Source organism: Mixophyes fleayi, chromosome 10 (assembly GCF_038048845.1).
Source record: "Mixophyes fleayi isolate aMixFle1 chromosome 10, aMixFle1.hap1, whole genome shotgun sequence".
NCBI classification, from domain to species: Eukaryota; Metazoa; Chordata; class Amphibia; order Anura; family Limnodynastidae; genus Mixophyes; species Mixophyes fleayi.
Genome location: NC_134411.1, coordinates 79,583,541 through 79,693,489, shown reverse-complemented (window position 1 = coordinate 79,693,489; position 109,949 = coordinate 79,583,541). Strand labels below are relative to the sequence as shown.

The following is a 109,949-nucleotide window of genomic DNA, read 5'->3' as shown; positions in this document are numbered from 1 at the left end:
GTCAATGGGAGCATCCAAGGACACCACCACTGCCCTGTCCTCCGTCTTCTGGGTCATCAGAAGGTGCGTGTAGAGACATCTGATATTAATAATCGTGAATTTGCCAGACATGAACGCTGTTTGGTCCTTGTTGACAACCTCAGTGATAACCTCATTAGGTCTAATGGATAAAATTGTAGCTAAAATGTTATCGTATGTAGTGATGAGAGATATGGGGTAGTAGGACTTTCGGTATAGGGCATACCTATCCGCTTTAAGGATCATCATTATAAGCCTCAAATGGGAGGGTGGCGGTAGATTACCAGGTAGGTATAATTATTCATAAGTCTTGGGCTAAAAAATTGTCTGAAGTTATTATAGACCTCCAGCGGGATTCCATCAATCCCCGTGGCCTTTCTGTTAGGGAATGATTGTCTACAAAAAAGGGATTTACAATTAGATGTAGGCAATTCAACCTGTGTGACACAGAGCAGGAGCCAATATACAGGATCTCCAAGTCACAGCACTTCTGCTCTAGCTCTACTTCCTTCTTACTGTTACAGTAAATCTTTTAAAGCCAGCACCCCGACCTATAAAAGTACCCCGCAAGAACGCTTTGAAAGCAATTGTCTGATTCTCAAGGAATTGCCGCTAAAATATCCCTCCCAAAGGCAAACCAAGTCAGACCCTAATCCCATCAATGTCGTATTCACATGTCCGAAGTGAGATTAATGTCATCTATAATTGGAGAGAGGTCTGAGATTCCCATAATCCACAATAGATATTGGAGCAGGTATGGCCAAGCTGCAGCTCTCCAGGTATAGTGAAATTACAAGCCCCAGAATGCTTTGCCAGTAGATAGGCAGATGATAGCTGGCAGTGCATGCTGGGACTTGTAGTTTCACAACATCAGGGGAGCCACAGGGTGACCAAGCCTGTCTTAGAGGAACCAATCAATGGGAGGTATGGATTATTATTAATTTTAATTTATAGGGCGCCACTAGGTATCCGTAGCGCCGAACAGGGACAGACAGAAACACGATACAGGGTGGACAGCACGGTACAGTTAACAAAAAAGCACAGTAACTCGAAAGCTCAATGTACAGCTAGATGAGAGGTGAGAGCCCCCAGCGGGGTAGATAGAGAAGGGCAGGAGGACCTCACGGAAGAGACAAGGTGCTGGAGAGCAGAGTTAAGGTCGTGGAGAACAGGAGGAGAGGAGGCCCTGCTCGAAGGAGCGTACAATCTAAGGGAAGGGTAGGAGGAGGAAAGGGGGAGAACGGAGAGGGGGGGGGGGAGAATGACGAGGAGGGGGATAGGTGGGAGACTGGAAGACTTTAAGGAAGAGGTGGGTTTTTAAGGCCCGTTTGAAGCTGGACAAGTGGATTAAGCCTATGACAGGGTTTGGTGTGTATGAGAGTGGCAGAGAAAGTTTTGCTTTTGGATTTCGAAATCTCCAGATATTCACAAGCCCCATTTCTTCAATAAGTTTAGCAAAGGACATTGGCTGATTTGGAGCAAACGGGGTATCCCTCGCACCATCTGTCTAGGTTGAAGTCTACAACATAAGTGCCCTAAGCTTGGAGTATGAGGGGCCAGTGTCACAAAGGACGCCCCTTTAATTAAAATGTTGCTGCTATCTGCTATACGGCAGAGGGATGTAAAAACCTAACAATGTTAAGGGTTAGGGGGAGAGAACGCATTATGGCCCTGAGGAAGATGCAGTATATCTAGTGTATGGGTCTATTTCAGTCTGCTCCAACACAAAATTAAATTGCTCTCTAACTCATAGTTGTCAATTTTCTATTGTTGCCCTCCAGGGAGGTAGCGGAAGTGGGGTGTGGTGGGAAGGCAGAAGGGGGCAGGGTGGGGTGAATCATGTCATTTTGGCCCCACACCCTGAGTCAAACCATTATTTTGTGTTGTGGGGGCAGAATGACGCAAATCTGGTCATTTAGGCTGCCAACAGGCAGGTTCCAGGTGAACTGTCTGCTCTCCTGGGAGACTTAACCAGAATTCAGGAGTCTCCCAGACATTTCGGGAGTTTGGGCAAGTTTGTTCTAACTATGTAGCATGGTAAGCCCATCCCACTCAGGATTTTTTAAGGGAAAGAATTCAACTACCCGTGAGGTGAGTCTCCAGTAGACAGACTATATCAGGACTATATTTCCTAACCTGAGTTAACAACAAAGATCTTTTAGGTTTGTCATTCATTCAACTGACGTTCCAGATGGAGTACCCCCAAGACAGGTCTACTTACAGTCTTGCTGCTCATCGGATATCAATGCTTGAATGAAGATAGAGTTTGATAAGTCGTACAAGGGACAGGAATCTTTATAAACATCTAACCAATGGTTTGAAACTGCCATAATATCTCTAACCCATACCAACCCTCACTGCATGCCCTTCTTAAATAAAGTATAGTGTGTTACCCTAAATAAAGAAAGAAAACTTGCCACAACATACTTTTAACCCACCCAAAATCTACTTTGAATAAGATTCTTAATAATTAAAAAAAAAACAAAACCTATCTTTCTGTCTACTTACTTACAGGTGTTCGGGAAGTTATGTGTCAGCTAAAACAATGATTTCTAGATATCTCTCCTTTACCAAGTCTTGTACCTGCATTGCATAAAAGTAAATAATTTAATTTCCAACCTGCTGTGTCTGACTCATTTCAGGTGTATAAATTGAGGAGCAGAGATGTACAGTACAAAGAGAACAATTACATGAAGCATGAACAGTTATAGATGACTACGTTTCACTAAACTCCTGGCCGTAGGTTATATTAACTAATCGGTTAAATGGAAGTAATAATGTTCTTGTTTTATCTACTTTTGATCTCTAAAAAACAACTCCACATCTATTTTTAATTATGTGAGTTTGTGGAGCCCCAGAGAAGCATTCCTTGATTAGCCAGCGTGATTTACAAGCGGGTCAACAATGCCATAGAAATAGGCTTATAGCTATGGGCAAAGTACTTTTATCATGCGGAAACTTTGTCTTTAGTTTTCGTCCTTCCATTCATAAAATAATATGCATAAAGATTATAGAGAAAAGTAGCAAATAGAATTGTCACATGACTACAATGAAGTATACGTTCAATTCACCTTCAACTGAGACCTCCCTTTTTGGGCTTGTGCTTCTTGATTACCCACAATTATATAGAAATACAAATGCTACATTTTCTGTAGGCAATGATTGGGACCTAATATCGCTAAAGCTAGGTACACACTACAGCAGTGGTTCCCAAACTTTTGCAGTTCGCGGTACTCTTAGAGTCTCCATAATTTTTTTCAAGGCACCCCTCCAAAATAATTACTGAGCAGTCCTGTTTTAGAAGTAGTTGGGTCAAAAAAATGTAATAAGTATTTAAGTCAGGACAGAAATACTTATTTAGTTGTATGCAAAAATGCCCCCTCTGCATCCAGTCACTCTGCCCCCTCTCACGCTGCCCCCTCTTCCCTCTCTCACGCTGCCCCCTCTTCCCTCTCTCACGCTGCCCCCTCTGCCCTTTCACACTGCCCGCTCACACGCTGCCCCCTCTCACGCTGTCCCCCTCCTCTGCCCCCTCTCACGCTGACCCCTCCTCTGCCCTCTGTCCCCCTCCTCTGCCCTATGTCACGCTGTCTCCTCTGCTCTGCCCTCTGTCCCTCTCCTCTGGCCTCTGTCACACTGCCCCCTCCTCTGCCCTCTGTCCCCCTCCTCTGTCACGCTGCCCCCTCCTCTGGCCTCTGTCACACTGCCCCCTCCTCTGCCCTCTGTCCCCCTCCTCTGTCACGCTGCCCCCTCCTCTGGCCTCTGTCACGCTGTCCCCTCTCCTTTCACTCTGTCACGCTGTCCCCTCTCCTTTCACTCTGTCACGCTGTCCCCTCTTCTCTCCCTTTGTCACGCTGTCCCCTCCTCTGACCTCTGTCACGCTGTCCCCTCTCCTCTCCCTCTGTCACGCTGTCCCCTCCTCTGGCCTCTGTCACGCTGCCTCTCTGTCCCCTCTGCCGCGGCCAGCCAGAAAAGAAACAACCAAAACATAAACTTAACCAATCCGCGCGGCGCCGGGACCCAGCATTCTCCCTTTCTCTCACGCAGCTTGTCACTATAGTGGTTTTTTTCCCTGGCTTTTTCTCGCGGCACCCCTCTGACAGCGCCGCGGCACCCCTTGGAGACGCGGCGTACACTTTGGGAACCGCTGCACTACAGGGTTTTTGTCCAATAATCGGCTCAACTAGCCGACATACGACCGCTCGTTCAAAAGTCTGGCAAGTGTGTGCAGTGACACGATGGTCGAAAGTCTGCCCAAATGGACAATTGTCGCCTCATTTGGTTACTCGCACCGTTCAATATTTTCGTTCCAATCTCGTTTCCGTTGGGTAGTGTGTATAAGTTTCCGACCGATGTTGCTTCAGTGTGTACGAAATTACAATCATTGCTCATGACAACATGGCTGTAAAAAGGTGCTACAGGGACGGCTGCTCTTCCCTTTATCATCTAAAACAAGGCTAGTGTGTATGCAGTCCATGGACCAAGCGATCGAACCATCGATAGGATGTAAACTCGATCAGCATGAAAAGTTGGTGATAAACTCTGTATTGTGTACCCAGCTTTACCTGCAGCCACCACTCATGATTACAAGGTCATTTTTTAAACAAGAAAAGAACTTAAACTGCCACAGTATGTAAGATTCACCTGGTGAACCTTGTAATATATTACAATCTGTTCCAGCAGAGCTAAAGTTAAATCCATAAACCTGTAGAATTCACTCTTCCCAGAGGGCAGACAATACACATTTTCCAGTAACTTTCCAGGATCCTGCCAAAACAACCAATGTAAAAAAAAAAAAATCCCTGCTGGCTGAATTGTTCTTGATAAAGATTTTATCTTTTGGACTAATTACATTTGCATGTGACCCAAGCCTTCAATAATTTTAATGAGCGTTGTAATCTGATGCATGGACAATTAGTTTTGTTTGGTCATTTTGTAGAATGTTCCAATGCAAATCGCTTTTATTTTTATATTCTTTATAACCGGCATCCTGTTCACTAGGTAACAACTTGCAAATGACTAGCCAAGAAAATGAAATGGTTAATATGATTATGCTTTGATTGTAAAACAGTGCAACACCAGGCTGAAAGTCTGATACTTTAACAGCTGACTTAAACTTGATAGCATACATAGAAATATGTTAATAGTACGAACTTTGGTGTTTTATTTTGAATCTATAATAGTGTAATTTGCATTATCCAGGTGGGCAGTGTGCAGGTGAAATGGTTGGTATTCACAACATTAGATTTTAAGATACAACAGTGCTTACAGAAACCATTATGGTGTAGTCGAATAACAAAAAGAAGCCAAATTTACTATTACTGTACATAGAATGCGGTATATTAACCTTCATCTATGTGTTTTGTGGTCTAACTAAGCAAAATAATATTTCAACATGCTTAGTGTAGGGTTCCAATATTTATGAAACAGGAATCCATAAAGGGTCTCCGTCAATAAAAGCCATCATCATATTAGAAAATTTCCAGTGAGAAGAAGATAATGCTGAAAATGATTATGCATCGTGAATTTATCTGTGAATGTGCGGAATCTGCCCGGTTGCTCATATCGCTGGCATGGCTGCAGGAATATGTGTCTAAGATATTTAACATAAGAGTTTGATCACTGAAATAACTGTTTTCCTATGTACATCAGATTATGCATGTCAAAACATTTAGGGAACGATTTGGAGCATTCAATGCATGATGGTAGAAGGCATCAGAGTAATTCCTGTCATGGTATTTACATTTTTACATACATATAACATACCCCCAACATTACAGGAAACAAAATAGGGACAACATTGTCCATTCTCCTAGCCAGTTTGTATGTTCTCCCCGTGTTTGCGTGGGTTTCCTCCTGGTGCTCCAGTTTCCTCCCACACTCCAAAAACATACTGATAGGTTAATTGGCTGCTAACAAATTGACCCTAGTCTCTGTCTGTCTGTCTGTTTGTGTGCGTGTCTGTTAGGGAATTTAGACTGTAAGCCCCAATGGGGCAGGGACTGATGTGAGTGAGTTCTCTGTACAGCGCTGCTAAATTAATGGTGCTACATAAATAAATGGTAATGATAATAATAATAATGTCCTCATTTGGTGAACCAAACCACCAAACACGTAAGTGAATCCCTTTTGGTCCTCAACATTTCAGGAATAAATTCAGGACTATTGGAAGCTATGATATTTGTCATGGTTTCAAAATTACTTTTCAACTTATAATTTAGATTTACTTGCCCTCTTTAACGGAGGTGATTTGCTTAGCCAGCTTGCTTCCATTAGCAATGGCTCTGGTTTCAGCATGGAATTCTGAGACCAGAAGATGCATAAAGACCTGTAAATACCATACAGACTGAGGTAGGTCATGATTTGTGATGTGAGTGAGACATACACAAATTAGAGCAATTAGTCAGATCTTACCAACCATGTGGCTCTCCAGGTGTTTGTGAAACTACAAGTCCCAGGATCACCTGCCAGCTATCGAATGGCTATCTACTGGCAAAGCATCCTGGGACTTGTAGTTTCACAACACCTGGAAAGCCACAGGTTGGCCAGGCCTGATTGTTTTGATGTTTAATATTAATTAGTGCATATTTGTAAATACAAAGATAAAATTGACTGTAGATACTGTAAATTACAGTCAGGTGTTGCTCTTCCTACCTTGTATAGAATAATATCCCATTTGTGTACAGGGAAAACGGGTTTCTCATAACTATTAATTACATTAAAACTGGACAACTATCTACCAAACTAAGCCAAATAAAATGGAATGACGCAGAGGAGAAGACGGAAAATAATCTATTCCAAATAACATGGTATTGAATAAATTGTAGGGCTGTCATTTCCCCGTCTTAATAACAGACCAGTGTTTTGATCAAAATAGACCTGCATTGTGTTAGTAGATGATGAAAGGAGGACACGGAGTTGGCCAGAATAGCTAAGAAATGCCCGTTTATAATATAGTCATCTGTGGGATTATCCTTGGTCACTGCCAGAGACGGGCACCAGCTCACTATCCCCCCAGGGACGGTCTATAGGATGAGCGGATGACTCCTATCTAGTAATGTATCTATAGGGGCTCTTGTGAAGTCTTAGCGAAATCCCGTTGTGTCTGGAGGGCAGAAATCTGAGGAATGGATTTAGTATCACTGCAACAAAAGGTAAGTAGACAATTTTGTAGACAAATGTATACAAGTGAAACTTATACCAGTTTTATTGCCATTCCGTTTTATGTACAGTCATGGCAAAAAGTTTTGAGAATGACACAAATATTGGTTTTCACAAAGTTTGCTGCTTCGGTGTTTTTAGACCTTTTTGTCAGATGTTGCTATGGTATTCTGAAGTAAAATTACAAGCATTTCATAAGTGTCAAATGCTTTTATTGACAATTACATTAAGTTTATGCAAAGAGTCAATATTTGCAGTGTTGACCCTTCTTTTTGAAGACCTCTGCAATTCGCTCTGGCATGCTGTCACTCAACTTCTGGGCCACATACTGACTAATGGCCGTCCATTCTTACCTAATCAATGCTTGGAGCTTGTCAGAAATTGTGGGTTCCCGCCTCTTTAGGATTGACCACAAGTTCTCAATGGGGTTAAGGTCTGGGGAGTTTCCTGGCCATGAACCTAAAATTTTGATGTTTTGATCCCCGAGCTACTTAGTTATCACTTTTGCCTTATGGCAAGATGCTCCATCATGCTGGAAAAGGCATTGTTCATCACTGAACTGTTCTTGGATGTCTGGGAGAAGTTGCTCTTGGAGGATGTTTTGGTACCATTCTTTATTCATGGTTGTGTTCTTAGGCAAAATTGTGAGTGAAAATGTAATGTAGTTATGGCTCAATCGAACACTTGTTTAGTTATGCTGTGTTCACTCTTGTAAAACTCAATAAAAAATGTTTATAAAAAAAAGAAAGAAAATGTAATGTAACTGTCAATAAAAGCCGTTGACACTTATGAAATGCTTGTAATTTTATTTTAGTTTACCATAGCAACATCTGACAAAAAGGTTTAAAAACACTGAAGCAGCAAACTTTGTGAAAACCAATACTTGTGTCATTCTCAAACCTTTTGGCCATGACTGTACAGTATATATTGATCATCATCATCAACATTTATTTATATAGCGCCAGCAAATTCCGTAGCGCTATACAATTGATGTAGTTTTCCATTGGGTAGCTGGAAAAGAGCACTATTCACAAGTAAACTAATTATCTTAATAACACAAAAAGAGGCCATTCTGTAAACCGGTAAGATACCATTTGTGGGAACAACTGTGTTGGTGGCTTAAACAATGTAAACATATTTTGCACGCGATGGAAAAAAAAAAATATTAAACTGTTGAAACGGAGGTTAACTTTGAAGGCTAATTCTCCCATTACTCACTTTGTGGCTTCCTTATCATCTCTCTGATCTGAAGGTATACTGAGCTCAGTTCGTTAGTCAATTATCTTTGTCCCCAGGCTGTGACATTCTCCATAAAGTCTTCTAATTGTCTCATACCCTGGTTAGTGATTTGCTGTTTTGGTTCCTGCTGGTTCTCCAGAATATAAAACCCCCACTTTGAATGTATTGGAATGAGTTCCTTGATCCACAATCTGGGGATGAAATGGCTGAGAGCAGAGATGAGATCCCGGCAGACACCGTCCCGTCCAGCGGCAGATTCACCATCCGCTCATTGATCAGCACCGAGGATACCGCCAAATCCCAGTATGGGCAGCCAGAAGCGGCCTATGACACTTTTAACGTCAATAACCTCACCCATTCCAGTACCTTCTATATGAGAACTTTTGGATACAATACCCTGGATGCCGTACCAAGCTATGACCACTACGCTAATACTGAAGTGTCTGGGGAAGTAAAGAAGGCCAGACCCACGTTAGAAGATCTTCACTCTATCCTAAAGGTGAGATACAGGCGCTAATGACCATAGTGTACTGTTCTAAACGGCTTTCACCATATGTAGACTTAGGGGTATATTTACTAAACTACGGGTTTGAAAAAGGGGAGATGTTACCTATAGCAACCAATCAGATTCTAGCTGTCATCTTGTAGAATGCACTGAATAAGCGAAAGCTAGAATCTGATTGGTTGCTAAAGGCAACATCTCCCCTTTTTCAAACCTGCAGTTTAGTAAACTTACCTCTTAAATTCTTCTCACATTTAAGTCTATCCAACCTTTATCAAGGTGACCTTGACATTAGCCAGCAGCTGGGATACTGTCTCAAATAACCAAGTTGTGTTTCGGTACTTTAATGTGAGTAGTGATGCAGGCGTTAGCTCCATTTTGGATGCTGAGAAAACCAGATTGGTCTTAATCATTACTGTATACATCACTTCCTACAAGTCATATCATAAAAACCATCAAATATAGATCAAATGAAGGAGAGAGTTCTGTTTTGTTGTGTTTTGCTAGTCTCGGAGAGGTAGCTAGTTCAGTCATTTAACATGGAATAGTTGGAACCCTGGTTAAACGATTAACTAAGTTATAAGATTATTATGTTATATATATATATATATATATATATATATATATATATATATATATGGAATTTTACCCTTTCCAAGCAGGTGACTTTTGTCTGCTTGTAGCTTCTATGTCCTGTTGCATAAGAAAGTTCTCACGGCCTGATTAGTCTTAGTCAGATAAGCTATGTTTAGTTAGTTAGATTCATTGTACGTGTTATGTGTTTCTAGAATTAATAAAAATACTTTATCGGAAAAAAAAAAGATTGAACTAGATTGTACAGCATTAAAACGCAGCTTATGGTATCACAGGACAGCAGCACAAGAGACACTCTAAGCCCAACACATTCCCTGACCTGTGTATGAGCAGAAGCCTTAGTTAGCGACTGTTCCCCCCCCCCCCCCCAAACTGCGCATGTTTGGGGGGGATCTAGGTTCTTATGGTGGTTTTAGACTAACGTCTTTTGTCAGCAACTTCTTTATTAATGTCTTAAATTAAACTTATTTTTCATACGCAAGATTTCTAGCTGTGACTTGATTTATGGATGCTCATAAAAAGCTGCTTATAGCTGTGGTCTTTATGTTTACCTCTATAATAATGTCTATTACCAGACAAAGGGTATTGTCATTTACACTCAGCTATCATTTTAATGCATTTATGAGCGTCTGTTTGTTTTTTTTGCCATCTATAATATCCTGATGTTTAGTCATTGCATAGGTCTATAGCAGAGGTGTCCAAACCCAGTCCGCAAGAGCTACCAACAGCTCATGTTTGGAAGATTTCTGTCTGTAGAAGCAGGTGGGATAATTACTGATCCAGACAAATAGATTAACTCATCTGTGTATGATTAAAGAGATCCTGAAAACATGACCGGTTGGTACCTCTTGAGGACTGAGTTTGGACATCTCTGGTCTATAGGGATAAGTTCCAGTAAGTTTCTTGTTGTAGGGAAATAACCTATTAACAAGTAAGGTTTTCTGTAGGGTTAACTTTATATCTTTAATAACATAAGTGGGTGCTGCATTTTTAACTAAAATATCTACCACAAAGCTCAAGGAAATAATGCCCCCTGTGGACCAAAAAATTCAAAACTGGCATATTATATGCATGGCTTCACTGAGCCTCTATATGCCTTTCAGCAATGTATCTCTCAAATACGAAAGAAAGAATCCCTAGAATTTTAGTATAGAGATTGTTTTTTAAAAAAACACTTAAAATGTTCTTTTGTCCCCCAGATTCTGAATAGCACAGTAGTTACTGACAGATAGCTGTCTTTCATGATTGAAACAGTAGACACTAAGTTGTTGGGGTTTTTTTTATGACCGTGCATCCTGTGTAAGGTCACCTCTAAAAAGAGATGTGTTTTCAAAGAGTTTCTAAAGATTTGAAGGCTGTGGGAAAGTCTGATTGAGCGTGGTAGGGAATTCCATAAGTGGGGAGCAGCACAGGAGAAGTCTTGTAGGCGGAAGTGAGAGGTTGTTACCAGGGACTTTTCACTTTAATGCAAAATATATTAAATTGATTTTGATTATAGACGTATGCAGGACCATCTTTTCCATTGGGCACGATGGGCAGCTGCCCGCGGGCCCCACGGGCAAGGGGGCCCCATAGGCATGACTCTTAATGAGAATAAATAATCCTGCAGAAGAAAAAAACCTGCAAAAGAAACCTTCAAGGGTCACTGAGCAAGTGCATCTATTTATCTCTATATCTATATCCATATCTATATCTGTATCTGTATATATCTATATCTAGGGGCCCCGGTGCACTGCTTTGCCCGGGGGCCCATAATGTTGTTAAGATGGCCCTGGACGCATGCTTACTTATCCATGTATGGTCACTTGAAATAAAGTCAAAAACAGCTGGACAGCGACACTTATTGTGGATTTGTTAGTTATTATTAGTGATGTTATTATATGAACAATTACAAACAAACATATTATGTTTGGTTGTGTCTCCATCTACAATTTTATTGCAAAACTCACTATTTTTGCCTGTCTTATAAGGAATATATTTTGGAGTTATGAACAAAATGTAGTATTTGATTAATATATAATTATTTTATTTGATCAATATATGATTTACACTATGCTTGGCGCTTCTGTTTTTTGTGTTTTATTCAAAATGTGTAATTGTTGGCCTTCAGCTCTATAGCGCCGACATATTATGCAGCATTGTACAATCAGAGCATATTATTTAGTTATCAGTAAAGCCAGCCATCTACATTTCCCTATTACAGGTACACAAATGCCACAACCAGTGTAGTCAGCAGCCCATTAACTCAGGGCCCTCTTAAGAAAATCTTGGGCCCCCGGGCACAGCAGTGCACCGGGGCCCCTATATATACAAAAAAATTTAAAATGATTATATATATGGGCCCTGCAGCCGAGGGGGGCCCGTCGGAGGAAGCCAAAAAAAAAAAACCTGGAAAAAGAAAAGAGGAAAATACTTACCGTGCTGTCAGCTGGCGATCCGGCTCCTTCCATGGTCTCCTCCTCCGTCGCGCTCCGCAATGGATGTCGGGCGGGCGTAATGACGTCACGCCCAACATGCACTGCGAGCGCGACGGAGGAGGAGACCAGGGAGGGAGCCGGATCGCCAGCTGACAGCACGGTAAGTATTTTCTTCTTTTCTTTTTCCAGGTGTTTTTTTTTTTGGCTTCCTCCGACGGGCCCCCCTCGGCTGCAGGGCCCCCGGGCACCTGCCCATTGTGCCCTATGGGAAAGACGGCATTAACTAGAAATGCTCAGGCTCGGTTTTCCAAAAACAGAACCCCCCCGAACATCGCCAATCTGTGTACCGAGCCGAGCCAAGTTGGTACTTGCTTCCTCGGATCTGAATCGAGGAAAAACATCATCATTCCATCGTTGAATCTCTGGGTTTTGGATTTCATAAGTACCTCCCTCCCCAAGAGATCTAGCGCCATTGCTCACACAGAAAGAGGGGTAGCAGTGTTCTTGTCACTTTCCAGTCTCCAGTGACATTACTCAGTGCCATTGCTCACACAGAAACAGGGGTAGCAGTGTTCTTGTCACTCTCCAGTCTACAGTGACATTGCTCAGTGCCATTGCTCACACAGAAACAGGGGTAGCAGTGTTCTTGTCACTCTCCATTCTCCAGGGACATTGCTCAGTGCCATTGCTCACACAGAAACAGGAAGGGTAGCAGTGTTCTTGTCACTCTCCATTCTCCAGGGACATTGCTCAGTGTCATTGCTCACACAGAAACAGGAAGGGTAGCAGTGTTCTTGTCACTCTCCAGTCTCCAGTGACATTGCTCAGTGCCATTGCTCACACAGAAACAGGGGTAGGTTTTTGGAAAACCGAGTCTGAGCATCTCTACTTTGGACCATGGGAGCAAACTGGAACACCTGGGGGAAATCATGTGTTTATGATGAGAACATACAAACTCCATGCAGATAATACCACTGCTAAAATAAAACCCAAGGCCTCAGCACTGAGATGCAGCATTTTTATTCACAAGCACTATACCAGTGAGCATTGCAGTTGTGACTAATCTGCTCAATAAAATCATAGGCTATTTCCACACAAACAGTTTCACATCACACAATATATTGTTTCTACGAGCATGTAAGTGTCTGCCCAATTTTACTTAAGTGTATGGTTATTTGTCTCTCCACTCCCACTCAGTACTATATTGAGAGTGCCTTGACTAAATCTAACAAGCACCACTTAGACTGAATATTGAAATTCTCGGATATGAATCATCGAGGTAAAACACATAGGGCCTGAGTCATTAAGGAAAGTAAAGCAAAAAACAACTTTGCCCCATGTTACATTGGAAGGGGAGGTAAATTTAAAATGTTGGGACAGATTTTTAATTGGGGTAGGGCATGTCCTAGATCAACTTAAAATGTCAGTGTAAAAATAAAGCTATCAAGTATTTGTGTGCTACATGAAAAGACAGACAGTATTGAACTTATGTGAAAAATAATAAACTCATTTGCACCACTTGCATTGTAACATGGGGCCTGATTCATTAAGGATCTTAACTTAAGAAACTTCTTATTTCAGTCTCCTGGACAAAACCATGTTACAATGCAAGGGGTGCAAATTAGTATTCTGTTTTGCACATAAGTTAAATACTGACTGTTTTTTCATGTAGCACACAAATATCAACTTTAAATGTCAGTGTACAAATAAGCTATCAAGTATTTGTGTGCTACATGAAAAAAAATGACAATATTTAACTTATGTGCAAAACAGAACACTAATTTGCACACCTTGCATTGAAACATGGTTTTGTCCAGGAGACTGAAATAAGAAGTTTCTCAAGTTAAGATCCTTAATGAATCAGGCCCATGGTTTGTCCAGGAGAAAACTTACTCTTTTTATGCTTTACTTTCCTTAATGAATCAGGCCATAGTCTCTGATATTCCACTACAGCTCTGTTAAAAAGTAAAGTATTACGTGCCCACTATATTACAGTCAGCTGAAGCTCCTCCCTGTCTTTAGGACAGTTTCTTAATAGGATCTGATGAAGGTCAAAAAGCTGGTTCTCGGCATTTGCGTTACTCTGGCACAAGTGCTCCTAAGCAGGTATAAACATCCTGAGATAGCACCTCCCAACACTCCTTATTTTGGCTGGACTGTCACAATTCACAGACCTCAAAGGGGGCGTGATCTTGTCATATTGTGGGCGTGACTTGGGGAGATCATGGGTGGGGCTTATATGTGCCCCGATTATGATTTTTGAATTGTTGGACTGCATGTGGTGATGGCATATTTAGTTAAACGCTCCATGTATTTCATCAGCTCAGTAATATACAGCATCTGGCATATATTAATGTCAAATAGGGGTTTTCTTTGTACACAGTACTAGCTGTAGACTGCTTTTAAAGGATTGTAGTTTTGCATGGTAGCAAAATGTATTATTTAACGTTGATGCAAGTATTTTGGCATGCCACTTGCTATGTCATAAATCTGTAGACTTTTTTAAGGTCTTTAAAGGACACTGTAGAAAGTAACATATCTGACAAAGGTAGCAGTACAAAAGAAATTGCTTGTACTATGGAAATTTGTTATATGCCTGGTTATCAATTAGGGATGAAACTATTGTTAATATATGCAATCATCACATAATATATAAGGGTATAAATTGAGTGTTTCAGCTACAATATTCCTTTAACCATTTCACCATGACAAGAACAACTTAAGGGGAAGAACTTCCTGTAGTAATGAAGCTGCTGCGGAAGTTATAAACTTAAAGTGAACAATTATATATTTCATCCTTCTGTCTCCACAGCAAGACCACCTGCAGCCTCCTGTGTATGAGGCCAGTTTGGACACCCCTGATGGGGAGGCTGAGAATGAGCCCCAAAAGCCAGTTGGAGAGCCTGTTAGATTTGGGTGGATAAAAGGAGTAATGGTAAGTCCATAAAGGACCTAGAGATGAGGATTGCTTTTAGGAAATAACCCAATTTTATTTGTATTTCTGTTTATACTATAAATGTTTAGTTGCACTCAGTGGTGTTAGTGAGGTGTCTATGGTGGTATGCCGTACCTCCACTTCTACCGCCTTCATTATAACACTATCACAGTCCACTCACTTACATTCCCGTTATATTTTCCTTACCACCAGTTCTAAATGTCCACTTCAACCACTGGTTGCACTATAAATTTATGTTATTATGAGATGGTATTCAGTAGTGGGAAAGGTTCCTCCACTAAAGTTACCCAGGTCCGACAGATATGTTCTTATATAATCAAATATAGCAATAGAAACATAGAATTGGATGGCAGGTAAGAACCGCTTGGCCCATCTAGTCTGCCCATTTTATAACCTATGGTAAACTCAACCCCTATATGGTCTTTTAATCTTTGTAAGGGTATCCCTATGTCTATCCCAAACATGTTTAAATTGCTCTACTGTATTACCCTCTACCACCTCTGCTGGGAGGCTATTCCACTTATCCACTACCCTTTCTGTGAAGTAGTTTTTCCTCGAATTTCCACTGAACCTACTTCCCCCAGTGTCAGTGCATGCCCTCGTGTTCCAATACTTCTTTTCCCTCCAGTGTCAGTGCATGTCCTCGTGTTCTAATACTTCTCTTCCCTCCAGTGTCAGTGCATGTCCTCGTGTTCCAATACTTCTCTTCCCCCCAGTGTCAGTGCATGTCCTCGTGTTCTAATACTTCTCTTCCCTCCAGTGTTAGTACATGTCCTCGTGTTCTAATACTTCTCTTCCCCCCAGTGTCAGTGCATGTCCTCGTGTTCCAATACTTCTCTTCCCTCCAGTGTCAGTACATGTCCTCGTGTTCTAATACTTCTCTTCCCCCCAGTGTCAGTGCATGTCCTCGTGTTCCAATACTTCTCTTCCCTCCAGTGTCAGTACATGTCCTCGTGTTCCAATACTTCTCTTCCCTCCAGTGTCAGTACATGTCCTCGTGTTCTAATACTTCTCTTCCCTCCAGTGTCAGTACATGTCCGCGTGTTCCAATACTTCTCTTCCCTCCAGTGTCAGTACATGTCCTCGTGTTCTAATACTTCTCTTCCCTCCAGTGTCAGTACATGTCCGCGTGTTCTAATACTTCTCTTCCCCCCAGTGTCAGTGCATGTCCTCGTGTTCCAATACTTCTCTTCCCTCCAGTGTCAGTACATGTCCTCGTGTTCTAATACTTCTCTTCCCCCCAGTGTCAGTGCATGTCCTCGTGTTCTAATACTTCTCTTCCCTCCAGTGTCAGTGCATGTCCTCGTGTTCCAATACTTCTCTTCCCCCCAGTGTCAGTGCATGTCCTCGTGTTCTAATACTTCTCTTCCCTCCAGTGTCAGTACATGTCCTCGTGTTCTAATACTTCTCTTCCCCCCAGTGTCAGTGCATGTCCTCGTGTTCCAATACTTCTCTTCCCTCCAGTGTCAGTGCATGTCCTCGTGTTCCAATACTTCTCTTCCCTCCAGTGTCAGTACATGTCCTCATGTTCCAATACTTCTCTTCCCTCCAGTGTCAGTACATGTCCTCGTGTTCTAATACTTCTCTTCCCTCCAGTGTCAGTACATGTCCTCGTGTTCTAATACTTCTCTTCCCTCCAGTGTCAGTACATGTCCTCGTGTTCTAATACTTCTCTTCCCCCCAGTGTCAGTGCATGTCCTCGTGTTCCAATACTTCTCTTCCCTCCAGTGTCAGTGCATGTCCTCGTGTTCTAATACTTCTCTTCCCTCCAGTGTCAGTTCATGTCCTCGTGTTCCAATACTTCTCTTCCCTCCAGTGTCAGTACATGTCCTCGTGTTCTAATACTTCTCTTCCCCCCAGTGTCAGTGCATGTCCTCGTGTTCTAATACTTCTCTTCCCTCCAGTGTCAGTACATGTCCTCGTGTTCTAATACTTCTTTCCCCCCCAGTGTCAGTACATGTCCTCGTGTTCTAATACTTCTCTTCCCCCCAGTGTCAGTGCATGTCCTCGTGTTCTAATACTTCTCTTCCCTCCAGTGTCAGTACATGTCCTCGTGTTCTAATACTTCTCTTCCCTCCAGTGTCAGTACATGTCCTCGTGTTCTAATACTTCTCTTCCCCCCAGTGTCAGTGCATGTCCTCGTGTTCTAATACTTCTCTTCCCCCCAGTGTCAGTGCATGTCCTCGTGTTCTAATACTTCTCTTCCCTCCAGTGTCAGTGCATGTCCTCGTGTTCTAATACTTCTCTTCCCTCCAGTGTCAGTACATGTCCTCGTGTTCTAGTACTTCTCTTCCTTTGAAGAATGTTTCCCTCCTGCACCTTGTTAAAACTCTTGATATATTTGAAAGTTTCTATCATGTCCCCCTTTCCCTTCTCTGCTCCAAACTATACATATTAAGGTCTTTGAGTTTTCCCGAGTAAGTTTTTTGCTGTTATCCATACACCATTTTAGCTGCAATGTTCAACTACATCTCATACTTGCCAACATTGGCAAGTTGAGTTGCGGGAGATCGGGGAGAGGTGGGCGTGTGAGGGTGGGGTTTAATGAATTGCATCATAATCTTTCTAAGCCTAAAACAGCAGGAGGCGGGGCTACGATGCGGAAATCTCGTCATAAGCCCTGCCCCCCGCTACTCATCTAAAGACATGGTCAGTAACCGAGAGGTTTGCAGGTCTCCCGGACTCCCGGGAGACCTCCCAGGAATTTGGGAGTCTCCCGGATATTCCAGGAGAGTAGACAACTATGCTATATCTGTTGCTTCAAGTGAGCTCATTATAAAACCTGGTTTGGAGGACAATATGTGGTGTTACCCATAGCTACAGCATTATTCATTGTCATGCTTATTTTTTTAACTGCATTAGGAAAATGATATCTAGAATCTAAAATGTTTCTGAGGACAACACCACCATTTTCTTGTGGACCACTTTTCCTACATTTCCCGATTCTGCCTCTTGGATTATGCATTAATCATAGATTGGTGTCTGTTGCTTGGTGTAGTCACCAATGTCATGGTGGCTTATTTGATAACATGATTCAAGTCATGAGCTGTTACCCATAGCAACCAATCAGAGGTTAGTACAAGTTCAACTAAGTGATGCAAATGTCTGATTAGTTGTTTTGTCTAACAGCCCACCTGAACTGTGTGCACAGTGTTATTAAATGTCTTTTCTTGGGTTATTAAGGTAAATTTAGTAGTCCAATTTTCCATGTCTATATCCCACTGTATAATTGTTAATGTCTGTCCAGATCCGCTGTATGCTGAATATTTGGGGAGTGATTCTGTACCTGCGGCTGCCGTGGATAACTGCTCAGGCTGGAATAGGTCAGTACAAGATGACACTTTCCATCCTTTGCGCTCTTCTTTGTCATATAACACACTAATCCTTTGCTGACTCCTCCTATAGCGCTGACCTGGCTTATAATCGCCATGTCTGTGACGGTCACCAGCATCACAGGACTGTCCATCTCGGCCATTTCCACCAATGGGAAGGTCAAATCAGGTAAACAAAGTTTATAAAGCTTCAAAATGGAAACAAAAACGCATGTAATATTTTTATAATTACCCTAAGTTGGCTGTTACTTAACCTTGTACCAAACTGGGCTATAACTATTTTCAAGTGCAAATAAAAACAAAAATGACCTTATTGTTTCTCACTGTTAAACATAACTATAGAAATAAAGTTTTGTAAAAAAAAATGTTTCTGGTGTAATGTAATTATGGCAAATATGTGTTAGTTATATTGGTGTGTGTGAAAATAGATGGAGGCGATAGAAAATCCTCACTCGCCCAATTTATTATTAAAATGTCACTGACACTCTCTGGCAGTGGTAAAAAGACTCTTACTGCTCACCAGGATCAATAGGCCAGACCAGGGTCCCTCTGTGCATGCGTGAGAAGGTTTGCCGGCTTGTTGATGGATATTGGGACACTGGAACCAGGCTTCTGTTTCCAGAATCATTAAAAATATAATGCAAAAAAAAAAATAGACAAAAGAAATATCTAAAAAAATAAAATTATATATATATTAAAAAAAATGGACAGTGAAGAAGGCTACCGCTGGGGATAGCCCTACTGGCCTGGGGCTTTGATAAATAGGATGAATCCCTAAATCTGGCGAAAACTGTTTTTGCCGGATTTAAGACTTATCTCTCTTGGATAAATAGATTCCTAAATATTTTATGTTTAGTGTAAAAGATTATAGAGTCTATGCATCGAGACAAATATGGAGGATATAGCATATTTGCCTTGAGAGGGCTGCTTTGCGTGGCTCTTCGTCGGGGGCGAGGAGTCAGGGTGGTGCAAAACCACGCACTTGTGGTAATGCGCTATATGTAATGTTAATGTTAATATGATGGCAACACAAACCATGCTGAGACTGTACTCTGTCCTAAAACAGTGGTTTGGGTGACAAGAGTTTCCCCACACTTGTGTTAGTCATGCCTCAGTCTTGTGTGCCATGTTTATATTTATCAAACCCCGGTGTTTAATCCTGTCTGGTTGCCCATTGTGGTTTTGACCCTGTTATCTATGAATGCCTGTTCCAAACACCTGGCCCTGGCCTGTCCATTCTTTTATTGTGACTCTTCTGCTCTGTCCATGAGTCATTAACACTTTCAGAATAATATCAAAACCAACTCACACTGTCCATTCATGATTGTTCCTGTATAGGACTCATTTTTCCCTCAGTAGCTGATTAACGACCCTCTGCTGAATCATAGGAGTGCACGTACCCACTCATTTTGCTACGGTGGATTCCGTTTGGCTAAACAAATATATGAGATGCCCCATAAAAATAGATATATAAATCACATTTGTCCTTATAGCTAATAGATTTCAAACCACTAATATGGCCATTAGACCACACTTTTTATTTAAATGAATTAATGACAACACCCTGGACAACTTTGGAATATTGTAAAATGTTTTAATTGTAAATTAAAGTTTAAAAATAAACCCAGAATATACTTTGTCCACTTTAGGTGGGACCTATTTCCTTATCTCTAGAAGTCTTGGCCCAGAGCTGGGAGGATCCATCGGACTGATATTTGCGTTTGCCAACGCCGTGGCCGTCGCTATGCACACTGTCGGCTTCGCGGAGACGGTTCGCGATCTACTGCGGGTGAGAGAATTTATCGATGATATTTAGTCATTTATAACTGACAGCTCTGTTCTACAATAAATAACACTTACAATTTTACACATTTAGGATTACGACTCAACCATTGTGGATCCAATTAATGACATCAGAATTATTGGCATTATTACTGTGTTCATCCTGCTGGGAATCTCACTAGCCGGCATGGAGTGGGAGGCTAAGGTACAGTCCATGCACTTTCATTATAACTTACAATAGCAAATATTCTGTGGTAGATATGAGTCACAAGACATTGATATTGTTGTCCATCCTTAAATGCTCCGAGTTTACAACTGTTAAAACATCCTGAATGATTAACCTGTGCTTTCAAGTAAGGCCAGGAGAACAAGTGGCTCTCGGACTGCTGTTGAACTAAAAGTCCCAGCATGCCTTGTCAGCCACTGGAGGCTCCCCAAATGGCGTGTTTCTTGGATTGAGTTCCAAGATGTGAAATAACAGCCTGCCACCTTCCAATGGCAGGCCAATTACTTTCATTTGTAGGTGACCCTTTTACTGCTTCCCAGAATCCTTTGTGCACACAGGCCACTCTGCTATGTCCTCCCACTGTAATTCATTTGACAGTCCCTCTGCTGCCACTTGTGTAAGAAGTGGATTGGTAGGAGGAGAATGAATTACCAGGGAGGGAAGATGAATGAGTTATAGAGGGGAGAGGGAGAATGAATTACATGGGGTAGGAGGACTAATGAGTTTCAGGGAATGGGAGGGATAATAATTTATGGGATGGGATCAACTGAATTACAGGAGGAAGAACTTACAGGAGACGGCTGTGGGCAAAAAATGATTTACGGGAGAGGGCACCGTGGCGGTGGAGGGGGCAGAATGAAAATACATGGGAGGATGGTTGGAAATGAACATATAGTTCCTGAAGCATATGATGGGGGGTTCACAAAAAAACACCGGACGTGTTGTACTGCACCCAGCAGCTTAGTCAGAAGCAAAGAGAATAATCATTGGTGCTAATCTACTATGTTCTAAAATACACAAACAATAACAGATACAGGGACATTATATGTGAGGCCTGTTTTACGTATTGCCATACTAACCTACTTTACATACTCACGTCCATCCCCGCACAGCTTGAAGGCAGGTAGGCCTTCTCTCCAGGAAGTCCTAATCCAGGTGGCTCCAGGAGCACATTGAGGTAGTATCATAGGGAGATAATGTAAAATGCCATGCACCGATGTTAATGTGTACCTGTCATTTGAAGGCACACTCGCCCAAATCATTACATCATTGTTATATGTAGTAAGGTTGCTAGGAGACATGTTTTGCTGTTCACCTTTAGATGTCCATAATAATAATACTTTTAATACCCTCTTCTAATATGGTTTCTGTCTCTATTCCTCAGGCTCAGATTCTATTCTTCATTGTGATCATGGTCTCATTCGTAAACTATTTGGTTGGGACGGTGATTCCTGCCACAGATGAGAAGAAAGCCAAAGGCTTCTTCAGCTATCGCGGTGAGTGATGGAGATATGACATGATCAGTTGTTTGAATCTCAGCATAGTAGGACAACATGAGCCTTAGACCTTTGGGATTTTAGGGCTATAATCTAGGAGTTGCTTAAGAACATTGTAATTTTAATCTGGAATTGTTTGAATAATGGAGGCAAAGGGCAACGTATCTGTCCATGGCCTGGGAGAATGACTAAGAATTAGAGGCTTAAGCAGAAGCAGCATTTGGAGAGAACCAGTGTGGTGTCTCTATTCTGTCCATCATACAACTTGGTTAACTTCATAGTTATTGCTGTCATGGGATCAGAAGGAAAGTTATAATTTATACATAAATGTATTTTTTATTTCCGCCATCTGAGGGACACAGTTTATTCCTATCCCATCTTAACCCCCCTTCCAACTTGGAAAGCTTTGCTTTTTAAGTGCCCTTGACCCATAAGGGTAGGGCTCGGACTTATCCTCTTGTCTTTTATCTACTTGTTTTCCTATTGTGTTTGTTGCAGGAATATTACTTTGGACAGTCTATGACTGACACCTGAAATGTGTCCGGGAAGGAGCTCTGTTCTTTATCTCCAATATATACTTCTGCCCTGTGATTTTCTCGCTCCACAGCTTCTCTCCCACTCCTCCTGTAAAGTACAATGAAGCAGACCATTTTGTGGGGTGAAAGTAGGAAGGAGAAGCACCCTCGCATACTGTCATGAAGCTGTCTCTCTGCCTGCCTACTGCCCAGAGTCTTGCAAGGTGGTCTACAGGCAAACATACACCCCTCCTCAGGTCGATCCAGCCATCCCGTGCATTGTCCAGCATGAAGTGGGGGATAGGGGACACTGCATTATTCTCCAACACTATAGGAGACCTGCGAGTGCCTATAATGCTGTCTATGAGGGCAAATTACAACTCCAGTAGTTATAGATAGGACCTTCTGCCCAGTGTGAGTGTGAGACATCTGTCCAATGTGAATTTCCTGAGACATCCGCCCAGCGTGAGCTTCTTGAAATGTCTACTCAATCTGAGGTTCCTGAGTCTGTCCAGTCTGAATTTCCTGAAATGTGTGCCCTGGACTTCAGACAAACTTGCTTTCCCTGACCTCCGGGTCTGTTTATAAATCTTCTGCCTTGACTCCGGACCTGAAGGCAAACCTTATGCTCTGGCCTCCAGACCCGAGGTTTAGCGTTCTGCCCTGGCCTTTGGACCTGAGGATAAACTTTCTGCCCAGGCCACTAGGTCTGAGGATACATTTTCTGCCGTGCCTGAGGACAATTTTGTTGCCCTGGTCTCTAAGTCTTAGGACAACACTGCTGCTCCGACCAACAGTTGTTTTTTCGTTGCCCACCCTGTCCAAGGTCTCCAAGATGACTGTCTTGCCCAAGTTTCCAGCCGCTGCCTTGCCCAAGGTTACAGTTGCTGCCAGATGATCCTGTCACTGTCTTGTCCGAGGTCGCAGAGATGACAGTCTGTTCTGAGGTCCCAAAGATGATGGGATGTTCCAAGATCCCAGAGATGACATCATGTTCTGAGATCCCAGAGGTTCCAGCCTCATGTTCTGAGGTTCCAGAAATTATAGCTTTGTTCCCTGAGGTCTCTAAGACAACTACTTTGCTCAAAACCTCTGTGACAACTGCTCTGTTCGAGGTGTCCAAGACAGCTGTTCGGTCCAAGTTTCCCAGAACAAGTGCCTTGCCTGAGACAACCTTGACATCAGAGGCTTCTGAGCCTTGTCCAAGACGACTTTGCCACCAGAGGCTTCTGAGGCAACTGCTAGAGGGTCCCAAGTCATCTGCAATTTCTGCTTCAGAGTCTCTACCACTTTTCAGTGGAGGCACAGTTACTTTCATTATTGCAGCAGTCTTTTGAACAGTATCGTTCTGCACCAACTTTTTATGCAAACAAAAAGAACTAAGTGGCCTCACTGTTGCAGAGATTTCAAGGGGAAGCATTACTTTGGGCAGTGTCCCTTGTTGAGACTGACAACCCTATGCTGCACAACGCCAAGACATTCGTAGACACTGTGACTTGTAAATTTGTGCCCGATTCCTGTACCAGTTCCTACACCAGCTATTGCACCAGCTTTTGTACCAGTTCCCAGCCTTATGATTGACCTTTGTGGTGTCCCTGCTCAGAAGCAATCCTTGAAGAGGAAATGCTGTTCTATACTCTTACAGACCAATCAGTTGACCATCATGAAGTCTGAGAACTTTTCTCTTTTTATGTGAATTGATTGGCTGCCCTATATCCATCACAGGTGTCAAGTACACATACCTCTCACATGTTGTGGATTCCCGCATCTTGGACGTTGAGCTCCAGTACCTTGTGGTTTATAGGGTAATAAGGAGGATGGACCATACCTTTTTAGTAAAGAAATGGCAACCTGCTACCACAATTCAATTTGCTTTCATGATTTGATTTGCACCCTGAGAAGCCTGGACCTGACAGAGTCTCACAGCCACTTGTGAAGATGTCACCTTCCAGAGTCCCAGGGCATGCTCAGTAGGTGTTCCTCATTTTCATCACTCTCCAGCTGCTGTTGAGTCTTGATTACTGCCCTTTAACATGGGGCATGTTGCATTGCAGCTTGGCTAGGTCATTGCAATCTCTGAGCCCTCCTGCTACACCCTATGACTGATATTACAGATACCTGAACCGCAGCTAATCTTCTGATATTATGGACTTCCATTATCCCTGAGCTTCGATTGTTATATTTTGTGCTCAGGGTGTTTGCAAGTATTACCAGTGTGTACCCGAATGCAACCCTGTGACTGCATTGTGTCTTCAGTCCTGCTATTGGTCAGCCTGATTACTTGCTGTAATGACTCTAGTCTTGTTTCATGCTCAGCATATTACCAGTGTGTTCCTGTATGCAATCCCTAATCGCCTGTGATTACAAAATGTCTCAAGTCCTTGTGCTCCTGTATGCAATCCTTAACTTGTGCTCCTGTATGCAATCCTTAACTTGTGCTCCTGTATGCAATCCTTAACTTGTGATCCTGTATGCAATCCTTAACTTGTGCTCCTGTATGCAATCCTTAACTCCTGTGACTCCTCTACCAAGTAAATCTTAAAACTTGTTTTTATAGACTGGATATCTGCATTACTCCTGCAACCTTGTCCATTATCTATTCTGAACTCAAGGTGCACATCTGGTGTTCTGCAGAGGAGACCTTTGTGAGGAAAGTTCTGCTGGCAGCGGTTCCTCTGGAGCTATTATTTCCCTCTATAACAGGAATCTGTGGGACCTCACCACTGTCAGTCTGCTGTCTACCCAAGTAAATTGCTAAAAGAGGAAACTAGATTTTTACTTACCATTAATATCCATTTCTCGGAGACCAGTAGGGGACACAGAACATTCTGCTCTAGGTGGCCTGTGAGAAATCGATTTAATTGTGAGTGCTCTCACCTGGTTTCCATTTATTTAGGTTTGCACAGCAATATGTCTGCTCCTCTTGGTGAATGCACAGATGTGATTGCATGTATCCGGTCACATCAGCACATCCTCGCGTCATGCAGATATCAATTACCTACATAAGTCACTTAGGTGTCTGTTATAGACACCTGACCTGAGTGTGTTGCTGCTCTGTGATACCCAGTATAGACTTTTGCTTTCTTTTGATTCTTTTGACTTTGAGATCTATCAAAAGGGGCTGCTAGCCTGACTTCTAGCGGACTACTGCTGCTGACCTAATGGGAATATTAGACAATACCAGTGCTTTTCTTGTAAGAAAAAAGGTTCCGGACCTCATCACGTAGTCAATCACTGTACACACACCCACACCATCAGTTGCGTAATGAAGCTGCCCGCAGTAAGCACTCACAACCCACGCTGCCACACGACCAATCACAAGCTGACCAGCCCAACAAGCTGAGCAGTGCCATCACAACCAGACGATGTACGTATGCATCGGACTCGACACACAAGCAGCCCGCATGCACTGTTTTAATGATTTTGCCGCCGACCTGCTACACCTGACAGGGCGATTCAGGTCCACGTGTACCAAACATCAAATGTTCAAAAGTTACTTTTAAAACCTGGAAAATCCGTTGAATAAAGGTGCTGGAACTCCGTTCCGGTGAGTTCTATGACAAAAAACAATCTATAGCCATGCACTAAGGAACCTAACCCGGTCAAGATTCTTGATGACCTGATCCAAACCCTCTCTCAAATAGGACAGAACCTCTAGACCAGATTCTCTTCCCAAGTGAGGTTGGCAGCTCATCAGGCTGGCATGTCATCAGGTTGGCATGTCATCAGGTTGGCATCTCACCAGGCTGGCATCTCACCAGGCTGGCATCTCATCAGGCTGGCATCTCATCAGGCTGGCAGCGCATCAAGTTGGCATCTTCAGTTTCCTCTATTAGCCAGGAGACAAAGCTGGATTTGCCCAGTAGATTTTCTGGAGTCTGGAAGACTTGTAAAACTCTCAGAGACAGATGCAAACTGTACTTTGTGCTAACACCACAATAATGATCACAGTCACATTCAGGCACAGAAGAAAAATGTGTGGGAATTGTAATTTTCCTTTTAAAGGGAGACCAACAAGTTGGAACTTTCAATGTGGATTCTCAGAATCCGGCCTTACCGTCACTCAATGCCTTTTTTGTTTTGGGCCTATATTATGAAGATCCAGATCTCTTCACCACAGCTGAGGTGACTCTCGGATGTTTGCGACGGTGATAATACCATCAAAGAATACCGAGCAGAATTCTGTCATTGATCTACGAATTCCCAATGGAGTGACCCTGTTTTGGCATGATATGAGCCACCTTCCTATTGGGGTGTCTGAGGTAGAGACGCTTGAACTATTCAAGCAAGTTCACAATTTAATCAAACTGCCCCATTTCATCAACCTCGAACATTTGGTCAAAGTAGTCTTAAAAATATTGAAATTTGTTTTCGGTCTGACCACCAGGGTGTATATCTTATCAATGCAAGGCTGTTAACTCGAAGCTTGCAGTTATAAGATATTAAAATAAACTATAACATTTAGCCTTGTCTGCTTTAATGGCTACATGTTATAGTCATTTTTATCAAACATTTCTGTGTTGGAGTTTGAAGCTTGAATTTGGTGCTTGTGTGGGAAACAATTAAAAATACTATCCAATGTTGCTATGTTATTTCCCAGGGGTATGAATTACCATTTATATTGACTTTACTTTCTCTCCAGCTGACATCTTTGCTGAGAATTTTGTGCCTAATTGGAGAGGACAAGATGGCAGCTTCTTTGGAATGTTCTCAATCTTTTTCCCATCAGCCACTGGGATTCTGGCTGGAGCCAACATATCAGGAGATCTAAAGGTACAAAGACTTTGATTAGGCCAAACCAATTAGGGTCTGTTTTAGAAGACCAGTAAACATATAATTGAAATATTTTTTAAATGTCCTCCCTCTCACTCCCTTCTCATGCTTAACAAGATCTGTTTTGTTTTGCGTAAAATACACATGTCTGTAATGCTCATGCACACCAAAAATGTGTATACTTGGATTCATATGCAGATTCAGAAACTTCTTACACTTATGACGCCATACACTAGGGTGTATTATTTACTAAACTGCGGGTTTGAAAAAGTGGAGATGTTGCCTATAGCATCCAATCAGATTCTAGTTATCATTTATTTAGTACATTCTACGAAATGACAGCTAGAATCTGATTGGTTGCTATAGGCAATATCTCCACTTTTTCAAACCCGCCGTATAGTAAGTCTAGCCCTAGGAGAGGTGGGGAGGGGCGGGGGAGCGGAGTACTGTAAGGGTGTGGTCTAGTAAATGCAACTAAAGTGGCTGTAGATGCATATACACCTGTCAGATTTATCTCTCGTGGATGCTGGAAGGATGGTGCAAATATACTCACTGATGATGATTACAATGACCAAAATTAACTACCTGCTACTGATTGGCTGATTGTGTTTTGACCCCTCCCACTGATAGTACATAATTCATTAATGTGGCTGTTATATTACATAAAATCCCAGCAGTCTATTCACATTACTTGATTGATATCTCTATCGGTTCCCTTTTATGTGTATGACACTTTATCACAGTATTATATTGTCTACAAATAGGGTATTTTTGCTGTTGCTACTAATACTGTCATCTCTACACCATCCCTACTCTTTCTCTATGCTATCGTGCTGTGCAAGTATACTCACTTGTTACTCCTGACATAAACCTATGCTAGTGTTGTAGAAAATATTTAGACTGATTCCAAGAAATTAATCCCTTTTGACTTTGGCTGGCTGTCCCATCGTTGGCACATTGGTCAGCTGACAGTATTTGCAATGCAACAACAGTCACCCAGGAAAGTGAGCAATGCTATTATTACTGCAGGACTCAATGATAAGAGTCCCTCAGTGCTGATTATTTGCTCCCTGCTGCCCCCTGTGGCCTATACATAGGCAATACACCAAGAAAATGACTCTGTAAGAACTATTACCTGCATAGCTATAAGCTGAAGATGGGCCAGACTGTTAGTGAAGAAACACTGCACAGCTAGGTAATAGAGGGCAAGGGACATTTTAGGAAGTGGGGATTTAAATAAGCATTTTATACAACTATATTATCTGGTCCCTTAATAACATGATACAATGATATGAACCTGTCGATCTCTCGCAACCAACCAGATATCAGCTATTTTCATTCTAGTGTAGTCAGACTATTGAAAATGAATATCTGGTTGCTATGGGTTACAGCACCTATGTTCTATTAGCATCATTCTTATAGGAAGCCCTCTAGTGTTCTAGAAGTTATGTGTACACCCACCTTATTATCAAGGTATGGATGATGATGGATCGGTGACTAATAGTCTTTTATCCCCTCACACAGGACCCAGCAGTGGCTATTCCTAAAGGCACTTTGATGTCTATTTTCTGGACAACCGTCTCTTACTTGGTTATATCTGCCACTATTGGTATGGAAATGTTAATAAATCAATCATGTAAAGTGAATTACAGCTGATTTCTAAAGTCATGTATATCCTGGCATACGTCACTGTGCAGATATATACAATAAAAAGCATAAATATTCACATAAATCTCACATAGAAATACAATCCGTGCTTGCCAAGATTGTATGCGGTCAAATCTTCATGTAAAATGATGTAAAAGGCTTACATAAATCTATTGTGTCCCGTGGGTTCTCTGAGTAATGATCCTCTGTTTTATCAGAATTCTGAGGGTAGAACAATACAGTAATAAAACAGGTCCCGCACAAGTGATAATATGACGTATATACCCAAATAGAAGTTCTGTCTGTATATATCCGTTTAAGGGTACATTTTGTGGGTATATAATAGTGGTTACCCAACAAGTTCACATCTGTAATAATAATATTGAGCGATTTTAAAGGAATAATATATCTAGTAAATAACTAAAATACATTTCTCTTTATTGTATACGTAAATATATTCAGTAAAACATATAGTTATAAGATTTTCTGGACAGAGAACCTTATATCTTGCTATGCGTGAGAACTGCCATAGAGTTTACTTGTCTATAGACTGCATTAGAACAGCGCCCCCCAATGGCCAAAGTATCATGACAAGCTTTTCTTTTCCTGCAGGCTCTTGTGTGGTTCGAGACGCCTCTGGAAGTTTGAATGACACCATTTTTGAAGGAGGCTCAAACTGTGTTGGACTGGCGTGTGGGTATGGGTGGAACTTCTCTGACTGTGTCCTTCAACACAACTGTAAATACGGGCTGAGCAATTATTACCAGGTGTATACCTATTGCTGGCTATTTACATAGTAATACCTAATAAAATATAATATGTTCAGACCTGGTTTTCTTATGGGCCCACTGATGCGCAACATAATTCAATGTGAGAAGGACTTTACCTAGGTTCAGTGCTAGTTAGTCGGCTGCAGAGCTCACCATTAACCAAATGAGCCATTGTTTACTTTCTCTTCCCTATTAACACTGTGAGTTATATGTACTAAAGCAGGCCTGGCCAACCTGTGGCTCTCCAGGTGTTGTGAGACTACAAATCCCAGCATGCTTTGCTAATAGCTGGCACAGTATGCTGAGACTTGTAGTTTCACTGCATCTGGAGAGCCACAGGTTGGCCAGGCCTGTACTAAAGCTTCTAAAAAGAAAAATGGAGGTGTTGCCCATAGCAACCAATCAGATTCTAGCTATCATTTGCTAGAATGTACTAGATAAATGATAGGTAGAATCTGATTGGTTGCTATGGGCACCACCTCCACTTTACTTTTTAGGAAGCTTTAGTAAATCTACCCCTGTATATCCTCCCAAAGCCCCCTGCCAGTCTTATTGAGGTGTCATAATACTCTCATAATAGATTTTGGGACAGATTGTGGCGCTCTTCCAACAGTCAACACTTTTATACCAACCCCCGGGAATGTTTGATGGTAGGCCACGCTCACCGGGTTGTTACACCCACCTACTACTGGTGCACGCCGCACTGTGGGTGATTCTTAGGGAACAGGAAAGACATTGGGGGCTGCCTAGTGCATTAGAAAAGTTAGGAACACCCCGGGGGGGCGTGACATGACCCATCGTGACAAGATCCCGCCCCCATCACAACTTGACCACACCCCTTTTTCAGAGACACCCCCTGGTGGCACACTTTCCGTCCTGACTTTAAGAACTGTAATGTTGGGTGGTATGCTAGCAGCAATGGAGATGTGTGACTTTTTGGGAGCCAGGTCTGCAAAGGACCAAAAATATGACAAATTATTACTGAGTTTGCTCATAGGCTGCACAGAGAGACATAAACCTACACCCAGTATAAACATTACCCCGTACGAGGAGAACGTAAGCTAAGAAAATGTTTGAGGTTACAGTCCCTTCAATGTGTATCTGTCACCATTGACCATATCCAGCTGTATTCCAGTAATGAGGCAACTGCGTAATGTTGAAGGTTATAGATACAAAATGTAGCAAGTTTAATAATATAATGCTGCTAAAGTCTCAATTAGTGTTTTCTACATTGCTGATAAATCTACAAATGTTGATAGATATTATAATGACTAAAGATACAGTATTTGCTCTCCTACATATACGCAGCTGTAACACAAATGTTCGGTGGTTTGCAGGGCTGGATTAAGGGAATGGAGGCCCCTGGGCTAAGGGCCCCTCCATTCCCCCGTGAGGGCTCCCCCCCCCCCGTGATCCGAGCTGCCAGTGCCTCCCCCCCGGCACTTACCTCCTTCTCCGGCGCGCTGTACGCTCTTTACTGAGGAGATGTCGTGAGAGTGAGACCCATAAGATCTACTCAGTAAGGAGACTACAGCGCGCCGGAGAAGGACCGCAGTGAAAGTGCTCAGCAGCACTTATCGCGCCCCCGCCCGATCAATACTGCTGCTGAGCCCTTTCCAGGGCCCCCTGGATGCCATAGGCCCCTGGGCTGTAGCCCAGTTAGCCCTATGGTTAATCCGGCCCTGGTGGTTTGTATAAATGAGAGCGACAATATTTCACACCAGAGGTGGAACTAGTGAGCTGTGGGCCCCGCTGCAGGTAGGCGGGAAGGAGGGAACCGGGGCCCCCAACCCTCTGCATCTGCCATGATGTGGGCCCCAGTATCTCCATGGGCCCCGGTGCATGGCACCTTCTGCACCAATGATAGTTCCACCTCTGTGTCACATTTAGTCTCAGACAACAGAAGAGCAATGTTCATGTTCAGCAATTTGGATTATACACGAAACTGCCTTTATTGTTAAATTAAAAATGCGTATTTTTTATTATGTTTTTAAATTATCCAATATTTTGGCAGCACCCCTAATGTCTGCAATGCTTTGAATAGTAAGATTCAGCATGCAATTTGGCACTTTTTTACGCAATGTGCCCTTTGCCAAGATAGTTACGAGCTTTTTTTAATACAGTCATGGAGACACATTTTATTTTTAAATAAATTAGTAAATTGCATTTTTATTTGGATATAAGAAGTGTATCTACATACAAAGTCACCAAGATTTTCTGAAAATTAAATTACAGCAACTACTCACAAACATGTGCTATAGATCATATATATATATATATATATATATATATATATATATATACATATATATATATACATATATATATATATATATATATATATATATATATATATATATATATATAGCATAGTGAAGGTAAATACAGAGACTAGAAATCACTTTTTATGTTAGATAACATTGATTCCTTATTAGCATTACTGTAAACATGTAAAAGACAAGTTATTAAATAAGGAAAAGTAGATTATCATAAAAGAGAATAAGAGTCCCTTTAGGGTATAGCATACTTGCCTACTTTTGCAAAGTTATTTCGGAAGATGGGCATCACTGGATGCGTGGCCAAATGCATAATTTTGGTCCCGCCCCTGCGACGGAAATGCTGGTTTGTCGAGGGGGTGGGGCCAGAATGACGCGATTCACCGCGAATCGCGTCATTTTTGGAAGCCAGTAGTGGGATACGGGAGACTTGCCAGCTCTCCCGGGAGTCCGTGAGACCGACCCGAATTTCGGGAGTCTCCCGGACATTCCGAGAGAGTTGGCAAGTATGGGATATAGTTGTAATAATGTTATGTGGCATCCCTGCACATCTAGACATTTGTATAACTTGACAAATACAACCCTAGATGTGCAAAAAAGATGTAAATATCTATGTACTCTGCAGGCTATGAGCATGGTATCAGGGTTCGCTCCTCTGGTCACCGCCGGGATTTTTGGTGCCACTTTGTCATCTGCTTTGGCCTGCCTGGTCTCTGCACCCAAAGTATTTCAGGTACAGTATGTAATGACAGTGTATAAGCCTGCACATGATTATGGGCCTGAGTCATTAAGGAGAGTAAAGCATAAAGAAAGGAGTAACTGTGCACCTGGGCAAAACCATGTTACATTGGAGGGGGAGGTAAATTTTAAATGTGGGGACAGATTTATAGTTGGGGTAGAGCATGTCCTAGATCAACTTTAAATTTCAGTGTAAAAATAAAGCTATCAAGTATTTGTGTGCTAGATGGAAAAACAGCCAGTATTGATCTTATGTGCAAAATAATAAACTAATTTGCACCCCTTGCATTGTAACATGGTCTTGTCCAGTAGCAAACTTACACCTTTTTTTTTTTTATTTGCTTTGGTCTTCTTAATGACTCAGACCCTATATGTCTATTTTCAATGTGACTACAAATATTGTGCTGTAAAAAGTTGGATTATAAGTTTGACTCTTGCCAATATGGGCTACATCTGCAATCTGACACACTAGCCTTGTCTGGTGATTATTCTTAATGTCATTGTCAAGTCCTAATGGTAGACCGGGCAGACTATATCTAGTAAGTAGATTGTTTCATAAGCATTAGGGCAGTTGTGGACAACAGGCACCCAGAAGCTCACGTGAGTCACACAGGATTTACAAACGGCCCTTTTCATTGTGTTAATTTTACCTTTTATAGTCTACTGTATGTAGAATGTATATCCAAGATGGCAAATCACATTATCATCATTTATTTATTTATATATATAGCGCCACTGATTCCACAGGGCTGTACAGAGAACTCACTCACATCAGTCCTTGCCCCATTGGGGCTTACAGTCTAAATTCCCTTATACACACATACAGAGACAGTCTAGGGTCAATTTGATAGCAGACAATTAACCTACTAGTATGTTTTTGGAGTGTGGAAGGAAACCGGAGCACCCGGAGGAAACCCACGCAAACATGGGGAGAACATATAAACTCCACACAGATATGTTGTCCCCCATTGCCCAAGGAGAAATAAACATATTCATTTTATCCAGAAGTCCGAGAGCTGCAGATAGAAAATCACAAAGAACGAAGCAATAACATCAATGTCTGTATTCATTAACGGCAATTTATGATTTTAATTTCTTTAATGATCATCTATTTCTCCCTCTGCACAGTGCCTCTGTAAAGACAACCTCTATCCACTGATTGGCTTCTTTGGGAAAGGCTATGGCAAAAACAATGAGCCGATTCGGGGCTACCTTCTCACCTTCCTTATCGCATCTGCATTTATCCTCATTGGTTTGTCATTAGCTTTTTAATTTTTCACCGTTTTATAGTTCGTATTTCTACTTGTATACTAATGTCTGCTCCTTGTGATGTTGTATAAGACACTCTTCTTTCCTGTATCCCAGGCATTAAAAACGAATGTAAGCTCTGTTGGACAGGGAAACTTCTGTGAAGAGGGCTCTGCAAACATTATTAACACTATATTAAAGTATATTTATTACACCCCCTAAAGCACAGCCACAGTGGATATATTTAGCTTTTTGTTTTCAAATGCTAAATGCAAATAGTGCATGCAAATAACAGGTAGGCTGACATGCTCCAGGTTATTTAAGTAACATCAATGTATGTTCGTCAAGAAATATGTTTGCAAGGTTCAACTGATAACAGATGACAACATCTAATACAGGTGCTTTAAGTAACAAAGACGGGTGTTGGGGTGGGAAGGAGAAGGGAAGAAACTGGGAAAGTGTCTTTACAGGAATGGAAAATAAAGTGGGTTAGGTAGTTAAGAGGAGCTTGGAGTAGGCATTGTGAGGGAAAACAAAAAGATGACATATTTTTAAATAAGGAGGGACAGTTATCACCTTCTCTGAAAATCCATGAGGTCCAAACCTGGGGGAAGAGATCTGATCTGTCATGAAGATATCATGTGATTTTTTTTTTTGCCAAAGCTTGCAACATGCAGATACTTTTTCTTTAATACTGACAGGGCCTAGGCTAATCCGCTCATTGTGCCCCCTCGTCTCAGTGGTGGATACAGGGCGGAGGGGCGACCTTTTAAATGGCTAAGCCGCCGATCAAAAGGGAGCGGGCCAATCATGATTTGGAGGGGGGGGGTTTAACCTGGACCAGCCAATCAGACTGAAGGGGGTGTGACTATGCTAAATCACCCCCCCTAAAGATAAAGTCTAGGTCCGCCCCTGCCTCGCCTTTAACGCCAGACTAATATGTGTTAGATATAAACTCATCCTCTATTTAAAATCAGGCTTCCTTCACCCACCCCCGCCAATATTTATGTTCCTGTCCTTTGAAAACGCAGCTCCACTTGACTTTTTAAAAGGGTCATCACCATCCTTGTCACTCATTTTATCATACCTCCCGACGCTGAAGGATTTCAAAGCGGGACCGCCGACTAAAGGGGGCGTGTCTATGGCATCATGAGGGCGTGTCTGAGTAATCACGGGGGCGTGTCTATGGCATCATGGGGTGTGTCTGCGTTGTCGCAGGGGGCATGTCTGTGCTCAGGGGACCACATCAGATGGTAGCACCATTCTAGGCACCCGTCCTGAATGCAAAGAAACAAAGGATATTGATCCAGCACTCCAAATGTTATGTCATACATACCCACTTTTGAGATTTCTCCCCTGGGAGATCCGGGGGAGAAGTCATGTGACATGGGGCAGGAGGAGGGCGTGGTAACCATAGCCCTGCCCCCACTAGAAAAAGCCAAAATGCACGGCATTGAAAGGAGGGGGCGGAGCTTAATGGCACGATTAGGCGCCACCCCCTCCATTCACTGCCGTTAATTTCACCAAATTTCAGAAGTTTTGCCTACTCTTGTGAGGACTCCCCGAAGTTCGGGAGCCTCCCAGGAATTCCGGGAGAGTAGGCAGGTATGTGTTATGTATATAAGGCAAACTGTATGCACAACAGATGAATTGCCTAGTATTACTACCAATGCAATAAGGTAGTAGGGAATAAATAGATATGGACACCTAGAAGTAATCAGTGGTAATCGTTAATACGATTACCACAATTACGACACCCACTTGACCTACAAATAAAAAACAAAAGTGTTAAAAATGGATGTAAATATTAATAGACCTACCTTTAAACTGACTGTACAGATCACCGATAGAGCAGTATGCTGACCGCAAGTGATTTTGAATGAAGAGCTGTGTGGCACTACAGTTTACTGTCATCGCGACTTTGATTAATCTGAATTTAAAGCGGCAATTTTGTGAAAGCAAAAAAACAGGCCTGGTAGTCTTGTGTCTCAGATCTGTTTACACCTTACATTTCTTTCCTCTAAAGTGTTAAAAGTTCTCAGATAGACTAGTAAATGTAAACTTCAGGCTTGTGTCCAGCAGATGGCGCTGTGAGATAAGGAGTTAGGATAAAGCCACTCAATGGTTCAAGAACAGTAATAACGTATTTAAAGTCCTTGAGTTGGAAGTAAAGGCAGCCTATATTTTTGTTAAGGGTGACTGCAGTGGTGGCAACAGGAGTCAGTAGTTAATGAAGAGTAAAACAGTTTAATGCAGGACTGCTTGTAAAATATTGTGGAGTTTTGAGGTTGCAAAAGGAGCAATGATGAAAAAACAGAATCCAAGGATAAGGACATAAATAAAACAGTCCAGGTATTGAAGAAAATAAAGAACACAATATATATATATATATATAACAATTTTAAAACAATAAGATTTTTATTTGTAAACATTTAAAAAAAATATTGTACGTATTTTTGGCAATAAAGTATAAAGTTATTTTATGCCTGTTTGAGTGAGGCAGACATTCTAAGTATATATCGGTCTGTTTGAGCAGCGATGATGATCTGGGCACAGGTGGGATAGATTCTGGAGCTGTGTCTGCAGAGCCCAGTAAAGATGTGACTACAGTATAACCTCCGAGCCACGTCTTTTTACACTACTAGAATATCTGCTCAATCTGCCCCTCTGTCATGGGCACTAGTAAAAGGCAGGAAAATCCAGCAGCACATTGATGGGATAAATCAACAATTAAAGTTAGCATTCCTGAAGCTAATAGCAAGTATAATATATAAGTAGTTTTTCTTAATAATTTGAATCACAAAATGTTAACTTGTACTGACGGAAATGTAATAAGAAATTCATGTGCATTAAAGTTATGGATGCGTTGTTATATATAGTGCTTCTGTCTCCTGCAGGTGAATTAAACACCATTGCTCCGATCATCTCTAATTTCTTCCTCTGTTCGTACGCCCTGATTAATTTCAGTTGTTTCCATGCATCTATAACTAATTCTCCAGGTAAGCGACATGATTCTGTTGAACCGTCCCAGCTTCTAAAATTGGGCAACGTAATTGCTTTACACTTGAGGCAGGGTTATTTACATGAGCTGGTGGGGGTTGGAAGATGCATGCAAGTTGATAATGATGACTGGCGCATCTTGTACGCAGCTGCATCTAGATACACTTAGGGTCCGATTCATGCGGTGGTAGTCACTTTATAAGATAACACCGACAGTGACTACCACGAACCAAAAACAAAGAAACTGACTTGGGCGACTGCAAAGAAATGCCGACTGACCTTATTAATGACACAAGAAGTCTCTGATAGTCTGAAAAAAAATCCCGATCAGCATTAACAACGGCAGCGTGTTTTTACGTCATTTTCAATAGCGACCTCTATATCACTATTTTTAAAGCGGCAATGTCACTTCTCAGCACACCTAACTCTTACAGTTAGGCTTAGCGTTAGGAATAGGGTTAGACTTAGGGTTAGGTATAGGTTCCAATTGGAACCCTATCCCTAACCCTAAGTCTGACCCTATTCTTAAACCTAGGGTTAAGCTGATCGGGATTTTTTTTTTAGACTATCGGAGACTTGTCATTAATAAGGTCAGTCAACATTTCTTTGCAGTCGGCCAAGTCAGTTTCTTTGTTTTCCATTCGTCCTGCTGCCTGTCATTCACACCACGACCGTAAATTCATACCCCATCCAATTCATGTGCGTACTTTAGTCTGTTTGCGTGCCGTATCTTGCATGAAACAGCTCTGCACAGGCTCAGAAACAGTCCTTATACCAATGAACACAATTGCAAGCGATTCATATCTGAAAATGCAAAAGACACTTACGACTGCCCACAACTTGAAGGACAGAAAGGGGGAGGGAGGGGTGGATGACCGTAGGTAACTTACAGCAAGGGCGTGCCTAGTGCGTTCCTACGATTCAAGTTCTGGGTTCCACTTAAGTGCGCGCGTTTTCAGGCGTATCATTTGCACCAACTACAGGGCAGGTGTCAGTGACGACTGATAGTGAATACTGTTACGGCATAGTCTTTGTTTGGAAAAGTACACACATGTGTGCCACTATCTAGCACAGTACACACGTGTGCCACTAGCTAGCACAGTACACACATGTGTGCCACTACCTAGCACAGTACACACATGTGTGCCACTAGCTAGCACAGTACACACATGTGTGCCACTAACTAGCACAGTACACACATGTGTGCCACTAGCTAGCACAGTACACACATGTGTGCCACTAGCTAGCACAGTACACACATGTGTGCCACTAGCTAGCACAGTACACACATGTGTGCCACTAGCTAGCACAGTACACACATGCGTGCCACTAGCTAGCACAGTGCACACATGCGTGCCACTAGCTAGCACAGTGCACACATGCGTGCCACTAGCTAACACAGAGCACACATGCGTGCCACTAGCTAGCACAGTACACACATGTGTGCCACTATCTAGCACAGTACACACATGTGTGCCACTAGCTAGCACAGTACACACATGTGTGCCACTAGCTAGCACAGTACCCACATGCGTGCCACTAGCTAGCACAGAGCACACATGCGTGCCACTAGCTAGCACAGAGCATGTGTATATAAGTAAGATAGACTATAAAAACACATTGTATATACAGTATGCATTAAGAACATGTTGACTTATGTATTTAAAGTAAAAATAAATAAAAATTTTTACTAATCCTTATGCTGTTTATGCAAAATTGAGCTGAACTCTAAATGAAGCCCTGAGTTTATAAAATAACTCAAGGAAATTGATATTAACAAAATTGAGCTTGGCGCTGACTTGTTTAACGCTGTTTCCCCACCAGGCTGGAGACCTTCATTTAAATATTACAGTAAATGGGCATCGCTGTTTGGAGCAGTAGTGTCTGTTGTCATCATGTTCTTGTTGGCCTGGGAATGTGCTCTGATCGCCATCGGTATTGTCATCTTTTTGCTGGCCTACGTCCTGTACAAGAAGCCAGGTACGTACACCACACACACAATCTGCCACTCAGGTGTCTGTGGGCATTACATCCTGTACAAGAAGCCTGGTACGTACACCACACACACTATCTGCCACTCAGGTGTCTGTGGGCATTACATCCTGTACAAGAAGCCAGGTACATACACCACACACACTATCTGCCACTCAGGTGTCTGTAGGCATTACATCCTGTACAAGAAGCCAGGTACATACACCACACACACAATCTGCCACTCAGGTGTATGTAGGCATTACATCCTGTACAAGAAGCCAGGTACGTACACCACACACACTATCTGCCACTCAGGTGTCTGTGGGCATTACATCCTGTGCAAGAAGCCAGGTACGTACACCACACACACTATCTGCCATTCAGGTGTCTGTAGGCATTACATCCTGTGCAAGAAGCCAGGTACGTACACCACACACACTATCTGCCACTCAGGTGTCTGTAGGCATTACATCCTGTACAAGAAGCCAGGTACGTACACCACACACACTATCTGCCATTCAGGTGTCTGTGGGCATTACATCCTGTACAAGAAGCCTGGTACGTACACCACACACACTATCTGCCACTCAGGTGTCTGTAGGCATTACATCCTGTGCAAGAAGCCAGGTACGTACACCACACACACTATCTGCCACTCAGGTGTCTGTGGGCATTACATCCTGTACAAGAAGCCTGGTACGTACACCACACACACTATCTGCCATTCAGGTGTCTGTGGGCATTACATCCTGTACAAGAAGCCAGGTACGTACACCACACACACAATCTGCCACTCAGGTGTCTGTGGGCATTACATCCTGTACAAGAAGCCAGGTACGTACACCACACACACAATCTGCCATTCAGGTGTCTGTGGGCATTACATCCTGTACAAGAAGCCAGGTACGTACACCACACACACAATCTGCCACTCAGGTGTCTGTAGGCATTACATCCTGTACAAGAAGCCAGGTACGTACACCACACACACAATCTGCCACTCAGGTGTCTGTAGGCATTACATCCTGTGCAAGAAGCCAGGTACATACACCACACACACTATCTGCCATTCAGGTGTCTGTGGGCATTACATCCTGTACAAGAAGCCAGGTACGTACACCACACACACTATCTGCCATTCAGGTGTCTGTGGGCATTACATCCTGTACAAGAAGCCAGGTACGTACACCACACACACAATCTGCCACTCAGGTGTCTGTAGGCATTACATCCTGTACAAGAAGCCAGGTACGTACACCACACACACTATCTGCCACTCAGGTGTCTGTGGGCATTACATCCTGTGCAAGAAGCCAGGTACATACACCACACACACAATCTGCCATTCAGGTGTCTGTAGGCATTACATCCTGTACAAGAAGCCAGGTACGTACACCACACACACTATCTGCCACTCAGGTGTCTGTAGGCATTACATCCTGTGCAAGAAGCCAGGTACGTACACCACACACACTATCTGCCATTCAGGTGTCTGTGGGCATTACATCCTGTACAAGAAGCCAGGTACGTACACCACACACACAATCTGCCACTCAGGTGTCTGTGGGCATTACATCCTGTACAAGAAGCCAGGTACGTACACCACACACACTATCTGCCATTCAGGTGTCTGTGGGCATTACATCCTGTACAAGAAGCCAGGTACGTACACCACACACACTATCTGCCATTCAGGTGTCTGTGGGCATTACATCCTGTACAAGAAGCCTGGTATGTACACCACACACACAATCTGCCACTCAGGTGTCTGTGGGCATTACATCCTGTACAAGAAGCCAGGTACGTACACCACACACACTATCTGCCATTCAGGTGTCTGTGGGCATTACATCCTGTACAAGAAGCCTGGTATGTACACCACACACACAATCTGCCACTCAGGTGTCTGTAGGCATTACATCCTGTACAAGAAGCCAGGTACGTACACCACACACACAATCTGCCACTCAGGTGTCTGTAGGCATTACATCCTGTACAAGAAGCCAGGTACGTACACCACACACACAATCTGCCACTCAGGTGTCTGTAGGCATTACATCCTGTACAAGAAGCCAGGTACATACACCACACACACAATCTGCCACTCAGGTGTCTGTAGGCATTACATCCTGTACAAGAAGCCAGGTACGTACACCACACACACAATCTGCCACTCAGGTGTCTGTAGGCATTACATCCTGTACAAGAAGCCAGGTACGTACACCACACACACTATCTGCCATTCAGGTGTCTGTGGGCATTACATCCTGTACAAGAAGCCAGGTACATACACCACACACACAATCTGCCACTCAGGTGTCTGTAGGCATTACATCCTGTGCAAGAAGCCAGGTACATACACCACACACACTATCTGCCACTCAGGTGTCTGTAGGCATTACATCCTGTACAAGAAGCCAGGTACATACACCACACACACTATCTGCCACTCAGGTGTCTGTAGGCATTACATCCTGTACAAGAAGCCAGGTACGTACACCACACACACTATCTGCCATTCAGGTGTCTGTAGGCATTACATCCTGTACAAGAAGCCAGGTACGTACACCACACACACTATCTGCCATTCAGGTGTCTGTAGGCATTACATCCTGTACAAGAAGCCAGGTACGTACACCACACACACTATCTGCCACTCAGGTGTCTGTGGGCATTACATCCTGTACAAGAAGCCAGGTACATACACCACACACACTATCTGCCACTCAGGTGTCTGTAGGCATTACATCCTGTACAAGAAGCCAGGTACGTACACCACACACACTATCTGCCATTCAGGTGTCTGTAGGCATTACATCCTGTACAAGAAGCCAGGTACGTACACCACACACACTATCTGCCATTCAGGTGTCTGTAGGCATTACATCCTGTACAAGAAGCCAGGTACGTACACCACACACACTATCTGCCACTCAGGTGTCTGTGGGCATTACATCCTGTACAAGAAGCCAGGTACATACACCACACACACTATCTGCCATTCAGGTGTCTGTGGGCATTACATCCTGTACAAGAAGCCAGGTACGTACACCACACACACTATCTGCCATTCAGGTGTCTGTGGGCATTACATCCTGTACAAGAAGCCAGGTACGTACACCACACACACTATCTGCCATTCAGGTGTCTGTGGGCATTACATCCTGTACAAGAAGCCTGGTATGTACACCACACACACAATCTGCCACTCAGGTGTCTGTAGGCATTACATCCTGTACAAGAAGCCAGGTACGTACACCACACACACAATCTGCCACTCAGGTGTCTGTAGGCATTACATCCTGTACAAGAAGCCTGGTATGTACACCACACACACAATCTGCCATTCAGGTGTCTGTAGGCATTACATCCTGTGCAAGAAGCCAGGTACGTACACCACACACACTATCTGCCATTCAGGTGTCTGTGGGCATTACATCCTGTGCAAGAAGCCAGGTACGTACACCACACACACTATCTGCCACTCAGGTGTCTGTAGGCATTACATCCTGTACAAGAAGCCAGGTACGTACACCACACACACTATCTGCCATTCAGGTGTCTGTAGGCATTACATCCTGTACAAGAAGCCAGGTACGTACACCACACACACAATCTGCCACTCAGGTGTCTGTGGGCACTACATCCTGTACAAGAAGCCTGGTATGTACACCACACAGTAGTACCTATTAACGGTACCGACACAGAAGACAACAACATGAGGAGTCCCACTGAATAGTACACCGACCTGCAGAAAGAAATACTTGTGAAGTAATCTGCATTCCCGTAAGTATTTTTTTTTGCAGGTCGGTGTACTATTCAGTGGGACTCCTCATGTTGTTGTCTTCTGTGTCGGGGTAGTCAGTACCGTTAATAGGTACTACTGTGTGGTGTACATACCAGGCTTCTTGATAGGCAGTGGCTGGGAAACTAGACGATAATTGCTTTATGTAGCTGTGATTACTGTAATCAACAATAGCCTGTATGTGTGGGTGCGGCTACTTACAGGGTGTTACTGGCCCATACAAGATGTTGCAGAGTGATATCTCTGCAAACGTTGCAAGCAGGTGGTCTTAATGAGTAATCTGGAGAAGGCTTATCATGAGATGCCAATCCTGTAGTCCTACCCATAATGGCATCTTATTGTAAGGACATGCTCAAGTGTAATGACCAATGTCAACTATCTGCCCCCGGTCTAAAGATGTCACCCTTCCCTGTAATTTATGGGCACAAGGAGCTGAATTCCAGGAGAATAAGTATTTAGAGTTAGATATTTCCAGCGGTAAAGAAAACATCTGTTTTGGAAAATCTAGTGCCCGTAACCATGTACTCCTCCTGCTCTTCTATGGAATATAATCACCAGTATTTATAATCAGCTTATGTGACTGCTTCTTTATATGGAAGTTGTCAGATTATAAGTGATTATATCACTGCTACAGTAACATAATATACAGCCTTATATTACAGGATAGATGATATTTGTGTATTATAACCTTATAGATCTGATTCTTGCCTGTACATCACGTCCTCTAACATAGCATTTGAGAGTGAGAATTATTTTGCATTTATTTACTTGCAGAGGCAAACTGGGGTTCCTCCGTGCAGGCGGGGTCCTATAACATGGCTCTGTCTTACTGCGTGGGGCTCAACCAAGTGGAGGATCACATCAAAAATTTCAGGTGACTGTTTTGGGGTGTGCATCCTGTACTCCTTCAGAAAGGGGGTTCTATTTAATCTATGTCAGATCACATTGTTCGTACTAGCAGACTCATCAGAGGTACATAACAAGGTTAAAGTGGTACAAAACAAAAAGTAACAAGGCATGAGGACTTGGGGACCAAATAAAGGGAACGGGGGGGGGGGGGGTAACGTTTTTTTGTGGGTGAGGACTAGAAGGGGAATCACTGGTATGCAGAGATATCAGATCGGGGGGTATATTTACTCATTTGTGTCACCTCGGCTCAGTGGCGGGCAGAAGATGGCGCACTGACGGGAGGTCGACAAGAGGCACATGCGCAAGAAAAGAATCATTGTGGGACTGTATTCTGTACATGACCCATATTAAGCTACAAAATGTTCTTGTGAATACTAACTTACCGTACAAAATAACTCATTCCATTCTCTGTAAGCAACGGGCGCACTTATAGGTTATAGTGTAGTGTTAGCAAAATGTGATTCAGACTGGAATGTAGATCCTAGAAAATAATCAACTTTTGCGTCCTGATTCTCTAATATATATATATTTTTTCTTAAATTCTCCGATCTGTATATGACAGCTCTGACTTACTCTATGTATCTTCTCTATATAGGCCGCAGTGTTTAGTCTTGACTGGACCTCCTAATTTCCGACCGGCTCTTGTGGATTTTGTAGGAACATTTACAAAAAAACAGAGCCTGATGATATGCGGGAATATAATTATTGTAAGTACAAAACTGGCATCAATTCTATCATTGCTGAAATGAAACCTCATCACTCACATGTTTTATTACAGAACCAGTGAAATTCTTGTGGGCAGCATGTTTTGTTCAAGCAGAAAAAGTGATGATCTACAACTATTAGACTAGAAGCCTATATTGTGGCTTCTGTGTACAGGGAGGGAGATAACTCTCCTGGCTACGTGATTGACAGCTATTATCTTCCAGGGGAGTGACAGGCACTAATGGACGCCCATCTCACTCCTGGACCCTCTCCTGCCGCTGGCTTCACAAAGCCTGGAGATAACAGGAACATAGTTCTCACCAACGGGAGCCCAATCACTGATGATTGACATGCCAACCTCCAACAATGTTTACGTATACACAATATTGACCTACAGTTTAAATAGGTGTGTGGAATCTGAAGTGTGACGTGATCCCTGTGGGCTTCACATTTTTGTAACATACCCTGTACCCAACTCTCCCGAAACTTGGGCAAAAGGAATAAAAAGTACTCCAAACATAGTCCATACTTTTGTGCGAAAGGAGGAACATCAATAGCGGTTTAAAGTTAGCCCCTCGTTTTGTCACATTTCATCCCCCACTGTTCAGTTCCTTTTGTCACAGTGGCTGTGGCAGATATTTCTGCATTGGCACACTGGTTGTCCCCCTGGGCACATTGAGTTGGGATGTGATAGCCCACAGTTCCTTGTTCCCCCCACTGGTATACCATGGAAGCAGACAAAACAAGTCTCAAGTTTGGGGCAGTAATTTGGGCCACTAAGCGGCAGATGCACAAGGAAACTGGGAAGTGCTAGGTGACACGATCTAGTACCCCATCAAGGCTACCTGCGAGCTGCGCTGGGGCAGTAAAACGTTGGTGCATTAACTCCAGCCGGCGGTACGGTTGATCCAGTCTCACCAGCAATATCTTCCCCATGCAGAGCCTGGGTTAGCCGACTTAACAAGGATCACTGCAATATCTGTCTCAGGCATAAAACCGTGTATAGGGTAAAATAGTAGTGGTATGGATTGATCGTAGGGGGATGGGGAGCAAACCGCTATCTTACCGAGGGCCTTATGGGGACTTAATGCTGCTCTGCTTGGAACTACGTTCAGTAATCTATAGAGAACTTTTTTCTTATATTTACAAATTTCCTCATAACCGAATCATTGCGGCAAGATGTGATATCAATCTTTAAAAGGGGAACATAATCTAAGCCAGGATTTTATAAACCTGTGAGCCTGTCATGTCTAACAAATGTGATTCATTTTTATAAGTGAAATATGTTTCACACTGGATCTTAGTAATGCAATTGATGTGATATATTTAAATTGTGCAAAGTTGTTTTATTATTGTTTAACTAAAGTCTGGTACATAAAATGAGAGTATTAGCTCTAGAGTATAAAGTATATACATAGCTAGAGAACTGATTAAAGGATAAAAGACCAAGGGTTATATTTACTAAACTGCAGGTTTGAAAAAGTGGGGGTGTTGGCTATAGCAACCAATCAGATTCTAATTATCATTTATTTAGTGCATTCTACAAAATGACAGCAAGAATCTGATTGGTTGCTATAGGCAACATCTCCACTTTTTCAAACCCGCAGTTTAGTAGCTATATCCCCAAGGGTAAATAGAACATAGACAGACGGGGTTACATTTATGAGTATTGAGCCCTGTCCTTTTTAAGTTTTTTAATTAATGAGTTTGTAGATGACCTAGAAAGTAAGGTGTCTATATTTGTTGATGACACTAAACTTTGTAGGGTTATTGACACAGACTAGGATAGTAACTTGCTACAAAAAAAGTAAACACAATGGTAAACTGGTATGTGAAATAGCAAATAAAATGTAACAAAGATAAATACAGAAATATGCAACAAGTCGCCTCCTGACGTCACAGGCCTCTTTCCAATTGGACGGTGAGTTGTCAATGCCACTCCTCCAGGTTAACGGAGGCGGGGCATTGACAACACCACAGCTTCTCTGACACAGGCAAGCCAAAGAAGAAACGAGGAGGAGACCTTTGCCATACTAAGGACACCAGGGGACCCAGCAGGAGGGACCCCAGGCAAGTAATATTTGGTATTGATGTCTAACTTGGTGAACTCCATCCAAATCTGAATTCAGTTATCCATTATTGTGGCCGTTGTGATAATTAGAAAGACGTTTATAACAATACGTTGGAGAGTGCCGTATCCCAGCCTGCCAGTGTCATCATTGTGGCTGTTGCTAATAGCTTTGCATCAATATGAGAAGTTCCATAACTAAACACTAAATAGAATCTAAAAACCTATATTTTTAGTTAAATCAATTGAACATTTAATTTCTTATCATAGATACACTTTCGTTTATGTTGGACTTTGACTTGCGGATCACAAATTATATTTTATCGCAGCACATAAACACATTTTAAGGTGGCGTTATTTTGTTCATTAAAACAGGGCCCCCGAAAACAGAAACTCCAGGAGCTGAACCCAGATGGTCACGTCAAGTGGCTGAATAAGAGGAAAATAAGAGGCTTCTATACAGGGATTATTGCTGATGACCTGCGCAGTGGAGCTCAGATGCTCATTCAGGTACAGCTGTTATATGTAGTAATCTGCGGTGAGGTTTAAATAGATGTAAAGTGTATCTGTCACTATTAAACACATGTTCTAAGTTCACAATCTAGTAGAACCCTGCACATTATCTGGTCATTTGTTCTAGATATACTCTTATAGCTTTTTAGATCTTTACCTTTTTAGTTGCCACTTCTGCTTCTTGTATAGTATGCAAATGACAGAGGGGGGGGGGGGGGGGTAATTATTCAGGCTGGGTGATGGGATCCACCAATAAGGGACTAGCGTTAATGCTGTGTCTGTACTGTAATATCGATGATAGTATTAGCCCAGGGAGAAAGCCGCCAGTCATGTTAACGTATGCAAATCTCTACAGGACATGCAGAGTAACTTTCTATTTCTATCTGTAAATTTAAATATAAACCTTGCTTATAAATAGGACACAGTCTCCATTAAAAGAATATAATATCTAAATAAGCATAAGCTCACCGCCCAGAGATGTTTGCAGCTACAGCAGTAAAATAATAAGGTCAGGTAACGGATATAACACATTTAAGGTTGTGTGTTTCAGCATAAGTGACTACATTTCATTTATATAACCTGACACAGAAAAGAGAATCGTTGTCATGGAAACAACATTGCTCTTACTATATAGTGTTTCTCTCCTTGCAATTCTCTCACTATGGGGCCTATTTACCAAACCTGAAACTACCCAGAAATGTCTGTTTCCGCATTTTTATAGGCAAACTTAAGTTGGGGCTATAGAACATTACCCAAAACTTCATCCCTTATTTTGATGATGTACGTGGACATTTTGCGGTGGGTCACAGACAGGGGCGGGCTGGCCCGGGGGGCAGGGGGCCATCGGCTCCCCGGGCCGCTCAGTCTGACCGCTACTCGGGCCGGGGGGGTAGGCAGGCCGGCCACCCCCCGGATGCAAAATACAGCACTTCCCCCGCGGCCGCATCTGATGAAATCACATTATTATTATTATTATTATTATTATTATTACCATTTATTTATATAGCGCCACTAATTCCGCAGCGCTGTACAGAGAACTCACTCACATCAGTCCCTGCCCCATTACAGTCTAAATTCCCTATCACACACAGACAGAGAGAGAGAGAGAGACTAGGGTCAATTTATTTGCAGCTAATTAACCTACCAGTATGTTTTTGGAGTGTGGGAGGAAACCGGAGCACCCGGAGGAAACCCACGCAAACACGGGGAGAACATACAAACTCCTCACAGATAAGGCCATGGTCGGGAATTGAACTCATGACCCCAGTGCTGTGAGGCAGAAATGCTAACCACTGAGCCACCGTGCTGCCCCTGACAAGGAATGCGGCCGCGTCATCAATGACGGGGCCGCATCCCTTTTCACGAGATGCGGCCGCCTGTGTGCCCCCCGGGCTTCCCTCTCCCAGCCCGCGCCTGGTCACAGATAGACCCCTAAGACTAAAACGGAGACACTGGCAGAGCAGGTAATTGTTTCTAACTTACAATCTCCCATATAAGTCCGATAGCTTAGTATTGTGTTAAATTCATCCATTCCATGAACCCATTGCTTAGCACAATGGTCCCGATTCATTACGGAAAGTAAGGCAAAAAAAGGAGTACGGTTTCTCCTGGACAAACCATGTTACACTGCAAGGGGTGCAAATTCGTTTTCTATTTTGCACATAAGTTAAATACTGTCTGTTTTTTTCATGTAGCACACACATTCTTGATAGCTTATTTGTACACTGAAATTTAAAGTTGATCTAGGATAGTGTTGACTAACCTGTGACACACCAGGTGTTCTTAAACTACAAGTCCCAGCATGCTTTGCTGATATATAGCCGCTTATTGCTGGAAGGGTATGCTGGGACTTGTAGTTTTACAACACCTGGAGTGTCTCATGTTAGCCAACTATAAATCTGTTATCACATTTTAAATTTCCCTCCCCCTCGAAGGCAGCATGGTTTTGCTTCACATACTTACTTTTGCTTAACTTTCCTTAATGATTCCGGCCCTTTATATGTGTATATATATGTGCATATGTATTTATAATATTTGACCTCTTCCGTCATAGATCATAGCTTTGTAGCTTTCCACAATTTCAATTCTTTTCCCCTCTGTAGACTGCTGGCCTAGGTCTAATGAAACCAAATATCCTGTTTTTGGGATACAAGAAGAACTGGCAGACATCTCACCCAAGGAACGTTGACAGTTATGTGGCAATGCTGCAGTAGGTATCACAGTTTTGGCTGAATATACATAAAAGTAGTAGAAGTCAGTTCACTGCACTCACTCAGGGGTTCAGCATTAAAGGTTCTTACTTGCAGCTGACTGTGGTTTATAAACCACTCCCGTGGTTCTTACCTGCAGCTGACTGTGGTTTATAAACCACTCCCGTGGTTCTTACCTGCAGCTGACTGTGGTTTATATACCACTCCCGTGGTTCTTACCTGCAGCTGACTGTGGTTTATATACCACTCCCGTGGTTCTTACCTGCAGCTGGCCGTGGTTTATATACCACTCCCGTGGTTCTTACCTGCAGCTGGCTGTGGTTTATATACCACTCCCGTGGTTCTTACCTGCAGCTGGCTGTGGTTTATATACCACTCCCGTGGTTCTTACCTGCAGCTGGCCGTGGTTTATATACCACTCCCGTGGTTCTTACCTGCAGCTGGCCGTGGTTTATATACCACTCCCGTGGTTCTTACCTGCAGCTGGCCGTGGTTTATATACCACTCCCGTGGTTCTTACCTGCAGCTGACTGTGGTTTATATACCACTCCCGTGGTTCTTACCTGCAGCTGACTGTGGTTTATATACCACTCCCGTGGTTCTTACCTGCAGCTGGCTGTGGTTTATATACCACTCTCGTGGTTCTTACCTGCAGCTGGCTGTGGTTTATATACCACTCTCGTGGTTCTTACCTGCAGCTGACTGTGGTTTATATACCACTCCCGTGGTTCTTACCTGCAGCTGGCCGTGGTTTATATACCACTCCCGTGGTTCTTACCTGCAGCTGACTGTGGTTTATATACCACTCCCGTGGTTCTTACCTGCAGCTGGCCGTGGTTTATATACCACTCCCGTGGTTCTTACCTGCATTTTACCTTCAGCTGTGAAATATTCTTATTACCATTGATTGGGTGGAGTTACAGATCCCATAGTGTTGCACTTTGCAGTCAGTTACTAAGCAGACACATCATCCATGCAGGAGCCATGTACTTCATTCATGTCAGACTGGTCAAATGAGCCGAACAACATGCGTCTGCCTCCTTTGCTAAAACCCTATTAAGCTGTTATACTATAGTAGACTATATTGTCCTTAAATGCAGGTAACGAGCTGATTACACTCTGATTATGATCACTGAGCATGAGTACAGGGGCAGGTTAATGGTCACAGCTGCTGGGAATGTGACTCTGAAGCTGCCTGAATGCAAAACCAGGCCCGGCGCTACCACTAGGGTAACCTAGGTGATCACCAAGACACAATGGTTAGTGGGCTCCTAAAACGCCTCCATAAATGAACAGCGTAATAGCAGTAATGACAGTGTCGCGCTGTATACTTACCTCATTTTGACCGGACGGCCTCTTCATGCGCCGCGTTTATGTGAAGTCTGTTTTGCCAGCTGCTGGGTGAACCACTATCGGTATGCCCGGCATCGCTGTTCTCATGTAGGGCTAATTACTGTCGGGGTTTGGGATCTCGCTCTGTAGTACCCAACCCGGCAGAGTTGTAACTGTTGTTAGTAGTAATCTATCACATTGTTCTGAATTATATATACAGTCATTTTATCCTTGTACATTCCTTGGTATTATTGTTATGAAGCCATATTAAGTTTGTACTTTAAGGAACATTTTCTGGTATGGCTGTAGTTACTCCCTTAATTGGTTGTTATTAATCCTCTTATGTGTTTACCACCAATTTCATTGTTTCCAGACCTCTTACTGTCTACTGGCGTCTCCCTCTATAGTATTTATTGAATCTGATCTGATTTGTTTGCTTCTCTTTCTATATTTCTACACTGTATTATTCATTCTTTATCTTTTACTTATCTATGTCACTCAGTGTAAGATTTGCAATGTGCACCCACCCCGTGTCACCTATATACATCAACCACCCAGTCACTTGTCTCTAATGCTGTTTTCCTATTGCAGTGATGCATTTGACTTTAGCTATGGCCTATGTGTGCTTAGGATGAAGGAAGGTCTCAATATATCCCGTGTCATGCAGGCTCACAGTAAGTGTACGTTGTCATCTGTTGACCTTATAAGCACATTGGATGCATACAGCAAATCACTTTGGTTTAGCACTACAGTGCCTGTATGGTCTTCACAGCGCACTCCAAGGCGCAAGCCTTTGGCGGTGACTCTGTAGACTAGAAGGGCACCTAGGTGTGCAGGGAGACCTGGACAAATCATAGAAGAGCACTGTGCAAAACAATAAAAGTCACATTAAAGTCCAATCTCCTACCACTTTAAGAGAACGTTTAAAATACTACTTGGTCTAGAAAACAAAAAGACAGTTGTTGTCAGCGCTTATCCTTAGCACTGCATATCTGTGTGTATCTAGCAAAATGAAAACATGCGATATTGGTTCATATTTTGATCAAAACATTTAAGCCTGCATCCCAACGTCAAGGGAACCTCATTATATGCAGTATGCCTCTTCACTACTTGGTTTAGCCTTATTTATGGCTTAAATTGATCATGAGTGATGGGACATCGAGAGTGTCCTTATTATATGTGGCACTCTGTGTTTAAAGCTTTTTGAGCCTAGAATGACCCCAATGTTCAGCTGAGAGATGTGAAATGTGTAAATTACAAGTGTAGGCTGATCCCGTCCTCAACGCTAGAGCAAAATTCAAGTGTTTTCGTAGAGTGAAAGCAAGAAACACACCTAATAAAAGTGCTCTCTCCACTCCTTTATCTCATTTTAATATTCTCACACTGCAAAGTAAAATCTCGTTTTTGCTCTGATTTGCTCCAAGCTACACTCACGATTGTACCTAGTGCGTATTAGCCAGGAATCCCCCCGCTCTACCCAACTCCTCCTATCTATTGGTGTAAACTTCTGCTTTTTTGCAAACACAGCCATATTGTTCTGCAAGCCAACGTACTTTGTCACAAAGCCAGCAAATCAAGACTTGTGACATCACTGAAGCGGGACCTGCGCTGCCCAATCGCCGTTTCGTGTGTTGTCAATGAGGATCTGTGTGTGACTCTCTACAGTGTCTATATATAAATACATACTGTAGGACATCAGGGTGTAAAATGAGACTCTGTCTATGGGGACGGTATGTTCAGAAGCTTTTTGTCAACCATATACAAATGTATGTATTGCTCTCCATAGTTAATCCTATATTTCAACCTGAGGGACCAAAAGTGAAAGAAGGAAGTGAGAACGGAACAGGCGGCCTACCGCAAGGAACATGTGAGTACAATGCACAGGTACATGTCCACTTCTGGGACTTACAGCCAGATTGGCACTAACTGCACTCCATGCTCAGACTGTACAGTCTACATGCCACTGACGACATCCACGGATCTGCTATCATTTCCTTTATATGTTATGTAAAATCCAGCCTTGAATGCCCAGAAATGAAGGGACCTATCAGAGTGTGCTCAGTAATCTCCCTCTTTTTGTTTTTAAACTATGAGCTTTATTGATGCCATCTTCTCACACAATGCTGAGATCTTCACTGGCAAAGCCATCTTTTTGTCGTGTAATGCTGGCATCCTCACGCCCATGCCAAAACCTCAAAATACACAAAGGGAGATTTTGAGCTGTTCAGTGCCAGGTTTGCCCATCATCAATGCCCATCCAATAGGTGTTCATGTCACATTATAATTGAAAATAAGGTGTAGAACTGATATACTCTTCGTTAACTACAGTGGACCCAGAGGCTGTTACAAGCGAACAACAGGCAAGCACCATTTTCCAGATTAACCAAGGAAAGAAGACGATTGACATTTACTGGCTGTTTGACGATGGAGGTAAGTGTAACTGACCAGGTCCTGTTAATGTTTTACACTTATTATAATGTATCATGTAGCAAACACAATATTTTTATTTTAATCTGAACGTCTAACCAGCTGTGTGTGTATGAGATGTATTTATAGAGTGCAGAGCTTTATGGCAGAATTGTGTTAGTTTGTTTAAGTTTCCACAAGAAGAAAGGAAATGTTCTGCTCACCCAAGAGCCAGTTCTGTTGTTTCCCACACTAACATCCATCCTATTGGTGACATAACCTTTAGCTTCGGGGTCAACAACTGAGGTCAGATGGTTAAACACAGTCTCTTTCTGACAGGGCTGACCCTACTGATTCCTTATCTTCTGAGCCGCAAAAAGAGATGGGAGAAAGCTAAAATTCGAGTGTTTGTTGGAGGACAGATCAATAGGATGGATGAAGAGCGCAAAGCGTAAGATCCTGCCACACACTGTAGAGTGCTAGCTCCGCAACCGAGTACACTGTATTGGGATGTGTTTTTCAAGGAGTTGGGAACATCAGGTTTTGTAACATCAGTGTATTGATTTGTTTTGATTATACTAGTGCCATTTTATGCATAATACAATATACATTACAGTATATCAGAGAAATAAACTTGCTGCAAGAAACTGCAGCTAGGATTTGAACCAGTGTCCCTAACAAGTCTGCCAGAGTTATGGATTGGAACTGCTGGAAAGCTTTGTATTAGATACATATAGGGGGGGAATTCAATCGCCGGCATTTACGGTTGAAATCTTCACTCATTTTCCTTCGGTCCTCTCTGGGGTGTGAGGAAAAATGAGCCGAGATTTCTGTCAAAATCTCTCCGCAAATTGTCTCACGGACATTCCGGAGACACTTGACGCAGGTGCCTTGTTAAAACTCGGAAGCGAAACGCGCGTCTGCGTTACGCTGACCCTGCTGTTTATGTCCATTATATTATTTATCAGGCTGATAGCTATTGAATATTATAATAGGAAATTAGGATCCAGTTAATAATACTTCTCATTACTGAGGGGGTCTATTAAAGGGGAATACGATACTACAAGTCACTTGGACAAATGATTATTAGATATCCGCTCACAGATACTATTTGTCAGGCGCCGTCTCCGAACTGACATTTGGTGCAGGAGACGGACGCCTGCACCTTCCAAGCAACCACGTCCTGTTGTCTAGCAGCGGGACGCTATCTCTGCTCACCTGTCTGCAGCCAGCATGTCTTACCGCCAAAATCTCCCTAACCCTATCAGGAGGCACCTTAGGGTATATAAGGCAGCCTCTGACACATGTCTAGTGCCAGAGTATTTGGTCTTCAGCCTTGCCCCAGCATTTGTTCCTGTGTTGCTGTTATTTGGATTCTGACCCCGGCTTGTTCCTGACTTCTCCTTGGTTCCTGATTCTGGCTTAGACTGATATTTTGTATTGACCCGGCTTCCTGACCATTCTCCTGCTTCTGATTTGGCTATATCCGTTCCTCTGGTTTTGACCCGGCTTGCTGACTACTCTTCCATCCTGCATCCTGGTGGGCTCTCACCGCTGCCTCAATTGTTACCTCGCCAGCTGACTGATACTGAGGGCCGCGACCTGCACGTCCCTTGCAGCGAAGTCCATACCTCCTTGCGGGGGTTCCTGGTGAAAACCAGGGGCGTGTTAGACTCCGCGCCTCAGTACTCAGTAGCGCCAACTGCTGGCAGGTATCATCAATTCGACCTAGTGATTCTGACAGTATACTCTAGCCATGTCAAATGCCGAAGGCACCGGTGATCTCTCTGCTATTGACCTCCTGCAGTACCTGACTCGCTGAGTTGATCAACAAGAACTTAACCAGACTCAGCTCCTGCAATGCCTTCAGGGACTGGCTACACACATGGATACCCTCCAGCGAACCCTGACTCCTCCCGGAGTATCTGTTGCTCCCGCACCCCCCGTTGTCGGCTCTCCTGCTACAGCTGCACCTAATCCTACTGAAGGGATTCGCATCCCACCTCCCGAAAAATTTGGTGGTGATCCGAGAAAGTGCAGAGGGTTTCTCAACCAATGTGCTATCCAGTTCGAGCTATCACCAGGAAATTTCTCTTCAGAACGAGCCAAGGTGGCATACATTATTTCGTTACTCACGGATCAAGCACTTGCCTGGGCCTCTCCTCTATGGGAGCATGATGACCCCCTGTTACAAAATCCATCCTCCTTCATACAAAGCTTCAGAAAAGTGTTCGATGAGCCTGGTCGAGTTGCCTCTGCGGCCTCCAGCATTTTGAAGCTACGACAGGGAAGCCTTCCCGTGGATCAGTACGCGATTCAGTTCAGAACTCTCGCCTCTGAACTGAACTGGAATAATGAGGCCCTTATAGCTACCTTCTGGCAGGGGCTGACAGATCGGATCAAGGACGAGTTGGTCTCCAGGGATTTACCAGCTACCCTAGATGATCTGATCTCCTTTTGCATCAAGGTCGATATCCGGTATTTGGAGCGTAATCAGGAATGAGAACAATCTCGCCGGGCTAGTCCACGTTTGGTCTCCACTTTTCAGAACCCACCAATTCTACCTGAGGAGCCCATGCAGATCGGGCGTTCTCGTCTAACTGTGGAGGAGTGGGAACGAAGGTTTAAGAACCATCTATGCCTCTACTCTGCTGACCCCTCTCACATTCTATCTCAGTGTCCCAAGAGACCGGGGTAACGCCAGATCCTAGTCGGTGCCGGGAAAGCTGGTCTAGGACTGAGTACATCTTCCCCTTATTCCCCAGACAAGACGGACTTTTTGATGCCCATCATCATCCATGCTTCCCAGGGTCCGGTCTCTCTTCGGGCCTTCGTGGATTCAGGGGCAGCTGGAAACTTTATTTCTGCATCCTTAGCAGCTAACCTTCATCTCCCCCTGGAATCATTATTGCAACCCTTGGTTCTGACAGCGGTGGATGGTAACAGAGTGGCCAATGGATCTATCTCTCAGGCCACCCGGCCGATCCGACGGCAAGTTGGTCTCCTCCATTTTGAATGGATCTCGTTTCTAGTCCTTCCACAGACTGTTAATCCGGTAATATTAGGACTACCCTGGTTAAGAGACCATTCACCCCAATTTGATTGGCATCATGCTCAGGTTACTTCCTGGGGTCCGCTCTGCGCTGATCGATGCCTCAATAACCTACCTATTAGATGTCATGCTCTCAGACCCAGTCTTGGGTTGCCATCTGAATACGCTGCCTTCGTGGATGTCTTCAGTAAGACTGCCGCTGAGACTCTTCCACCCCACCGTCCTTGTGATTGTTCCATTGAACTTATTCCTGGAGAAAGGATTCCTCATGGCAGAACGTACTCTCTGTCCCTCCCTGAGACTCGAGCCATGACCGAGTATGTATCTGAAAGCCTCGAACGAGGATTTATTAGAAAATCTTCCTCACCTGCCGGTGCAGGATTTTTTTTTGTAAAGAAGAAGGATGGTTCTCTAAGACCATGCATCGACTACAGACTACTCAATGCCATTACCGTGAACAACAGGTACCCCATACCCCTGGTTTCCGAGTTATTCGATCGGATCAAAGGTGCCACAATACTCACCAAACTAGACCTCAGGGGCACCTATAATTTGATTAGGATTCGTGAGGGCGATGAATGGAAGACCGCTTTTAACACTCGGGATGGCCACTATAAATACCTGGTGATGCCTTTTGGTCTATGCAATGCCCCAGCGGTCTTCCAGGAGTTCATTAACGACATCTTCCGAGACCTACTCTATCTCTCAGTTGTTGTCTATCTGGATGACATACTTATATTCTCCAGAGACATAGAATCCCATAGAGGTCACGTCAAGGAGGTTCTCTCTCGACTACGTTCCAACCACCTTTACTACAAAATGGAGAAGTGTGTCTTTGAAGCCTCTCAGGTCCACTTCCTGGGATATATTGTGTCCGGTGCTGGTCTTTCCATGGATCCTGGTAAAGTGGCTGCCATTCTCAATTGGCCACAACCATTGGGCCTTAAGGCGATCCGACGCTTTATTGGCTTAGCCAATTATTATCAGCACTTTATCCAAGACTTTTCAACTCTCATTTCTCCCATTACTGCTCTCACCCGCAAGGGAGCAGCAAAATCATGGTCTGCCGAAGCCCTCAGTGCCTTCCAGTCATTAAAAAGGGCGTTCTCCTCCGCCCCTATTTTGCTACAACCTGTCTTGTCTCGGCCTTTCTTTGTTGAAGTTGATGCATCCTCCATTGGCATAGGAGCCATTCTTTCACAGAAAGATTCCGATGGAAAGTTTCATCCCTGTGGTTTCTGTTCCAGAAGATTTACCTCCAGCGAATTAAACTATGGTATCGGGGATAAAGAGTTATTGGCCATCAAAACAGCACTAGAGGAGTGGAGACATTTGCTAAAGGGGGCTGAGCATCCTGTTACTGTCTACACGGACCATAAGAACTTAACGTACTTGCAAACAGCTCAGTGTCTGAACCCACGTCAGGCCCGCTGGTCCTTGTTTTTTGCCGGTTTTAATCTCATTTTGACCTTTCAAACTAGGGTTAAGAATATCAGGGCGGATGCTCTCTCTCTGTCATTTGATGATAAAGATCTTCAACCCGCCTCCACCCCCAGAACCATCTTGGAACCTACTACCATTGTGGCCCTCACCAGAACTTCAACCAAGGTTCCTCCTCCTGGTCGCTCCTTTCTCACTTCCAGGCTTCGGCCTAAGGCTCTCAAGTGGGCCCATGATTCTCTGTTTGCCGGGCATGCGGGTTTCAAGAAGACCTTCTCGTTGATTTCTAGGCATTATTGGTGGCCCTCTATCCGGGCGGACGTTAAGGCCTATGTTGCTGCTTGTGGAATCTGTGCCAGACACAAGACACCTAGGCAGTCTCCTGCAAGACCCTTGGTACCACTTCCTATTCCAGAGAGACCATGGACTAGTATTTCTATGGATTTCATCACCGATTTACCAGTTAGCCATGGATTCAATACTATCTGGGTGGTAGTGGATAGATTTTCCAAGTTGGCACATTTCATACCTCTCAAGGGACTTCCTTCGGCTTCTATCCTTGCTAACCTCTTCATCAAGGAGATTTTCCATCTTCACGGCTGTCCCCAGGATATTATCTCGGATAGAGGAGTACAGTTCGTGTCCAAGTTCTGGAGATCATTCTGCAAAGAGTTGGGGGTCAATCTAAAGTTTTCCTCAGGGTACCACCCTCAAACCAACGGCCAAACGGAGAGGGTCAACCAAGACTTGGAACAATTTCTCAGGACTGTTAGGAACCCCTCCAGCCGGCACAGCACAACCCGGAATCTACTCTGCCAATCAGGTGTTCACTGGAGCCCCTGATGGTGGGGACAGACTGGGCCGCAGACTGACAGAGGGTCGTGAAGTGTGTACCGGCTGGGGAGAACCCAGGCAAGCGGAGTGAGGTCCACAAGAGGTCAAGGGCCGGCAGCAGACAACAGTATCGGTAAGCAAGCTGAGGTCAGGGGTCACAGGCAGATAGCAGAAACAGTAAACAAGCCAGAGATCAGGGTCACAGGAAACACAAGCAAAGTCCAATTCAAAGCCAAGGGTCATACACGGGAAATCAGTAGCGGTATCAAAATACAGGAACAGGAACAAGCAGGTCAGCAGACTGGAGCACAGAAGCTATAACTGGCAATGAGGCAGCAGACCTCATTGCCTTAAATACAGACACAGATCAATCAGCAGTTGAACACACTCCTGCAGAGTAATTACAAGAATCCAGCAGGACCAATCAGGGCTTGTCCCTGACCTACACAGTTGCAGGCTAATGCCTGTTAATCAGCCCCATAGACTGACTATTTATGCGCATGCGCCCGGCTACCAGCACCGCCGGGACGCAGCGCTAATGAACTAGCGTCCGGCCGTTGCCCTGGTGACGGCCGGACAGGAGGAGGAAATGACGTCCCGGTCGTCAAGGTGACGGCCGGGACGCTGGGGCGCATGAGAAGCGAGCCGCGGCGGCTGTGAGTACAGCCGCGGCTCGTGACAGTACCCCCCTTGAGGAGGGGTCAAGGAACCCCGACACCCAGGTTTTTTTCGGAAATTTCCTGAAGAACTCCTTCAGTTGTTTGGGAGCATGGAGTTGTCTCCGCGGAACCCAAGAGCGTTCTTCTAACCCGCGGTTCCTCCACTGTACCAGGAAGTGCACCTGCCCTTGCACTTTTTTAGAATCAAGGATTCTTTGAACCACAAACCTTTGTGGCCCGCTGGAACCTCTCCCAGGCACACTAGAAGACTGGGCTTGACCAGGGTATAGTACCGGCTTCAACAGCGAACAGTGAAACGTGTTGGGGATCCTCAACGAGCCCGGAATTTTTAACCTAAATGTGACGGGATTCACCTGCTTGATGATGAGAAACAGCCCGATGAACTTAGGACCCAACTTCTTACAAGGCTGTTTGAGCCTGATATTTTTTGTAGACAGCCACACTTTCTGGCCAACCTTAAGGGAGCAGATGGTACGGTGTCGGTCCGAATTTTTTTTTGCAACAAGTGAAGCGTGTCTCAATGATGAGTGTGCTTTCCTCCAGATAACTCTGAGATCCCTGGCAGTGGAGCGGATCTCCTGGATACCAACGGACTGAAGTGAATACAAGGAGTTAGATCTGGGGTGAAAACCGTAATTACAAAAAAAACGGAGAAATTTTGGTAGATGAGTGACAGGAGTTGTTACAGGCAAATTCCACCCAGGGCAACAAGGAGCACCAGTTACCATGGAATTCTGATGTGTAGCATCTTAAAAATTGCTCTAGGGTCTGGTTAACCCTTTCGGTTTGCCCGTTAGACTGAGGGTGGTATGCGGATGACAAGCTGACTTTAATTCTGAGTAGGGTACAGAAGGATCTCCAGAATTGTGCAATGAATTGTGATCCACGATCGGAAACGATATCAGAAGGAAGTCCATGGAGACGGAAAATATGTTGTATGAAGAGAATGGCTAGATCTCGATCAGTAGGAAGCCGGGTTAGTGGAATGAAATGTGCCATTTTGCTGAAGCGGTCTACCACGACCCAAATGGTATTGTGTCCCGCAGAAGGTGGAAAATCAACGATAAAGTCCATGGACAAATGTGTCCAAGGTTTTGCAGGTGCGGTCAACGGAACCAACTGACCTACAGTCCTGGGAACTTTGTTCCTGGCACAAACTTCACAAGACAAGACGTGACTCTTGACGTCGGCAGACAGTGATGGCCACCATACAGTACGGGAAAGGATTTCCAATGTTTTGAAGATCCCAGGGTGTCCTGCAGACTGACTACCGTGTGCTCCGGCAAGGACTGCCTTTCTTAGATGAACAGGAACAAACAGGCATCCTACCGGAGTATTGTCAGGAGCCAACCTCTGGAACCTTTGTAATGTACAGCTCAAATCTTGAGTTAATCCGGCATGGATTATAGACACAGGAACAATAGGTTCTGGGCTAGTGACTGGAGCATGATGTGCCAGGAAACTTCTGGACAGAGCGTCCGCTTGAATATTTTTAGAACCAGGACGATAGGTGATAATAAAGTTAAACCGAGTGAAGAACAGCGACCAACGAGCCTGTCGGGGGTTCAGACGTTTGGCTGACTGTATATATTGCAGATTCTTATGATTCGTTATAACGGAGATCTGGTGTGCAGCACCTTCCAACCAGTGTCGCCATTCTTCAAAGGTCCATTTAATTGCCAGCAATTCTCGGTTTCCCACGTCATAGTTGGTTTCTGCTGAGGCAAACTGACGGGAAAAAAAGGCACATGGATGTAAGCGGTGGGTCTGGGGATCTTTTTGTGACAAGATGGCCCCAGCACCGACGTCAAAGGCATCTACCTCAAGAATAAACGGTACCTTAGGATCCGGGTGTCTGAGGACCTGAGCAGACACAAAAGCTTTCTTCAGGGTTTCGAATGCAGTTATTGCCTGTTGTGACCAAACAGCTGGATCACCTCCTTTACGGGTCAAGGTGACGATAGGAGCCACGATATCCGCAAAGCCGCCAATAAACCTCCTGTAATAATTGGCGAATCCCAGGAACCTCTGGACCGCCTTGAGGTTATTCGGTTGTACCCAGTCTAGGATTGCTTGGACCTTGGTTGGGTCCATAGAGAATCCCTCCGAGGAGATTATATAACCAAGAAAGGATACCTTCTGAACCTCAAACTCACATTTTTCGAGTTTAGCATAGAGATGATGTTTTCTCAACTTTTGTAAAACTTGTCTGACATGACCCTGGTGTACTGACAACGAGTCCGAATATATGAGGATGTCGTCCAAGTAAACCACAACGAAATGTCCCAGAAACTCACGTAGTACTTCATTAATTAGATCCTGAAATACTGCAGGGGCGTTACTCAGACCAAACGGCATGACCAAATATTCATAGTGGCCAGAGAGCGTATTGAATGCCGTCTTCCACTCATCACCTGCTCTAATACGTATGAGGTTATATGCACCCCGGAGATCAATTTTGGTGAAGACTGTTGCACCTCTTAGTTGATTGAACAATACAGAGATGAGAGGAAGTGGATAGGTGTTTTTAACTGTGATGAGGTTCAATCCTCTGTAGTCAATACAGGGTCTTAGCCCTCCGTCTTTTTTAGATACAAAAAAACAACCAGCTCCTACTGGAGATTTGGACGGCCTGATGAAGCCCTTTTCCAAATTCTCCTCAATATACTCCTGCATGGACTTGGTCTCGGGAGCTGAGAGGGAATACAGGCGTCCCTTAGGCAACTTGGAACCAGGTATGAGCTCGATAGCGCAGTCGAAGTCACGGTGAGGTGGTAGGGTATCCGCCGCTCTCTTGGAAAACACGTCCCAGAAGTCGTGGTATTGTGAGGGAAGTTGCTCCGGAATAGACTGGATCACCCGCAGCGGTAGTGACAAACATGACTGTTCACAATAAGAACTCCAGTGGACAATTCCTCCTTTTATTCAGTCCACTACAGGGTTATGCCGGGAAAGCCATGGGTGACCCAGGATCAAGGGCACCGATGAGCAATTAATAAGGAGGAAGGTTATTGATTCTGAATGGAGGGCTCCGATATTCAACTGTAGTGGCGGGGTCTCCCAGGAAATCTTGCCACTGGGTAAGTGAGCTCCATCTAAACCACAGACAGTAACAGCAGACTTGAGTCTTACCATGGGAATTTCAGCAGAGCGGGCGAACCCGATGTGAAGGAAGTTGCCCGCAGCTCCACTGTCAATGAAGGCTGCCAGGTCCATGGAACGGGTATTGAACATGAGCTGCGCAGGGATCAATACGGCATTTTTTGGGGAGACAATCTGCAGACCTAGGTGAACTTTCCTCTCGTTCCCTAGGCATGCTCTTTTCCCGGCTTATTTGGGCAGGAACGGGAGAATTGGCCTCTTGTGCCACAATAAAGACATAGGCCTTGTGATCGTCTCCTGTCTCTTTCCTCAGGGGAAAGACGATATGCTCCTAATTGCATCGGTTCCTCACCATCCGTGGAAACAGGAACGAAGGCGGATGGAAGTGATAATGTCTCCTTTTCAGTTTTCCGCTCTTTAAACCTCCTGTCAATTTTAATGGAGAGGTGCATCAGATCCTCCAGAGAGGTAGGAGATGGGTATTGCACCAAAGAATCTTTGATCTGTTCCGATAGGCCGAGACGGAACTGACTACGTAAGGCGGGGTCGTTCCCTCCACTATCAGGTGACCATCTACGGAATTCAGCGCAGTATTCTTCTGCCGACCGCCGGCCTTGTTTCAAGGCCCGTAGATGAGCTTCCGCGGAGGCAACTCGATCCGGGTCATCATACAGTAGACCCAATGCCTCAAAGAAAGAGTCTACTGACTGCATGGCAGGACTGGTCTGTGGCAAAGAAAAGGCCCAGGACTGGGGATCACCTTGTAGGAGGGAAATGATGATCCCGACTCTTTGATGCTCTGACCCGGAGGAACGGGGTCTCAACCGGAAATAGAGCTTGCAGCTTTCCCTGAAATTTCGGAACAGAGATCTATTTCCAGAAAAGCGATCCGGCAAATTCATCTTAGGTTCACAGGAGGAACTTGGAGTGGGTTGAGAAGTTTTTGCGGCTTCTTCTTGAACTGACAGACGCTCAGCCAATCCCTGGATCATCTGATACAAGGACTCAACATGGGCTGCTAAGGCTTGTGCCGGAGACGGTGTGGATCCGCTTCCATCCATCGCAACCTCGTCTCAGTGTGTGGGCCGGTTATAATGTTAGGAACCCCTCCAGCCGGCACAGCACAACCCGGAATCTACTCTGCCAATCAGGTGTTCACTGGAGCCCCTGATGGTGGGGACAGACTGGGCCGCATGTTAATGTTAATCAGCCCCATAGACTGACTATTTATGCGCATGCGCCCGACTACCAGCATCGCCGGGACGCAGCGCTAATGAACTAGCGTCCGGCCGTTGCCCTGGTGACGGCCGGACAGGAGGAGGAAATGACGTCCCGGTCGTCAAGGTGACGCTGGGGCGCATGAGAAGCGAGCCGCGGCGGCTGTGAGTACCGCCGCGGCTCGTGACAAGGACCTACTCTTCGGGTAATCAGGCTGAATGGAGTCGTTTCTTGTGTTGGGCAGAATTTGCTCATAATAACCAGGTGCATGTATCTACTGGTTCGTCTCCATTTTTTCTTACCTATGGGTTTCACCCTCTCCTTTCTGAACTTTCCCAACCTCGTTCAGCGCTTCCGGCCGTGCAGAATCTCATTCAGGACTTTTCTCAAATATGGTCTCAGGCGAAGTCCAAATTATTGGAATCCTCCCGACGCTACAAAGCTAGCGCCAATCGTCGCCATAGACCAGTCCCCAGACTTCAAGTTGGGGACAAAGTGTGGTTATCCACAAGGAATTTAAGACTTCGAGTTCCCACCATGAAGCTCGCACCCCGTTATATCGGACCTTTTTTTAAATAACTCAAGTTATAAATCCCGTGACATTCAAACTCCTTCTTCCTCCATCACTCAAGATTCACAATGTGTTTCATATTGCTCTACTTAAACCCCTCGTTCTCAACAGATTTGTCAAAAGAACCCCACCCCCGGTCCCAGTAAAGACTGATCATGGGGAAGAACATGAGATCAATCAGATTCTTGATTTCCGCATCTCCAGGGGTCGCCACCAATATCTTGTTGACTGGAGGGGTTATGGCCCCGAGGAGTGATCTTGGATCGATGTACAAGAGATACATGCCCCTCGCTTATTGGCCAAATTCAAGAAGGAGAGAGAGGCGACCTTGCAAGCCCTGAAAAAGAAGAAAGGGGAGAGTACTGTCAGGTGCCGTCTCCGCACTGACACTTGGTGCAGGAGACGGACGCCTGCACCTTCCAAGCAACCACGTCCTGTTGCCTAGCAGCGGGACGCTATCTCTGCTCACCTGTCTGCAGCCAGCATGTCTTACCGCCAAAATCTCCCTAACCCTATCAGGAGGCACCTTAGGGTATATAAGGCAGCTTCTGACACATGTCTAGTGCCAGAGTATTTGGTCTTCAGCCTTGCTCCATCATTTGTTCCTGTGTTGCTGTTATTTGGATTCTGACCCCGGCTTGTTCCTGACTTCTCCTTGGTTCCTGATTCTGGCTTAGACTGATATTTTGTATTGACCCGGTTTCCTGACCATTCTCCTGCTTCTGATTTGGCTATATCCGTTCCTCTGGTTTTGACCCGGCTTGCTGACTGCATCCTGGTGGGCTGTCACCGTTGCCTCAATTGTTACCTCACCAGCTGACTGATACTGAGGGCCGCGACTTGCACGTCCCTTGCAGCGAAGTCCATACCTCCTTGCGGGGGTTCCTGGTGAAAACCAGGGGCGTGTTAGACTCCGCGCCTCAGTACTCAGTAGCGCCAACTGCTGGCAGGTATCATCAATTCCACCTAGTGATTCTGACACTATTACAGGGATTAGTGGTTGTTTCAGCGTGCTACATTGTATCCTATAACCAGACCGATACTTACCTGTTTAGATATTACGAACAATGAGCACATTACTATCTTTAGCAAATTGAATGGCTATGCACCAAGTACACCCCTAATTATATAGACCAGATGTAACTCAATAGTCACTTTTGCTTACTTTAATCTATTAATATACCACCCGGATCCCTTCCTGTTTCCCTTGATATAAGTATTTATTTAGGGAGTAATTACAGGATCTCCTACATACTGAACAGTATTCTCTGCAAGCATACTATATGTAATTTATCCTATCAGAAGAATTGGGACAATATTATGAACAGCAGGCCAGCATGGTAGAGGTCTATCTTTTAACTGATTAATTTTTAGGTTCGCAAACATCTCAATCATTTTTTAATATTTCGCTTTGGCATTTTTAATAATTTATCAATAAAGTTTTTAATTTTATTAATCATTATAAGTATACAACAAACAAGTATTTCTACAAAAGAGTGCCCTCTGAATACTAATTTCTCTTTCTCTTCTTGTAACAATAGTTGCTGTACTAGTAAAGGAGCACCTCCCCTACGTTGTTAATCACTATTCACAGTAATTAACTTATAAGGGGTTCTAAGCTGGAGGGATCAATACGCAAACAGCCAATCAGAAGCAGTTAGTGCTGCTGATGTCATCATCTGTCTCTACATCAGGTCTCGGTCACCTGCAAGACATAGGACTCCTAAGAATGGTTTCGGGGGATGTATATCATTAAGACTTCAGGGGTGGGCGCTATACTTACTTGAACACACACTTATTGTTCTCAACTTATGTTTTCCCTCCTCTGCAGGAGCAAGAGGTCACAAGTTTGAGATATGCTGATATGTAAATATGGGTTAATTTTGATCATACTTGCCAACTTTTAAGATTTCTCCCCCAGGCATGTGACAAGGGGTAGGAGCCCAGCCCCTACTATAAAATGCCGAAATTCACGGCATTGAATGGAGGGGACGGAGCTTAATGCTGCGAATTCCCATTTTACACCCCTAGCTGTACTGCAAATACATAGGGGTGTGTGTATATTCATTCAACATGTTTAATTTTTACTTGTGTTACAGGATAATCTCTCTGTTGAGTAAGTTCAGAATTGGATTTCACGAGGTGCACGTCTTACCAGATATCAACCAGAAGCCTCGCTCTGATCAGTAAGGACAGTATGAAATGTGTATACTGAGAGTCACTGTGAAAGATATTATAGCACCAGGTCTGTTGCCTGTTCAGCATTGAGAGTGGTCTATACTTAGCGTTCAATCTATAATATAAATGTCTAGTGGCGTGTGTTAGTCTGTCTGTGTGTGTGTGTGTGTGTGTGTGTGTGTGTGGAAACCGCTGGGCGGAGTTATACACTGACCCAGGGCCAGTGCTAGGGTTCTCAGCACCCTAGGCAAAATTTCAAAATACCGCCCCCCCCACCCACCCCAAGACACGCCAAATACCCACTTCCCAGACCCTCACACACTTCACTTTCGGTAAAAAAAAATAAAAACATAAGCCTTACCTCCTACAGCGGTCTGGCTGCCGTGATGTTTCATAGAGAACGTTGTCCAGACTCCACTGCTGTCCGGGGGCAATCACAGGATTTCTAGAGGGGAAGTATCCAAGTATTAGATATGGGAACAAAAACTTGTGAGAATGACCCATCACACTCTGCTCCCCCTGCAGCATACTGCCCCCCCACTGCTTGACCATGTGCTCTCTCTCCCCCCCCCCCCCGCAGCACTATGTATTCTGTCCCCCCCCTGCAGCACCATGTCCTCTGTCCCCCCCCCCTGCAGCACCATGTCCTCTGTCGTCCCCCCCTGCAGCACCATGTCCTCTGTCCCCCCCCTGCAGCACCATGTCCTCTGTCCCCCTCCCCCTGCAGCACCATGTCCTCTGTCCCCCCCCCCCGCAGCACCATGTCCTCTGTCCCCCCCCCCTTGCAGAACCATGTCCTCTGTCCCCCCCCCCTGCAGCACCATGTCCTCTGTCCCCCCCCTCTGCAGCACCATGTCCTCTGCCCCCCCCCTGCAGCACCATGTCCTCTGTCCCCCCCCTGCAGCACCATGTCCTCTGTCGTCGTCCCCCCTGCAGCACCATTTTATTGACACGTCATGCTCTATATTTGACTTGCAGCAAGTCAATAATAGAGCATGAGGTGCCAATAAAATAATTATTTTATCCACCATAGTGTTTAAATCAAAGATAGAGCATGAAGTGCAAAATAGTCATTTTTCCACCGCATATTTTGCAAATCAAATATAGAGTATGACGTGGAAATTAGTAATTTTTATACCATTGAAAAAAATACTATTTTCCACCTCATGCTCTATATTTAATTTTCAAGCTATGTGGGAGAAAAATTTATATTATTTGCAACTTCATGCTCTATCTTTGATTTAAAAACTATGGTGGAAAATAATTATTTTATTGGCTCGTCATGCTCTATTATTGACTTTATGCAAGTCAAATATAGAGCATGAGGTGCAATAAAATAATTATTTTATCCACCATAGTTTTTAAATTAAATATAGACCATAATGTGTGACATAATAATAAAAAATCCCACCCCCAACATTTTTTTTCCTCCACACTTCCCCTTTGGGTACCCCATTTTTTATAAAATGAAATTAATAATACAAAAAAAAATAAAAGATAAAGATACTTACTGTTTTGGATGCAGAGAGGCTCTTCTGTAATGGCTGCCCACCGCTCCTCAGCTTCTTTACACCAGAGGAGAGGGGTGGAGCAGCTGTGGCATGCTGGGAAGGGAGGGGGCGCTGGGTAGCAAACTTTATTCACACTGTCTGTGACTGACAGAAAGACAGTGTGAAATACTACACAGGCGCCGCGGAAGAGTGACCCAGTGTCACCTGATCACTGATGTCAGTGATCAGGTGTGTGACAGACAGTGGGAGCGACGCGCCGGGCAGCCTGGGTGGGCATTGAAGAAACAGCGGCGGCACCCGGCCGCCGCTGCACAACCTTTCCCACTTCTCACTGCTGACTAGATTTTCAAATCTAGTCAGCGGCAGCGGCTCCCTGCAGGTCCCGGCGCCCTAGGCAACTGCCTAAGGTTGCCTAATGGAAGCGCCGGGCCTGCACTGACCTACTAAATTCTTAGTGTGTGTGGAAAAAAAAATTCAGAAAGGGCTGAAATTTCGCATACTAAGATGTTTTTAATTTGTTAATTTAATTTGTTAATTGTTAAAAGTGTTTATAAAGATTTAAAAAATATATATATATATTTCTTGAAGGAGAAGTGACAGTTGGGAGTGGTTGGTGGTTGCCGGGGGTGACAGTGGGGAGTGGTTGGTGGTTGCCGGGGGTGACAGTGGGGAGTGGTTGGTGGTTGAAGCCTGGGCTATGGCCCAAATGCATGACAAGAACCTTTTTAACACCTTAAGTAGCTTGATTTGACTAGAATGCATGAGTATCATGCACGGGTTAACTTGTATTATATCAGATGGTTAATGGCAACGAGCTTTATCTACTGTCAGTGAAGAAAAAACCAAGGAGCAAAATTCCATCACTCTGTGACTCCCAAAATACCCATTACATTGGATTTATGTTAGCTGACATTGTTTATTTTCCAAAGGGTACCACCCATTTAAAGTGACATACCCCCACTTAAGAAATATTTTTAAAAGTATACCATCTCAGAGATGCCGAATTCAAATGTGATTGGAAATGAAAACTTAATAGGTTAATCCTCTGGTTTAACACTTCACGATCATTGTACTCTCAGTCAGGTTACCAGCTATATCCCCACTCTGCTACAAATGATCTCCATATAGTCCTTCTGTGTTTGCAGAGGAAGCAAAGAACGTAGGTGGGTTCTATAAAAATGTAAACCTCCTATGTCCCTATAGATACAAATCCCATAATTTACTGGGCCTCATTCCGTGTGCCCTTAACTAGAGCAAAATCCTGGTCTGTGTCCTTCACTAGATAAACCATGTTACAATGCAAGGGGTGCAAATCAATTTATTATTTTGCATTTAAGTTAAATACTGGCTGCTTTTTTATCTAGCACTTCAATACTTGATAGCTTTATTTGTACACTGAAATTTAAAATTGATCTAGGACATGTCCTACCCCAACTATAAATCTGTCCCTGCATTTTAAATTTACCCCCCCTTCCCCTCCAATGTATCATGATGTTGCCCAAGGTGCAAAGTTACTCCTTTTTTATGCTGTGTTCTCCTTAATGAGTCAGTCCCATTATATCTATATCAATATAAAATACTTATTTATCACTTAAACATATGTGCTTGGATGCATCTTACAAAACATTTGAAGACGTCGTTAAATGTGTTTTATTTATTTGGGTTCCACTTTATGTGAACTCAAATCTATAAAGGTAAAATAATACAAACACAGTAAAGGTCATCTGGTTGCAAAGTATGAAATGCGTAACACATAGCATTACGGGGAAATGCCCTAGGTCTATAGGAACACACCCACATTCCAATTTATAGAATTGACCCTGTAATACCTGTCTGTGTGACCATTTATGGGATTGCAGGTTCAGATGGAAATGTGCACAGTACAAAAGTTTAATTTCAAAGTCCAACTATAACAGGTGGTGTTGCGGGAAGAAAAAGCCTCTGTACGCCCCTGCAAACACCCATGTCCCCCAAATTGTGCACTTCCCCCTTACAGCTCAATTGCCTATCTGGTACTGCAGAACAAAATCTTCATGTTTCTTTTGGGAATAGTTCAGAATCGTTCAGATAGACCCAACGGCGTGATCTGCCCAGTACCTCCCACCAGAAGACGCATAGTTTACCCCCTACTTCCTTGGCATCCTGACGCATGTACCGTAATACCGGCTCACTGGCACAAAATAGGCTGAAGATTCCACGGTTTTTACGTCTGTGAATGGTCCTTAGTGTCCACTCTTCTCAAACTTGTTCTTCTTGACAGTGTGAAGCGGTTTGAAGATCTTATTGCTCCGTACATGCTGAACGACGGCGGCAAAGATGAGGTCCTAGTAAACGAGATGAGACGAGACTGTCCATGGAAGATCTCAGATGAGGAAGTCACAAGAAACAAAGCCAAGGTCTGAAGGCCAATACTTACTTTATATGTTCTGGTGCCAGTAGTGAAACAAACCGAGGCGGTAGATTTTGGGGTGCTACGAATAGTAGGGAATGTATGAGCAAAAATCTATTTTTTTGGCTATAAAAGTAATGATAAAATTGACAAATCTATGTTTTATAGTGTAAACCACAATAATACTTATTTTTTTATGATATTTTGTTTAATAGTTAAGGAGTGGCACCAATTTAGGCAATGTGACGCCCAGACACCCTCCTGATTATAACACACACTGACTATCTTTACGTTTCTCTCTAGTCTTTGAGACAAATCAGATTGAATGAGGTGTTACTGGATTATTCTCGGGACGCTGCTCTAATTGTCATGTGAGTATAATAAAGTTCCTTGATAGCAGAAAGTTTGAAGTGCTCGGTCTATAGGAGAACTCGGTTACATAGCTCCCAATATGAACCATTTTCATGTTGTGCACAATGGTCCGTTTCTGTAATATAGGTAGTGGGGAAGATAGTAAAAATAAAAGTTCCTTTTGGGAACTGCCCCAGTAAAAAACACTTTTAGTGGCGGTTTGTGGGTGCAAATGCAAATGGTTATGGTGTAAACAATAAACAATGTAGCATCAAAGTTCTTGGCTAGTGAGCAAAGCATTCTGGGGCTTTAACGCCCTGCAGTGTCAGAGGTCAGGTAGCTCATTACGCCCCCTGCTGGTCACAGACACTGCACTATTTTCCTCAGGGCTTAGAGATGGCAGAGGGGTTGCAGAGCAGGGACAGCCCAAGTGGCAGATACTAAGGGTCCCTGCTACGCCAAAAGTTACACCTATGGCCGTTCCTTTTAAAGTAATTACTGACACCCAATCTCCAGCTCCTCAGAGGACGGATAAAATAAATGGTTTTGTGGATGTAGAAAGGTCCTTTGGTCACCTGCCACACTGAGAACAACCCTAAATGCACAGTCTAAACCAGTGTTGGCTAACCTGTGACACTCCAGGTGTTGTGAAACTACAAGTCCCAGCATACCCATCCAGCAATAAGCTGCTATATATTGGCAAAGCATGCTGGGGCTTGTAGTTTCACAACAACTGGAGTGTCACAGGTTAGCCAACACTGGTCTAAACCCTTGAAGTTGAAAATCTAGTCCACAACAGGAACCAGGCAACTTATTGTGACGAGCATACAGTAATGAATGCCCCTATCCTCCTAGCTCCTCCCATAAAAAGGGGCTATATTTTGCTCCGCTGCAGTTGTTCCCATATTGATGCACTAATCCACATCAGCATGTTGGTAAATTACCCTTTATATCTCATATAAGTACTAATGAGCCATTTCACCTAGTTCGGTCTATTCATGCACTTCCAACTTATTTTGTAGTTGTAGAAACCTGGACTTAATTGAGATTAATAAAAACACTCACACACTTAAGAATGATGGTTAATTCAGCAACTGGGTTTGTAAAATAACTTGTGCCAACCATTGTATAAAGGGTGAAATAAGTCACTTTGGAAGAGACTTGATTAAATTTTCCTGAGGATCTGCCTGGAAGACCTAGTAGCTGCTTCAAAAGGAAGGGGTTTACTTTAGTGACACAGTACTAAAGACACAGCAGTATTTAGCCAGAGGTAGAAGGTAAATAGAGAAGAGGAGGATTAAATATAACTGTACACAGTGTTCTGAGTCGTTTCCTACATTTAATTATCTCAGAGAAGGAAATTGCCAGAGGGCAGTTATAAAGTTAAAGAAACCTACTTTATCTTGTGATTCAATGAGGAGTACAGGGTAGATGTCATTAGGTTAAGACAAATCACACTGTCCCCAATACAATAGGTGGATTGTAACACTGTACGAGAGCAGTAAATGTTAAAGGTGCAGATCCATATAAAAATGAATGAATAAAAGAGCTTCAAACCAATTTAAATATGAAATAATCTTGGCCAGAGACTAGAGGTGTCGCACAGGTGCAAGTCACTCCATGGGGTATATTTCCTGAACGACGGGTTTGAAAAGTGGAGATGTTGCCTATAGCAACCTATCAGATTCTAGCTGTCCTATATTTAGTGCATTCTACAAAATGACAGCTAGAATCTGATTGGTTGCTATAGACAACATCTCCTCTTTTCAAACCCGCAGTTTTGTAAATAGATCCCCATGTGTTGTTTAGATAGGTTGCGTGAGCGAATTATCTCGGTAGAAGGTTGCTTTAATACACTCATGTCCTAGGTTATCGGACAGCGGCTTACTATGCTATAGCTACTTGGGTCTCAGGCTTTGGGCCCAGCAAGACAAGCTTCTCCCTACAGGACCATCTAGAGCTGAGCTAAACCTTCTGCTATATATACTGGTCACTAGACCAACCTCTTCCTTGATTCTTATACACACGATTGGTCCATAGGAGAAAAAATATGCGATGGTCCAATCAGGCTCATCTAGCAAGTCAAATACCCAAAGCCTGGCCACACCCAGTGGCTGCCTCACAAAAGCTTAACCTTTTAGTTGTAGGTAGACATTACCCACATTACCTCATACTTACCGACTTTCTTCAGCTCTCTTCCGGGAGCCAGCCAGTGGAGGTGGGCGTGAGGGTGGCGCGGCGACCAAAATCGCGTCATTTCGGCCCCGCCCCCTGTGACGGCATGACGTACCTGCGTCATTTGACAGCTGTGGGGCGGGACCACCGGGAATCGCGGCGTTTGGGATCTAATTCTGCCCACTTCACTAGGAAGTGGGGCACTTCCTAGTGAAGTGGGCAGAATTCGGGAGATTGTCACACTCGCCCGGGAGTCTGGGAGACTCTCGCAAAATGCGGGAGTCTCTCGGACATTCCGGGAGAATTGGCAAGTATGCATTACATTTTTCCTAAAATGGAAAACAATAGCATCAAGATGACCTTGGTGCCCCCATATTAGCCAGCAGCTGATCCCAAAATGTCTCCAAACGCCCCTCAGTACTCAAACCCCCTTCCCCCCAACACTTTTCCCAAAATGCTCCCACCTGCCCCTCAGATCCACTTATACTCAGTGGGAATACCAGATACCACCCACTGCTAATTGAATTACTAATTAACCCTGGTTGAATAATAATTTTTAAAAACCCATGCGTCTTAATGATTACCTACGCAGGAATCAGTCCCGCTGAGGAGTGAGCTGCAGATGTGCTGCGTGACCTCTCTGCATTCAGCGGAGGTCACATGATGTGGAGGTCGGTGGGTTCAGTTTGATGACCCGCTAAGCTTCACCCACAGGCCGCTAGTGGCTCCAGGGCTGCCGACCGCCAGTCACTGTACACGGAACAAATGATGTAGTTCATGCATTGTCATCTGCTTTCAAAAACATGCTGATAAAAGTAGAACATCTGCTCCAAAGATTTTTTTTTTTACCAAATACTAAACAGAAGAGAATAATTTTTGAACGAATATAACTACTATTCACTTTTTTTGTGTTACTGTTTGGTGCACCAGATCAGGGTAATATATGGCTCTGTGTCTGCTGATAAACCACCACATCCTGGATCTTGTAGCTGAGCAGTAACCGTACCTTTATGGAAGGGTGCAATGTAAAAGATTTATCTCTAAAAAAAAATCCCTAAACCTCTCTAATATCTAATATAACGGACCCAATCCTACTTTCCCCAAAATATACATGTGTCATTTCCATTTCCAAATAAATTATTGCCAACCAAGGGTGAATTTCAGGCAGGAGGGGGCATGGAGTCATTCAAGGGTGAAAACATAGTTACAATTTATAGGTATATATTTATATGGTAAACACCTGCAGGGCTGCCAGCAGAAACTGCAAAGCCAGTACAAATATAACAGACGGGCCCCCCTCCTTCCTTCTCTCACCCCACCCTCATTTTTAAATTATTCTCTACCCAGCATTTGCCTCCCTCCCATTCTCTACAGTCACCGCCCATCCCTCTAACCCCTGCAGTAGTTTTCTTACCTCTCTGCATCTTCTTTCTGTCTCCTTTCGCCTCCCCTCTATTGGCAGCGCTGTGGCGTTATTAATTACATGACATCAGCGATACCGCTCGGAGTCTCTCTGCCTGGTCGCGGTTCTCTGTCCGGGAACTGAGCACCTGGGGGGCTGGGACTGGAGCAAATGGTGGCAGCTGTAGGGCCCCGACATCTTGGGAGTGGAGGCAGACATACTGCCTACAAGGGGGCCCACTACCGCATCCTTAATTACACGCAGAGGTCTCTCCCCGCACCACCTCTCACATCTCAGGAGCAGCTGCAGCCTAGAAATGGCACCTGCTACCTCTCTTAATTCACTGTGGGGCCACACTCTGCTCCTGGGCCCCATACTGCAGTACTCACTGTACTCCCCTGATGGTGGCCCTACACACCTGTCCCGATAACCCCCCTGCCCGCGCTGGGTGCTATCACTTCCTTTTATGTCTATATCTGGATCAGACCTTTCCCCCTATGGTAATTATTTATGAAGTGACGACTTAGATATCAGATATTCACCAATACTACTACCTTTACCTGACAGAAGCCTTATGTCTTACAGAACAATGCCCGTTGCTAGGAAAGGGAAATGTCCCAGCTCTCTGTACATGGCCTGGCTGGAGACCCTCTCGCAAGACCTGAGACCCCCTGTTCTTCTAATCAGAGGGAACCAGAAGAATGTCCTAACAATGTACTGCCAGTAAGAAGTGATCCGTAGCCAATGCTAAATCCCAAGAGGACCCGGCGCAGCCAGATCCAGACTACCGGGGCATAAGCTAGCTACCATATGTAGACTCACAATATTCAGTTTGCCTACTCTATTATCTTTTATGGCGTGTACATATGTATTTCCGTGGCAGAATGGTAATGATAATTGTCAGCATTTAAAATCATCAGCTGTTGGACTGTCTCTGTAATAACATAACGATCACATATACACAGTCGTTTCATGTGTTGTAGTCTCTGTGACAGCTCTAAGCTGTAAGCACTAGTCTATTCTGCCTAGTATAGGCTTGGACAACCTGTGACTTTCCAGGTGTTGTGAAACTACAAGTCCCAGCATGCTTTGCCAGATAGTAGCCAGCTGATAGCTGGCAAGGTGTGTTGGGACTTGTAGTTTCACAACATCTGGCAGTCCACAGGTTGTCCAGGCCTGGTAAATGAGGAAAAAGGCCTAGCACCTCCCACAAGTTGTAAACCCAGTAAAGCATATATAACCATGCAGATTTTAACTAAAAGGACTTATTATTTTTGTTGAAAAAATCTAGATTCCTAGGGGTATATTTACTAAACTTTGGGTTTGAAAAAGTGGAGATGTTGCCTATAGCAACCAATCAGATTCTAGCTGTCATTTAATTAGTACATTCTGCAAAATGACAGCTAGAATCTGATTGGTTGCTATAGGCAACATCTCCACTTTGTGTCTATGGGGTATATTTACTAAACTGCGGGTTTGACAAAGAGGTTTTCAAATATGTTTATCATGTAAATAAACAATGTACTTTAGGACTAGACAATCACTGAGAATCTGTTAATTTTCCAATTGTATATGTATGTTTGTATATTTTGTATGATCTCACCTAAAATATCCAAAAGTAAACCTACAATATTTATATTTAAACACCACTTATAACATTCATAAATAAGAATAATGTAAATCTTTAAGGAAAGTATCAAATTTGCAGATATTTAAGTTAAATGGGCAAATTTATCAAAGGGCGAGAATCCCTAATGCCGGTGTTTGTGTAGGAGGGATTTCATATCACCTCACACTACCTGTCCTTACAAGGGTCTCCACCATAGTTGCCTACTCTCCCAGAATGTCCTGGAGACTCCCGAATTTCTGGGAGTCCTCCCGGGAGAGCAGGCAAGTCTCCCAGATCCCATCCAGCTCTGCGAATGAAATGGAGGGGGCGGGGCTAAGTTACGCCATGCACGTGTCATCTTGGCCCCGCCTCGTTTTTATTGTTCCAAAATAGTGATGCTTGTTTTGGAGGCGGGGCTAATGACACAATTGTTAGAGCCCCACCCCACACACCCACCTGAGCCCCGGACCTCCTGGGAAACAACTTGCCTATGTTGGCTAGTATGGTCTACACAGGAGAGAGTCAGATGGCAGATTGCCCAGGGTGTGTCGTCATTGGACAAAACAAACCATTATGGGACTCATGTAGAGTTTGAAATACGCGTCTTTGTTTTAAGTCATACACACACTTTTGTACTTTTCATGTCCACAAAAAAGACGCTTCCATCTGTGTGCAGATGAAATAGCATCTTGTGCTTAGAGAGGGGTGCGCAGGTGTAGGCAAGTACAGCAAGGACGTATGCCTGTCAGAAGGGGCATCTCTAGCAGGTGCTTAACCACAGGTACAAACACACGAATTGGTGATGTTGATGATGATCAGCAGCGGCTTCTGATTGGCTGATTGCGTTTTGATCCCTCCCACTGGTATAGTGTGGCCACTATATGCTATGAAGTCGCTGCAGCTTATTGGCATTACATAATTGATATTGGCATTTGGTCCGCGGCTGGAAAGAAGATTCCTATTTGATTTTGTAACATAGAAGACATGGGACATTTGTATGCAATTTAATTTAATTTGCATTTTTACTTTGCATTTAATTGCATTTTATATGGTAAATGCAACTTTTGTATTTATTACTGGCCAGATGCAATTCTGTATTATGTATATGACACTCCATTGCAGTATAATATTTTGTACAAATTGTGTAATGTGACTTTAGCGTTTACGACTAACACTATCTCCTGGTGTAGGCCAGGTGCATACGTTACTGTTGCAGAGCAGAATGCATATTAAGGGGCAGCATGGTGGCTCAGTGGTTAGCACTTCTGCCTCACAGCACTGAAGTCATGTCATGAGTTCAATTCTTGACCATGACCATTATCTGCGTGGAGCTTGTATGTTCTCCCCCCCCCCCATCCTGCCTGTCTGTCCATGGCCCTTATGCCTTTATGATCTGTTTGTTCAGTCATTTAACAATTAGCTGTATCTAGTTTGGGCATCCACCTATGTAGCTCAATCACTAAAAGCCTGGAATGGCTGATAACGGGGAACAATAACTTGGACTAAGCTATTATTCTTACAATGTAAAATATCTCAAGTTCTGTCATGGCATGAAAACCTTTACACATATATCTGTGAATGTTATTAGTAGTTTATTTTATGTTAAGCAACTTCTGCTTCGCTCCAAGCATGCATAAAACATAACTGATTTTCTAGTGACTCTGTCAGCTGATCCGATAAATGGTAGATACATATTAAGCACATACTTACCAACTCTCCCTGAATGTCAGGGAGACTCCCTGAAATAAGGGTGATCTCCCTCACTCCCTGAGGAGTCTGGCATTCTCCCTGATGCTGAGCCAGTACAAGACGTGGTTGGCTTCGCCATCTGTGGCATGATGACACAGTTCAGAAATTATGTCCTATGTCCATGTATTGATGCCTATGGAGGTGGCCATTTTCATGGAGACCAAGATTTAATCAAAGACTGACGGGTAAGACAACATGACTTCAGTAAGGGAGACAGAAATGTAAAAGACACTTTAGTCTCTAAAGATTCATTAGCTGCTTTTCTTTAACGCATAGTTGCCTACTCTCCCGGAATGTCCGGGAGACTCCCGCATTTCTGGGAGACCTCCCGGGAGAGCAGGGCAACCTCCCGGTTCTCGCCCCCACAATAGATAAGTGGGGGGGGGGGGCTTAATGACGCAAATATCGCATCATCTTAGCCCCGCTCCCTGCAGTAATTGGCCAAAATTGAGACAATCGTTTATGGGGTGGGGCCAAGATGATGTGATTCATCAAACCCTGCCCCCGCACGCCCACCTCCCCCGGGATCTCCCTGAAGCCAATGAGCAAAAGTTGGCAAGTATGACTAAGTACACATGTAGCAGGGCCGTATGAGAAGGATACCCTCAGTCTGCAGTCGGTACAACCCTGCAAGATGCATTTAGTGTATGTCACTTGTATCCGTAGCCCTCAGCTTCATCATATTAATGGTGTCTTTTTTTTAATCACTTCTCTCCTATACTCCTAGCAGGGGAAGGGAAATTGAAGCCCAACAAATAAAAACATCTATTTCTATCTCCACACTAGTTTTTGTTTTTAGTTTATTTTTTTCTGCATTTCTCAAGCCTGTTTTATAACCAATCAATATACATAAAAATTTGAACCATGTTTGACCTGTATTATATATAACAATATATTTAATCTGAGATTGTTCTTACACTATATTTTTACAATATTTGTTTCTGTGATTGAATGTAACAGGAACTGGAAAATATGAAATAAAATATTTATGACAAACATTCTGAAGTTATTTTTTTAGAGGTATATTATTGAACGTCTAGAACGCTTCATTTTGTCAGTAGACCGGGGGTACCTGAGGTGACATGGTGCCAGTTTCATCCCTTGTACAAACTACCGTTGGTTTATTATTTGTGTGTAATATAAAAATAAATAATTTCTCAGCATTGCCAGATCTACCAATAATGTAAATGCCACAATTTAGACTTTAACATCAAGAAAATAAGCATCTTTTAATGAATTTCCTCAATTTTTTTTATCCCCCCCCCCACTCAGAACTTGCTACCTGAGACCGCAGGCTGTCTAATTATAAGTGCACCCTTTTAATAGACATATATATAGTATACAAGTTAACCCGTGCATGATACTCATGCATTCTAGTCAAATCAAGCTACTTGAGGTGTTAAAAAGGTTCTTGTCATGCATTTGGGGCAAGGCCAGGCCTCCTCAGGGGAAGAGCGTTACTTCCCGACGTAAGCGCCCTTTTTTAACGTGGTTTTGTCCACATGTCACCACCTCATCATTCTTCTCCATCACCTCATCCTTCATTTTCATCGCCACATCCTTAATCTCCATCGTCTTACTGTTCTAAAACCTCTCGATACACAACGTTTCTGCTAAACACCTTATCGCTGTGCTCAATCAGTCTTCCTTGAAGGGCAGTATTCATACCCTGCACTTTCACATCACTGCTTCTCCGTACTCGTGAAAATGCGACATACAATTGTCCATGACTAAACACAGGCTCTGGTAAATAAATACCCACATGGTCAAGAGTTTGAGCCCTCAACTTGTAAATTTAGCCTTTACTACCCCTCCCACGGGGGAAAGGGGGGATGATGGAAGTTAGCTGACTCCACTATTATAATTTTTTTGTCAAATAATGTCAGTATACCAAATTTCAGGTCAATTGGATGAGCCCTTTCTGAGAAAATAGTTTTTTCCACACACACACACACACACACACTAACAAACGCCGCTAGGCTTATATATATTAGATATCGGTGGTGGAAGTGAGGGTGTATACAGTCTTACGCCATGCTGCCACTTCTCCTGATTTCATTGTAACATTATTAAATTCCATTCACTTAAATTCCCAATACATTTTCCATACCGCCATTTCTAAAGATCCACTTCGACCACTGGTATATATATATATATATATATATATATATATATATATATATATATATATATATATATATATATATATTATATGGTATCACCATCTCAGGATGCCATTAAAAAAAGATACTTTACTCTTTTATATCGCATTAAGCTTTATTTAATGCATAAATATTTGAAAATATATTTTACATTTTTTTCATCTATTTTTTAACTTTTAAAAACAGAAATCTGATCTTTCAGCTCCACTACACATGTGCACAATTGGAGACACTGGCTTGGCAAAAAAAAATAATTGTGAAATATTTTTTTGGTAGCATCAACAAATGTTTGTTATATCGGAGCAATCTGGGGCATTGTGATAAATGTGCCCTATTATCACCATCAGCTATATTGTAAATATAATCTGGCTGCACGCCGGATGGAGTCAGAGCCGTGGACGTCCTACTGCTCAACAGCCACTATTATTATTTGCCATTGGTGTGACCTGTTTTGTCACAACTTTCCAATACGGAATGTTGGCAGGTACGTTTCTGTAGCCATTGTTTGGATAGGTTTAGAGGGTGTTTGTGTGAGTGTGTATTACTCTTGGCATTGTACATAGTAGGCAATCTCATGAAAAGATTAGTTGTGTTTTTTTTAACATAAATCACTGTGACAGGCTCTAAGAAGAATGTTTAACATTTTGCTTGGTTAGTGTCTTCAGGCCACTATTAATAATTTCTAATTATTCAGCATTTCCAGTGTCATGTGACTACCATGGCAACCACAGTCACATAGCACATGATGGAGTTAGCAGAGAGGCTTGGAAACTTGTCTCTGAGCTCAATCTGCTGTGTGCACTGTAAAATCCTCCCTCTATATATCCTCCCTCTGCCATGCTGAGAGCTGTGAATCTATGTGCGTGTGACTGGCTGACATACTTGTCTGCCATTCAGAGAGATTTTGAAAAGGAGAAATGATTTGAAGTCAGAAAGCTGAGAAAATGACAATTATATGCATACTTAAAATATACATAACCATTGCAAGAAATAAAGGCTATATGGGATTGCTGCTTTAAGATCTGAAATTTAAAATGTTAAAGGGAAGTTAACCCTTTACAATGCAGCGCCGCTTGAAATTAATCGCGGAAGAGTCTGAACACGCGGGTGTTGAAGAACCCGCAGATTGATACATTTACCCCCTGAGATCTGATAAGCCCCTGAAAAACCTTTACATATACTTTTTACAGAAGACTAAATTTGTTTTCGATTTGCACAAGCTATCAATATTGAAGTTTGTAGATGTTTTGGGGAAGTGTCATACTGTATTAACAGCTGCCTGTAATTAAATTACCACATCTAAATATGGCCATTCTGAAACCAGAAATAATGTGTAAAAAAAATCTGAACTTCCTAGGACAAATAACACCTGTTGACGGTGTTCTTTGAAGTGAATCTTATCAGATTTTAAGGAGTTGCTTGTTTTTCAAAGAAACAGCATTGCTGCACTTTTGTGTATGCAAAAGGTCAAACTAGCAATCCAGACCATCCAAAATGATCCCTTCTACCTGGTACAAGATGCTCATGAACGTCTCACTTAATTTATGATTGCAGTTTCCTGTCCTGAATTAATAAATGATGTTTAAACAAACACCCTTCTCATCAAGTAATTAATTGTGCACGGGAAACAGCAGGCGCGGGCTGGCATAGTACAATCCGGGGGGCACACAGGCAGCCGCATCACATGACACGCGATGCGACCGTGTCATTCGGCCGCATCGCGTGTCATGAGATGCGGCCGCGGGTCAAAATTAGGTGATTTTTCATCCCAGGAGCGGCCGGCCGGCCCTAACAGCGCTGAAACCGAGCGGCCCGGGGGACTGATGCCCCCCTGCCCCCCGGGCCAGCCCGCCCCTGGGTAACAGCAACAGTAATCTAAGTGGGAAGTTCTAGGTAGAGCAGTTTGTACAAGATGGAAGTGGTCTGGAGTTAGGGGGCGGATCTGAAGATCGCTGGTAGTCAGCATCAATATTCTGACTACCCCAACAACACTTACCCCGACATGATGACTCTGAAGGGCTCCTTTCTGATATTCAGCGTTGACTACTAGTCTTCAAAGCGACTTCAACCAATCACGATCAAGCAAAGACCCGGCTCCACTTCATGACGTCACTCACAAAGTCGACGGTATTATCGCTGCTCTTAAGGGCAGGGCCATCCTAACAACATTATGGGCCCCCGGGCAAAGCAGTGCACCGGGGCCCCTACATATAGATATAGATATATAGATGTATACAGATACAGATATAGATATATAGAGATAGATAGATGTACTTGCTCAGTGACCCTTGTAGGTTTTTTTTGCAGGTTTTTTACTTTTGCAGGATTATTTATTCTCATTAAGAGCCGTGCCTATGGGGCCCCCGGGCAGCTGCCCATCGTGCCCAATGGAAAAGATGACCCTGCTTAAGGGGGTAATATAAGTATGCACCCATGTACAATATAGTTTACAAAGCCTTCTACATTGTACATGGGCGCATGGCTGAAGTCACTTTGAAGACTAGTAGTCATCGCTGATCATTGGGAAGGAGCCCTTCGGAGTTATCATGTCGGGGTAAGTGTTGTCGGAGTACTCGGCATCGATATGCCGTACTCCACCCCTGAAGATAGGTGCGGTGATGAGTACGGGTGTAGGTTTGCTCTGCTCCATTACACAAGACACTGCAGGACACGTCCAATACCTATGTGGAATATACATCCGCAAAAGAAAAAAAAATTTCAATTAATGTCACCTGTTAATAATCAAGGCATTAATGATAAAAGTTTTTTAAAAAAGTGGGGTTTTTTTATGGGTTTTTTTCATGATACACTGAAAACATTTATTAGGATTTTCTAAATGTCTAATGAAGACAAAATACATTTTTACAGTTGCTCCTGATTGCAAACACATGTTATAGCATGCATACATGACTGTCATCACTGGGACTCTGGACATAGACGGGCTCTGGAGCTGGAGCAAGAGATACGGCAGAAAAACAAGTAACTTTGAGAGGCCTTAAGCATGTACGGACGTGGCTGCATGCGCTCAGGTTTGACGCGTCCTTACTATACACTGAGTACAGGTGAATGCCCCTTCCCTGCCCTGTTCCCTCCCAGAAATCGTAGGGTATTGTAGGTGTGCTTTGCGCAGGGCCAGACTAAGGGCCACATGGGCTGGGGCTGAAAATGATAAAAAGCCTATTGTAAGAAGTGCCATCCCACCGGGGGCGTGGCCAGTGGTGTGTGGGTGTGGCTAGCTATGTGTGGGCGTGGCCAGCACCATGGAGGGCATAGCATACACTTACCTCCAACCACCTACACCTCCCTCCCATCTTCCCTTATATAAAGAGCACATCACTAACTGGTTCACAGCACGTATGTAAAGTGAAGAGGGGAAATACATCCCAGCTGTCCCTCATGCCGGGACAAGCTCCTGGCTAATCAGACTATCCTGATGGATTCGGGACAGTTGAGAGGTAAAGGTATGTTATTTTATTGACCATTGAAGACAAAAATACAAACAATGGTTGATTATTTCTATTTATAAAGTGTTTTTACAGAAACATACATGAAAAATGCTAATTTTCAGATTTTTAACATTGAATAAAGTACATGGTGCTGAAAACTTAAGAAAATAAATATAAAACTTGAATCTATGTATAAATATATATACATAGGATGTATATTTTATGTATCTATAGCGATACTAATATATAAACTTTCACTGTCCGCTTTATTAGGTATTCCTGAACATCTGCTGGTTAATGCAAATATCTAATCAGCCAATCGCGCGGCAGAAACTCAGTGCATAAAAGCATGCAGACATCAGGGGCTGGGGACAGGGGGCATCTGCTCCCCAGGCCAGTCCCATAGTGAGCTACCTTGGGCTGGGTCACTGGGCCACCTGTATTTTTTTCCTTTAAAATGATCCTAATAGGCTGCTGAATAGAGTCTTGGCCCCCTCCCCCCAGGCTAAAATTTGCCAGCCCTCCCCTGGCAGACATGGTCAAAAATTACAATTGTAGTTCAGACCAAACACCAGAAAAGACAAGAAATGTGATCTAAGTGACTTTTACTGTAGAATGATTGTTGGTGCCATATGCATTGCTTCAGTACCTCAGAAACTGCTGATCTCTTGGGATTTTTACACACAACACTCTCTAGTGTTTACAGACAACGGTGCTCAAAACCAGAGCGGCAGCTCTGTGGGTGGAAACACCTTGTAAATAAAGGACGTCCGAAGAGAATGGGCAGCCTGGTTCAAGCTGACAAGAAGGCAACAATAACTCAATTAATCATACGTGGTATGCAGAAGAGCATCTATGAATGCACAGCACATCCAACCTTGAAGTGGATGTGCTACAGCAGCAGAAGACCACACAGCACCCTTGTGACCTCCACACAATACATAGCACAATTGTGACCACCACACAACACACAGCACCCTTGTGACCAGGGCCGGACTGGGACTAAAAATCAGCCCTAGCATTTAAAGTACACAGGCCCGCTTCAGTTCCAGCAGGAAAGAAAATATGTGCCGCCGCCCAGCGGCGGCACCGAACAGGGCGTGAACTCATTGTGTTGTGGGTGTGGCCAACATGGGGCATTGATACATACTTTATAATAATACATTACATTTATCATTTTAGACAAATATACAGGCACTACTGTTAGAAGCACACAGCTTTGCCTTCACAAGCAGTACGTTGTGAAGCGGTACATACCTCCCAACTGTCCTTGCAGTCGGACCAAATCCTGACTAAGGGAGACAGTCACCCAAATTCAGGACTGCCCCACCAGATTCAGGACAGTTGGCAGACTGTCCTGCTCTCTCCTACCTGTCTTGGTCACTTTCACCACTTGTAGCAGCTGGTTTCTTTAGCTAAGTTAATTCTTGTCTTGATCCTGGAATATTGGATGCCCTATTTTGAAAAAAAATGGGTACATGAGATTTAGAAAACTCCAACCAGCCCCGAGGTTAAAACAATAGCACTCACGTTTAATAATTAGGCCTCCCTCCAGTCCCCACAATAATAATTAGAGATGGGCGGGTCCGGTTCTCCGAGAACCGAACCCACCCGAACTTTGGGTATCCGAGTACCGAGCTGAGCACCCATTCCGAATCCAAATCGAGGCCGAACGTCATTGTGACGTCGTCGGATCTCGAGGCTCGGTTCTCGCGATACTTCAACTTTATAAATACACGCCTCCACAGCAATCCATCGCCATTTGACAGAGGGAGAGAGCAGGGTGTAGTCATAGGCTAATTAGAGCAGGGACAGCGAATACAATATTGTTCTTGCAATTGCTCTAACCAAAATCGCTAGTGCAGAGAGGAGGATAGAGGTTTATTATTTTTTCTTCATATTTGGCACTCCCCAGCGCTTTTGGGGTGTCCCCCATAATTGTGCATAAATATTTCTGGCTGTCAAAAGTCATATCTGTCAGCAGTATCTACTAAATAATTTTTAGCACTCCTCAGTGCTTTTGGGGTGTCCTCCCTAATTGTGCATTAATATTTCTGGCTGTCAAAAGTCATATCTGTCAGCAGTATCTACTAAATAATTTTTAGCACTCCTCAGTGCTTTTGGGGTGTCCTCCCTAATTGTGCATTAATATTTCTGGCTGTCAAAAGTCATATCTGTCAGCAGTATCTACTAAATATTTTTTAGCACTCCTCAGTGCTTTTGGGGTGTCCTCCCTAATTGTGCATTAATATTTCTGGCTGTCAAAAGTCATATCTGTCAGCAGTATCTACTAAATAATTTTTAGCACTCCTCAGTGCTTTTGGGGTGTCCTCCCTAATTGTGCATTAATATTTCTGGCTGTCAAAAGTCATATCTGTCAGCAGTATCTACTAAATAATTTTTAGCACTCCTCAGTGCTTTTGGGGTGTCCTCCCTAATTGTGCATTAATATTTCTGGCTGTCAAAAGTCATATCTGTCAGCAGTATCTACTAAATAATTTTTAGCACTCCTCAGTGCTTTTGGGGTGTCCTCCCTAATTGTGCATTAATATTTCTGGCTGTCAAAAGTCATATCTGTCAGCAGTATCTACTAAATAATTTTTAGCACTCCTCAGTGCTTTGGGGTGTCCTCCCTAATTGTGCATTAATATTTCTGGCTGTCAAAAGTCATATCTGTCAGCAGTATCTACTAAATAATTTTTAGCACTCCTCAGTGCTTTTGGGTTGTCCTCCCTAATTGTGCATTAATATTTCTGGCTGTCAAAAGTCATATCTGTCAGCAGTATCTACTAAATAATTTTTAGCACTCCTCAGTGCTTTTGGGGTGTCCTCCCTAATTGTGCATTAATATTTCTGGCTGTCAAAAGTCATATCTGTCAGCAGTATCTACTAAATAATTTTTAGCACTCCTCAGTGCTTTTGGGGTGTCCTCCCTAATTGTGCATTAATATTTCTGGCTGTCAAAAGTCATATCTGTCAGCAGTATCTACTAAATAATTTTTAGCACTCCTCAGTGCTTTTGGGGTGTCCTCCCTAATTGTGCATTAATATTTCTGGCTGTCAAAAGTCATATCTGTCAGCAGTATCTACTAAATAATTTTTAGCACTCCTCAGTGCTTTTGGGGTGTCCTCCCTAATTGTGCATTAATATTTCTGGCTGTCAAAAGTCATATCTGTCAGCAGTATCTACTAAATAATTTTTAGCACTCCTCAGTGCTTTTGGGGTGTCCTCCCTAATTGTGCATTAATATTTCTGGCTGTCAAAAGTCATAACTGTCAGCAGTATCTACTAAATAATTTTTAGCACTCCCCAGTGGTTTGCGCTCAGAATGGATTCAAAGCAGTCCACATATGATCTGAATGAGCAACCAGGTTCTGTCACCAGTCCTGATGTTAGTGTTCCCAGTACGTCATCTGGCCAAGGCGATGTCAAACAACAGAGTGTTTTCAAATTAGTGCAAAAAACAAAAACCAAAAAAAAATTTACTGTATTGAAGCGAAAAAGAAGTGTAACTGAGCAAAAGTTAAGTGACGATAAAAAAAAAATTGCAAGCATGCCATTCTACACACGCAGTGGCAAAGAGAGAATGAGGCCTTCACCTTTGGCTATTAGTGGCAGATCCCAAAAAGTTACCCAGCCTACAATTGGTGCACAACTACTGTTACGCGTCAAAGCCGAGCTGCAAGATAACAGTGAGGCATTACAGGAGAATATTTGCTCTGATTCACAAATGACAACAATCCCTGTGGAGAGTCCATCCAACAGTGGGATGTCTAATCGTGAGCATTCTGCTGATGTGTGCCTTAATAGCCCGAGTGTAGCTGGTGATACCCAAATTGAGGATGCCACTTTGAAATTAGAAGAGGATGAGGGGGAGATTTGTGTAGGCGACGAGGGCGCTAATGAGGATGTTGATGAGGATGAGGTTGTTTGTGTAAGTCCTGCACCAGTGGCAGCAGTTCTGGCACGTGACAAGAAAAAGGCCATTGTCATGCCTGGGCATAAAACAAAAAAATCCACTTCTTATGTGTGGAATTATTTCTACCCAAATCCAGACAACAATTGTATAGCCATTTGTAGTGTATGTGAAGCCACAGTCAGTCGAGGGAGGGACCTTAACCATCTTGGAACCTCGTCTATGTTACGCCATTTAACGAGAGTTCATGGCAAAGTGTTGGGAAAAGCTGAAAGTTCTTCCCAAAAGAATACAAGCACTCCCTCATCAGCTAAGACCCTCCGCTCACCGACATACCGACGGCTACAAAATACACCCACCACACCATCCTCATCAATATCCTCAGTAGCGCTCGGAGTTAGCCCGGCATCCCACTTAAGGCTGGATGACTCCGGCACTATTATTGATTCCTCTGAAGAAAGCGTTAGTCCTGCTGCTGCTGCTGTTGCTGCTGCTGGGGGTGAATCGTCATCCCAGAGGCAGGTTAATAAAATGAGCAGTCCTACATTTCAGCAATTAACTGTGAAACAATCATTTGCGAGGGGAAGCAAATATGACAGCAGTCACCCAGTCGCCAAGCGAATCACAGACGCCATGGCTGCAATGTTAGTGTTAGATCTGCGTCCAATCTCCACAATAAACGCAGCTGGTTTTTCACAGTTAATTGAGGTTTTGTGTCCGCGTTACAGAATTCCATCGCGACACCATTTCTCCCGTAAAGCTATTCCACAACTATACCAAAAAGTGTGTAAAAATGTAGAGATTGCGCTGAAAAATGCCATTCTGCCCACTGTTCACTTAACCACAGATATGTGGACAAGTGGAAGTGGCCAAACCAAAGACTATATGACTGTGACAGCCCACTGGGTTGGTCATTCACCTTCACCAGCAGGAACAGCAGCAGCATGTACACCACTACGTAACATTTGTCACAGGCAGGCCACTCTTTGTATCACCGGCTTCACTAACAGGCATACGGCTGACAATTTGTTACGCAAACTGAGAGATGTGATTGATGCATGGCTTATACCACTCGGACTCTCCCCAGGGTATGTCATTTCAGATAACGCCAACAATATAGTGCGAGCATTACAGCTGGGTGATTTCCAACATATTCCCTGTTTTGCTCACACCATCAACTTGGTGGTGCAGAGCTTCCTACGAAATAACCGTGAGGTGCAGGAGATGCTTTCGGTGGCCCGTAAAATTTCAGGCCATTTCAGGCATTCAGCCACAGCATGTAGGAGATTACAGCAGCTCCAAGAGCAGTTTAACTTGCCCTGCCACCAACTTAAGCAAGAGGTGGTAACTCGGTGGAATTCCACCCTGTACATGCTTCAGAGGATGGAGGAACAGCGCAAAGCCATCCAAGCATATTGCACAAGTCATGACATTGGGAAAGGAGGGGGGATGTATTTCACTCTTGCACAGTGGGGAATCCTTTCAGTGCTGTGCAAGGTGCTGAAACCATTTGAAGTTGTGACATGTGAGGTCAGTGCAGACTCTGCTAGTTTGAGCCAAGTCATTCCTTTAATTAGACTATTGGAAAAGCAGCTTGAGAAAATGAAGGAGGAGCTGAAAGCAAGCAATTCAGCAAAGTATGTTGGCCTTGTCGATCAAGTACTTAATTCGCTTCACAATGATCCTCGAGTTATTAAGATCTTGAACTCGGATCAGTACGTTTTGGCCACTGTGCTTGATCCAAGGTTTAAAACCTACATTGAGTCTTTACTTGTAAATGAGCGAGATGTGAACTTTTGCAAGGAGCTATTGCTCAGCAAGTTGGCCGCTGAACTGGGCCTCGGCTTGACGACGTGTCCTCCTTCACTTTCTCAAGCTGTTGCTCGTAAAAAATTAAATTTCCAAAAAAGAAGCAGGGAAGACACAGGGGGCAGACCAGAACAATTTAACATCTGGGCTGGTTTGAAGGATTTTTCAAAAAAATGTGTCACTTTGCCCATAACTCCATCCAATATGAGTATAAACATGCAAAGGATGGTGGAGGATTACTTTCAAGAGGTAGTTGATATGGAAATGTCAGACAGTCCTTTTCCTTACTGGGAAGAAAAGCAGGCCATTTGGAAACCCATGTACAAACTTGCTTTGCAATACCTAAGCTGCCCACCCTCCAGTGTGTACTCTGAACGAGTGTTCAGCACAGCAGGGAACTTAGTCAGTGATCGCCGTAGAAGGTTACTTCCCAAAAATGTGGAGAAAATTATGTTTATAAAAATGAACTACATCTTCCACGAGGAAGGCCTTCACCATCCAAGACATCCAAGCACTGACTGTTCTCTAATGGCGGATTCAAGCGGCGATGAATTGATAGTCTGTGATGATGACGTACACACTGATGAGGGTGAGGATTAAGCTGAAGATGATGCCGATAACATCTTTTTAAAACTTTCTATGTAAGTGTAGGGTGCAATCTACCCCCAAAGAGGAAAGGGACTTGTGGCATTTCCATATCACATACCATCTTGAAAGGCTGCTGTTAGGGCAATTTATCCTTAAGGGTAGGGTGTCATAGACAGAGTGACCCTAAACTGGCTTTGTCCATTTTTCATAATATTGTACAGTCTATAATGGCTGAATTTTTGGGTATTTTATACAAGTGGAGGGGGGCCTAGAGAGACAGAAACCAAACTGGCTTTTTCCATGTCAATTAATATTGTACAGTCTATAATGGCTGAATTTTTTGGTATTTTATACAAGTGGAGGGGGGCCTAGAGAGACAGAGTGACCCCAAACTATCTTTCTCCATGTCAATTAATATTGTACAGTCTATAATGGCTGAATTTTTTAGTATTTTATACAATTGGAGGGGGGCCTAGAGAGACAGAAACCAAACTGGCTTTCTCCATGTCAATTAATATTGTACAGTCTATAATGGCTGATTTTTTTGGTATTTTATACAAGTGGAGGGGGGCCTTGAGAGACAGAAACCAAACTGGCTTTTTCCATTTCTTTACATATTTAACTATAAGTGTAGGGTGTAATATACATTCAAAGACGATGGCTGCATTGCCAATATGCATAGATGGAGAGGAAGACAATCTGTTTTGTGTGTAGAATAGGCCTACCAACGAAGAATTAAACTGTTTTTTTGGATGATTTATTACCTCAACAATTAGATTACTTGTCTCTAAAACAGTTGGAGCACTAAATTGGGTTAATTTAGGCCCAAAAACATGGATTTTCCAAAAAAATAGCAAAACAAAACCAAACAAAACCAAAACCAAAACACGCAATGGCGGTTTTGCAAAACCAAAACCAAAACACGACGGTAATCCAGATCCAAAACCGAATCCAAAACCAAAACACGGGGGTCAGTGACCATCTCTAATAATAATATACACATTTAATAAGTAGACCTATTTCCCTGCAACCAGCCCCAACATTAAATTAACAGTATACCATTTTCCTCAAAACATATTTCCCTCCCTCCAAACAGTCACAGCAATAAATTAAATAGCATTAAAATGTAATAAATATAGCCATTTTCCACAACCATCCCCGACAATAAATAATTCATATTCACATTTAATAACTAGCCCTCCTCCCCAAAATCAGACCAATATTCAATTGATAGCCCTAAACCACCCCAGCATTAAATTAAAGGTTCCTTCACCTCACCTTAAATAATTAGCCCCCACCTACACTCCACCATTAAATAGCCTACCTCCCACACTATATTAAGATCCTCCCTTCCCTCACATATTATATTAAACTACTGCGCACACACACACGCTATATTTAAAATACTGCATGCGCGCACACACACGCACACTATATGAACATGGCCAAACGCACACTACAGCAAAATGGGGCCACACAGACATACAGATATACACATGTTTTACACTTGTGACCAGAATGAAAAGATTTATATCTTTCTCTGGATTATTGATGTCACACTCATACTCATATAATGAGGTTATTATATTTTTAAGTGTACTGGCCAGTCACTAAATATTCATTTCCAGGTTTATTTGTTTTGTTTTATATTATCACATCCAATTGTTTTTAATATATTTATTTATATGTACATTTTTGGAGATTTATAAAATAAACTGGTATTATACATAGTCTACCATCTAAGGCGCATCCCACTTTTTAAAATTTATAGCCACACAGACACACTATTTGCCACACACACACTAGTAGCCACACACACTATTTGCCACACAGACATATTACACACACACACACAGACACTTACCTTTGTACATCCAGCAGCAGCACTCTGCACGCTGCCCAGCAGATGGAGAATCTGTGACTGCCGCCTATGCGACCAATCACATGGGACGGCACCACGTGACAGGTGCCGTCCCATGTGATTGCTCGCGTAGGCGGCAGTCACTGATTCTCCATCCGCTGAGCAGCACGCAGAGTGCTGCTGCTCGGCGCGCATGCGGACCGGCCCATCATGGCCATCGGCTCTTCTGGCATTTGACAGAAGTGCCAGATGGCCAGTCCGGCCCTGCTTGTGACTGCCACACAATACATAGCACCATTGTCACCACCACACAATTCAGAAGACAACCTTGTCATCGTCACACAATACAGAGGGCAACCTTCTGACCACCATTCAACATTTACCATTCAACACATAGCAGCCAAGAGAGACCACCACACAATACAGAGGGTAACCTTGTCTCCGTCACACTATAAAGAGGGCGGCCATGAGTCCTCCACCCAATACAGAGAGAAAAATAAGATTTTTATTGATACAAACAAACTGTGCGGTTAATGTGTGAGAATGTGATTATCAGCTGTTGGTCATTTTCATACCTTCTAACACCTCAAATGGCCAAAGAGGAATCTATAAGATTTGTTATATATAACTATTCTTTCTTCAAATGTTCATACATCTGAGCGGAGTTCAAAATACAAATAGCCAAACACAGTTACCTGTCAGTAGCACCAGGATATAAACACTATTGGAAAAGTTGGTAATTTTTTTCTAATAAAAAGGAATGGATCCCTATGCTAATACACACCGGCCATTGCACATGCATATTATATTTTCACATATCCCTTGTTGTCACATATTCCCTGTTAAAAATAACAGGGGATATGTGTTGAGCTCCGCTGGCCTCCGTCTGGGACTGGGTGGTAGTTGGTACAACACGAGTCACACAGTATGAGTTACACACAGTCTCTGTAGGCGCAGCCCCACCACCAGTCAGCAACAGGCAGCCTCGTGATTGGCTGCCTGTTGCTCTCCAATGATGGGACCACCCCCTGGCAGCCAGGGAAAGCCGCCAGTGGTCCACATCACCACTCCGCACCGCTCATCACCCTTCACCCCGCCAGGCTGGCCTAGGCCTATTACTGTGGAGAGACCTGGGGCTTCAGCCCCATCAGGCCCATTAATCCAGCCCTGGCTTTGCGTGCGAAGATGAATTGAATGTTTCTGCATTTAGTTGCTTATGGTCCAGTTCTGGGCATGCGCAGATCAAATTTGCAGGTCACATGCATAAAATTGGCAATGACATTCCTTGATGAGTCAGGCCCAATGTCCATTAGTAATGTCCTACGTGCTCCTCACCTTATTCACGTGAACCACGAAAGTCTCTCTATTTGTAGTTGCCACTATTTAAGTACATACTGTGACATGGTCGTACATCCAGGTGCATGCTAAACTGACACTAGCCCAGCTATTTAATCCAGCTCTGCCTTTCCCACAGTGCCTGAGCAACAAGTTACTTATCAGTATTTGTTGTGCATTGCTCTTGTATATCTTGTATGATTTACTGTGTAGTGACCGTTGCTTGCACTGACTTTATTGCCTGCCTATCACCCACTCTTCAAACTTGTTTACATTTATGAATCTGTGCTGACCTTTGGCAAGTTCCTGACACCGTGCTGCCAGCCCTGACTTCTCCCTTTTTCTGACCATGCTCTGGTTGGTCAGTAGGTATCTAGTGAAAATTAGATTGGGGTCCACAACCTGTGGGTTCCCGTGGCTAAATCTATTACTTTACAGACAACCATGATGAATACTTATTCTACTCTGGTATCAGTGTTTACACGTCAGTTGTATCGTATGAAATAACAGATTTTCCGATGTGATCACTGTGGTTCCAAAGCACAAGAGCTTTATTCGCAAAATAATTTACGAAGTATTGCATTCATACGCCTGCACGTTTGGCACCAACAACAAGCTTCTATAAGCTTTCCAAAGCCGGAGGTGAATATTTTATACACTTTACAGTAATAAAAAGCAGATACATCACACAGATTCACAGATACAGTATTAAGGTCCACATCCATAGGTCGATGGGTCATGATCTTACAAGAACCCGACGCTCCATTGGCTGTTTCCTCTGGCCATTGTTCCTTGAGGTGGGGGTCATCTTTCCATGTGTGGCCAGGTGTACGTCCTCAGCTCCCACGCCTGGACCTGTATAAACTGTTTTTTTATGGCATGTATAGAATTGCAATTTGGTACTTGAAATAAAATTTTATTTATGCCTAGTGTTCACAATGTGCGAATGCTTCAAAAATAGAACTGGAAACGTTCTTATGAGATTGCGAACAGAATGAGACCAAACTCAATGTGATTAACATGTTGGAGATATTAATTACCTTCTTTACCACATTATATAAAGTGTAAAAATAGATTAATCTTATTTTCATGTTGTTATTTGCTAAGATAATTATTTGATTGCATATTAATCGCATCGCAAACAATATTAATGTACAGAAATTGCTGATTACCACCTTGATCTAATTATTAAACTTCAACAGTGTGTCAGTGGACTCTTCCGGATACACCTGTGAATGTGTCTGACCATGGTGGAGCGCTGCAGGAGAGGCAGGCGTTAGATACACTCTTGACCTTTAAAGGGCCACTAACCCTAAAACATAGGTTATCTTACATAAATAAGCTAATAATAACAGTCGCAGATATCTATGTAAGTTTCCACGCTTTGACAGAACTTGAGATAGTTTATTTAGTTTTTACATGTGCTGGGCCGCATAATGCAAGCTATTTTCTCTGTTATCATAATACATATCCCCCCCTACACACAATCAAAACTTTATCTCAAATATCTTGAGCTGTGATAAGCTTCTGAAACTATTATATATTTGTTAACTGTATTAGTAGTTATTTTATATAAGCTCACATGTATATTAGTATGAGTGCGTCTTCACCCCTTAAAAGCGCCCGCCGTGTGGTACTTACGTTGAATGAGACCAGGGCTAGTTGTGCCTGGCACACAATTTTGTATTGGTGGCTTTCAGCTACTGTGAAATTAGTAGAGCAGGTGGATCTGGCTGTCATTATTAAACCCCTGACTCCCCCTCTTCCCCCCCCCCCACCATATACCTATATATTTTATTTTTTAATTAAAAGTAGAAAAAAATTTAAAACTTTTTATATCCTCCAGTGTAATGGATATGGGGCCAATTTTGCATCATTAATAAGTATTATCACCGATGGAGGGCGCTGGGAAACCAGATGAGTGAGACGGCTGCACATCTGTTTATTTTGTGATTGGCGGCAAGATCCAAGAACTCGCTATTAGGGACAACCAACGTGTGGCTCTCTGTGACCCCAGTATCCTATAGGGATAATCGCCTAGCAATTATTTTTTCATCCTTGCAGCCAAGTATACAGTTAAGGAGGTGGCAAATGAAATACAACTTTAAATAGACCTGCACTGCATCTTTATTTAGGCTGGACCTAACATTTTTTATCAGCAACTTTTTCTGCCATCTGATTCCTGTATGCTGTTGTCTGTGTACTTAGAGTTACTATTTGCAACTTTCTGCTGCTGGTTCACTATCTGAGCTCTGAGAGGATTCTCAGGAGACTGCTCTGCAATGTTTTACATAACTGTCATCAGCACCTGGTAATGCAACCAGACACCATTTCCATGCAATGTCTCTTGTATACGCCTCCCTGTGTAATGTCTAAAAGTGTCTCCGTTAATCTCCAACTTTAAAGCATTATTCCATGTAGAGCCTTATACACACATGGGGAAGGATCCTGCCTAAGCACCTGTAAAGTTTGTTGCCTGTGTGGTTTAAAGAGGACATTTTTAGGGGAGTTTTGCACAGTCCAGGTCGGTATTTGGCATATAGGTAATTGGAGGGCATGTTCCTAGGGCAGTGGACGTGCTGGTAGTTTGTTTTTTACTTTTTTTTATAAAATGTGTTCACTTATAGGTGGGTGTGGGTATGGATGGCTGTGGCACTGCCCTATAACCAGCTTCACAACCACTGTAACTGCATGGCACCTCCTCTTCATCTATTAGCAGCGTGGCTCGCTCTGTAGGTACACAAGCTTGTCAGATGATTTTGGGAGTCTGTATGATGATGTCACTGTACAATGATGTCACTCCCCTCCAGGCACCGAGAGGCAAGTGCAGGGGGCATGGCTCCGCAAATCGTGTCATTTTAGCAGACCCCCACGGTGAAATTCCACAATTGTGCCAATGTGCCGCAGAGGCAGGGTCAAAATGAGGAGGCTTGATGTGAATTGCGTCATTGAGTCCCCCATCCCGCCAACATCAGGCGGGATTCGGGTGAACGGCCTACTCTCTCAGGGGTTGGGAGGAACTACCCGAAATTTGGGAGTCTCCTTGACAGAGTAGGGAAGTATATATATATGATACATTGTGAAACATAGGATACATGGGGTAACAGTCTAAAGACATGGGGAACAGACATGGGGACGCATAGTTACCAGCTGTCCCTAATTTCCATGAGCAGCCCAGGTGTTAAAGATTTGTTCCTGAAGATATATTTGTCCATGTGGAGAAGCAAACAAGAAACACATTAGCAAGAAATAGGAAACTATGGACTATGTTAGTCCAATAAGGGTTTTCTGCACAATAAAATGAATGTGTTTCTGCATTTTAAATGCAATTCCTATAATCTGTTCTTATTTGATCAGTCCTATTAGTTATTATTTACTGTAAAGGGGTATTTCAATTTCAAAACAGGGCATTATAATCCTGTTCTGTAAACATGATGGGGATTGTAGTTCTCCAAGGTCCGCTGAGAGAGTACCGTGTGTGTCCCTAGACATAATTTTACAATGCTAGTAACTGTAGGGAAGCACTGAAGATTCATGTGGAGCACACATGGGGAAGCAATCAAAAGACATGAGAAACAAACATGGAGAAGCAATTAAGAGATATGGGGAGCAAACATTGGGAGCTCTGACAGTACTTTGGTAGCAGACATTGGAAAGCACTTTAGTTAATAGCAGTAGACAGATATATAGGAAAGATGGGGAGTAGTATAGGGTAGCATATAAGAGACATGGGGGAGCAGACATCTGAGAGCATATAAGAGACATGGGGGAGCAGACATCTGAGAGCACATAGGAGACATGGGGGAGCAGACATCTGAGAGCATATAAGAGACATGGGGGAGCAAACATCTGAGAGCATATAAGAGACATGGGGGAGCAGACATCTGAGAGCATATAGGAGACATGGGGGAGCAAACATCTGAGAGCATATAAGAGACATGGGGGAGCAGACATCTGAGAGCATATAAGAGACATGGGGGAGCAGACATCTGAGAGCATATAAGAGACATGGGGGAGCAGACATCTGAGAGCATATAGGAGACATGGGGGAGCAGACATCTGAGAGCATATAAGAGACATGGGGGAGCAGACATCTGAGAGCATATAAGAGACATGGGGGAGCAGACATCTGAGAGCATATAAGAGACATGGGGGAGCAGACATCTGAGAGCATATAAGAGACATGGGGGAGCAGACATCTGAGAGCATATAGGAGACATGGGGAGCAGACATCTGAGAGCATATAAGAGACATGGGGGAGCAGACATCTGAGAGCATATAAGAGACATGGGGGAGCAGACATCTGAGAGCATATAAGAGACATGGGGGAGCAGACATCTGAGAGCATATAAGAGACATGGGGGAGCAGACATCTGAAAGCATATAAGAGACATGGGGGAGCAGACATCTGAGAGCATATAGGAGACATGGGGAGCAGACATCTGAGAGCATATAAGAGACATGGGGGAGCAGACATCTGAGAGCATATAGGAGACATGGGGGAGCAAACATCTGAGAGCATATAAGAGACATGGGGGAGCAGACATCTGAGAGCATATAAGAGACATGGGGGAGCAAACATCTGAGAGCATATAAGAGACATGGGGGAGCAGACATCTGAGAGCATATAGGAGACATGGGGGAGCAAACATCTGAGAGCATATAAGAGACATGGGGGAGCAGACATCTGAGAGCATATAGGAGACATGGGGGAGCAAACATCTGAGAGCATATAAGAGACATGGGGGAGCAGACATCTGAGAGCATATAAGAGACATGGGGGAGCAGACATCTGAGAGCATATAAGAGACATGGGGGAGCAGACATCTGAGAGCATATAAGAGACATGGGGGAGCAGACATCTGAGAGCATATAGGAGACATGGGGAGCAGACATCTGAGAGCATATAAGAGACATGGGGGAGCAGACATCTGAGAGCATATAAGAGACATGGGGAGCAGACATCTGAGAGCATATAAGAGACATGGGGGAGCAGACATCTGAGAGCATATAGAAGACATGGGGGAGCAGACATCTGAGAGCACATAGGAGACATGGGGGAGCAGACATCTGAGAGCATATAGAAGACATGGGGGAGCAGACATCTGAGAGCATATAAGAGACATGGGGGAGCAGACATCTGAGAGCATATAAGAGACATGGGGGAGCAGACATCTGAGAGCATATAGGAGACATGGGGGAGCAGACATCTGAGAGCATATAAGAGACATGGGGGAGCAGATATAGGGTAGCATATAATAGACATGTCTCAGATGTATACATACAGGATACATGTCTCTGGGGGAGCAGACATTTGAGAGCATACAGGAGACATGGGAAGCAGATGTAGGGTAGCATATAAGAGATATGGGGAGCAGATGTAGGGTAGCATATAAGAGACATGGGGAGCAGATGTAGGGTAGCATATAAGAGACAGGGGGAGCAGATGTATGGTAGCATATAAGAGACATGGGGAGCAGATGTAGGGTAGCATATAAGAGACAGGGGGAGAAGATGTAGGGTAGCATATAAGAGACAGGGGGAGGAGATGTAGGGTAGCATATAAGAGACATGGGGAGCAGATGTAGGGTAGCATATAAGAGACAGGGGGAGCAGATGTATGGTAGCATATAAGAGACAGGGGGAGCAGATGTATGGTAGCATATAAGAGACAGGGGGAGCAGATGTAGGGTAGCATATAAGAGACATGGGGAGCAGATGTAGGGTAGCATATAAGAGACAGGGGGAGAAGATGTAGGGTAGCATATAAGAGACAGGGGGAGGAGATGTATGGTAGCATATAAGAGACAGGGGGAGCAGATGTAGGGTAGCATATGAGACATGGGGAGCAGATGTAGGGTAGCATATAAGAGACAGGGGGAGCAGATGTAGGGTAGCATATAAGAGACAGGGGGAGCAGATGTAGGGTAGCATATAAGAGACAGGGGGAGCAGATGCAGGGACAGAATGAAAGATAAAGGAGAGAACAACGCAGATTAAAATGTAAAGATTACAAGGGAGACAGATCACCAGTTATGTGTTACTAAAATCAATTTTCTATGCTATTTACACAAAAGAAACGTGTATTTTTTTTATTTTACTGTAAGCTATATGGAAAGAAAGATAAGTCTTTAATGAGGTTCGGGGCTTTATAGTTATTTTAAGAATTCAGCAATACCACAACACTATTTATTGTCAGTTAACTAGAATTGCACTATAAACTCTATAATTCCCCTATCTATCTTGCCATTACACCCCATCTCTGACCACAATGACTATTACATTCCTCGGCAATCTATATAGGTATGGTGTTTACTGATGTTTTTTTGTATTACTGACAATGCAAAGCTGTTTTTGTGTCAGTGAATTTACTAGCATGTTGTAGCATTAATATTTCCCCTGCCTCCTTTCCTATATACTCCCTAACACTATTCTATCCTGTTCCACATTCACTACAATGTAAACTGCTAAGCCCACCAAGCCCAGTACACAACTAATCTCGGCCACTGCACATGCGCAGTACGAGCCGGCCGCCTTCTGCATCGCGCAGTAGGTCCGGTGCTTTCCCTGTGCTGCTGTCCCGTTCGCTTGATTGCATCAGCTCCACCCCGCCCCTTGTCAAATCCAGCGGCGCTGATTGGTACACGTGAAGGCACGATACCTACCCCTAGCCAATCCTCGTCGGCCACACGGTGTTTTGGTAACAAGAGCACGGCTATAAAAGGCGCAGAGCGAGCCCCGCGCGTGTAGTGCGAGCAGAGAGCGCTGCGTGGACAGCGGAAGTGACGTGTCCCCGGACTCCGACATCATGGCGGACGGAGAAGTGACATTGTTAATACGTAGCCCTAGCTTGAAGCAGGATGAGAGGGAGATAAAGGCTCCGCGGAGCTTCTCCGTTCGGGAGCTGAAGGCCCAGTTGAGACGGGAACTGCCCGGACACCCGGTAAGGGCAGGGGGGGAGGGGTGGATGGCGGAGCTCCAGCAACAAGGGAGGGGCAGCTCATTGCATCATAATGTTTACTAGTCTTCAGGGTGAAGCAGAGGTGGGCAGCTTGTGTGTCCCGGGCGGAGAACTACAAGTCTCAGCATCCCCTGCCACCTAGTATAACCACCAGCACCTTAAGCTATGCTTGCTGGGACTTGTTGTTCTCCAGCTGTCAAATCACCGACAGCCTACGCCTGTCAGCTGGTATACTGAGTGGTTTGTGTATTTACCATCCTGTCACACCAGAAACTGCAACACTCTCTTATCTTCTCTTATCACTGATACTAAGTTCATGTATTTATCTTACCACTAATTACCCGGGCCCACCCTTGGTTAATTAGCTATGTACAAACAGGGATTTACCTGTATCATCATCATTTATTTATATAGCGCCACTGATTCTGCAGCGCTGCACAGAGAACTCATTCACATCAGTTCCTGCCGCACTGGAGCTTAGTCTAAATTCCATAACACACACACACAGACACAGAGAGGGAGAGACTAGGGTCAATTTTGATAGCAGCCCATTAACCTACCAGTATGTTTTTGGAGTGTGGGAGGAAACCGGAGCACCCAGAGGAAACCCACGCAAACACAGGGAGAACATACAAACTCCACACAGATAAGGCCATGGTCGGGAATTGAACGCATGACCTCAGTGCTATGAGACAGAAGTGCTAACCACTAAGCCACTGTGCAACTTGTATGCTTTTTTTCCCCTGGAAACAGAGGTTGGGGAAAGCCTTGCCTATTATGGCCATAAATTACTGTTTAGTGCAAGTTTAGATCCTCTGAGTACAATCCTGTCTGGATTCCCTACAGAAGTCTGTTCATAGTGTACAGCAATGTAAAGGCAGGTATGAGCACAGCACTTGCAATCTCAGCTCCTAGTTTGTTACAGAAACTGACACAATTGCTTTGTCTGATTCCTAAAAGTTTGTAGGCCGCTTTTAATGTTCAGTCTTAGTAATGTCATTTTGTGTACTGTGCTTTTTATTTGTAATGGGCTTGTCCTTAAAGAGTTTTAAGTGTATGGTTAGTCTACCAATGTCATAGCTGAGCAGGACACTTTTTGTTGGGAACAGCTGTCCCACCCAGCTGTTGGGGACAGTGTCTGGACTTTTGTGTTAGAGCCACCTGTGTTTTGACTTTTGACAGCTTTGTAGGTTAAACTGCAGCTTGGCTAAGTAGCAGTTTGTTGATAAGAGGTGTGTGGTGCAAGGCTTCCTACCACATACACTGATTGGTCTGTTATTAGAACCCTTGTGTACAAAGTTGCCTGAAAGAAGTTTGACAGTTTTAGTTTTTTTTTCTGTGATCTAACCTGTTTACAGAATGTTAAGTGTAAGCCCACTTCCTGTTCATTCTAGCTCTTACACATGCAAAAAGTCAATTTATTATACAGAACTTGACAATGTTAAGTCTTCATTGTATGCCTTTAAAATTAAATGTATATTATCCAAATATCTGTTATGAAATCTAGTAGGAAGGGGTTAATGTTCTGGCTGCTTTATTTAGGATGATGCAAGACTTGTGCTTAATGGATCTTCAAGCTTACATCTGTGGAATGCTCTAAACATGTCAGTGGCTTCATCTAAAGCTGCTGGAGAAAGTTCTGTTTTAGAGTGGAGTAAATGCAGCTTTAGAGTCTCTAGATTATTGGCTGCTTACACCAGGGAGTTAAGGGTGTTTATTGCAGTAGCTATGGTAAACAGCTACAGCCTGCTCAGAACTAGAATTTCCACATAACTAGAAAATAAGCGGGTGTACAGGAGTCATGTGAATATCTTATACTTATGAATGCAGTAAAGACTTGTCTAACTATATATGTAAAGAGGGATGTAGTATAATTAAGAAACATGTCCCCATATATAAATCTGAAACAATCATTTGACTTATCATTTAATGTGTAGTTTTGGCTCACCCATGGCTAAGGTGCATTGATCAAATATTTCAGCTGCAGAATAGTTGGCAAGCATCGGTGCATGCGGCCTATACAAACTTCTTTAAACACCTTGTGTTCATTTTGCATGGTCTGCACATACTTAGGCACATTCCAAAGTTGGAAAGCTGTTCTGTCAGTAGAATGGTACGTTACTAATTGTGTCCTCACTGTTCTGCAGATGGAACAAGACCAAAGGCTGATCTATTCAGGGAAGCTGCTCCCTGACCACCTGAAGCTTACTGAGGTCCTGTCCAAGGTAAATATCTGCTGACGGAGCATGGGATTTTGTTAATCATTAAATAAGCAATAGCTTTGTGGTGGCAGTGTGTTCCTAAATAGAAGTATTGTTTTTGCTTTACAGGAGACCAGACATGTGATGCACCTTGTTTGCTCGATGAAGAGTGCTCTGCAGAATCAGGTACATTTATGGTTAAGTACAAAATACATTTCATGACAGAAATGGTCAAATTACTGTGGTATATTTCTTCATGCAATGAGGAACATCACGCTGCTGTTTGTATTATCTGTAGGCTGTGCAGGAATTACTTCAACTGTATAGATATTAAATTTCTATTGCCTGTTAGAGAAATCAGTCTGTGGTTAAAATAGATATATATTGGGATGAGATTAGTTTAAGGTTGTCCAAGAGTGTCCAACTGCTTTAAAGGGTGCAAAGACAATACTTTCACTCTCACCTCTGCAACCAGAATGACTTGGTTTACAATCAAAATCAATGTGATTGCCAAAATAAAGCATGGTAGTTGGAGAAGGGTACCTGTAGTTGTCTAACCAAGTGTGGTGATTGAAAGAAATAATGCAAAAGTGGGCAGAGCAGTAATTGTTGACTGAATTTGGATGCTGCCAGCCTCTACCGTCCTGTGCATTGAGGATGATATAATGTAGTGTTTCAACTCCAGTTCTTAAGGACCACTAACAGCATCAGTTCTGTGCATCAGTGTTTGAAAACTGTTACTTGATGGTATAGATCAATTTGTGTATAATAAACTAGCATATTCTATTTTTTGGGGTCCTGAGACAGGTTTGAAAAAACAGTTGATCACAAACCAATGCCAATACTAAGTTAGTAGTTGCCTTTGACAGCCCTCTCATGTAGGGTTTGATAGGCGGGAGTTCAGTGGCAGCGGTTGTGAGCTACAAACAACTAATCATATTCCACTCCCAACACTGAATGCTCCCTGCCCTTTACAAGCTTCCCCTGTTACTGTCAATAGCAGCTGCAGGGGTGTTATGTACTGGATGCAAGTGGTGAGATTTCATTGTCCTAATACATGTACCAATGAAAATGAGCGATGTCAGGTGCCCATTATAGTCATCTATAATGAATGGGCAGCTTCTGTAATTGTATTAACATACATTAATATCTTCCTAGGGTCAAGAAAACAAGCCGCAGCCAGTTGGCACATCGAGTACACCTGACAATGCAACTCTTCAGGCAGATGGCATTAGACAGCGGAATTTCTCACAGAACGTTCCTGCAGCACAAATCGACTCACCCAGGTACTAAAACAAAGGCTAATGACGTGGGTTTCTATTTACCCATGTCAGCACTTAATTTTTACTATTATATAAATACTTTCTTTTCTTTTAATAGGTCTCCAGGAGCGACACCTGCTTTCTCTCCATTCTCTGTGTACAGCCCTCAGCAGATCATGTGGCTACAACAGATGTATGCCAGGCAGTACTATATGCAATAGTAAGTTGGTCATGGATAGATATATTTACAAATTGTTAGTTTGCCTCATCAAAGCTCTTGTCAAAGTAGTTGTTTCAATATTTTGCTTGGTTACCTATAATTGTTTGAATTTTGATATCTTTCCTTTGTTGCTTCTTCCTCCTAGCTATGCCGCAGCTGCTGCTACCACTTCCCCATCCCAGCGAAGACAGGAGATACCAGTTGTACCACCTGCTGCTCCAGACCCACTGCCTCATCCCTTCCCTGCTGCCAACCAGGCTCCCATCCCAGAAGTTCAAGCCCCAATAAATCCCGTAGCCAACCAGAACCTGCGCATGAACGCTCAAGGGGGGGTAGTGGAGGAAGAGGATGATGTAAACAGAGACTGGTTGGACTGGGTCTACACTGCGGCACGGTTTTCAATCTTCCTGAGCATCTTATACTTCTACTCCAGCCTGAGCCGATTCATGATGGTCCTGGGCGCCATGATCCTGATGTATCTGTGAGTATCCTGCTCACTCGGCCAGGCAGTTCAGTTTATAATCTAAAATACAATCAAATAATCTGTCTCCAGGCTGATAAACTTACTACGTTTCTGTTGGCTTTTTGGGATATTGCTCCTTGTTTCAGCTGGCCTTGCAGATCCCTCTGCTTGGCCTGAGAGCTGACAGGACCCCTGTCCTGTTTGTCTCGCAGGCAAGGTCCAGCCGTTCATACTGAGCACTTGGATCATTGCTGCCTTTGGATGCAGTCTGAATATGACCACAGACAATGCAGGCAGAGATGTCACCTTCCAACCACATCTGCCAGCATTGCTAATGAGGCTCTGACCCCTGCAGCTTTCCCATGTCAAACTATAAGATGTTGTGATGTATCTGACAATGTTCTATAGTTAAATCAGTGGCAGAATCTTTAAAGGCAAAACAGCCTTTAGGTGCTTGGATGACTAACTTCCTAGCCATATGTAATAGTTGCATAGTTAGCCTTTGGTGGTGCTAAGCCATTCCTCTGTTTATTGCAGGCACACCGCAGGATGGTTTCCATTTAGACATAGACGACCTCAGGAAGCTGCAGCTCCTGCTCCACAGCTTGTCCCAAATCAACAGGATCAAAACAATAACTTGCAGGTGAGTTTCTGAGACGTCTGCTGCTGATTTCTTGTCTGTGTATATTCAGTATGTATTTTCAATATGCCAGCGAGTGCAAATGTACATTTCTTTCATCGTGGGGCGTAATTAAAGACTTAAGGGGATTTGTAAGTTAGGGGTGGTATTTACCATAAAAGTAATCGTGACTTTTAAGAGTCACATATTTTGGGTTTGACATTTTTAACAGCCAGCACCCAGGTGCTATGTCTGCTTGTGTTGTCCATATAACTTAACTATTGTGTTTAATTGGCTGTAAAACATACGTTTAAATGTTTCTGGTTGTCTGTTAGACTGGTTGCCACTGTACTCGTATTTAGAGGATGGCAAAAGCCCTTGCGTTTGTTATGCTGTAAAATGTATGAACATTTTCTGGTTTACTGTCGAGCATTTTGGCAGGTCTGTGTGGAGCTGCATTATTTTAAAATCTGATTTTCAGCATCTCGTGTTGCTTTGGATTACAGATCCCCAAAATGGCTTGCTTCATCCTGATGGGTTAATAAATGAATCAGTTTAGGCAGCCACTTCATAGGTTAGCACCGCATTTTGTCATAATCCAAGCACAAGAACTGGCAAGGTCACATGTCCAGTGAACAGACTGCCATCTGGTGGGCAGAACCAGTAGTTTGCCTGTTGCTGCTGTAGCTGACTTTAGAGTGTAGTCTTAAGCCCTAGCTCTGTCTCATGGTTTTACCTACTGAGAATCTACCAGTGCTTCCTGGTGCAGCCTTCTGTGGTCGTCTAAACCCAGTGAGGTCTATAGGAGAGGAGGGGGGTTGATATGCTTGTGTATGGTGGTCGAGTCTACTCATTAATTGACTAAGAGGGTCTACTCCTGTAACTATACATAAACAGACTTTAACATCTAGACTCTCACAAATCACTGTTACATGGTTACTAAAACTTGTTTCTTTTCCGCAGGAAAATGATGACGTTGGAGAAGTCGCCGATGACACAGAAGCAGCCTCTCTTCAAGCACAACCATTTGTGTCCACAGTCTGGGTTTTTTTCAAAACATTTTTTGCATCTTTGATCCCTGAAGGTCCTCAAGCAGCGGTCCAGTGACGGCAAAGTTATAAGGGACGTTTCGGATACAAATACGGACTCGCGCTTTTAGTCTTCCATCCTCTACGTGGCCAAAAGTCTGTCCAGTTTAGGATCTGATGCTTTGTAGGAAGACCGTGTCATTGTGACTGAAGTCCTACATCAAGCATACTGTTTTATACCAGTCCAAAGACGTGTTTGCGACATGCAAATCTGAGTGGACCTTCTTCTGCTCGTGTCATTTGATTCCTTGTGGAATGTCAGGATAATTTACACTAATTGTAGTGTTAACGAACTGTAACAATTCTAGCATACTGGCCGGCCTTGGACGTCTACCTGCTGCAGAGGTTTTACTGTATTCAGTATGTTACTTTGCATTTCAAAATTCTTCCTCTTTGTGCCCATGTTTCATGCACAAAAGCCTGCACTTTAGTGAATACTTTCAATAAATTGAAATGCTTTATATGGTCTTTAAATAGTTGTTATTCTTTGCCTTTTCAAAGTATTTGTAATGGTAAATGTATTCTAGTTTAGCTCCAATCATTTTAGTGCTGTACAAGGAATATGTAGTCACTCATATCAGTCCCTGCCCTATTGGAGCTTACAATCTAAATTCTGTACCATACACACTAATGTAGGGGTATGAAATTAAGACAGCAGATCATGGTTCCTCGTGGCTGTACACTTCTCGCTACTGCAACATCACGGATTTCCCTTCGCCCCCATAGGGTTGCGGTACCTTATTGACATATTTATGTGCACATACACGTGTAACTGCGATCTGCTGTCTTAATTGAATAGACCAGGCCTGTCCAACCTGCGGCCCGCCAGGTGTTGTGAAACTACAAGCCCCAGCATGCTTTGCCAGTAGACAACCAGTTGATAGCTGGAAGGGCATGCTGGGACTTGTAGTTTCACAAACATCTGGAGGGCCGCAGGTTGGACAGGCCTGGTTTAGACTGTGGTAGGAAACTGGAGTACCTGGGGGAGAACAAACTCCTTATAGATAGTGACCTGGTCGGAATTACTCATGATCCCAGTGCTGTGAGGCAGCAATACTAACCATTGTGTCACTGATGGTAAATGAGTGACAGTACACCTGTTGCTAAACCAAAGACCATTTTGGAGAGAACACTTATTCACTATGGGCCTGAATCATTAAGGATCTTGACTTGAGAAACTTCTTATTTCAGTCTCCTGGACAAAACCATGTTACAATGCAAGGGGTGCAAACTAGTTTTCTGTTTTGCACATAAGTTAAATACTGACTTTTTTCATGTAGCACACAAATATCAACTTTAAATTTCAGTGTACAAATAAGCTATCATGTATTTGTGTGCTACATGAAAAAAGTCAGTATTTAACTTATGTGCAAAACAGAAAACTAGTTTGCACCCCTTGCATTGTAACATGGTTTTGTCCAGGAGACTGAAATAAGAAGTTTCTCAAGTCAAGATCCTTAATGATTCAGGCCCCTAGTGAATAAGTGTTCTCTCCAAAATGGTCTTTGGTTTAGCAACAGGTGTACTGTCACTCATTTACCATCAGTGACAATGGTTAGTATTGCTGCCTCACAGCACTGGGATCATGAGTAATTCCGACCAGGTCACTATCTATAAGGAGTTTGTTCTCCCCCAGGTACTCCAGTTTCCTACCACAGTCTAAACCAGGCCTGTCCAACCTGCGGCCCTCCAGATGTTGTGAAACTACAAGTCCCAGCATGCCCTTCCAGCTATCAACCTTAATGAATCAGGCCCTAGGTCTCTATGCCCTACCGATATCATTGATAGGCTAAATATGGTGACTGCCTCCACAGTGAACATTGCTAGAAAATGTATTTTATTTTGTACTATATGGGCTGTAGGTGTTTCCAATTGAGAGGTTTTTTTTCTTTAGCAGAAATCTTAAAACTTTATTTGGGGAGTTTTTGGAACAACTTGAACACTCAATGTTTCATATACATTAAATTATTACATTAGATTTAAAGGCTTTAGTTCCCTGTGCAGAGTGAGCCCCACTTAGACTACGTAGATTTACCTTTGATAATGGTCATCCTTTACTCCCAGATGAAGTTAATTAACAGCCAATAATAGCTGCTGTCTGCAGCAGTATATCTCCTCTTAGCTGAATCCTGGCTGCCAGCAACAGACTTCCTGGCTAAACAAAACATGGAAAGTGAAAGAAACATGGGACATTGACCTTTTATTTTATATTTTTACCCCCCTCCGCTAAGACCCTATAATGATACCTTAAAGTACACAAAATAGTACCTCCAATGCTAGTAGATTAACAATTGGGGTAACTGCCAGAATCATGGAAACGTTTTGCCCTATTTTTACAGTTTAACTTGTGCAATGTTTTTAAAGATTAGTTTTAATTCGCTATGCTACAAAAAACTCCTAAAAAAAGGCCATTTTATGGTTAAAAAAAAAACTGCAAAACTGAAATTTGTTTGGGTCACAAAGGTATAAACAAACCTTATCATGAAATTAACATGTACAAACACATCACTTACCTCATCCAACTGTTTTGAGTGCACGATCTGCCTTTCTGTGCCCTTTTCTGGTTTTTCTATGCCTGTTTCACCTCCTTCCTTGAACAGTCCTTTTGGTGGATATAGATGGCTTCTAGTTCTGAGCTTCCCTTCAGGGGGCCTCCTATGACGATGCTGTGCTGGGGACAGAAGCCTCCTATGACGATGCTGTGCTGGGGACAGAAGCCTCCTATGACGATGCTGTGCTGGGGACAGAAGCCTCCTATGACGATGCTGTGCTGGGGACAGAAGCCTCCTATGACGATGCTGTGCTGGGGACAGAAGCCTCCTATGACGATGCTGTGCTGGGGACAGAAGCCTCCTATGACGATGCTGTGCTGGGGACAGAAGCCTCCTATGACGATGCTGTGCTGGGGACAGAAGCCTCCTATGACGATGCTGTGCTGGGGACAGAAGCCGCCTATGACGATGCTGTGCTGGGGACAGAAGCCTCCTATGACGATGCTGTGCTGGGGACAGAAGCCGCCTATGACGATGCTGTGCTGGGGACAGAAGCCTCCTATGACGATGCTGTGCTGGGGACAGAAGCCTCCTATGACGATGCTGTGCTGGGGACAGAAGCCTCCTATGACGATGCTGTGCTGGGGACAGAAGCCGCCTATGACGATGCTGTGCTGGGGACAGAAGCCTCCTATGACGATGCTGTGCTGGGGACAGAAGCCTCCTATGACGATGCTGTGCTGGGGACAGAAGCCTCCTATGACGATGCTGTGCTGGGGACAGAAGCCTCCTATGACGATGCTGTGCTGGGGACAGAAGCCGCCTATGACGATGCTGTGCTGGGGACAGAAGCCTCCTATGACGATGCTGTGCTGGGGACAGAAGCCTCCTATGACGATGCTGTGCTGGGGACAGAAGCCCCCTATGACGATGCTGTGCTGGGGACAGAAGCCTCCTATGACGATGCTGTGCTGGGGACAGAAGCCTCCTATGACGATGCTGTGCTGGGGACAGAAGCCTCCTATGACGATGCTGTGCTGGGGACAGAAGCCTCCTATGACGATGCTGTGCTGGGAACAGAAGCCTCCTATGACGATGCTGTGCTGGGGACAGAAGCCTCCTATGACGATGCTGTGCTGGGGACAGAAGCCCCCTATGACGATGCTGTGCTGGGGACAGAAGCCTCCTATGACGATGCTGTGCTGGGGACAGAAGCCTCCTATGACGATGCTGTGCTGGGGACAGAAGCCCCCTATGACGATGCTGTGCTGGGGACAGAAGCCGCCTATGACGATGCTGTGCTGGGGACAGAAGCCTCCTATGACGATGCTGTGCTGGGGACAGAAGCCTCCTATGACGATGCTGTGCTGGGGACAGAAGCCGCCTATGACGATGCTGTGCTGGGGACAGAAGCCTCCTATGACGATGCTGTGCTGGGGACAGAAGCCGCCTATGACGATGCTGTGCTGGGGACAGAAGCCTCCTATGACGATGCTGTGCTGGGGACAGAAGCCTCCTATGACGATGCTGTGCTGGGGACAGAAGCCTCCTATGACGATGCTGTGCTGGGGACAGAAGCCGCCTATGACGATGCTGTGCTGGGGACAGAAGCCTCCTATGACGATGCTGTGCTGGGGACAGAAGCCTCCTATGACGATGCTGTGCTGGGGACAGAAGCCTCCTATGACGATGCTGTGCTGGGGACAGAAGCCTCCTATGACGATGCTGTGCTGGGGACAGAAGCCGCCTATGACGATGCTGTGCTGGGGACAGAAGCCTCCTATGACGATGCTGTGCTGGGGACAGAAGCCTCCTATGACGATGCTGTGCTGGGGACAGAAGCCCCCTATGACGATGCTGTGCTGGGGACAGAAGCCTCCTATGACGATGCTGTGCTGGGGACAGAAGCCTCCTATGACGATGCTGTGCTGGGGACAGAAGCCTCCTATGACGATGCTGTGCTGGGGACAGAAGCCTCCTATGACGATGCTGTGCTGGGAACAGAAGCCTCCTATGACGATGCTGTGCTGGGGACAGAAGCCTCCTATGACGATGCTGTGCTGGGGACAGAAGCCCCCTATGACGATGCTGTGCTGGGGACAGAAGCCTCCTATGACGATGCTGTGCTGGGGACAGAAGCCTCCTATGACGATGCTGTGCTGGGGACAGAAGCCCCCTATGACGATGCTGTGCTGGGGACAGAAGCCGCCTATGACGATGCTGTGCTGGGGACAGAAGCCTCCTATGACGATGCTGTGCTGGGGACAGAAGCCTCCTATGACTATGCTGTGCTGGGGACAGAAGCCTCCTATGACGATGCTGTGCTGGGGACAGAAGCCTCCTATGACGATGCTGTGCTGGGGACAGAAGCCTCCTATGACGATGCTGTGCTGGGGACAGAAGCCTCCTATGACGATGCTGTGCTGGGGACAGAAGCCTCCTATGACGATGCTGTGCTGGGGACAGAAGCCTCCTATGACGATGCTGTGCTGGGGACAGAAGCCTCCTATGACGATGCTGTGCTGGGGACAGAAGCCTCCTATGACGATGCTGTGCTGGGGACAGAAGCCTCCTATGACGATGCTGTGCTGGGGACAGAAGCCTCCTATGACGATGCTGTGCTGGGGACAGAAGCCCCCTATAACGATGCTGTGCTGGGGACAGAAGCCCCCTATGACGATGCTGTGCTGGGGACAGAAGCCCCCTATGACGATGCTGTGCTGGGGACAGAAGCCCCCTATGACGATGCTGTGCTGGGGACAGAAGCCCCCTATGACGATGCTGTGCTGGGGACAGAAGCCTCCTATGACGATGCTGTGCTGGGGACAGAAGCCTCCTATGACGATGCTGTGCTGGGGACAGAAGCTTCCT

At 43.8% G+C, this 109,949-nt stretch overlaps 2 protein-coding genes across 2 annotated transcripts; both read left to right on the top strand.

Annotated features, from left to right (window-relative positions):
• Positions 1-8,620: 8,620 nt before the first annotated feature.
• On the top strand, positions 8,621-74,396 carry SLC12A3 (solute carrier family 12 member 3). The gene is made up of 26 exons (XM_075188973.1): positions 8,621-8,917; positions 14,744-14,866; positions 18,135-18,210; positions 18,293-18,388; positions 19,869-20,008; positions 20,096-20,206; positions 21,393-21,504; positions 26,662-26,792; positions 28,317-28,401; positions 29,052-29,206; positions 32,111-32,218; positions 33,352-33,475; positions 36,369-36,470; positions 38,296-38,451; positions 43,025-43,124; positions 43,755-43,866; positions 46,308-46,442; positions 48,548-48,654; positions 50,579-50,661; positions 51,774-51,854; positions 52,316-52,417; positions 52,733-52,844; positions 65,390-65,476; positions 69,240-69,375; positions 69,672-69,739; positions 73,882-74,396. Exons 1-26 carry the CDS (start codon positions 8,621-8,623, stop codon positions 74,021-74,023), a joined length of 3,081 nt encoding a protein of 1,026 aa, XP_075045074.1. The 3' UTR covers positions 74,024-74,396.
• A 24,109-nt stretch (positions 74,397-98,505) lies between these two features.
• Positions 98,506-105,060, top strand: HERPUD1 (homocysteine inducible ER protein with ubiquitin like domain 1). Its single transcript, XM_075188972.1, has 8 exons — positions 98,506-98,715; positions 100,881-100,958; positions 101,064-101,120; positions 102,093-102,220; positions 102,315-102,416; positions 102,562-102,897; positions 103,417-103,522; positions 104,462-105,060. The coding sequence occupies exons 1-8, from the start codon at positions 98,581-98,583 to the stop codon at positions 104,603-104,605; spliced, it is 1,086 nt and encodes a 361-aa protein (XP_075045073.1). The 5' UTR covers positions 98,506-98,580; the 3' UTR covers positions 104,606-105,060.
• Positions 105,061-109,949: the final 4,889 nt, after the last annotated feature.

Bases quoted from the DNA above. Each gene is read 5' to 3' on its own strand.
- SLC12A3 (XM_075188973.1), top strand. From the start codon at position 8,621: ATGGCTGAGAGCAGAGATGAGATCCCGGCAGACACCGTCCCGTCCAGC. The intron at 21,505-26,661 runs GTGAGTGATGGA...CTTTCTCTCCAG, and splicing joins AGGCTTCTTCAGCTATCGCG to CTGACATCTTTGCTGAGAAT. The intron at 26,793-28,316 runs GTACAAAGACTT...CCCCTCACACAG, and splicing joins ACATATCAGGAGATCTAAAG to GACCCAGCAGTGGCTATTCC.
- HERPUD1 (XM_075188972.1), top strand. From the start codon at position 98,581: ATGGCGGACGGAGAAGTGACATTGTTAATACGTAGCCCTAGCTTGAAG. The intron at 98,716-100,880 runs GTAAGGGCAGGG...ACTGTTCTGCAG, and splicing joins GGGAACTGCCCGGACACCCG to ATGGAACAAGACCAAAGGCT. The intron at 103,523-104,461 runs GTGAGTTTCTGA...TCTTTTCCGCAG, and splicing joins ATCAAAACAATAACTTGCAG to GAAAATGATGACGTTGGAGA.